The 144,179-nt window shown below is 36.6% G+C and overlaps 1 protein-coding gene across 3 annotated transcripts; it reads right to left on the bottom strand.

Moving 5' to 3' along the window:
- Positions 1–36,066: 36,066 nt before the first annotated feature.
- On the bottom strand, positions 36,067–112,048 carry NDFIP2 (Nedd4 family interacting protein 2). 3 transcript variants are annotated; one of them, XM_037010306.2, is made up of 8 exons: positions 111,548–112,041; positions 71,132–71,297; positions 66,405–66,538; positions 55,789–55,882; positions 49,263–49,387; positions 44,948–45,014; positions 42,292–42,397; positions 36,146–37,580 (listed from the first exon to the last, which is right to left on the bottom strand). In XM_037010306.2, exons 1-7 carry the CDS (start codon positions 111,863–111,865, stop codon positions 42,294–42,296), a joined length of 1,008 nt encoding a protein of 335 aa, XP_036866201.1. In that variant the 5' UTR covers positions 111,866–112,041; the 3' UTR covers positions 36,146–37,580; positions 42,292–42,293. The 3 variants fall into 3 exon arrangements, with proteins under 3 accessions (XP_073068561.1, XP_036866201.1, XP_073068560.1); XM_073212459.1 differs by lacking the exon at positions 36,146–37,580 and adding an exon at positions 41,285–42,026 and having other exon boundaries at positions 111,548–112,045; XM_073212460.1 differs by lacking the exons at positions 44,948–45,014; positions 49,263–49,387 and having other exon boundaries at positions 36,067–37,580; positions 111,548–112,048.
- Positions 112,049–144,179: the final 32,131 nt, after the last annotated feature.

Genomic DNA, 144,179 nt, shown 5'->3' on the forward strand with positions numbered 1-144,179 from the left:
TCCCAGTATGGAACAGAGATAAAAAGGAAGGAGTTTCTAGCAGATCAAGGTCAGCTGAGATCTATGAATAACATAAATGCTATTAATCTAGTACTGAATGAATCAAGGGAGTTCAGCAGGGTATGGCTATGTGGCAGAGTTCATGGCAGGAGTGTTTTATGTCACTTTGTGTTAGATAATGAGCATATTCATCAAGATTCCTAAATACTATCCAAACTGGCATGGAAGAAATTTTAAGGAGCTTGAGAGAACAAATCAAAGAACTAGATCTGAGGCTCAGAAAGGTAATAGGGATGTTCAAACAGTGCAGCAAGTATAGATACTTGTGGACATCCACACAATCTCACTGCAGGAAATAGCGTGAGAAAGGATTTCTTTGCTGGATGGCTAGCAGCTTATTATGTATGATGTCGCCTCCCTCATTATGTCCTAGTTTAATAGTTAGAAGAAATGCAGATAGTAATACCTTAGAAGACTTTGCTGGAAAGCATGTCATTCTTTTCCTCTTATGACTAATTTAAAATACAAAATAAGCTTCTCCTTTCTTTGGGGAAACAATGTAAAAATCACTAAGTATCATTCTCTTTTTTCAGATTCAAATCTACTTAAACATTGGGACCCCTCTGGTCTAAGTCTTACTGAAATATATAGATTTATTGAAATATATATATACATTTACATTCCAGACCCATGCCTTTTAAAAGCACAATTAGGAGGAGTTGAAAAAAAGGGGAGAGACATGAAAAGGAAAGAGAACTGAGAAGAAAACAGGACTATAACTGGTAATGGTAAACTCAACCACCAGGAAATAGGAAGGAAATGAAAGAAAGAAAAATAGGGAGAAAAGAGAAAGTAAAAGTAAGGAAACAGTATAAAGATGAAATTTTTAAAAGTAGATCACAAAGTAATACACTTCTTGCTAATAGATTGCATTTCCAAGAACATAGTGAGCCATAGAACCTCATAAAAAACAAGCACCCCAGAAGATTGGCCCATGAATGACATCTTAATTTGAATGTAGCTGGCCATAGGGACTGAGTTCCTACCACTGAGACCCTATTTCAACCTTCTTCATTCATTTATTCAACAAATATTAAATGCCTTGAATTAGGCATTGAGAATACTGCAATTAACAAGACATATGTAAACCCCTGCCTCATAAAGCATATTGTTCTACATGATTTTGATGGGTACAGTGGGTTGAAGAGTAATCTCCAAAAATTTGTGTCTACGCAGATCTTCAGAATGTGACCTTGTTTGGAATTAGGGTTTTGTAGATGTAACTAAGTATCTTGAGATTATATCAGCCTATATTTGGGGATGGCCTAAATCTAATGACTGGTGAATTTATAAAAGGACCAGACAGAGATAGAAGGCAGTGGTGGGAAGAGGAAGGCAGAGAGCTGGAGTGATGCATCCACATGCCAGGGAATACTAAGAATTTCTGACAGTCACCAGAAGCAAAGAGAGAGGCATGGGACTTTTCCCGCAGAGCCTCCAGAAGGAACCAACCCTGCCGACACCTTGACTTCAGACTCTCTGGCCCCTGGTACTGTGAGAGAACAAATGTCTCTGTTCTAAGCCACCCCGTTGGAGGTCACCTGTTTTGGCAGCCCTAGCAAATGAATCCAGCAGTAGAAGAGCTGACGCAGACATCAGTCCCCCGACAGCAGTGTCCCTGGCCACAGAGCACCACTGCACCCCTGGGTGGCCTAAGGAGCCAAAGGGGCCCAGCTGGCGCTGCCTTTAGCAAAATCCCCAATAAAGGGACCAAAGAATGTGGGGGCAGGGTTCTCTCACAGATGCATAGACTATTAGGGTCAGAAGGGACTTCGATATCCTCTAGTCACCCTACTCATTTTATAGCCAAAGAACTGATGTGATCTGCCTTTGGCTTCCTTTCTCCTGTGCCTCAAGTGAGAGGCAGATGATCTGTCATATCTCAGGCAGGAAATCTCTGGCTGACACCCTGAATGATTCAGCAGGATCCCCTTCCAGGGGCCAGGAAGGGGGATTTCTTGCCAGCAAGATGGTAACTGTAAAATCCATTTATTTGACAGTTATTCGGGAGCACCTACTCTGTAAGTCACAATGAGAGAAGCAAGGAATATGGACTTAGCTCTTTAAGAAACACATACACAGCCGCAAATGGGAGACTTGGTACATTTAAACTGTAAAGAAAGTCAAACAGGTATATTTTCAGTTCTTTGGGGTGAAGCTAAACACAATGGAAGCAAAAGGAGACTGAAGAACATTCCCATCAGTGGCATTTAAAACAAAGGCAGGACTTTGCTACCTATTTAAACAACTACTAAAAGAGCCAAAACTGAGGGGGTCAAGACGCTTGAAAGAAGGAATGTTAATGGAAAGAAGGAAAGAAAGTGGCTGCTGCAGTGCAGGGGAAATGAGCAAACGTTTTAGCGGCTTCATGGGTCAGGAGGGGCAAAAATGAGTTCAAGACTATCAAGAGACCCAAGTTGGGGGAAGCCAAGATCTTAGAGAGAAGGAAACCACAGGACAATCAGCCTGAAAGTCCAAGCCATTTTCCCTCTGGAGGCAGCATCCATTTGTCTGTGGCGCAGGCCAAGAGATAAAAAAGCTGATCCAAGCTGGGCTTGCAAAGAGGCTGAAACACGAAGCAGAGCTATTGGCACAGTGCTGGGCAGATAAATAAGTAAAGAGAGTTCGGGGCCGCCAAGGTGGAGGTGCCCTGGCAAATATTCTAGGTTTTATTTGAGACTTCTTACACCTTAGAAGTCAGGGCAAACCCCAAATAGTAAAAGCCCTAATGGTTGAGACTCCCTCTGGAGTCTGTCTGCTCTCTGATTGGATTAAATGATCAGCTTCCCTACCAACTGCCTTCCAGAAGCTAAATAACATTCTCTCTGAAGAAAGAGAAACACCTTCTAGGCTCTCTACAGTTTTCATACATGAGGTCTAGCCCTCTGTGGAAGATTTTCAGGCAGAGCCAGAGAGAGGACTAAGAGAATAAAAGGTAATAGAGTTGTGATATGGGTATTGAAATGATCAGACCCAAATTTGAAAACAAGGGCAGATTGCCCCCTTCCCCTCACCCCCGCCAGCCCCACAAATAGTTCTACAAGAATCACATGTAATGCATGAAACTAGGAACCTTGGTAACTCAGAAGTGGGCTTCCCTGGGAGGGAAGCCTTGAGTAATAAACAGGAGGGAGCTGGAAAGAAAAAACTAGAGAGAAAAGACCAAAGAAAGTAAACTGGATTAGGTAATGGGGAGGTTTGTATTAGTTTCATTAATTCTTTAATTTTTAGCTTAATGGGTGTGGGGGCAGGAAAAGATAGGAGGGGGAACTCAAGATTCTCAAACCCCCTCTCCCATGTGCTCCCCTAGCCTCTGATGTTTTGTTCTGTGTGGAGGGACCTTGAGTAATAAACAGGAGGGGACTGTGACTGCTGCCCCAGAGGCTCCTTCCTTTGAGTAAAGCCACGTGAGTAAAGCCACTACCTCTCCCAACTCCTGGAGTCCTGAATTACCGCACAGCATCTTGAATTTTCAAACAGTGAAGCTGAACTGTGTGTGAGGAGAGGAGATAGGCTAGGCTGGGCTAGTGGGCAGGTAAAGAACAGGGAGCTCAGTCACACACCTCAACAAACAAAAAGCAAATAATCCAATTAAAAAATGGGCAGAGGAGCTGAATAGCCAGTTCTCTAAAGAAGAAATTCAGATGGCAAACAGATACATGAAAAGATTCTCCACATCGCTTGTCATCAGAGAAATGCAAATTAAAACCACAATGAGATATCATCTCACACCAGTAAGGATGGCTACCATCCAAAAGACAAACAACAACAAATGTTGGCGAGGTTGTGGAGAAAGGGGAACCTTCCTACACTGCTGGTGGGAATGTAAATTAGTTCAACCATTGTGGAAAGCAGTATGGAAGTTCCTCAAAATGCTCAAAATAGAAATACCATTTGACCCATGAATTCCACTTCTAGGAATTTACCCCAAGAATGCAGCACTCCCGTTTGAAAAAGACAGATGCACAGCTATGTTTATCGCTGCACTATTTACAATAGCCAAGATATGGAAGCAACCTAAATGGCCATCAGTAGATGAATGGATAAAGAAGATGTGGTACATATACACAATGGAATATTACTCAGCCATAAGAAAAAAAACAAATCCTACCATTCGCAACAACATGGATGGAGCTAGATGGTATTATGCTCAGTGAAATAAGGCAGGCAGAGAAAGACAAGTACCAAATGATTTCACTCATCTGTGGAGTATAAGAACAAAAGAAAACTGAAGGAACAAAACAGCAGCAGAAGCACAGAACCCAAGAATGGACTAATAGTTACCAAAGGGAAAGGGACTGGGGAGGACGGGTGGGAAGGGAGGGATAAGGGCAGGAAAAAAAGAAAGGGGGCATTACGATTAGCATGTATAGTGTGGGGGGGCACAGGGAGGGCTGTGCAACACAGAGAAGACAAGTGATTTTACAGCATCTTACCATGTTGATGGACAGTGACTGTGAAACAGGGATGTAGGGGGGTCTTGGTGAAGGGGGGAGCCTAGTAAACATAATGTCCTTCATGTAACTGTAGATTAATGATACCAAAATAAAATTAAAAAATTAAAAAATAAGAACGGGGAGCTCAGAATATCACCAGGGTTTGCTATGAATTGCAGTGGGAGGTCAGACCCTGACAGAGACCGTGAGAAGAAAGAAAATGGACTTCCCACATAGATTTACTCAATATACCTTAATTTTTATTTATCAGAGGCTAGGGGAGCACATGGGAGAGGGGGTTTGAGAATCTTGAGTTCCCCCTCCTATCTTTTCCTGCCCCCACACCCATTAAGCTGCAAATTAAAGAATTAATGAAACTAATACAAACCTCCCCATTACCTAATCCAGTTTACTTTCTTTGGTCTTTTCTCTCTAGTTTTTTCTTTCCAGCTCCCTCCACAGGTACTGCATTTCAAGACGCCCTAAAAGCTCTGCACGGTCCCCTGCCTTCCTCTGAGTCCTGGCTCAGAACCATCCCTGAGGTAACCTCTTCTGGGCCCAAGATAAACAAGCAGAAAAGAAACTGAGGGGCCCCTGGCTTGCTCCGCTGGTGGGGTCAGGCGTGCTTGTGAGGAAGGAGAGCCCTGCCCGGGACAAGTGCACACACGGAGGGAACCGTTCACTCCCTTGCAGCAGCACGCATGACAGGCTGTGCGCTCTGGTCACCACATCTGTGTGTCTGCAGGCTAAACACAAAGGAGAGGGTTTTGCCTCTCTCTCCCTCCCGTGATCACTTTTAGTGGCGAAGCAGTTAACACCGTATTTCTCCTCTTGGCACGGAGTTTGCATTTTCTTTTTATTGGCACCGTTTTATCCCCTGAGACAATAGCAGATTGTTCCTGGTGTTCGCAGAAGGATCTTGTTCTGGCAGGCAGGCTTCCAGTCAACAGGCTTGACATCCTCTGCAAAGAACGTGCGAGTGTCTTGTTCGAACCTGACTTTCAAGTGGCTTTTATAGACAATCATCCTAAGCACAGACTGCAACTGCCTTAGGAGCTTAAACAAAACTGAAACCAAAAACACTCTTCAAGAGTCTGAGGGAGAAGCAGAGAGGACGCCCAGGAGAGTAGGGAAGGAGGCTGCTACTAAACTCTTTGGGTCAAAATGCTCCTGACCTGAGACTCTCTTCATGTTACCTGATTAGAAAAGCCGTTCTCTTCCTCATATTTCTGACCTGGTTAACAGTCTTAAAACAGCTATATTGGGGAATCTTAACTGCAGCAATCACCCCACATGGGGAGCTTTCCTGGTAGGAAGGAAAGGAATTTCAAGCAATGCAAAACTCCGTCCTTGGGCCTGAGGGTCTGTCCCAAGCCAACATCTACACCCTGAGGCCACAGGGTCTCCTCCACCAATGACCTTTCCACTGAAAACAGGGGGAAAACACCTCCTAGATTGCCACCAGGAAAGGCTTCTTGGGGGACAAGAAATCTGAATTAAGAGAAACAATTACTAAGACCTTAACATAGTCACAATTCATAAAGCACAAAACAGTTTGGCCTCCTGGGTCTCAAAATTGATGCGAAGACAGATTTTGAAGATAAGGGAACAAGATAAACTCATCAGGTAATGCAACTTGCTGGAATCACATGGCTAGCAAAGGACAGAGCTGGTTATTAAAATATTTCTGGGGGAGAAAAAGACAAATCCATCATGTAGCAAAATTCCAAATAATTTATGGGGATACTCTGCTCTCAAAGAGGTGGAACATAACTCCCCGCTCCTTAAGTGAAGTCTGTGCATAGTGACACCTTCCAAAGAGTACAGCATGGAAGGGTGGGGTGACTTCACAGTGAGGAACCTAACAACACAAACTGACAGGCCATCAAAGTCAGTATCAACAGTGATGAGTCATGTATCCTTGATCTGACCTGATGAGAATGGCGCTTTACCTCTGTGGTCTCCCTTCCAAAAACCCATAACCCCAGTTTGATCATGGGGAAAACATCCAAGTCAGAAGACAAATTGTCACAGCCTAGAGGAGCCCAAGGAGGCATGATGACTAAGTACCATTCTCGATGGAATCCTGGGACAGAAAAAGGGCATTTGTTGAAATGTAAGGAAATCCGTATAAATTGTGGAATTCAGTTAATGATACTGTATCAGTCAATAGTGGTGCATTATGATGAATGTACCATATTAATGTGAGATGTTAATAATAGGGAAAAGGGTGAGCTGGGTGTATGGGAATGCTCTGTAGAATCTTCCCATTTTTTTGTACTCTAAAACTGCTAAAAAATTGGATGTCCATTTAACTAAAATATCAGGTTCTCTGCTTTGATCCTCACATCTTACTAAAACAGCACACAATTCTGCCTCCTATTAAGGAAGCATTTTCTCAATCTATAATTCAATTAATGTCTAGCTCCCTTACCAGACACTGGATTCTGAAAAGGCAGGTACCATTCCTGGCCAACATGATCTACCAAGAAAGAAGGGTGGCCCTCATGAAAGCCTTTTATACCCTTATCAGTCTATGATTTTGTTATCTGACTCTGTAAAGACTCTGCACATAAATAAAACTATGGCTATAATGCTTTCTTCCATCACCAACCAGACCAAAAACTTCATGTGGGCAGAAAATATTTTGCTGGGCATTAGACCCCCTAGCACTTTGCACACTGCCTCACACATAGTAGGTGCTTAATAAATATTTGCCAGTGAATGAAACAAGGCCCAAGGATGTTTACAACTGCTCTTTCCAAACACATTAAATTCAAACACTCACTCCTAGGTCAGAGAGGATGCTAAAATATTTAAAGTATCAAAATAAGAAAATAGGAGCCTATTTCAATTGTTAAAGTATTAATTCCAACATGGGGTTGGAACATGGACATTTTAAACAAAACATAAAACTAGAGTAAGGTCACAAAAGTGAGTAGGAACCTACATTACAAAGAAGAGGAATAGCAGAGGCAATGACTTTCAAGACGCACACCAACAATGTGGGGTCACGTCAGACGTCAGCGCCATCAGTGTGTACTCACAGAAACGTCAGAAGTCAATGTCATCAGTGTTTACTCACAGAAATACAGGTCACCCCTTCACTCTCTTGGCTTCTTGGCTTTTTCAAAAGACTGTGCACAGTTTGAGATTCTCTATAGAAAGAAGACAAAATATTCAAATGATTACAAAACAGACAATACCCCTACGAGGATAAGTTAAAAAGTTTGGAAAGGTTTGCCAGAAAAGGGAAAAGCTTATAAGTGATTTGATAACAATTAGTTAACAGGTAACAAGATTTTGTAAGGAGAGAACTGAGCACTTCTGAGGCTTCATATAAAACCAGACAAGAGAAAAACATGAGCTTAAATGACCATGAAACTTTATCATCGGAAACTTCCTCTTATACATCCTGAATAGCTTTAAAATTAGAATAGCATACCCCTTGGTAGACATGGCCTGTCATGAAAACCTTTTATACCCTTATCATTCTATGATCATGTTATGTGATTCTGACTTGACTCTGCACATAGATAAAATGATGGCCACAATGCTTTCTTCCATCACTGACCAGACCACAGCCTTCATGTGGGCAGAAACCTTGTCTGCTGTTTTCACCTCTCTCTGCATCACCTAACTTCAGTGCCTGGCAGCTAGTGCTCAATAAAAACTTGTTGAACCAATTAATAAGTAAACCAATCTTGAACCATGAAAAAGATGGCAAATTTATTCTGGCTTTTTAAATTTATGAGAACATGATACAGAAGAAAAAGAACAAAAGAATGTTCTAATCTTTGGTTTTGATTCAATCATCTAAAAGAATTTAAATGGATATGCTAAAGAAAAACCTAGGGAAAAGGCATTAACACAGTGCCATGTATTAGAGTACATTTGGCTCCCATATCAACCAGAGCTGTCAGTTTTCGGTGATTTCTTGGGGACCAATGAGTGAGCTCAACATGGGCCTCCAATTGCCTCCAACAGCCTTCATTTGGAAGCAGTCCCATACCTGGGGCACGGGAGGCACCCAACCTAAACAGGACTGTATCCCTATCCGTTGGAGCAGGTGGGGCATCAGAGATGACAGGGGAAGATGGGGTAGGTCTTCATTGCCCTTCTCTGCCACAGTTCCTGCTGCTCCTCAAACATGCCCACTAAACCAGACAGTGTTTGGGGATCCCCATACTCACAAGGAAGTCCACAAGAATCTGACATACAGGCCATCCCTCCCGACACAGAGGTCAATGGCCAACCCAGAATTTTCCCCATGGATGCCACTTTTCCCAGACCCTGGTTGTTTGGCCTATTGTTGGATCAAAAATTCAAGAGCTTCCAGTGAAATCCGAAACTGGCCCTGCACATGGCAGACAAGAAGAGACCAAAGAAAGAAGCAAGCCACTCCAGAATGGTAGGTGACAGTTTGACAAGCAAGGGAACTTACACAGGAAACTTGTTTGGGCCTCAAAATGAGTACACCTGCACACCCACCAGCCAGTCTTAGAAGTTTGTAGAGATACCTTAACTGGACTCAGTCACATATACCATCCAGATGGTCCCAGCAACATGCTCTCTCAAGGATGCATCCTTGAAAAAGGCTTCCACTGTGGAGACGGTGGGCAGAATGTACATTCCAAGGACAGGGAGGGAGTGAGGAGCCTCCAATTCTGAGTCTTACTGTAAGGTCAGACAGTGGTCACGTCCTCTCTATGATCTCCTCCAGCGCTGTGTACCTCATACAAGTGGAATCATGATATTTGTCCTTTGGTGACTGGCTTTTTTCACTTACAATAATGTTTTCAAGGTTCATCCATGTTGTAGCATGTCTCAGAACTTCATTCCTTTCTAAGGCTGAATCATACTCCATCATATGTATATACCACATTTTGTTTATCCAGCCATCTGGACAGTGCATGCTTGATGGACATTTGAGTTGCTTCTACCTTTTGGCTATTGTAAATAATGCTGCTAAGATCATGGGTGTGAACATAGCTGTTCATGTCACTGCTCTCAGTTCACTTGGCTATATACCCAGAAGTGGAATTGCACAGGAGGGCTGATCACTTGGATCACTTTCTCAAAGGTTTCCTCAATTCCCCTGCATCAACCCTTCGCTCAACACCTCCCACCAAAACCACATCCTGTCATGCACGCTGTCTTCTCAGCCTTTCCTGCAGGGGGCTGCTGCTGGGGCAAAGCTCATGACCACACAGAAGGGTTGGGGTGCATATGTCATGTCTCCAGCCTCAGCTGGGCCCACAGCACTGCACACTGATTTCCACTCTCCCAGAACTCCACGGCCCAGGCCTTCCGTGGCTGTTCCCAATCTCCACCACAGATACCAGACACACTCCTCAAGCCCACAGCCTTCCTGGGCTCTCTCCTCTCAACACCTCACTTCACCTCTCCTATCAACTGCCCCAAACTCCATCGCTCACATAGCATCTTCAAGATCTTTGCCCTAATTGTTTACCCTGGCGCTATCACTTGATATTTTTCTTTAAATCATCTCATTTTTAATCTTTATTTATGAGCATAACATCCAGAAGGTCTCAATTGTGTTACACGAGACACTTTTTGAATAACACAACTATTGAAAGTGCTTAGCCACATATCAATTAAAATGATTACCATCATTTGGAAAACTGTCCCCTGTAAATGAGAAGATTAAAGGCACCTGCCCAATTTCTACAAGCTCTCCTACATCCAGACCAGGAGATTCCGCCACTCAGGATCTATCACCCATTGTCCTACATGGAAACTTGGTCCTCCAAGATCTCTTTTCTCCTCCCATACCTTGACCTCTCCTAGCAGTTCTGGCTCCCCTCTCTTGTACTAGGACCTCATCATCAGGCCGTGTTTAAGCGTCTGGGCTCTTCTCCCATTACACCCAACCTCTGACTTTTCGCCCAGAGATGCTAAACTGCTTGAGCTTTTAACATGTATTGCCTTCTCCCTGTTTACAACTGCTCAGGTTTATTTTATCTGTAATTACTTTTCTCTACCTCCTCTACCTATTTTTTAAAAATAAGAATCTCTGGAACTAACAGTGGATAAGACCCTGATTTGTTTCTTCTTATGATCTTTAATTTTCAATGGGCACAGTATGTGGAAAGCTTATTTAAGTTCAGTTTTACCACATTTCCTCATTATCAGTCACCAGTCTTTTACAAAACTATTATAAAATTTTTTGTATTTTCTCCATTCTTTACTCTTGCATCAAAATGTCCTGTAGATTTACAAAATTTACACTATCAAGTCCAACAGCTCAGTTATGAGAACAAGACAAAATAAATGTGTCAAAAATGTCTTCTGCTACAATATACAGTCACACTTAGTAGATATAACATATATTTATATGTAACATAAATTAAATCTTTAAACCATATCTTGTTATTAAAATAAAAATTATCCCTAATTTCATCAATAGATATGTTTAGAAAGTTTATTATACTTAATATAATGATCCTTTGATGATTAGTAATTGCAGAATTACTGCATTTAATATAATGTTTTTGATGTGTTCAAATTATTTGACCAAAGTAATCTTTCCTAGAAGACTTCAAATGGATGAATCCTATCATCTAGGTTTTTGTTCATGATAATATTTACCAAAATAAAAGCTAAATGCTAAACTCAAAGCTAATTTCAAAAAAATTTAACAGTGTTTATAGTTAAGGTATTTCCTTCTAGAAACCTAAGCCTCTCAAGTATATTAGGAAATTCTGTCCAAAGTTTTATTTTTCCAAGGTCACAAAGAGGAACAGAACATTTAGTCTATTACCTCAGTTTCCAAATCTAGTAGAATGCCAGCAAGTTTCTATTACAACATTTAAGTAGCAGAAACTATAGGGTCTTTCTTCTCACAGACTTCCCATAAATCCTAGATCTTCAACAGGTGGTTATTAAATGACGCGTATTTAAAAAACTGGGGCTTTTTTTTTTTACAGAACATGCCTATAAAAATATTAATCATTTTAGTATTGCTCAGTTATCCTTGAAAATTGGTAAGCTAGTAGTCTGTTAGGAAATATCCCATCGTTTATGCTCTAAAGTTCTCAACTGAATAACATCTTGTATTTGCTGTTATTTCTCATGTCTTACATCACTTCGTCTCCACTGTAATCCCGTGAGGTAGGCAAGGAGGTGGCAAGTGTCTGTTCTCCCTTGTTGAACTTCCTTCTGAGAGAATCTTACCTCAGTCTCCATTTGGGGAGGTGCCCTGTGTGTCAGGGGAAGATGGAGTGTCCCCACCATGTCAGCTGCAGCAGCAATAACTTCATTACCCTTACTAGTGATTGGCCTAGGAAAAGCACAGAGACATGAGAGGAAGTCTCTGAGGAGCATCCCAAGAGGTCCTGAAGCACACCTGGGGGAAAGCTCTTTTCCTGCCCCAGATGTTGTGTTTATGGAGGGTAAAAGGAGCCCAGGAGGGTTTGTTAGGCCCAAGGCCCTCATTAATGGGAGAGGATGGGAGAGAGCAAAGAGAAGAGACAAATACCTACAAACAGTGGACAGTATACATAAATAGAAAATAGATAGAAGGGTGTATGATGACGTGCTGACATAGATCTTTAATGCCTCAACCAAAACTAGAAAGCAGTAACACTCAACAAAAAAGAAACTGATGCCAAAAAAAAATCAAGAATGAATCATAACCACATGCGCCAACATGACGAGCATTGAGCAAAAGCCATTGCAGAAGACTCTACCTAGGATGGTTGCATTTATATAATATTCAAAACCATGCAAAACTAAGAAACCTATCTTGGTTATACAGAGGCAGAAAATTTATAAAGAAAAGCAAGAGAATGAAAATACAAAGTTCAGGAGAAGGTCCTTTGTGGTATAGGCAAATGAACAGGACCAAGGAGTGTCCATGGGGCCATCAAGGGCACTAGGATTGTTATTCTCACTGGGTAGTGGGAGATGGGTGCTCAAGTACTCATGTTAATGTTATGCATGGCTTATTTAAACTACACACAAATATTCCTGCACAGTATTCAATATGTAATTAACAAGTACTTACAGGGGGCAGAGCCAAGATGGTAGCATGAGTAGAGCAGCGGAAATCTCCTCCCAAAACCATATATATTTTTGAAAACACAACAAATACAACTATTCCTAAAAGAGAGACCAGAAGACACAGAACAACAGCCAGACTACATCTATACTTGCAAGAAACCAGCACCTAGTGAAAGGGGTAAGATACAAGCCCCAGCCTGGTGCCTGGTGGGACCTGAGTGCCCCTCACCCCGGCTCCCGGTGGGAGGAGACGAGTCAGAGCGGGGAGGGAGAGGGAGCCCAGGACTGCTAAACACCCAGCCCTAGCCATCTGCTCCAGAGCGCAGACACACAGTGCATGGGGTGCTGGATGCTAGGGAAACAGGACAGTAAGACCTGTAAGCAGGTCCCCGCAGCCAGCACCTGTGGGACAAAAGAAAAGTGAGTGCCCTTTGAAAACCTTAAAGGGACAGGGGCCTCACAGCTGGACAGAAGTGCCCCAGCACAATCAGCCCAGTAACTGGGAATCCCAGGGAACTCCAGGTGCCCCAATGCCCTGGGCAGCACCACACCTCAGAGGCCCCTCACGGTGATAAACAGCCTCCCGCCCGCTCCCCCTACAGTGCGACTCCACCATAGCGGCAGTGGCCACGCCCACAGCAACGAAGTCGAGCTCTTCCACAGTGACGCCCCATCTGCACGCAGCTGCCCATCACAAGCCACTAGGGGGCACTGTTCTCCCAGGAGAGGAAGGTCACAAACCAGCAAGAACTCCGACACACGCACCAGCTCCCCACACTACCTCTATCGCCATGAAAAGGCAGAAGAATTTGATCCAGACCAAAATCACACAGTCAATCCCTGAGAAGGAAATAGACCTAACCAATCTTCCTGAAAAAGAATTCAAAATAAAGTCATAACTGTACTGATGGATCTTCAGAGAAGTATGCAAGAGCTAAGGGATGAAGTCCAGAAGGAGAGTACAGAAATGAAACAATCTCTGGAAGGACTTAAGAGCAGACTGGATGAGGTGCAAGAGGCCATTAATGGAATAGAAATCAGAGAACAGGAACACAGAGAAGCTAATGCAGAGAGAGATAAAAGAATCTCCAGGAATGAAACAATATTAAGAGAACTGTGTGACCAATCCAAAAGGAACAATATTTGCATTATAGCAGTACCAGAAGAATAAGAGAGAGAAAAAGGGATAGAAAGTGTCTTTGAAGAAATAATTGCTGAAAACTTCCCCAAACTGGGGGAGGAAATAATCGATCAGACCACAGAAGTATACAGAACTCTCAACAGAAGGGACCCAGGGAGGACACCACCAAGACACATAATAATTAAAATGGCAAAGATCAAGGACAAGGACAGTTTTAAAGGCAGCTAGAGAGAGAAAAAGGGTCACCTACAAAGGAAAACCCATCAGAATTCTCAACAGAAACCTTACAGGCCAGAAGAGAATGGCATGATATATTTAATGCAATGAAACAGAAGGGCCTTGAACCAAGAATACTGTATCCAGCACGATTATCATTTAAATATGAAGGAGGGATTAAACAATTCCCAGACAAGCAAAGGTTGAGGGAATTTGCCTCCCACAAACCACCTCTACAGGGTATTTTAGAGGGACTGCTCTAGATGAGAGCACTCCTAAGACTAAACAGATATCACCAGAGAAAATGAAATCACAGCAAAGAAAGCAGACCAACCAAATACTAACTAAAGACAAAAAATAGAATCAACTACTCACAAAAGCAGTTAAAGGAAACACAAAAGAGAACAGAATAAAACAACCAACATATAAAGAATGGAGGAGGAGGAATAAGAAGGGTGAGAAATAAAGAATCACCAGACAGTGTTCATAATAGCTCAATAAGCAAGTTAAGTTAGACAGTAAGATACTAAAGAAGCTAACCTTGAACCTTTGGTAATCACATATCTAAAGCTTGTAATGGCAATAAGTACATATCTTTCAATAATCACCCTAAATGTAAATGGACTGAATGCATCAATCAAAAGACACAGAGTAATAGAATGGATAAAAAAGCAAGACCCATCAATACGCTGCTTACAAGAGACCCACCTTAAAACCAAAGACATGCACAGACTAAAAGTCAAGGGATGGAAGAAGATACTTCATGCAAACAATAGGGAGAAAAAAGCAGGTGTTGCAGTACAAGTATTAGGCAAAATAGACTTCAAAACAAAGAAAGGTACAACAAAATGCTCAAAACAGACTTACCATTTGACCCAGGAATTCCACTCCTAGGAATTTACCCTAAGAATGCAGCAATCAAGTTTGAGAAAGACAGATGCACCCCTATGTTTATTGCAGCACTATTTACAATAGCCAAGAATTGGAAGCAACCTAAATGTCCATCGATAGACAAATGGATAAAGAAGGTGTGGTACATATACACAATGGAATACTACTCAGCCATAAGAAAAGGGCAAATCCTACCATTTGCAGCAACATGGATGGAGCTGGAGGGTATTATGCTCAGCGAAATAAGCCAAGCAGAGAAAGAGAAACACTAAATGACTTCACTCATCTGTGGAGTATAAGAGCAAAGGAAAAACTGAAGGAACAAAACAGCAGCAGAATCACAGAACTCAAGAATGGACTAACAGGTACCAAAGGGAAAGGGACTGGGGAGGATGGGTGCGTAGGGAGGGATAAGGGGGGGTAAGAAGAAGGGGGGTATTAAGATTTGCATGCATGGGGGGTGGGAGAAAGGGGAGGGCTGTACAACACAGAGAAGACAAGTAGTGATTCTACAACATTTTGCTATGCTGATGGACAGTGACTGTAAACGGGTTTATAGGGGGGACCTGGTATAGGGGAGAGCCTAGTAAACATAATATTCATCATGTAAGTGTAGATTAATGATAACAAAAAAAAAAAAAGCAGTTCCTGTGTGGTGACCTCAAATGAGATCTACACAATGGTATAAACGGCATATAAAAGTGTAGGCAAATGGTCTGTTTGTGTTTATACAGAGGATCAAAGCCTAATTTGGCTACCCCAAAAATGAACTAAGGTATGATATGAAAAAGAACTTCCAACATCAGCACTCTCTGGAAGACTCATGCCAGAAGATGATCATCAAAAAACCCCAACAAAGATCCACGCGCTGCTACAGGTGTAGATGCACTCATCCACCGGTTTCTGGACTTGCCATGGGAATGAAGAAGGAGATATCTAAGCTGGCCTGTGCATATAGTAAAACAACAAATTTGACTGGATCTATACTGTTGGAACTCAACCAAGAATTAGGAGAAGTGCAAATTGTAGTGCTCCAAAATCTTACAACTACAGACTATTTACTGTTAAAAGAACATATGGGATGTGAACAGTCCACAGGAATGGGTTGTTTTAATTTGTCTGATTTCTCTCAGACTGTTCAAGTTCAGTTGGACAATATCCACCATATCATAGATAAGTTTTCACAAATGCCTAAGGTGCCTAACTGGTTTTCTTGGTTTCACTGGAGATGGCTGGTAATTACAGGTATGCTTTGGTTACATAACTGTACTCCTATTATGTTAATGTGTGTGTGCAATTTAATTAGTAGTTTAAAACCTATACATGCTGAAGTTACTCTACAAGAAGATATGTCAAAGAAATAATCAATCTTCCCATGTTTTCTTCCGCCTGCTACTTCTATAGCTTTTCTTCTTCCTTCCTAATTACAACCCATAAATAGAATTCGTGCCTCATATTGAATTTACCGTGTATCATAATTCTTCCAAGTGGTAAAGATACCTCAAGACAAATGCTGGGCATAGAAGCCACAGGGCATAAATATGTAAAGAAGTAAAAAACTAACCTTTTCAAACAATATTGATTCTCTCTCACTTACCAACTTTACAGTTCCCTGTATGGCCCCGGAAGATGACTGGTTAGCCAGAGATGGGTAAGATTCCTCAAGGGAGGAACAACCTAAGACAGGCACAGTCGCAGGGGGGCCATCAGGTAAGAAATTGGGGATCAACAGAGGTGAGGCTTAGAACCACTCCCCCCTATTCTGAGAGAAATCTTCTGCATCCGTGGATGTTTTATCGCTCTTGTCTAGCTTGGATTAACATATAGTCTACAGGCACACGACTGATCATCTACATTTGCTCTCTTACAACACTAAACTATGTTTTCTACCTTTATCTTGCATCTACCTACCACTTCAGCATTTTATTAAAAATAATAATAATAAAGGGAGAAATGTGGGATCAACATATAAATCAAGTATAAAAATCAAACGAATATTCATATTTGAACTGATTGTTTATAGTTCATAATGCATGATCAAAACCAAAAGTTTCTGTGATGACTGCTCTTGTACTGTTCACCATGTAACTTATTCACTATGTAAGAATTTGTTCTCCATGTAAGAACTTGTTCGTTATGCTTCAGAAGATTGGAGACTGATGAAAATTAGGCTTGGGGTGGATTAATGATTGTGCATTGAGCATTGACTCCCCTATACAGAATTTTATTGTTGTTAACAACCATTTGATCAATAAATAGGAGAGATGCCCTCACAAAAAAAAAGTACACACTTCCAATTGTAAAATAAAATAAATAAGTAACCGGGATGTAATGTATAGCATAAGGAATATAGTCAAAATATTGTAACAACTTGGTATGGTGATAGCTGGTACCTAGAATTATCATGTATATAAATGTTGAATAACTTGTTGTACACCTGAAACTAATGTAATACTGTGTGTCAACTACCCTTCAATAAAAAATAATTATTGGAAAAAAAAAAAACAAAGAAAGTAAAAAGAGATAAAGAAGGACATCACATAATAATAAAGGGCTCAGTCCAAAAGAGGATATAACCATTATAAATATATATGCACCCAACACAGGAGCACCAGCATATGTGAAACAAATACTTACAGAACTAAAGAAGGAAATAGAATTCAATGCACTCCTTTTAGGAGACTTCAGCACACCACTCACTCCAAAGGCTAGATCCACCAGACAGAAAATAAGTAAGGACACAGAGGCACTGAAAAACACAGTAGAACAGATGGACCTAATAGATATCTATAGAACTCTACATCCAAAAGCAACAGGATACACATTCTTCTCAAGTGCACATGGAACATTCTCCAAAATAGACCACATACTAGGCCACAAAAAGAGCCTCAGTAAATTCCAAAAGATTAAAATCCTACCAACCAACTTCTCAGACCACAGAGGTATAAAACTAAAACAAAATTGTACAAAGAAAGCAAAAAGGACCACAAACACATGGAGGCTTAACAACATGCTTCTAAATAATCAATGGATCAATGACCAAATTAAAATAGAGATCAAGCAATATATGAAAACAAATGACAACAACAACACAATGCCCCAACTTCTGTGGGATGCAGCAAAAGCAGTCTTAAGACGAAAGTATATAGCAATCCAGGCATACTTAAAGAAGGAAGAACAATCCCAAATGAATAGTCCAATGTCACAATTATCAAAATTGGAAAAAGAAGAACAAATGAGGCCTAAAATCAGAAGAAGGAGGGACATAATAAAGATCAGAGAAGAAATAAATAAAATTGAGAAGAATAAAACAATAGAAAAAATTAATGAAATCAAGATCTGGTTCTTCGAGAAAATAAACAAAATAGATAAGCCTCTAGCCAGACTTGTTAAGAGATAAATAGAATCAACACACATCAACAGAATCAGAAACAAGAAAGGAAAAATCACAATGGACCCCACAGAAATACAAAGAATTATTAGAGAATACTATGAAAACCTATATGCTAACAAGCTGGAAAACCTAGAAGAAATGGACAACTTCCTAGAAAAATACAACCTTCCAAGACTGACCAAGGAAGAAACACAGAATGTAAACAAACCAATTATGAGCAAAGAAATTGAAGTGGTAATCAAAAAACTACCCAAGAACAAAACCCCACAGGCCAGATGGATATACCACGGAATTTTATCAGACATACAGAGAAGACATAACACCCATTCTCCTTAAAGTTTTCCAAAAAATAGAAGAGCAGGGAATATTCCCAAACTCATTCTATGAGGCCAACATCACCCTAATACCAAAACGTGGCAAAGACCCTACCAAAAAGAAAATTACAGACCAATATCCCTGATGAACATAGAGGCAAAAATAGTCAACAAAATTTTAGCAAACCAAATTTAAAAATATATTAAAAGGATCATACACCATGACCAAGTGGGATTCATCCCAGGGATGCAAGGATGGTACAACATTCGAAAATCCATCAACATCATACACCACATAAACAAAAAAGAAAGACAAAAACCACATGATCATCTCCATAGATGCTGAAAAAGCATTCAATAAAATTCAACATCCATTCATGATAAAAACTCTCAGCAAAATGGGCATAGAGGGCAAGTACCTCAACATAATAAAGGCCATATATGATAAACCCACAGCCAACATCATACTGAACAGCGAGAAGCTGAAAGTTTTTCCTCTGAGATGGGGAATAAGACAGGGATGCCCACTCTCCCCACTGTTATTTAAAATAGTACTGGAGGTCCTAGCCATGGCAATCAGACAAAACAAAGAAATACAAGGAATCCAGATTGGTAAAGAAGAAGTCAAACTGCCACTATTTGCAGATGACATGATATTATACTTAAAAAACCCTAAAAACTCCACTCCAAAACTACTAGAACTGATATCAGAATACAGCAAAGTTGCAGGATACAAAATTAACACACAGAAATCTGTGGCTTTCCTATACACTAACAACGAACCAATAGAAAGAAAAATCAGGAAAACAATTCCATTCACAATTTCATCAAAAAGAATAAAATACCTAGGAATAAACCTAACCAAGGAAGTGAAAGACCTGTACCCTGAAAACTATAAGACACTCTTAAGAGAAATTAAAGAGGACACTAACAAATGGAAACTCATCCCATGCTCTTGGCTAGGAAGAATTAATATCGTCAAAATGGCCATCCTGCCCAAAGCACTATACAGATTTGATGCAATCCCTATCAAATTACCAACAGCATTCTTCAACGAACTGGAACAAATAGTTCAAAAATTCATATGGAAACACCAAAGACCCCAAACAGCCAAAGCAATCCTGACAAGGAAGAATAAAGTAGGGGGGATCTCTACTACAAAGCCACAGTAATCAAGACAGTTTGGTACTGGCACAAGAACAGAGCCACAGACCAGTGGAACAGAATAGAGACTCCAGACATTAACCCAAACATATATGGTCAATTAATATACGATAAAGGAGCCATGGACATACAATGGGGAAATGACAGTCTCTTTAACAGATGGTGCTGGCAAAACTGGACAGCTACATGTAAGAGAATGAAACTGGATCACTGTGTAACCCCATACACAAATGTAAATTTGAAATGGATCAAAAACCTGAATGTAAGTCATGAAACCATAAAACTCTTAGAGAAAAACATAGGCAAAAATCTCTTGGACATAAACATAAGTGACTTCCTCATGAACATATCTCCCCAGGCAAGAGAAACAAAAGCAAAATGAACAAGTGGGACTACATCAAGCTGAAAAGCTTCTGTACAGCAAAGGACACCATCAATAGAACAAAAAAGGTATCCTACAGTATAGGAGAATATATTCATAAATGACAGATCCGATAAAGGCTTGACATCCAAAACATATAAAGAGCTCATGCACCTTAGCAAACAAAAAGCAAATAATCCAATTGAAAAATGGGCAGAGGAGCTGAACAGTTCTCCAAAGAAGAAATTCAGATGGCCAACAGACACATGAAAAGATGCTCCACATTGCTAGTTATCAGAGAAATGCAAATTAAAACCAAAATGAGATATCACCTCACACCAGTAAGGATGGCTACCATCCAAAAGACAAAAACAAATGTTGGCAAGGTTGTGGAGAAAGGGGAACCCTCCTACACTACTGGTGGGAATGTAAACTAGTTCAACCACTAATGAAAGCAGTATGGAGGTTGCTCAAAAAGCTCAAAATAGAAATACCATTTGACCCAGGAATCCCACTTCTAGGAACTTACCCTAAAAATGAAGCAGCCCAGTTTCAAAAAGACAGATGCACCCCTATGTTTATTGCAGCACTATTTACAATAGCCAAGAAATGGAAGCAACCAAAGTGTCCTTCAGTAGATGAATGGATAAAGAAGATGTGATACATATACACAATGGAATATTATTCAGCCATAAGAAGAAAACAAATCCTACCATTTGCAACAACATGATAGAGCTAGAGGGTTTTATGCTCAGTGAAATAAGCCAGGCGGAGAAAAACAAATAGCAAATGATTTCACTCATATGTGGAGTATAAGAACAAAAAAAAACTGAAGGAACAAAACAGCAGCAGAATCACAGAACCCAAGAATGGACTAACAGTTACCAAAGGGAAAGGGAATGGACAGGATGGGTGGGAAGGGCGGGGGGGGGAAATAAAGGGGGTATTACGATTAGCATGTATAATGTAGGGGGGGCATGGAGGGCTGTGCAACACAGAGAAGACAAGCAGTGATTTTACAACATCTTATTACACTGATGGACAGTGACTGAATGGGGCTTGTAGGGGCGACTTGGTAAAGAGGGCACCCTAGTAAACACAATGTTCTTCATGTAATTGTAGATTAATGGTAACAAAATTTAAAAAATACTTACAAAGAAAAAGGAATAATGTAAAGTGAGACTTTATAGGACACTTGAGAATACTGAAATGTCTTTATTAGAAAACAGAGTTGCTTTAACTCTGAGAAGGGCAAGCCTGCTTTCCTCTGAGGTTGTGTGATCAGATCCTGGACAGAGGCATCTGACCATTTTTTGTTGGTACCTGGACTTGACAAAGTAAACTGGCCTTTAGCGTGCAGTTTGACGTTTGCACAGGAGTTAGGCTGCGTTTTCCGTTTGCTGGAGCGGCAGGTGTCAGACGCTGCATTTCCTCTACCTGCATGGTTTTTGCCTCCCCTGTTGACTTCGGGTTTCTCCTTAAATAGGGTCTAAAGTTTGCATACTTTCTGTTGTAACGTCCCGTTCTTCCATGGGAGCCTGATTTACGTGGCGGTAACGTGCGGTGAGAGGGGAGGCACTCTGCTAGCCGCATGATGAGATCTCAATCTTTTAGGGAGCCGGTGCCCCTGCGCTGTCATCCTGACAAGTGCTTGTCAACCTTTTTCCTACTCAGGTTTAACATGAAGAGCAGAGGGGGCTGCAGTGGGTGTTTTTCCTCCCCCACATGGAAGGCTAGAGGGAGGTGGCGTGGGGTATTCCCTGCCTCTAAGCCAGCTGGGCTCTGGGTACTCAGTCAGGGAAACAGAGGCCAGCATTTTAGGCAGGACCCTCTGATTTCACCCAGGGCATTGTAGCAGGAACTTGTTGCCTCAACTTATTTCTCGTAAATTTATTTATTTTCATTAAATAAAGATATCACTGTAAGGATGAATTAAGACACATCTGGTTTTAAGCACCAGAAGCCAATCTAACTAACAAGCAAAAATGATGGCAAGAGTTTAGAAAAGCTCATAAAATACAAGGATTCTGAAAACTAAGTTTTTCAAGGCTACATTCAGGGCTGCCCTGGGAACCACCCCACATGAGTTTACAGAGTCTCAGTTACCAAAAGACTCGGAGCCTCGGCCTTTTAACTTCTGATTTTCCAGAATAGAAAATCTGATTGGCCCTGCCTGGGTCTGCCGTGTAGCTTGGGCAAGTCAGAAACCTGACAGCTGGAAAAGCCCCTCTGTGGTCTAAGGGGCAAGTTCCCAAAGAACCAGGTAGAGGGTTAGTGTAACAGGGACCCAGTGTTTGGGGGACACATTTTCCCACAAAGGGAGAGAAAGCCCAGTTCTAACCTACTGGCTCCTCTCAACCAAGGTCCTCATTTAAACTTAGTTTTATTTTACAGTATTTTTGTTTCTCCACAAAGGAAACTACTGTAACAGCGTTGACATTTATGTCACGAGAACGAGGGGGAGCCCCTTCCAAATATATTAAATCTTGATGGAACCAATCTATAAAACGAAACCCTCCTTCCAAAGGTTGATATTTAAACTTTTTATTAGAGTTAGTATTTTAAACAGTAAAATACTTGCGTGTTTTAAGATATTTCATTTTCTTTGGGCGTATAAGGTTCTGATGTAAATTCTTGACTAGATCTTTGTGCTAATACCCATGTGGAGAGATTGAATCTTGTAGGCTGCAAATTAGGCGGGCAAAAATATATACATATTTTTCTAAAACTAAACTCGTTTTCTTTCTTGAGCCCTCATTCCTTTCATAGCATAAAATTAATGTTAGTCGAACAGAATTTCCTCGGCCAGTTCTGAGTGTTTTTTGCATCCCCTTTCTATTTCCTAGAGATTGCACCCAAGATGCAGAAGGATCTGTAATATCCAGGCATAGGGAGAGGGGCCAGAGGGCATCTGGACACTGTTGTCTTTGCTTCCGGCTGACATTCCCTGCTGGTCCTTGTTCTCAATGGTCCCTAGTATGGGACGTCGATATTCCCCTGGTTCCATGGCCAAAGTCCCACCTGGCCTACAGCCTAAACTCTTTGGCAGTTGCCCTGTGTCCCTCTTGTCCTAACCTTGCCCATATTAGGGGGAGGGGAAAGTTTCAGATTCCCTCCCGGCCACTGTGCCTAGACGCAGCGACCCACACCTTAATGTGGGAGGAATCTGGAACCTCGCCCCTCTTCTCGTTCCCACCCAGAAAGCCAGGCAGAGTTGTGATGCACTCCTGCATCCTCAGGCCTGTACATGGTGTCCCTCCCTCCCTCAGGCCATCCCATAATCATGGCCTTCCCCGTCGATTCCCTTCTCCCAGACTGTGGTCACTTCACTTAGTCTTGCTTGGTAGGTGAACTACCCGTGGATCTGTGTCATATCCTCCTATGCCTCTTGTTAGTGGCATAATTGTACTTCAGTTTTTCAAAGTTCTGATTTTCTTACAAGTCAAAAACCATTTTTTCTTTAACGTCTATCCTTGCCATGTCAAATGAGAACCTGAGACTGATCACTGACTTTTTCACTAGTCAAGTCCCTTACTTTTAGTCCTTGTATTACTGTTTTCATAACCATGCACTGGGAACTGTTAGGATAAGCACCCCTGCTGCCTGAGCAGGCAGCACATAATAGGGGTTGCAGGAAAGACCAGGGAGAGGTGAGGAGATTAACATTTTAAGCTATTATTGCCCTAAAGGAAAGTTTGCCATTGTTGATATTTCATTTCAAAATAAATACAGCATCAAAAATGTAAAACATTTTCCTTTCACTTACCATAAATAAATGAAATAGAAACATTTATTAATAATGTGTAAATGGACAACAAATTCATGAACACCCCAATCCATTTCCATTTTTAATTTTGACATATTGTGAGGGTCCTTTGCTAAAGATGGTGACATTAAATCACAACATTTCTTAACTATATTTCCAGTAGAGCAACTATGTCCAACGAAACCCAAAGTCCCAATCTGACTCAGCGCACCAGCCCTGCCCGCATGATGTGGGTCAGACCTGCAAGGATTCACACTGCATCAGCCACAACCTCGGCTCTTCCCACTGAAGAGCAGGTGCGGTTTGAGCTGGGAGTTGCACTTTCTGATCTCTACTGGGCCAGCCCCAGGCAGGCTGCCGCCAACCAGCATTTCAATCCAGTTTAAATCTAAGTCCACACCATCTCTTTGCCTATCAGTTTACTTTCTTCTATTCTGATTTCCAGAGACAAGGGACATAAGTCAGCTCAACACATTAGTCCCTCTTTATATAAAACCTGATGGGAAAGAATAATATCTATAACTTGTCAGTCACCTCTGCTTGGAGCACTGCCAGACTTTGGTGTGTCCCTCACTTTTGTTATATTCTCAATGCCAAAGAACAACTGGGCCCTCTGTGGGCCCCCCTTACTCGTCAGTGCTGTCCTCACATTCTGTCTAGCGAGATTATTTGGTGGAGAACTAACACAGAAGGCGGTACTGAAATATTATCCAACCTACAGGAACACTCCGCCTGACCACTGGAATCCTGGAGCTGACCGAAGAGCCCTGATCAGAGTCCTCAGTCTTTTGGCTACTGTTGATGGCACTCATGTCACATTGCATTTACTGTACAAGCCATGATTTCTCACTGCTGGGCAATGATTGCATTCATTATTTTATTATTATATGTAAGGCTGACATGAACATCTTTATGAAGTATTTTTTTCTTCTCTTGAATTTTTTCCATGTGATAAATTCCCATAAATGAGATGATTGAAGCTATCATAAATGATAATTAAGAGAACTATATACAAATAAAATTTACGGTAAAGCATTGTCAATGAAAAAAGGGAACATAATCTGCCTGAAAAATAGCAATAGCTATGGGATCAAGACCTGGCAGGAGTTGGCCAAAATAAAAATTGGATCAAGATATGAGATTATTAGTGATTTCTCTTTTTTTCCCCTCAAAACTTTATAAAATAATGTTAAACTTTGCTAGAATTTTTTTTTAAAACCACTGAAGTTTTTCTAATTACAAAGGTACATGAGTTTCTCATTGAAAAGTATTTATTCTTATTTCTTGAAGAGTACATGAAAAAGAGTGGCTTCTTTGGAACATCATAGCTTTTTAGTGACCTAATCAAACTATACTTGTAGTGTCTGCATTGTTTGCTGAGGTTACAATATCTGAAAATTATCACAAAAGGACAATAACAATAGCAGAGAGTCTCAAAATTCTCTTTTCATTGTACTGCTCTTTCTCATAACTGCACATTGGGGGATTGTAATAATGGCTGATCTACAAAAATAATTGGCTAATTTTATCATATTTTAGTTTTCATTCACTCAGATTTGAATTTAATCACATTTTGTTTGTAAATGCCAAGGAAAGACAAAATAAGCAATAAAAGGAAATAACATGTGGGTTTAGTGGCTTTGCTTTGTGTGGGCAAGTAAACAGAAGATGTAAAATTGTCTTTAAAAAATGACAATAGCATTAATGCATTCTAGTTGCTTACTTTAAATCAAAATATAACAGATCCCAATCCTTTCTTCCTTTTATTTCCAAGTATCATTATGTATCACTTCATCCTTACTTCAACAATTAGGTAAGCTCTAGCATACAAGATCTTGTTTTATGTCTAGAAAAATCCACATAGATAAAAAAATAAAATCAAAGTGCCTAATTTATTTCACCCTTTTTTTTTACCCTTTTCTTTCCCAGTTTTACGGAGCTGTAATTGATATATAGCATTGTATTACTTTTAGGTGTACAACATAATGTTTTGACATCATTTCACTCTCAGATCACAGTACAAAAATGCTATAGATTGCTATTGTGAGTGCTGTATTTTTTTGGGGTGGGGACCTGTTTACTCTATGTGGGGTGTGTGTGTGTGTGTGTGTGTGTGTGTGTGTGTTCCATCTTGGTAAGGTTCAGTGGGGTAAAATAGAAGGAAAGGGAAGTTACAATGAAAAAAAACATAGATGTTCCCGATCAACTTCTGTTTGCCAATCCAGAAGGGAGTTTTGCAAATAGGTCACTCATTAAAAGTTTATATGGTAAATTCAGGAAGGCTGATCCTGAGGAGAACAAGAGTGGAGTTTTTATAGAGCATTCTGGGTGGGCTTAAGCAGAACCCAAAGTTTACATAAACCATTACTCTTTTAGATACTCATCTAGCCACTTGATATGCATTCAGTTTTTACCTACCCTTAAGTAAATACATCTAATCATTTTTTCCCTTCTTTATAGGCATCAAAAGAAGACAAACTTGGTTATGCAATTAAAAAGGTTATTCATTCCTCATACCCTCTACTCAAAAATATGCAAATGTTAAAGAAAGCCAGACCTGGGGGATGGGTGTGATGTAAAAATTAATTATTTAAGGAATTAGCAGGATTTTTCTTAACAATGTCATCTTTTCCATTTTTTGGGTGAATTTGCAAAACTCACCCAAAAATCTGTGGAATGATGAGCAGCCCTTTGCACTTGAGTTGAACATTTTCAAGATTTTTTAAAGTAATTTTAATTTTTACAGACATGGGCAACTAAATAGGTGATCTATTTACTTTGGAAAACCTAAAACACTTCTCTGGGAAAAGCTAAAACATACTCTTACCTCCAAGAGTCTTGCTGGCTTTATTTTCCAGCTGTTTCTAGAAAAATTTCTCCCTTATACAGGTCCCATTGTTTATCTGGACCCTTTAGTCTTATAATCAGGACATGACTTCACTGTTCTCTGGATATTCTTTTCCTTTCATTTGATTCTCTTCCCAAGCTCTCATCACAAGGGCTCTATCACTTATATGTTTAGTACAGCATCAAGCTCAGCTGATAATAATTATGAGGCTTTAGCTGCTCCTCCCTATTAGCGCTCTCGAAATACATTGAAATGAATAACCAACAATGGTAATCACTTGCCTTTTTCTCCTAAGTTATTTGTACGATTGCTTACTTTAATAGCCACATGAGCATTTCTTGTGATTTTCTTCCTGGTATAGATTTCAGTAACTGCACAACTGAATTCTTGTTATGAGGAGTGCTTTTTGAGTGAAGCCTGGACATTTTGTATTATGTTATGATACTTCTGTTTTACTGGCTTCCCTGGGCAGGGGAAGGGAGTTGCCAGGTGGTGTAGAAGTCTGGGTTTCCCACTCAACCTACCTTGACACCCAAGGAGGGCCTCCTCCTGGTTACGGCTGAGGAGGGAGGGGGTCCCAGCTCCCCACACTGACACTGCAGTGGCCTTGTTACCACTGGCTGATGAAAGTTCTGAACCCCATGTGGCCTGCTTTCACACAAGCGCAAGCTCCCCACTTGGCCCTCTCAGCGGGTAGAGGATGGGCTGCCCCGCTACAGCCTGGAGAATACCAAGTCTAGGCTCCTTACTGTGCGTGGAGGCAGGCCTGACAGCACAGCTTTTTCTGTGAGGTGTGGCTACAGTAGAGTAGCCGTTGCCTAAGACTTTTCTGTCTTGCTGGGTTGCACCTTTCCTGGTCCTTGGGTAGATCAGTCTTGCTGGGGCTTTTTCTGTCTGTACCTTTTGGTGCCTCCACATTGCTGGCTGCTTCAGCTCCATGTCTGAGATATATGAGGCAAAAAAAAAAAAAAAAAAAAAAAAATCAAAAAGCTCCGGGAACTCACCATGGTGTTGTTTCCTGGGTCCCAAGGTCCCTCGGTGGTCTGTTTTCTCCCCACCTGTCTTCTTTTGTCTGTTTTATGTAATTGTCTTGCCAATGGGTTTCAGCCCTGGACAAGTTCACTATGGATTCAATGTGACCAAAGAAATGACAGTAGAATGTTCTTGGGATGAAAGGGTTATACCCAACTTTATTTCCACAGTGGCAGGTCAATCACTAAAATCCCGTTCACTCAGAGCAAGTCTGCATGCAACAAGCTGGTCTCTGCCTCTGGGCCTCTCTGCCCCCGCAGCCGTCTCAGTCTCTGTCCTCGGTGCTGCCACCACTCCAGCCTCCGCTCTTCTGCAGCCCTGCCACCGTATGGCCCAGAGCACTGGGTGGAGCTCTTTATATGGAGTCAATAACAACATATTGTCCACATGTGTGTAGTGAGCTAGCCGGCCAGGGCCAGGTGAGAATCCTGGCCATAGAAACCTTCAATTTATCCACAATAATGTTTAGGGTTTTTAGCTGCACTTAGTGGGAGGAGTAGAACAAGTATGACTACTCCATCTTCCTTTTTACCAGTCTTACTTTACATGGAACAAAATTTGAAGAAACTGTACCATTAGGAGAGGACCACATTTTCATCCAGACTCCATTTAACTTTAAGCCCAAATATTTTGCTTCCTAATCAGTTCTGACAAAATACATTGAAGTCCATCCTAAGTTGAGGGAATCCCCTGGTTTGGCCATATTTACAGGGGTGTACAGTGTATTAAAGATGCCAATAGTTGTCCTGTTTCTATACCAGAATCTGCCCCTCCCATGGCTCCAGATATAACAGAGCTGTCCCTGCCCTCTCTGCAGTGTCAGGCGGTGCTATGTGTGAGTATCATCCATCAACAGAATCCAGGGTACCTGGGAAAGAGACATGAATTCCACTCCTGGGACTGGAGACCGGGACTTGGGAATCGGGCAGATGGACCATCGCAAGGCAGTGCCGGCCTGCGGCTGGCTTCCCTGGGCAGGACCACAGCAGTGGCCCTGGGGAACAGAACATAGCTGCAACTCCTGGGAGCTGCCGGCTCCCCCAAGGAAGAAGAGAAGCTGAGCAGAGCACACCCAGGTATTTACATTCCAAATTTACCCACCACATAAATTACTCCCCTGAGGAAGAGCTAATAAAGAGGTGAAGGGAGGTCAGGAATTACTCTACAAGGAAGAAACATCCAAAGTAGTGGAGAACAATCCCTGCCCCATACCCCTTCCAAAAGCAAAGTAAATCTTCTTTAAAAAAATTCTAATCCACAACTTTAAGATATTAGCATTATTGGACACATTTTCTTCGAATTTGAGGACCTAGACATGTAAATAGATGGCTGGAGTTAATACACAGGATGTCTTGCCAATGGGTTTCAGCACCAGGCAAGTTCGCTATGGATTCGATGTGACCAAAGAAAATGACAGCAAAATGTTCTTTTGGGTGAAAGGGTTTATTACCCCGCTTGTTCTCCCGGCGGTAGGTCTAGCACTAGCACCTCTGCCTCCGCCCAGAGCACTGGGCCGAGCTCTCTATATAGCGCAATAATAGCTTATTGCCTAAAGGTGTGGAAGCGGTAGCCTAGCAACAGGCCAGTGACATCATCAGGTGGTCTAAGTTCAGTGAGGATCCTGGTCATAGGAACCCCAACTCCCCACAGACTCAGATTCCAACTAATTTATCTTCCTGAATATTTTATATTTGGCCTTTATTCTTGACTTCAGACAATGAGGAACTAGGTTTATGTCAGCAAAGAAATGGTGAAAGAGGGAGAAGGGGAAAAAGGTAGGAAGGGCAGGAGGGGAGGAAGGTAAGAACAAAGAAAAGAAGGAAGAGGAAAGGAAGGAAAGAGGCCATCACTGTAAACAAGCAGGTGTAAACAGTCTCAGACTTTTTACACATCTCCCTTCATTCTGCCTCCAAGAGTTCAGAGAGGAGACAATTTGAGAACTGAAACCCCTGGCAAGATTTATCCCTATAGGACTTTTTCACAGTTTCCTTCTTTAACTCTTCCGTGAGCAAAAATTAGTTTTGTCCAAGGAATAGAGTTTGGTGTGTGTAAATAGGTATTTCAAGCTAACATTGAGCAGAAGGGTGAAGCACAGCTGAGATCTGTAGTAATCATTGCAAATGCTTTATATGGAAGTGTCTGTGCAAAGCTCCTGGTGTGGACAAACAGTGAATCTGAGTCATTTACCCCACAACTTGACCAGAGGGCAAAACTCAGGGCAGGTGGGAGAGGAGACTGTGGGTGTTCTTTGGGCCTCTATACGCAACAGTCTTTATCTAGAACCCTTCTTGGCTCAAAAGAAGAATCAGACGTAGTTTCATTTCTGAAAACAAAACCCAAGATGGTGCATACTGGAGCTGGGTCACTGAAAAAGAGAGTGCCTCTTTCCCTTGGCTATTCTCATTTCTTGCTTTGCCAAACAGAGATTTGAAAATGGCACCTGCTTCTCTTGACAAAGTTTTGTTGATAAACAGTGTGGATAGACATTGAATGACCTTTGAGACAGCAATTGAATTATACCTGCTGACATTAGACTAAGCCCATTTCTACAAGCAATTGTTGGGGCGTTAGTCACTCTGTGGGACTCCCAAGTGGAAAATGAAGAGAATGAAGGGGGTGAGAGTGAAGCAGATAAAAACCCACTGCTTAGATACTGTTGCTCTAGTAAGTTGACTGACAAGCAATAAACTAAGTACAAGGAGCTTAGATGGCCAGTAACCCCATGGGAGGGTAAAACTTGTGATTCCTTTCTCATGTTGGCAGCTTCTGATGGTCTGAACAGCCATCCTGTCAATTTTGAGGAAACGGATGGTTATGCCTGTGCGTCAGTTTGGATTGCGCTTAAATATCAGTAACAATCTAACAGTAGCAAAGCAATCATTTTTCTCATAGAGCAAAAAGTTGGAAGGTAGGCAGGTCCAGGGCTGGTGCAGAGCTCTGCCGAGTCAGCGAAGTCCAGGGTCCTCCTTCCTGACCACTCTCCTCCATGTCAGCGGTTGCTCAGTGGCACAAGACAGCCGCTTCGGCTCCAGATACCACCCTAGAACTCAAGGCAGGAAGAATTTGAGAAGAGGAAAGAAAGGGTTCTAAATGTCAATTAGTTTACCCAAGGAACAGTGACTACCCCATCCTGGGAGCAATTTTTGGTCCTGAAACAAGAGAAATCATATTCATCTTCCTAAATCCACCCAGGCTGGATAGTCTTATTAATCCCCAGCCCTTTCCTCCTAATAACCTGATTCCAGACAACTTCTCACCAAAATGAAACACTAAGATCATAAGGCAGGGTATCAGACCCTGGAATAGCCCAGCCCCCAGAGGCCTTGAAGCCACAAGTTACCCTTCATATTGAGAAAAGACCAAGGAAATAAACTTTGCTTACTCAGGAGAAATAAACTACATTTGCCAGAAGAAATAGCACTCTCCTCTCAGAGTTGTCTGCAGAATGCACAGAAAAGACACATTGTCTCAGAGACTGTCCCTGGGATCATCTTACCTTTGTCTGAAGCCAGGAGCTGCCATCACAGAACACAGGGTCACCCTAATAAAAAATGTATATCTAGAGTACATAATAAATAGTTAACAGTTGTTACTTTTAGGGAGGGGGAAGGAGTTGGGAGACATGTGAAAAGGAGATATCACAATTTATTCTATATACTTCTTATACCAATGTATTTGGAAAAATAAATCGAGGATCATAAACCCATAAGAGAAAAGCTGGTAAAAGTAATTTATCCTGGAATCAGAAACAACCTGCTCACCAACTTATTTTCTGATCACTTCACAGTTGGGATTTGTGCACTGGCTCCCTGAGCAAGGGCAGTAAGTCACCAATTACAGCATTCCCCCACTGCCTGAAAGTAGAGCGTTCCTTCGAAATCTTTTGTAAGCCCAAATGGCATAAAGTGAAAAAGTAATTACTACTGATATATATGGAAACATTTTTTAGCATTCCCAGACCCCCAAAATAATCTCTTAGGCTTATCTAATACCTTAGTGCAGATCTTGCTAATGGATGCACAATATAAATTGACATTAAAGCACAGATACGCACACTGCGCACAGCTTTGGGGGCTTGATGCCGAGCTACTGAGTATGGTTCCCCGGGAAGAAGCTAGGTGGCGCTACTCCTGATGTTGTGGGTATGCACTGGCCCCCAAACACAGCTTGCTGCAAAACAAATGCTAAACGGTTATTTTCACTTTTTGACTCTTCTCATAAAAGCAAAAAACCTCGGATTTCTTTCAGTTAGCGAAAACAGGTGCTAATGAAATAGGTCTTTCGTAAAGGCAAATTGGCATAACTTGTACTTTTGAGAAGCTGGGGAATGCCTGTATGAAGTAACATCATCTCATCAATTTTCAGTGAAATTCTGGAGGGAGCAGCTTCGGGGACCTCCACGTTTGGCTTGGAGAGATCCATGTGAGCGTCCTCTCTCCCTGCCAGCTGGAATACTTTATTGCTTGGCAAACAGTGTAATTCCCTTACCCTCTTCGCTTGACTGTATCCCATAAAATGGTCATTTAAGCAACTTCTGCTTTAATTCTACTTGCTGCAGAGAAGATATAGGAGCCAACTCTAGTTCGACATTATCCTATTATTATCACCCTTTTCGAAGGGATGGCACATGCAATGCTCATATCAGGCAAGACATCTCAATTCTGGAGTCATCTACTAACACTAGCAGGCAGCCTGGGCAGGAAACACTGAGCAAAGATGTAATAACGCCTCCCTTTCCCCTCCATAAACCCCACCGAATCCTCAGGTACATACGCTTCCCAATAATCAGGTGAGGAAACTAAGGCTTTGGTTAAGCAAATTACCTGAATTTGCATGAGAGTTGATATTTGAATCTGGGGATAATCTGGCTCTAAAACCCAGTCTTTCTGTTACACAAAACTGCCTCTCAATAATCCAGACTTCTCAAGGAAAGAAGGGAAGATGCTAGTGGAAAGTTAGTCTATTTTGAGTCAAGAAACATCAACTGTGGTACTTAATCCAACTCTGCTCCCTTTACAGGATTCTGGGGCAAACGGCCACCCTCTCAGCACCATCCCGCTGCTCCCACGCTGCCCTGAGGATGCAGCCCTGCAGAGCCGTTTGTGTGTATAAAGGCATCCCAACCAGGACACTCCCAGGTCATAAAGCAACAACTCAAGAAATGGTCATTAACCTTTTAAGATCTGGTTTATGTGTCTTTTCCTTTCCCTGCAATTAGTCTGATACATTAATCCAAACACTTTTTAACTTTCTATCAATGTGTATACAAGGAGCTAGATAGACTCTACTACTAGACCAAAACCCCAGAACTTCCAACTATGAGAAGGAAATGTGCTGTCATGGGGCATATATATCAGATCCTCTGGAAAACTAAGGGTGGAATGTTAATTACCCCCAAACTCCCAGTTGATTATAATGCACCGTATTGAATAACAATCACAGCTCTAAAGCGAGGTCTTAAGAATTAATCAAGAATTCATCCTTGGGAGATCCCACAGGATTAGGGAAATGTAAGATTCAGGTGTCTTTTAAAAGTTCTTAACTCTCAATGAACTGATGCTACATGTTTTCTATACATGCTGATTTAAAAAGTCTCGAGTTACGAAGTGCTAATTCACTTATTCCATCACCACCTATTACATCAGGTTAAGTGGTCACAAGTGCTTGCTAGCAATAAAGAGTCGTTAGGCATTATTTCTGAGTAAAATGGGAATTAAAATTTTAGAGCCCAAATTGCGTAAATTACTATGCAGGAATCCATATGGCTGAGAAACTAAGTTTGATGGAAGAGGAATAATAAATCTTATTTCCACACTAGGGATTTACTTACAAAAACTTCTTATACCTCTGAATAGTTCATACTGTCCAACACGGTTATTTGTTACTTTCATGTTCTGAGAGCAGAGGCTGCCCTCCACGTGTCTTCTAAGCTTGGACAAACCTTTGCTTTCCTGGCTGATCTTGCTTCTGAGCAAGCTAAAAGAAGAAATTACACTTTAAAGGACAGCCTATACCCTTTCCTCATGTCACTGAATGTAAAATGTTAATTAAAACAAATAAATGCAATAGGAGTGGGAAAATTAATAAAGTGATTCTTTTTGCAACCCTGAGAAATAAGAAAACCACCTCTAGGATCTATGAACAGGAAATGTGAGACTTTGGCTTGCTGTAACCTCAACTGCTAAAGGGGCAATACCCCTTCTCTCTTTTCTATCTAACTACTGGATGTATTTAATGGCTTACATGAAAATCAAATAGGTTTTTAAAAGCTTGGGGCTCAATCTGTTAAAACAAAATTTAAAAAATGAAAGCTAAGCTGAAAACATCAAGAAAAGTTAAAACAAGCATAAATGCTGAGTTCAAAATAAACATTTTCACTGTAACTTTTATGAAGTATGGAATGAGCTTTTTGGTTTTTCTATAACTTGAGAGGTTTTGTACTTTAGATTGTATGTCTCAAATAAGAATACAGGCACATAAGCAGGTCTGACCTATGGTGACCACTGATCTTTTTCAAAGTAGAAAAGAACATAGGTTATTTTCATAAAGCTGGTATTTTTGCATTAAAATTAAACTGCAATCCATCTCCTAACATACAAAATACTGTGACAAGTCAAATGATGTTCTACATTCCAACTGAATTCCATGCCATTTGTATTCATCTTAAATAGGATTTACCATATAAACATGTGTGAGGCCAAGGTGGCAATATACTGTGAATCCTAAGCTGATTTTCAAAAGGATGCATCACAGGTTCACATTTCCACATCTACAGAACTTTATTAGCAGGTAAAACACGTCAGCATGTTTTATTTAAGGGCAAGGACATTCATATAGTAACAAATGGCACACTGTCATTCAACAGTTGAACTTTATCAACAATGATTTTTAAAATACACTACTTCAAATAATTATTTGAAAAATTAACTAATAAGCAATTAAAATAACATTTAACAGCAATTTTAAAAGCTCACTGTTTACTATTTACCATAAGCTGGAATAATTCCAATACAACTTCTATTTTTTAAAAAAAGGATACTATACATGTTCTACAGGCCAAACAAGTGGTCAGCTAGGAAAAGCCATTGACAGTGATCACTGGCTCCTGCCTCAATACTCCAGTTCCTTCTCTCAAAGAACAATGAGTTTAGGCAGTCATTTCCCAGTACAGCGTACAGTTATATAAAGAGAGCGACCATATAACTTATCCTCCAAATTAGGGCACTTTTGAGAGAGGAGGCACTATTTTAAGCTGAGAAAACAGGAATAACCAGAACTGTTCTGAGCAAGCTCAGGATATATGTCACTCTGGTTAAATACAGCATCAGATACACTACATTACTTTTGTGCTTTTGGAGCCAGTATAGGCCAGTTGAAAATAATGTTAGATGAAGGAATTTTTCTCCAATTGGACTTTTTGGACTCCCATTACTTCCTGTTAGGACAGATTTTGCTGGAAATACTAGTGACTACTGTCTTAACAGGTTAAAATTTATGAATAACCTTACCTGGGATATTATAGACTCAAAAAGCTAGAGATTACTATATTTTCTATTAAACAGAGATTTTCATTTTAACCAAGTGTAATAGGATTTGTCTTTTTAAATTTCTAAAATCCTGACCACACTATATAGAAAAATGTATTTTTGCCTTGTTTACTCCATAAGTAGACTATCCTGGCCATAAATAGCTTATTCAAATGTAATAGAAATGATTTAATAAAGTTTTGCATTAACCTCCAAGCCCTAGCTCACATTCATTCACAATATTTAGACACAATAACAAAGATTTTGATTTTCGATCTTTAAGGCAGAGTGCAGATGATTAACTGTCCTCCAGACACCACAGCAGCTGTTCTATCCAAACACATAGTAAATGAAGAGAGGTATGCAGGAACTGACAAATCTGTAAGGAAATTTTAAGTTTTTAAAAATAATATGATTCCCCTGATGAATGATGAGAATTAAGGCTACCATTGAACTGTACATGTACCTATTATGGAATACTTGATAACATGCACAAATCAAAACAAAAAAGTGAAATTTTTGATGGTGCTTGAAAGTGACATATTAATATAAATGCCACAAAAACTAAAGTGACATTTTAATAAACTGATGTGTGATAGCTGATCTAGTAATTTTAAATCACCATGTACATAGCTTAATTTCATTTAAAAATTATAAAGAACAAAGTATAGGCCTATTGGAAATTAATATGAGATAAAAAAAGAGATCTAGGATGAGTTTACATTTCTTAAAAGCACATGCTAACTTTATCTCCAGGGAACTAAATTAAATTTTGTTTTCTTTAACCCATCCTATTGTTTTACTTCAAGGATGTAACAGTTATTTTAATCAACAATAAAATTTCTAAGCAGGGAGGAGAATGAATGAGGGAAAACAAAAATGGGAGGCTCAATTAGCAAAACAAAACTTGCATGTTTTATTTATCGAAGACAATGAAATAAATCAGAAAATACACATAAATACAAAAGAAGTTATAAAGCATAATAAATTTTATTTTCAGAAGTGGAAAAATGTCCCTGCATAATTTTAGATGTGTATTTTAGTAGTAGTCAGTGTCTAATAATGAACAAGCCATCACTTTTATATGTTCTACATAGCCATATTAAATGATTCTTAAGTTTAAAAGATATAATTCCCACCATTTTTTAATGTTGGCATTCAAAAGCAAAGATATAACTGAAAAGAAACAGATGAGACATAAAATGATTTGCACAATGTAGCTTATGTAGATTCCAGTTGTATTTAATAAATGGTCAAATACACACACTCTCCCAACATACACACACACCCACACCCCTACTCTATGCCACAGACACATTCCCCTAACTTGAAAACAGGTATTTCACACATCTCAAGTCAGCATATGATTTTTACAAGTTAATCCTACAATCATAAAGGAGCTATATTAATAGTACAAGTTTTTACCTGCTAAGTTTAACTAACTAAACATCTAAAGAAAAAATTATTACAATGATATTGGAAGATACTTTTGTTTTTTTTAAAAGACAAATGCAAATATTCAGAAAATTAATTTTCAGAAATGTCTTAAATGAAATAAATATAATACCTAATACAATCTCTTTCTGCAAGAATCTTTATGATGGGCAATACTAAAAAACCAAACTTCTCCTTTGAGAATCTCTAAAACTCGCATTTCCTTAAAAAAAAAATTTTCTTATAAAGGATGTGTGGAATACCCACATTTTCTTAAAATTTGTCCTAAAACAAACTATCTTTAACACCCAAATTGTCTCTATATATTAAGTTCACTTAATTTTAAATTAATGAAAAGATATCCAGATACAATTTCTAAGAAAACAATGCAGAAAGTAATTTATGTGCAGTTATTTACAGAAGTTTTGCTAAATAATGATGTAAATATCAGGTTCAAAAATCTGACAAAGCCTTTCTAATAATCAGCACTGCAGGTTTCAAGAAAACATATATAACAAAAGAGTCATGTGGAGAGTTATTTGATGAATCTCAGAGCCAGAAACTAAAGCATCTGACATGGTTAATAATTTCATTTTTATTATACTAAATGTCAGGTCAGAAGTCAATGGCATTTACAAGCTGGAAGACTGTTTATCACTCAACTCTTTCAATGATATAAAACACTGATTAACCAAATGGACTTTACTGCTACTTTATGGTTTCCTTCAAGTATATGCAAATCTTTTAAATGGGCACTTATGTAAATATGCAAAACAAATGAGATATAAATATCTAGAGAATGAACAGAAATGGCTTTTAAGCATAAACCACTCCGTCATTCAATTCTGAAGCTCTATCTTCTCTTCACCAATTTGTCTTCTGCTTTTAGTAGTCTTCTGTTAAAGTTGTAAGTTTACAGAGGATCTGGAGATTTCACATTGGCATAAGAAAGGAATGTCTGGTCAATGCAGCCTAGGAACAAAGAAAGAAACAGTCTTAAAATGTACTAAGTTGCAATATTCTAAATGATAGCACAGTAAAAATCCACAGTATAGCAGTATTTCATCAGTATATATAGTGGTCTTTTGATAAAGATGCCATAAAGTATCATGTATTAGAATAAAAGTTTAAGCTTCTGAAGGAGATCAGCTAGAAAATATTAACATTAGATTTTAGACTCTTGAAAATACAAACAAGAATACTTACAGTAACCCTGAAACATTTTGTACTTGTAGTTACATACAAAAGTGTTTTAGTAGACATTTTGTTTATGTAGTTCAAATACTTTAAAAGTATATATGTATTTTTAAATACTGTTTTGGATTCCACTAAAGAGGAACATTTAGAGGGAAAAGATATTTGCAAATTATATATCTGATAAGGGGTTAATATCCAAAATACAAAGAACTCATACAACTTAATGAAAAAACAATTTAAAAAATGGGCAGAGGATCTAATTAGACATTTTCTTAAAGACATAGAGATGGCCAGAGGCACTGAAAAGATGCTCACCACCACTAATCATCAGGGAAATGCAAATCAAAACTACAATGAGATATCACCTATCTGTCAGAATGGCTATTATTAACAAGACAAGAAACATCATGTGGTTGGCAATGACATGGAGAAAAAGGAATCCTTGTGTACTGTTGGTGGGATTGTAAATTGGTACAACCATTGTAAAAAACATTATGGAGGTTCCTCAAAAAATGAAAAATAGAATTACCATTTGATCCAGCATTTCCATTTCTGGGTATTTATCCAAAGAAAAAAGAAAACACTGATTTGAAAAGATATACACACCCACATATTCATGGAAGCATTACTTGCAATAGCCAATATATGGAAACGATTAAGTATCTGTTGATAGATGAATGGATAAAGAAGATGTAGTACATTTATAAAGTGGAATACTACTTAGCCAAAAAATAATGAAATCTTGCCGTATGCAAATGGATAGACCTTGAAGGTATTATACTAAGCGAAGTAAATTAGACTAAGAAAAATACCATGTGATTTTACTCATAGGTTGAATCTAAAAACCAAAACAAACAAAATCCAGACTCAGAGTTACAGAGAACAGAGGGATGGTTACAAGACGGGAAAGGAATGGGTAGGGACAAAGAAGGTGAAGGGGATCAAGAGGTACAAATTTTCAGTTATAAAGTAAGTCATGGGGATGTAATGTACAGCATGCAGAATACAGTCAATAATACAGTTGACCCTTGAACAGCATGGGTTTGAACTGTAAGGATTTATATGTGGATTTTATTAAGGTATTATTGATACACACTCTTATAAAGGTTTCACATGAAAAACAATGTGATTACTACATTCAGCCATATTATCGAGTTCCCCCCCCCATATCCCATGTCACTGTCCATCAGTGTAAGATGCCACAGAGTCACTATTTGCCTTCTCTGTGTTCAGTTTTGCTTCATTGTTATACTCCACAAATGAGGGAAATCATTTGGTACTTGTCTTTCTCCACCTGGCTTATTTCACTGAACACAATATCCTCCAGCTCCATCCATGTTGTTGCAAATTGTAGATTTCTTTCTCATGGCTGAATAATATTCCATTATACATATATACCACATCTTTATCCATTCATCTACTGATGGACACTTAGGTTGCCTCCATATCTTGGCTATTGTAAATAATGCTGCAATAAACATAGGAGCACATACGTCTTTTTGAATCTGAGAAGTTGTATCCCTTGGGAATATTCCAAGGAGTGGGATTCCGGGGTCAAATGGTATTTCTATTTTGAGTTTTTTGAGGAACCTCCATATTGCTTTCCACAATGGTTAAACTAGCTTACATTCCCACCAGCAGTGTAGGAGGGTTCCCCTGTCTCCACATCCTTGCCAGCATTTGTTGTTCTTAGTCTTTTCGATGCTGGTCATCCTTACTGGTGTGAGGTGATAACTCACTGTGGTTTTAATTTACATTTCCCTGATAAATAGTGATGTGGAACATCTTTTCATGTGCCTGTTGGCCATCTGAATTTCTTTTTTAGAGAATTATCTGTTCATATCCTCCACCCATTTTTTAATTGGGTTATTTGCTCTTTGAGTGTTGAGGCATATGAGTTCTTTATATATTTTGGGTGTTAACCCCTTGTTGGATATATCATTTACAAATATATTCTCCCACACTGTAGGATGCCTTTTTGTTCTGCTGTTGGTGTCCTTTGCCATACAGAAGCTTTTAGTTTGCTGTAGTCCCATGTGTTTATTTTTGCTTTTGTTTCCCTTGCTTGAGGAGATGCGTTCAGGAAAAAGGTGCTCATGTTTATTTATATTCAGGAGATTTTTGCCTATGTTGTCTTCCAAGAATTTTATGGTTTCATGACTTACGTTCAGGTCTTTGATCCATTTTGAGTTTACTTTTGTGTATGGGGTTAGACAATAATCCAGTTTCATTCTCTTGCATGTGGCTGTCCACTTTTACCAACACCAGTTGTTGAAGAGGCTGTCATTTCCCCATTGTATGTCCATGGCTCCTTTATCATATATTAATTGACCATACATGCTTGGGTTTATATCTCTATGTGGATTTTTTTCAACAAAATTGGTGGAAAGTTTTTTGGATATTTGTGACAATTTGAACTTTCTTTTCTCCAGCTCACTTTATTGTATTAACTTTGTGTGGTAATAGACAGCAAGTATATTTATTATGGTAATCAGTTTGCCAAGTATACAAATGTCAAATCACTATGTTGTACACATGAAACTAATCAAATGCTGTAGGTCAATTATACTTTAATAAAAAGAGTATAAAGAGATATGAAGTCTCTTCATATGAAGATACTAATAGCTGCACAATTAATAAATGCTATTTTACATACACAGCCTCCAGAAACTGACTGGGTAACTAGTAAGAAAAACTCTACTCATTTCTTTTTTTTTTGAGAGGGCATCTCTCATATTTATTGATCAAATGGTTGTTAACAACAATACAACAATAAAATTCTGTATAGGGGACTTAATGCACAATCATTAATCAACCCCAAGCCTAATTCTCAACAGTCTCCAATCTTCTGAAGCATAACGAACAAGTTCTTACATAGTGAATAAGTTCTTACATGGTGAACAGCGCAAGGGCAGTCATATCACAGAAACTTTCGGTTTTGATCACGCATCATGAACTATGAACAATCAGGCCAAATATGATTATTCGTTTGATTTTTATACTTGATTTATATGTGAATCCCACATTTCTTCCTTATTATTATTAATAAAATGCTGAAGTGGTAGGTAGATGCAAGATAAAGGTAGAAAACATAGTTTAGTGCTATTAAGAGGGCAAATGTAGATGATCAGGTGTGTGCCTATAGACCAAGTATTAATCCAAGCTAGACAAGGGCAACAAAACATCCACGGATGCAGAAGATTTCTCTCAAAACAGGGGTGGTGAGGTTCTAAGCCTCACCTCTGTTGATTCCCAATTTCTCACCTGATGGTCCCCCTGCAACTGTGCCTGTCTTAGGTTGTTCCTCACTTGAGGAATCTTACCCGTCTCTGGCTAACCAGTCATCTTCCGGGGCCATACAGGGAAATGTAAAGTTGGTAAGTGAGAGAGAAGCAATATTGTTTGAAAAGGTTAGCTTTTTACTTCTTTGCAGATTTATGCCCTGTGGCTTCTATGCCCAGCATTTGTCTTGAGGTAGCTTTACCACTTGGAAGAATTATGATACTCAGTAATTTCGATATGAGGCACGAATTCTACTTAAGTGTTGTAATTAGGAAGGAAGAAGAAAAGCTATAGAAGTAGCAGACAGAAGAAAACATGGGAAGATTGATTATTTCTTTGACATATCTTCTTGTAGAGTAACTTCAGCATGTATAGGTTTTAAACTACTAATTAAATTGCGTACACACATTAACATAATAGGAATACAGCTACATAACCAAAGCAGACCTACAATTACCAGGCATATCCAGTGAAACCAAGAAAACCAGTTAGGCACTCTAGGCATTTGTGAAAACTTATCAATGATATGATGGATATTGTCTAACTGAATTTGAATAGTTTGAGAAAAATCAGACAAATTAAAACAACACATTCCTGGGAACTGTTCACATCCCTACTCATTTCTTTATAGTACCATTTATTCAACTTACAGCCTTCTCTGTGGATACAAACTAGCATACATTAAGAAAACAATTAGCAGAACTCCTGTCTGCTTCACACAACTTTTATTCCTTGATCCAGTTTGTTTATAAGTTCAGTGCACAGCAAATTGCTTTCTGAACACAAATTTGTTTTTTGGTGTTTTTTACCAGATGTCAACGTGGATTTTACATTGTTTTATGCAAAATGCCTATCCCTTCTAGGTAAGAGCTTTGTCATTAACTTGTTTTTCAAGCCTTCTGATTTTGTGCTGGTGGTACTTTATATCCTGTGGTCAATCTTTTAAAAAAAAGTTTTAAATATCTGATTTAAATTTTCAGTTTATTTTATATTAAAAAAATTAAAACTCACGAACAATTTTAAAAAATCTAAGTTATCTTAAAAATTCACAAATTTCAATTAGTTGACTGCTAACAGTATGAAAATATACTAGGTATGCTAAATTTGAGTGAACAACACAAGTACACATTAGGCATCTAATATGCACCTGGTCAACTTGAATATATAAAGGAGTAAACATCATTAGTATATTAATATTTCTTACCTCTATAATAAGAAGAAGTATCTTGTTCTACGAGCAGCTGCCATACTTTCAGACATATTTCTGACTTTTAAATAATTAACAAATCCTCTGAAGAAAAGAAGCAGGCCTGAGAAGGTTGAAATAATAAATATATTATGTTCTTATAACAGATAATTATAAACAAGACACTCAAGGATTAAGGAATTTAATCTGTAGTATTACATTCATTCTATACTCTATTTTACACTATAATGATAATTCCATCATGAGAAATTATAATAAAATTTTACTGACACTCAAAAATTATTTCAATGTTTTCAGCCTAGGTATATCTAATTAAGGTAAAAATAAAAGCAACTGCAGCCACAAAAATCCAGAACTACATAACAACATATATTTATGAAGCGATTTCTTTAAACAGCAAAGTTATCTAATGCATTTAAGCTGATTCAACTCATAAAAAAAACATTTTATATCAAACTTTTTAATTAATAAACTACCAAGGAAATTAAGACATACTGATATTCAAAAGAGAATATTTACATGTAATTGCTAACAACTGTGAGATAAAACCAATAAGCCTGTTTAGTAATACCAACTGCCCGTCACTTATGAAATCTCTATTGAAGACATGTGCATTAAGTAAATAATCTAAATTATTAGTTCCGATTTTCAAGTAATAATAAAAGACTAATTTATAATAAAAATTGAGATAAGAAGAATCAGGAAAGAAGACTTGGGAAGCAGCCACTCTAGTGATTTATTAAATGATCTGGGATATATCTTTCATCTATCTCTGTTCTCTGTAAAACAGTTTTTTTAAATAACAATCATTTACATTACAAATATATTTAATCATTAATAAAACAATGCCTGTGAAATGCTTCAAAGTTTCAGATGAAAAATATTAACTAAATATAAAAAGCAGTACCTTTACTAGTAAAGTCTTTGATACACTTAAGCATATAATTCTTAGGGAAACAGCTATTAAACTCCAGTACATTTTAACCAGGTACTAGTTGGGGGCAAAAAACAAAAACACCAGGTATGTATGCATGCAACTTCCCTCACCAGGAGGAAAACCCTGGCAATTTAAAATACAAAGTTCCAAAATAAATTTGTTCCCCTCCCCCAAGACAGTAATTGAAGCATCCGGAAAAAGCAGCATAGTTGTAATAAATAAGACAGGAAAGATAGAAGAGATACACAAATAATAACTTTAAAAACTGGTAGAAATTTCAGCGAAATCTGATCCCATCTGCTTCGCACATCCTCACTTCTTCCATTTGTGATTCCCATTCTGAATTCCACCCTCATGCCCTTCCAGATGCTGTTTAAAGAAATGGTATTGTGATCCAAATGTAGAAGTCGCTACTGAAAATGTAAACTAAAACTTGTAAAATACCTTCTTTTGTCTACCAAGCTGCTGTTTCTAAGACACATTTTGTTCTGCTCAGAAATTTACTAAAATTAGCCAGTTCATATCAACAAACCAATTACCAGCAGCTATTGTTTCTCAGTGCTCTATAATGTGCTCAACATTCTCTGAGTATATATGAGAGCAACCCTTCTATCACAGGTTAACTTTGCACATTCTCCCAAATGCTAGATTATGGCGCTGATGTGGTACTGGGGGTTGTCCTCTGCATTCCACTCTGCCCCACAGTTGTTTTCCTAAGATTTCTCAAACCCTTAATATTTAGAAACAAATAGACGTATTTAATATGCTTAAATGCTCATAAATTTTACACATTTTTTTCAGTTTTAAGTCAGAAACTCAGTAACAAGCACAGAATTTAGGCAGTCAAAACACAATGAACAATATAAAAAAACTACCTAAACCTTTGTGTGAGTCTGACCCCCTCACACAGTCATAACTATATAACTTCACTACAATTATTAGAGAAAGAATCCAAGATCTTTAGTGATCCTAACTGACCACAATGGATTTGCTTCCCAAAAGATCCTAAAGATCTAACAGAAACTTAAGGAGAACACTGCCACCTGCTGAAATGCTATTATTTTCTTGTACAATTATGGTACTAGAGAAATGTGAGCCTTTAAACCTAAGTAGAAACGAAATCTATTTTTCATGTCAGTAAATAAATTTGAAATGTGGATTATAGATAATGTGATTTTAAGATTAACTGAACTCTCATACATCTGAGCAAAAAAACACAAGAGAACAAAAATCAGAAATCCATAAAATTTATCAGTATTAATAAAAAGACATGCCTTATAAGAAAAAAACCCAACAGAAGTACTGTGATCATTAGGCATGAAGCCTTTCCTTATGTCTGGCTGATTAATGATTAATTCAGGGTATATATCATAAGTATAAAGAATGTTTCAATGATCCAAAAATAGGAAAATGGATAAGGCATACAATTATCTTCTCAAAATTATTTCAAGTTTTGTAATATTCAATTATTATTCAATCACTGACTTTTTAAGTTGACAAGCTCTGGATTTTAAATCAGATATCTAGAGTGCTTGTACAAAGAATTATCTGAATAGCTGAAATGATATAAATGTTGGATATGAGAATTTTACAGTAGAAAAATTATTCCCATGTAAGTTGCAACACAATGTATTTATATCTTACAATTTTAGGAAATATCAAAATTAAACTAAATGCAAATTAATTAAAACTGAAATGTACTAAGAATAAACTTACCAAGTACAAGAAATATCCACCAAAGCCAATATTGTCCATTGAAATATCCAGTAAAATAATCAGAAAACTATGGAGTGAACATAAATATATTAACCATATTCATGTACCTAAGTTTGAAAATCATAAACTAGCATCAGTTTCAGAGTGATTCACCTTAAATAATCTTTAGACTGAAAACAGCATAAAAAGAAAAATAAAAAAAATGACACATATATAATTGAGAAAATATTTTATACAATAGCAAACGAACTTATGTAGAATATTTTAAAAACAAAAGTCAGCTTCAAATTGCCTGTAACAAAGAAAAGTAACTGCTGTATATCTGAATCCCTCCGAGCCACAACTACCTTCCCAAACACATTATAGCAACTCACTCTTTACATATTAACACCAAAAGCCACATTAGTTTAATCTTATCAGATGGGGATGTTTGGCTGACTTCTAAAAAGAGTTTCTGACCTTCTGTACACCCCCTACTGTTAATCACTGCCAAAAATACTGGGCACATAAAGACCCCCAAGTCATTAGAGTTATTCTATTTTCAAACTAGATGCCCTAGTGTTTAGGACTCAACAGTGAACTGGGAACAACTAAGTCATTCTTGAAGTGGCATTTCAACAGCTCCTATTAGTGGCCATGATGGACAGTTTTATATTCTCTGCAAAATGGGAGTATGAACAGGCAGATGGAAGCAGGGTTTGATAACACTAGACACATGTATCTGGACATCATGATTTATTATTTTTTTAAGATTTTTAAGAAGCCAATCTAATTTTCTTCAGTTACTTCAGATAATTCTTCCCTATTACACTTTCGTACCTAAACAATGCTCTAAATGGTTTTTAAGTTTTTAATAAACCTACTCTAAAACTACTAAAAATTAACTTGTTTTATCTGTTTCCATTGATCTCCAAACTGAATCTGATTTGACTAAAAATTTTGTTAAGTGCAGATTTGTCCTCAAATCTGAAATTAATTTAAAGCTTTTATCTTCAAGTTTATAAGTAATTATTTCCAACTATTCACTGGCAATTTCCATAAAAGCTTAAATATCCCATAGCTTTCATAATAACAAAAATGCTTACAAATTGTAAATGATGTCACCACTGAGGAAGCATATCTACTAAAGATTATCTAAACCGTTTAAAGCCTTTTAAATATTTTCACAGGATTTACAATTAATAAATGAACAATGATCTAAATACACAGCTTAGAGTTTAAGAAATATCAAAGTACCATTACAGATGCAAAACCCATACTCCTAACACCTTCAAAATATGTACAATGAAGGAAGAACTAGAAAATTGGGAACATATAGCTTGTAAAATAGGACTGCACTACACTACTTTTTAATCAAGTAATTAATAATCAGAAGAAAAGACTTTCATACAGGTTTAGTGGCTATAACAAAAAAGAAATAAAGAACCAAAGCAATACACTGCTAACTTTCTAATTTTTAAATATATTTTATGATATAGTTAATACATATTACCTGGTAAGAGACCACCAGAAAATTAAGAACAAGTTATTAAGAACAACGTTGTTCTTCACCAAAAATATTCACCTAAAGATATTCTTTACTCCTGAATTGAAGTCAAAGAGAAAGACTCACTATGTAAAAAGGACAAACTAGTATGCTTTTGGGCCCACTACTGAGTTATCAAAAATGTTTTAAAAAACTAAAAATCATAGGGCTGAGCCAAGCTGTTGCTACTGTTTTAATAAGTAAATCAATCATGTGATTGGCCAATCAAAGGCCAGATTTTTGGAAAACAACAAGAATTTATCTGATTTTATTTTATTAAGATAACACCAGTATCATCCTATCTATTCTAAGACTTATTTTTTAATAAAACACATATGCATTTGTAAACAAGCAAAAAAGACATCAAAAGCCTTACATAAAAATAATATCAGAATCTTGGACTAAAGATATTTAACACTAAATTTGTGTTTCATAGTAACTCAGAAACAAAAAGAAAAGCAGCAATATATTTATAAATAACTTATCCTTAAATGAAAGGAATCACCAGGCTTTTAGGAGAAAAACCCTCCTCTCAGCACTGAATTCCAAGGGGAATTTACTGCTTGAAGCATTGTAATAAAAGTCAAAGTATGGTATCACGCAGGCAGTACAGAATTAGGAAAGCAGGCACTGAATTGAGACCAAGCTAGATTCTAATCTACATACAAACTGTGGGACACTGAGCAAGTTATTAGACTCTTCCTATCTATAGTTACATCATCAATAAAATGGCTGGATTGCAACCAGCATGAGTGACACAGAGTGAAAGAATCTAGCGTTTCTAATGAATTATTCCTCGAACATAGTAAGTACTTAATGAATGGCAGCTATTACCACTTCATACGGAAGATGTTTTAAAATCTTTTTTTATACCAATTCTCAATACACATTAAAGGTATAATGTTAACCTGAACTCAGTAAAGGTATTTTAAAGGAAGGTATACGGTCCTGGTAATCAAACTTGATATTAGAATACACTCAACAAAACTTTGAGAAACTCCGGTCCTTAAAATCCCCATCTTATCACATTAACTGGAGTTGAAAACTAGATTATCTAACCCTTTCTCAACCTGGAGTTCAATGAAGAATTAGCCCCTAATCCTCTAAAGGCATAGGTTGCATACAATGACTAAACTTCTTTTTCATGAATCTAAAATGATATTAGCAGTTTACCAACTTTAGGAACACTGAGAAAATAGTCTTCAAATCATTTTCTGTGTTCTATGACTTAGATGAGAAATCCCATTTTAATAATAGTAATTAATTCTATTACTAATATAACCAAGGTTGTACATATCTACCTCCAATTCTTTTGAGGTTTTCTCATAATAATTTCTGCAAAGGCAGGGATTGTCTCTATCTTTGCATGCTCCATGGCACCTAAATATTTATGCTAATGGTGGGAACCCACTTTAAATTTTTTGAAATGAAATTAGAGTAAGAATCTGCCAGGGGGCACTTCTTACAATGAATGGCTCAGATTTTGATTATCTTAGAAGCCAGTTCACAGTTCCAACCAAGAAACAACTGATTAATAATCAAAACCTATAAATTGATCTGAACTAACCTGTCTGATTAGATGACTAAAACCGTGAGAAGTAATAAAGTAAGTTTAAAAATCAATTTGATAATATAGGTTCATAATTAAAATGTCTGAAGCACTGATGACAAGCTAACATGTGTATATGATTGCACTGAATATTTTAGGAGGATTTTACTCATGCAATTAGAAAGCAATGTTTAAATATACAGAATTTGTAGAAATTACACATTTTATTAATTGTGTAATAGCATTTAAATATATGGGTAATTTTTAAGAAGACTTATTAAAATAATAAAGAAGCCACTCTTGATCATTCTCCTAGGCCCTACCATTAAAGAAACTAGGAAAATGGCTTTGTGAGAAGGGGCTAAGAGGGTCTTCTAGAGGCAAAGGTAAAGAAAGAGCTGGGGCAAGATCATGCTCACAAAACTGCTGTCTGTGAAGAGTTATAGAAAATTATTACTAGAAAAGTTGTTATGGGAGGAAGAAGAGGACTTAACTTTCCTTATGAATTATGAAATTATGAAATATATATTGTTTCATAAATGGTAAGAAGCAGGTTGAGGGTGATTTCTAGGAACAGGAAAATGAGAAGACCTAGAGGGAACATAAAGGAAAAAAGATGAGTTCTGACAGACACTTCAAAGGCCTGTACTTTACTTTTGAGCTCTTAATGTTGTAAAAAAGGTAAAAGAGTGAAAAGATAATTTAAGTTCATGATACTTTTACTCACCAATAGGAATTTTTATGTTTGCACTGATTTAAGGCTTGCCTGCAGTATATCACAAAGTGGTAACCATGATTTACTGAGCACACAGTTTTTGCAGCAACTGGGCAAGATACTTTATTATCTCCATACCTTACAGAAATCTTCAAAGGCAGCTATCATCAGCCCATTATGAAGAAATTAATGCTCAGAATAACCTAAAAACTTAAAAGTTAGAACACTGATATAAAAAAGCTGAGATTCTAACTTGAATTTTTCTGATTTTGAACCTCCATGTACTAACAAGCTCTCATATAAGGTTATAAAACATAAATATACAAAATACAAAATAAAATGTTCACACATTTTGCCTTGTGTGATCACTCAAAAGAGATCACTCAAACAATTAAGTATATTTAGTTAAGAATAAGTCTAGAAATAAACAAACTCATATACATAAATAAACTTCTATGAACTACACAGGAAATTTCATATTATTTTAATTTTAGAGATAACAGTGAGAGAGGCTATAGACACTCACCCTGACAATAAGGATCCATTTGATCAATGAAAGGCCAAATCCACAGATAGCACCATACCTTCCAGCTATGGTATTGGTGATACAGAAGGATAAACAAAATCCAAGCCAGTTGAAAATAAATGCCACTAAAAGCAAGAGAAACAGTTCTCTTAAAGACCACACTTTGTAAACAAATTAACACAGACACAATATGACATACTTCACTGTTAATGGAAACAGCAATTCCTTTTTTCTTTCAACTCTGTAGAAATTTTGTTTTTGTAGGGTTAACCTTTGCAAATATATTAGTTATTTACTATAAAAGGGGTATAAGCTTGATTTCCTGTCAGTTTGGCCAGCTTAAGCTTAGCACCCATATGTGAAACTGCACTTTTAAACCAGCTAAAAACCAGCTCAAATGTAGCTTTCATGTGACCCCCTATCCAGGAAGTCCAGCCTAAGCAGTCAGCCAACCAAATCGGCTTTTTAAAAAGTAGTATTAAAGATGAGCTGAATGAATCATAAAATATTCCTAGATACTGTTCAATGCCTCTTCTTCCTACCAAATAAAACCTGTTTTCCCCTCCTCAGGAAACCACCTACCTATACAGAGCCTTCATTTCAGGGAATGCTGGATCCTGTACTTAGCCCCAAAATGTGGGTCCTGAGTAGTATGGAAAAATTACAGGAGGCTGAAACTTTTTTTTTAATGGGACTTCTGAAAAACATCATTTGGTTTTAAAAACACAGCGAGGAGAGGGAAGATGGAATATAGGTTAAATAACAGTGGCCCTAAATTGACCACTGTTGAGTTACGTGATGGATAGAGGTTTATTATACTCTTGCCTAGTTTGAGAATTTCTATAATAAAGGTTTTTTAAAAAAGAAAAGAAATGGCCCTTCTTCTATCACTGGATGTTATGCTTAGACATAACACCTGGTACTTCTGCAGGGATCCTGCCAGAAGCCTGAGGATTAAACAGCACTCTAGGGAGAGAAGCAGAGCTACAGCACTGACAGTTTCTGCACCAGAGGGCTGCTTATCCAGGGTCTTCTTGTTTTGTGAGATAATCTCCTACTTAGAACAGTTGAGTAAGAGTTTTCCATTACTTGTAACAAAAATCATTCCAATACAGGTCCTTGAGAGCACCCTATCTGTGGTCAAGATACCAACACCACCAAAGTAATAACAGTAGTATAAAAACTAAGATCAAAGTACGCCTAGGTGTGGTCCTGTTTTCAGTGCCCATCCTCTTCAAGTATCTCCAACTACCTTTCAGAGACAGCAAAGCAAATCATCTAGAGAAATTCTGCTTTTTCTGAATTCTGAAGACAAAGAAGAAATATTTAGGATAAGTTTGAATAAAACACCTATTTCTTGTAAGCAACTCCCTGTTCCTCTAATTTCTTCCTTCTGAATGTTTTCTAGTCAAAGCTTTCTTGATCATTTATGGGAAGCTGTGTTTTGAGTCACAGTACACTCAACTCCCTTACATATGTGACCCTGGACTCACTGCTGACTGATCTGCAAGTACCTACCTCACAAAGTTGGTAAAAGGATTCAGTGAGATAATGAATGTAAAGAGCTTAGCACAGTATAGAACCTGGCACATGGTGATTGCTAAAGAAATGTCAGCCATCATTAGTACCCCAGCAAAATAATTCCTTCACCATACAGGGCGGTCCTATTTCTTCTGGGGAAAAAGAAAGAATCAGGAGACATTACTGGAGATAAAGCTTTCTTACTCTCCATTTTTTCTCTTTTTTAAACCTAGATACTCTACTTACTGATCAGTAGTATCCTTTACATCTACACTATGCAAAGCCACTGGCCACACTGCTTCTTCCTCCAGCTGCAGAACTCATCCTACTCTGCAATTTCAATATAAATGAATCAAAACTAAATGAAATTCAAACTTGAGTTCCTCAGTTGCAGTAGCCACATTTCAAGTGCTCAACAGTCACATGTGGGTTATAGCTACAATACTGGACAGAGAAGATATAAAGTATTTCCACATCATAGAATATTCTAATGGACATAATTGCTCTGTATCTAATTGGCTAATAATTGTGTTACCTGTGTGAAAAAACAGCTAAGAGCCAGGTCAGAATTAATTCCATTTCACAGAAGGGCAAATTGAGAGAACAATTAAGCTCCACATAGAGTCACAAGGCAAGTAAGAGTATGCTAGACTAAAGCATCCAAGTCTTGTGCCCCTATAACCAGTGACCTTTTTATTATGTATATATTTCCAACCTACCCAAACAGGTTAGTAGGACAACCTAGAAAGCAGAGCTATACACTACAGTTTATCCATTAACTAGAAAGTCTATACTTTAAAATTCTCAATAACCGCAAGATACTTTTAAGTTACAAAAGGGAAACCAGCAACTTTATAGTGAAGAGAATCTCGCAGACACCACCCGAACCTGATGAGAGTTGACATCACCAATAATAAGTATCCAGCTCACTGTCTCCTGATAAGATGCAATAAAAGGGCCCATCATTTCTGTGGTTATTCTTCCAAAAAGAAGGAAAGAAAATAGAGAAAAAATACATAACCTGAATCTGATCATGAGCAAACATTAGATAAACCTGAATTGGGAGACATTCTACAAAAATAACTGCCAATACTCTTCAAAAGAATCAAAGTCATAAAAAGCAGATAAAGACTAAGAAACTGTTCCAGACCAAGGCAGACTAAGGAAACACAGCCACTAAATACAAAGTGTAATCCTAGATTAGATCCTGGACCAGAAAAAGGGCAACAGTGGAACAAATGGCAAAGTATGAATTAGGTCTGTAAACTAGTCAGCAGCATTTCACAATGTTGATCATTGGACTGAAGTTACACAAAATGTTAATACTTGGAAATGCTGGATCAAAGTTATATGGCAATTGTACTATTTTTGCAACTTTTTCCTAAATTTAAAATTACTTCAAAAATTAACAGAAGTTCTAAACACTAAAAAGTTTGACCCTTGCTTTGAAAATAAGTATCATAAATGAATGAATACACCTATAATATTAACTAACACTGAGCACTTACTAATTTTTTTGATCACAGAAAAATACACCAGATTTCAAAGACAAGTGCCCAAAGAGTAATTAAATTCACTGTAGTTATTTCTGAACTATGTAGGGTTAAATTTCTGTCTTATCTTCAGGCAATTCTTTCTTTAAATTATGAGCCATTAAGACATGAAGCCAACAATTGATTAGTTTTAAGACATTTTCACTAAATTATAAGAAATAAGGTGACAAAAAATTCTTCTTCTTGTAAACAAAACAAATTCAAAAAAATGCAATACTTCATAAAAACCATATGAGTTTCTTAAGCTATAGTTACAACTCTTAGAGGTTCCCTTTCTGGATTCACTTATAATATGTAACCCCATTTAAAAGTTATATAACAACACAGCTTTACATGGACAAAACAAGTCAGTATGTATTGTTTCTCAGTATGCGTGGTGCCCAGACAACCCCTTTAAGATCTGTAACTTTTATGACCTGTCCCTGGTACTCAAAAGAATTTACTGACTAAAGATGCTCAACATCATTAATCACTGGGGAAATGAAAATTAAGCCATGAGATATCAATACCAAATGCTGATGAGTATCAAAGCAATAGGGACTCTAATTTACTGCTAGTGGGAATGCAAAATGGTACAGCCACTTTTACATTAAAGTTTGACAATTTTAAGTTAAAAATAATGTAATATTTCTTTATGTTTCTCTCAAGTCTAAAATAGGAATAGTGCAGGTGATTATTCCTATAGCACACTGATATGAAGATTCACACATGGTACAAAAGGCTAAACCTTAGAAGAAAAATTTTCTAAACAGCGCATTACATTTTTAAACACTAAGTCCAATTTCTATTTCCACAGAAATGTCAATTATCCAATGAACCAAATCTTAATTTCTAGCTTTTAACTGACAAATAACTGACTTCTACTTCACTCTCTTACACAGAAAATATGTTAAAAAAATCAGATCAGATACAAACAAGTTAGGGATATATGAGACATTTTGAGATGACATCAAGGTTTTATGAGAAGCAAAAATGTCAGGAGATACATATGTTTCTTTTACATTTTCTGAACACGAACACGTAATTACTTTGCCAAATTAAGGTGTAAGCTTGCTTTAGCAGTACATATGGTAAGAGATTGAAATGTAGATGTTGAAAACAGAGAAGGCAAGATTAAACCAACAAAGGCTTTTAAATGAAATATTCTTATCCATGTTCACCGTAGGTTTATCTGTACAACATACATAACCTGAAAAGCTTACATTATAACTTACATTAAAGAAAATCTATTTCTGGACTTTAGGAATGGACAATAAAATAGAATCTAGACAATAGCTACAAAATAGTTAAAGGTACATGGAAAATAGAGTAAGTTGCAATTTATAGAACAGCCACTAGATGGTAGTGATTACAAAAAAATCTGTGCTTATTAAAGCAAATAAGCTTAAGCACTGGCCTACAGCATACCAGAAAAAAAATTATCAAAAAATGAAGGTGAGAAATAATTTACCATTTTAATCTTATATAATATTGGTACAATAGCTGTAGAATAGGAAGCATAAAAATATAAGTTTTAGATAATTATTAAAAATGCAGTTAAGGCCAGATAATCTATGTAAAATATGAATGTTTATTTTAATAAACAATCATTAACCAAACAGGTAAACCAAGTGTCTAGGTTATTATGCATTTATAACACTGTTATATCAGCAAAATGTTTTCAAATCTAAAAAATAAATATCAAGAAGAGTATAGTAGGGTTAAGTGAAATACAGAAATGAGAAATGACTAAGCTGTGAGATAATTAGATGGTATCAAATAACATGTTTTAATCCTAAGAAACTGGTATTTACAAATAGTGCAATAAATTTAAATTATTTCTTTTCCAATTAAGATTTTTAAAAAAGATATAACCATGAAAAGAATTAATATTTATGCTTTTTTTAAAAATTGAAGTATCATTGATAAACAATCTTATGTTGGTTTCAAATGTACAACAAAGTGGTTCAACACCTACCCATGTTACTAAATCCTCACCCCCTCTAGGGTGTTTACTATCTATCAACTTGGAAAGATGTTACAGAATCATTGACTCTACTCTCCATGCTGTACTACCATTCCTGTGACCAATTTATACTGTGATTGAGTATTGTGCCCCTTTTTCCCCCCTCCCCTCCCCACCACCTGCGTAAACAAACCCTCGCCCCTGGAAACCATTAGTCACTTCTCAGGGTCTATGAGTCTATTTTATACTATTCTTTCTGTAAACAAAGTATGTGGAAAGCCTGCTATCAATATACAGGATTACCAGCTGAACTAAGAAAAAAATAAAAAAAGTTCATCAGACTAATGGTATAACACAGTACTTATTTATAGCCAAATTGTTGATTTCTGTTTCACCGTATCTAACTACAAACTTAAAACCGTAAGATTTAAATATTGCATATATATTAGCTGGTTGCCAACCTGAATATAACTTAGTATTTGAAGAGAAAAATTTAAGTGTCTGCCCACCTACCCACCCATTTCTGAGTGGTTATCTACTTCTGTTCTTCAGCAGATGAAATGAAAGAAAAGAAGAAACCGTTTCAAAATGTAGGAGAAGGTAATAAGCGAATATAGAAGTAACTCACAGAGTATGTATTTCCTATATACTCTGTTTTTAAAGGTGAATGTGGTACTTTAAATAAGTAAACTACTTCTCAGGTTTATTATCAAAATAAACCTTACAGTTAAAATGAATTAAATCAACATTCTATCAAACAAGCTTGATCATTTAATCAGGATGCAAGCAAAAACTCATAGTATCATAGTCTAATTAATTTACTTACATGAATATTGGGTTTCTAAAAAAGATTTTAGCAATTTAAATAGTTTGTATTGAAAAATATTATTTACATGAGTCTATTATATGTCAATCACTGTGTTAGGAAGCCACATAATGAAGACATAACACAGTCTTCCCTCAAGTAGCATAAGTCTACTTTATTAGTCAAATATTAAATTACGAATTTTGCAAGATATTAAAAATATTACTTAGGTTTCTGGTCTTCTAATTACTTGCCATTCCCCTGAAAATACTTTAGTATCTCAAAGCACATTGTTCCAGTTGCCCAGAATATCTTTCTCCAACCCTTCCTCTAATGATTAAAGACACTCAAATGGAAGTCCTTTGCCCGAAAAGCAGAATTTAGTTTCATTCTCCATGTTCTGTAAGCAGTGAGTAAACATAGAGCATTTCTCATACAAAAAGACATTTAGCTTAAATATGCTTATATATCTCTATACTGTCAGCATTTAGCATAAGGACTACAATACATAATTATTTGATAAGTATTTAATCAAATTCTAGGATTTGTATTTGTTAACATATAATTACACTTAATTCAGTATCAGGAACAAGTCACAATTTAAACAAGTATACAATATTTGCCTTTCCTAACTGTCTCTATTAAATAGACACACAGCCAATAAATGCAAAAAAAATAGTTCAGAAATGAAAGATCACTTACTGAAAAATGCCAGCATGAAAATGCCATCATTACCCACTCTGAGCTGGTCTGCATCACTGAAGTCATCTCTTGGTGGACACTCTTCTTCCTGAATCTGTAAAGCATATAACAGAACAGCTCACTAAACCAATACAGCTTTATTAGCTTACGTGTAAAGATAAGAATTTAAGTAAAATCTAATATCCTCAATTTCTACAGATAAAATGAGATAGTCTGACAGATAGAAAGTACTCAAAAACTATTATCAAGTGTTAATTTTTCATGGGCCTCCTTGAAAAGACTAGCTTTAAAAGTAAATACAAAAAGATAAAATTGAGCAACATCAAATTAATGAAAATGCAATCAAGAAAGAAAGATATGACTGACACTGATGCATTAGTGTCAAATGGGAGAGAGTAATTTTCATAATCAGGGGTGGAATCTAAATTGGTACAACCTCTAATGGTTGGCAATTTAGTAATATATATCAAAATAAATATGTATGTACCCTTTGACATAGCAATTCCATCTCTTTAAATATACTATACAGTATATACATATCTTCCCACTTATAAGAAATGATGTATTTAAAGATAATTCACTGCAGCAATGTTAAAAAAAGCAAGATAGTAGAGACCATCTAAATGTCCATCAACAGATAATTCTCTGTGAGTCTTTCATGTTTCTTACATGTCTTAAGGTGAGGACACTGGCTACCTTTTCTCTGTACTGTTTTTAAGGATATTTATACAGCAGATAGCTTTGGAAGAGAGGGACAGTATCTGTCTCCAGAGCACAGATGTGAGCATACTTACTGACCATTAGGAAATACTGGGTTCCCTAAACTCAGGGTTCCACACTGCATGTGGAGGCATCACTAGGACCTCTATGAGTATGCCCAGTGGAAACTAAGGCTCAAGAAACTAGCATGAGAAAATGCTAATGTTTTAGCTACTACCGCTGCTGTAAAAATCAAGTTTTTGTCTCTGACCCAGCAGTCTCATGTCTTCTGACAACATCCATAAAATTGTGAGAAGCTAACCAGTTAGCTTTCAAGTAGGGTATAAGCTCAAACCAGACTGTTCACGTTCTTGACAGATCAATGAAATAAATTATTGCAAGTCTATATAATTAATTCAAAAAGCAATGTAAAAATTTAAAAATACATAAAAAAGAAAAATTTTTTAATACTCTGACAATTTCCAAAATAGATTAAGTGAAAAATTCTGTAATACGATTCTGTGTACAAACAAAATACTAACATATTAACATGTTTGCTTGTTACTGTAGAGAACTTCTCTGAAAACTTATCACTGATTGCCTCCAAATTCAACAACTATCAACAGAATACCATCTCTATATAAGAATTTTCTTCCTACTTGAGATATATGAATTACATACAACAAAGTTGCTTCCCTTTCTTTCCCTATATTTCACTGACAAGAATAAATAACAAATAAAAACATGTTATTTATGCAATTATTAAAATGTGTAAATGCACTGCAAAAAAAAGTTAGGAAAGAGTGTTTAATAAGGGTTACAGTTTTAAATATGATGGCCAAACAGGCTTCACTGAAATGACACCTAAAGGAGAGAGGACAGAGAAGTGTTGCAGGCAGAAGGATAAGCCGGCTCCAAGGTCCTAAAATAGACTCACACCTGGTATTTGGAGCAGGAGGAAGGAGGCTAGCATGGTTTGGTTGAAGTCATTGACAGAGAAAGTAAGAAGAAATGGGTCTGAGTCCACTGAAAGACCTTGGATTTTACTAAGTGAATTGAATTTCAAGCTAATTCAAGAAATAAACATTAAAGCACAGTATAAGATCCCCAAAACATTCTCAATATAGTGGCAAGAATATAAATATTTCATAATTTTTTGAAACACTAGTCCAGAGATTTTTTTGTCATGGGACGTAATTTTTAAAAAGATAGAAGACATATGCACAAAGAATTCCTTTACATTAACACTGGAAAACACACACACACATACACACACACACAAACACACATTTGAAAATAATCTAACTGTTCACTAGAAAGGAATGATCACTAAATTATAGTATATTGATTTCATGGAATTTCGCTCAACCATTAAAGTTAACAGAAAAATATTATATATAATGCTTAAAAAATACAAATATGCAATAATTCAACTACATTAAATACTGACTTATAAATCAATAAGTAGGAAAAAATGGTAAACACTTTATAAATCAATTGGTAAATAAAATTGGTAAAAGACAAATTTTAATATGAATTATTTTAGAATATAAGAGAACAGATGGATTAAAGATGGTGGCATGAGAGGTGAGAAAGGCTTCCTCCTAAAACCACATATAATACTAAAATATAATTAAAACAACTAATCCTGAGAGAGCAACAGGAAAAAAGATTGCGCCAGACTGCATACACCTGGAGAAAAGAGCAGACCTCACGGAACAGGATAACGTACTAAAGCTGTGGCCCAGCGGGACCCAAGCCCCCCCCACCCCAGCTCACCGGTGGGAGGAAGAGAAACAGCTGGGAGGGAGTGGAAGGCCTGGGACTGCTGAATACCTAGCTCCAGAGATCTACTCTGGGAGCACAAACCTACATTTCATGGTGCTTTCATGATTACAGGGTTGGAAAGCTGGGACAGGCAGAATTCCTGGAGAGACTGAGATGCAAGTTGCTTGTGGAAAGCAGGGATCCATATCTGGCTGCTCTGGAACAAAAGCTTATACCTGTGTGCTCAGCCCACTGGTTTAGGCAGTGGAGACAGGCATAGCAACGGGGAAGCAGGAAACAGCTCTTTCCACCCCCCAGGCACCAATCCCACTCCCCTGCGACCCCCAAGATTGCTTCAGGGGCTGAACAGCTCCAGAGAGTAGAGCTTCTGGATACACAAATATGAAATGCCACAGGAACGTGGTCCAAAGTAAAATTAATATAACTCCAGAGAAAGATTTAAATGACATGGACCTCGTGACTCTTCCTGAAAGGAAGTTCAAAACAAAAATCATCAACATGCTAATGGAGGTAGGGAAAGATATCCAAGAACTCAGGAATGAATTCAGGTCGGAGATCCAATCGTTGAAGAGCACAATGGAGGGTATTAAAAGCAGATTGGATACAGCAGAGTAGACGATAAATGAAATAGAAACTAGAAAAGAGGAATACAAAGAAGCTGATGCACAGAGAGAAAAGAGGGTCTCTAAGAATGAAAGAATATTGAGAGAACTGTGTGACCAATGCAAATGGAACAATATTCGCATTATAGGGATACCAGAAGAAGAGAGAGAGAAAGGGATAGAAAGTGTCTTTGAGGAGGTAATTGCTGAAAATTTTCCCAGTCTGGGGAAGGAGACAATCTCTCAGGCCATGGAGATCCACATATCTCCCAACACAAGGGACCCAAGGAAGACAAAACCAAGACATATAGTAATTAAATTAGCAAAGATCAAGGATAAGGACAGACTATTAATTAAAAGCAGCCAGAGAGAGAAATATGATCACATACAAAGGAAAGCCCATCAGGCTAACATCAGACTTCTCAGCAGAAACCTTACAGGCCAGAAGGGAGTGGCATGATGTATTTAATGCAATGAAGCAGAAGGGCCTGGAACTAAGATTACTTTATGGAGAAAGATTATCATTTAAATTTGAAGGAGGGATTAAACAATTTCCAGATAAGCAAAAGCTGAGAGAATTTACCTCCCACAAACCATCTCTACAATCTATTTTGGAGGGACTGCTATAGATGGAAGTGTTCCTAAGGTTGAATAGCTGTCACCAGAGGTAATAAAACCACAGTAAAGAAAGTAGAACAGCTAATTACTAAACAAATGCAAAATTAAATTAATTTTTAATTTTGTTAGCCTGATGAGCTATCCCCAAAGTCAATCAAGGGATAGACAAAGAATACAGAATATGGTACCTAATATATAAAGAATGGAGGAGGAAGAAAAAGGAGGAGAAAAAGATTTAGATTGTGTTTGTAACAGCATATTAAGTGAGTTAAGTTAGACTCTTAGATAGTAAGGAAGTTAACCTTGAACCTTTGGTAACCAAGAGTCTAAAGTCTGCAATGGCAATAAGTACATACCTATTGGTAATCACCCTAAATGTAAATGAACTGAATGCACTAATCAAAAGACATAGTCACTGAATGGATAAAAAAACAAGACCCACCTATATGCTGCCTACAAGAGATTCACTTTAAACCCAAAGATATACAGACTAAAAGTGAAGGGATGGAAAAAGATATTGCATGCAACTAAAAGAGACAAAAAAGCAGGAGTTGCAGTACTTGTATCAGACAAAATACACTTCAAAATAAAGAAAGTCACAAGAGACATAGAAGGACATTACATAATGATAAAGGGGTCAATCCAAGAAGAAGCTATAACCATTATAAATATGTTCCCAACACAGGAGCACCCACATATGTGAAACAAATACTAATAGAATTAAAAGGGGAAATAGAATGCAATGCATTCATTCTAGGAGACTTCAACACTCCACTCACTCTGAAGGACAGATCAACCAGACAGAAGATAAGTAAGGAGACAGAGGCACTGAACAACACAATAGAACAGATGGACCTAACAGACATCTACAGAACTCTACTCCTAAAAGCAACAGAATACACATTCTTCTCAAGTGTACATGGAACATTTTCAAGAATAGATCATATACTAGGCCACAAAAAGAGCCTCAGTAAATTCAAAAAGATTGAAATTGTACCAACCAGTTTCTCAGACCACAAAGGTATAAAACTAGAAATAAATTACGCAAAGATAATGAAAAATCCCACAAACACATGGAGGTTTCGCAACATGCTCCTACATAACCAATGGATCAATGACCAAATAAAAACAGAGATCAAGCAATATATGGAAACAAATGACAACAATAATTCAACACTGCAAAATCTGTGGGACGCAGCCAAGGCTGTGCTAAGAGGAAAGTATATTGCAATACAAGCCTACCTCAAGAAAGAAGAACAATCCCATATAAGCAGTCTAAACTCACAATTAATGAAACTAGAAAAAGAACAACAAATAAGGCCCAAAGTCAGTAGAAGGAGGGACATAATAAAGATTAGAGCAGAAATAAACAAAACTGAGAATAAAACAATAGAAAGAATCAATGAAAGCAAGACCTGGTTCATCAAGAAAATAAACCAAATACATAAACCCTAGCCAGACTTAACAAGAAAAAAAGAGAGTCTACACACATAAACAGAATCAGAAATGAGAAAGGAAAAAACACTATGGATACCACAGAAATACAAAGAATTATTAGAGAATACTATGAAAAAGTATATGCTAACAAACTGGATAACCTAGAAGAAATGGACAACTTTCTAGAAAAATACAACCTTCCAAGGCTGACCAAGGAAAAAACAGAAAATCTGAACAGACCAATTACCAGCAAAGAAATTGAACTGTTAATCAAAAACCTACCTAAGAACAAAACCCCTGGACCAGATGGCTTCACCACTGAATTTTATCAAACATTTAGTAAAGATCTAACACCCATTCTCCTTAAAGTTTTCCAAAAAACAGAAGAGGAGGGAAAACTTCCAAACTCATTCTATGATGCCAGCATCACTCTAATACCAAAACCAGGTAAAGAAGCCACACAAAAAAAGAAAATTACAGAACAATATCCCTGAAAAATATAGATGCAAAAATACTCAACAAAATATTAGCAAACCGAATTAAAAAATACATCAAAAGGACCATACACCATGACCAAGTGGGATTCATCCCAGGGATGCAAGGATGGTACAACATTCGAAAATCCATCAACATCATCCACCACATCAACAAAAAGAAGGACAAAAACCACATGATCATCTCCATAGATGCTGAAAAAGCATTTGACAAAAAAACATCCATTCATTATAAAAACACTCAACAAAATGGGTATAGACGGGAAGTACCTCAACATAATAAAGGCCATATATGACAAACCCACAGCCAACATTTTACTTAACAGCTTTAAGATCAGGAACAAGACAAGGATGCCCACTTTCACCACTTCTATTCAACATAGTACTGGAGGTCCTAGCCACGACAATCAGACAATACAAAAAAATAAAAGGCATCCAGGTTGGCAGGAAGAAGTTAAACTGTCCCTGTTTGCAGATGACATGATATTGTACATAAAAACCCTAAAGAATCGACTCCAAAACTACTAGATCTAATATCTGAATTCAGCAAAGTTGCAAGATACAAAATTAACACACAGAAATCTGTTGCATTCCTATGCACTAACAATGAACTAGCAGAGAGAGAAATCAGGAACTCAATTCCATTCACAATTGCATCAAAAAGAATAAAATACCTAGGAATAAACCTAACACAAGGAAGTGAAAGACCTATACTCTGAAAACTACAAAACATTCATGAGAGAAATTAAAGAAGATACCAATAAATGGAAACACATCCCATGCTCATGGATAGGAAGAATTAATATTGTCAAAAAGGCCATCCTGCCTAAAGCAATCTAAAGATTCAATGCAATTCCTATCAAAATACCAACAGCATTCTTCAATCAACTAGAGAAAAATCATCCTAAAATTCATATGGAACCACAAAAGACCTCGACTAGCCAAAGCAATTCTTAGAAGGAAGAATAAAGCTGGGGGCATTATGCTCCCCGACTTCAAGCTCTACTACAAAGCCACAGTAATCAAGACAATTTAGTACTGGCACAAGAACAGACCCATTGACCAATGGAACAGACTAGAGAGCCCTGATGTAAACCCAACCATATATGGTCAATTAATATCTGATAAAGGAGCCATGGACATACAATGGGGAAATGACAGCCTCTTCAATAGCTGGTGTTGGCAAAACTGGACAGCTACATGTAAGAGAATGAAACTGGATTATTGTTTAACCCCATAAACAAAAGTAAATTTGAAATGGATTAAAGGCTTAAATGTAAGTCATGAAACCATAAAACTCTTAGAAGACAACATAGGCAAACATCTCCTGAATATAAGCATGAACAACTTCTTCCTGAACGCATCTCCTTGAGAAAGGGAAACAAAAGTAAAAATGAACTCATGGGACTACATCAAACTAAAAAGTTTTTGTATGGCAAAGGACACCATCAACAGAACAAAAAGGCATCCTACAGTATGGGAGAATATATTTGTAAATGACATATCTGACAAGGGGTTAACATCCAAAATATATAAAGAACTTACACACCTCAACACCCAAAAAGCAAATGACCCTATTAAAAAATGGGCAGAGGATATGAAGAGACACTTCTCCAAAGAAGAAATTCAGATGGTCAACAGACACATGAAAAGATGCTCCACATCACTAATCATCACAGAAATGCAAATTAAAACCACAATGAGATATCACCTCACACCAGTAAGGATGGCCAGCATCGAAAAGACAAAGAACAAATGCTGGCGAGGATGTGGAGAAAGGTGAACCCTCCTACACTGCTGGTGGGAATGTAAGCTAGTTCAATCATTGTGGAAAGCAATAGGGAGGTTCCTCAAAAAACTAAAAATAGAAATACCATTTGACCTAGGAATCCCACTCCTGGGAATTTAACCAAAAAATATAATTTCTCAGATTCAAAAAGACAGATGCACCCCTATGTTTACTGCAGCACTATTTACAATAGCAAAGATACAGAAGCAACCTAAGTGTCAATCAGTAGATGAATGGATAAAGAAGATGTGGTACATATACACAATGGAATACTATTCAGCCATAAGAAAGAAACAAATCCTACCATTTGCAACAACATGGATGGAGCTGGAGGACATTATGCTCAGTGAAATAAGCCAGGCGGAGAAAGACAAATGCCAAATGATTTCCCTCATTTGTGGAGTATAACAATGAAGCAAAACTGGAGGAACAAAATGACAGCAGACTCAGAGACTCCACAAATGAACTAGTGGTTATGAAAGGGGACGTGTGTGGGAGTGTGGGTGGGGAGAGAGGGAGAAGGGGATTAAGGGGTATTATGTTTAGTACACATGGTGTGAGGGGCCACGGGGAGAACAGTGTACCACAGAGAAGGCACACAGTGGATCTGTGGCATCTTACTACACTGATGGACAGTGACTACATTGGGGTACAGGTGGGAACTTGATAATATGGGTAAATGTAGTAACCACACTGTTTTTTCATGTGAAACCTTCATAAGAGTGTATATCAATAATACCTTAATAAAAGTATATACTATATATATAAGAGAATAACTGGTATTTTCTTCTTCTTAATTTCCCTCATTGGCTCATTTAAAGAAAGCACATAATTAACTGTCATTTATTAAACACCAAATACATACCGTATAATAGTGAGATGCTGCAAGTGTAAACACAAGGTCCTTGTCCTGGAGTTGCTCACAATTTATCAAGTGCCAGTTTTTATGTCAAAAGACAAGTTGGTGACACACAATTTAAAACAAGGTGCAAAAAATGAACCCTGCTCATTACAAGGTTATAAGAGAACGTAATGAACAAGCCAGGCTCTAAAAGGTTATAAAGCAAATTATTTGGAATTCAAGTATTTTTCATAGAAATATTAAAAATGAGTAGTTCATTTCTATAAATCTATTTAATTATCCCATAATTATACATGACTACTTTTAACAAGTTTTGCCTGGCTTGTTCATTACGTTCTCTTACAACCTTGTAATGAGCAGGGTTCCTATTAGAAATAGGAACTAGTAGAAAACAGTATTGTTTCCAAGTCTCCCAGCTAACTCCACTGCTCTGATGTAACCAGATTTAAGTAAAAAGCTTTAGGCTCCCCCAGCTGAGATTCAAGTACAAATGAATATACTAAAAAGCTAATCCTAACAGTTTTTAATCTGAATCAGGTATAGAAATTCAAACTCATTCATATTTTGCAGAAAGAGGATGCTGCAGCACTGGGTTAGGAACTAATGAATTTAAAACTTTTTTTTACAAGGACCTAAATTAGTCTGTGTCCATGAAATTTTCCACAATCCTCACAAGCTAGAGTCACAATGATACCAGAAGCAACAGCAAATAGAAAACTTTTCTTTATGGTCATATTCCAATTCAGGCTGGGGATTACATTGCTTTCTAAAACAAGACACTAGAAGTGATGACAGTAAAGGGATGGAATTACTAATACTTCAGAGTTTTCTCTCCAAAAGGTAGAATCACCTTTTCTCAAAGCACAAAGATCAAGAAATCCTTTCTACTGTCTCTTTAGAGTTCTACACTATTGTGTGGAAGTTAGGGCAGTAGAGGACCCAAGGACTATAGCATGCTTTAAGGACTTTTGCCATTTCCACTGAGTGTCCTCAAGTTGATTTTGATAAAACTCTAATTTACAGATCTGCCCTCCTCTATGATTCTCCCCTCCCAGCATCAAAAATCCTTACTGACTGAGCTATATTCATGTCACTGTCTTAACAGACTTACTTTCCCCCTGAGAGGGAAAATGCATAAATAATAAATTTGAGGTTTACTGTCTCTATGTGCCCAAAGTTTTTTATGTTGATGTTTAACTCTGTGTGTGTGGGAGGATAGGAGTGGGAACAGGTATGAAAGGGTTGTAGCTGACGAAAAACACTCAGCTATTAGATAATCAACAACACTGGGCTCTGGCCTGATGGTAAGAAGAGAATGCTATACATAGAAACATCTTTCTCTCCCTCTGTCCCTCACCTAATGCTAGCTCTCCTGCGTAATGTGATTTTTGTGTGTGTGTTTTTCCTGAAGAAAATGAGATGAACCCAGCCATGTGTAATGACATCTCTACAGTCTGAAAGAAAAAAAAAAAAAGCAACAAATTCTAGTCCTGCTTGCAGCCACTCTAAAATACAAATAATTCCCACCTTTAACCTGGCTGCAGAATAGCACATATGCAGCTAAATGATTCCCCATTATTGAGATAGCCAATCCTTCTACCAGAACAAGAAACAACATACATGTAAATCATTGACTCTATGACTCTATTACTTGAAGACAGGAAGATGAGGAAGGAAGGGCCAATGGAATCCAAATTTCTAGGGCAGAATGAGTTAAAAGGACAAAAAAAAGTTAGTTGACAAACATAATTTGAAGGCCTTGTAACTTATTTCTCTGTACATTTTAGCCTGCCTTGATTGAGTTCACTCATTGAGTCACTAGACTGGTTATGCTAATATATAAAATATGAATAGAAAAAAAGATGATTTATGATTATAGTTATGGATTATAGAATCTAAACTATTTAAGGAGAGAAATAAGGACATCAACAATGAAGAGTTTGAATGGGATGGGGGTAACCAGAGTGAGAGGTCAGAAGGGTGGAGGGTGAAGGTCAGCACATGAGAAGAGAGAAATCAAGATTTAGGAAGTGATGAATGTACTGGGAAAGATAAGACCTAGGACAACCACAAGCTAAGATGAGGTGCAGGGGAAGATCAATAGAAATAGAAATAGAAACAGAAATAGAATGAGGAGGTCAAGGAATGGAGAAGGTGAATGCAACTAGGGAGAGTGCCAATTTCACCAAATGTGACATATATTAGTAGCAAAGTACATACTAAAAATAAAAAAACCTACACATACAGAGAACTTTTTTGATATTACTAAATGTACACATTAATTTATAAAACAATACTCTCAAAAGGAAATGATACAAAGTTCTCACTCTCTGAGCTGTTTCTGCGGCGGCGGCTGCCATTGCAGCAGCTTTGGCCTTCTCAGCCTCATCATACGTAGGAAGAGAGGTAGCAACGCTGTACGGAGGTGGCACAGGATAAAACTCACTGTAAACTTCTGTATCTGAAGGAAAAGGATTAAAAAAGGATAACCATTAAAAAAAATTATTTAATATAATTTTATAGCCAGAAACTAATTTAATAATTTACAACAGGCCACAAAGGGCTATTACTATTTGCAGTCCTGTTATAAGCTACCTAACATATAAATCAGTATAACTGTATATATTATTTAGTGTTATGTTTATTGTAGAGAAAGGACTGATAAATATCCTCTAAAGGCTGATATACAAGAACATCAGGAATGAAGTTCTGAAAATCTGTGCAAGACAAGAGAAACTCACCATATGTGAACATCCTCTATATGCCTGATTGCTATGCTCAAAACATTTAATTTACTGTTCCACAATCTTACAGCCAAAAAAGTAGAAATATCATGAATAATAACAGACATACATAGCACTAACCATTAACAAACTACTTCCATATACATTAACCTTGGCAACTCTGATGATTTGCCCAGTATTGCATAACTGTAATTGGCAGAACCCAGGGATTTCTTGACTCTAAACACTTTGCTCTGAAAATATATGAGGTTAATTTTTCCACTAATCAGTTTAAGCAACTTACTGAATCTCCTAAGCAAACTCAGTGTTTCTCCTTATGAAACAACTGATGGTTTTTAACTCTTCTTTACTCTGACCCTTTCTCCTCCCATTTTTCCCTATTTAGGTCTTAAGATTTTTTTTTTATGAAAAATTCATCCCTCTCCAATTTTTAAACTATTTCTGAAATATGATCCTCAGCAATATACTACAACAGTAAGTACAGACTGCTTATTAGAAAAACAAAAACAAAAAAGCACTGCATCACTTATTGCCAACTTAAGGAGAGTAAGTAAAATGACACACACAGATTAATCAACTGTTTAGACTTATACTGGAATCCATGGCATGAAAACAGGTAGATTCTAAAAGCATCATATACCACAATGTTTGACTTCACTTCTGTGATTGCTCTGTTATAATTACAGAATTGTTAACATTTTCTACAATGGCTTATAATTTTCTCTATCTTCATCAGAATTTATCTAATTTCCAACACAGAAAAACATTTCATTCTAGCAATATTTTTCTTACTGTGTTTTATGTATATAGGTTTTAAAATAAGTTTTTAAATGCTCTCAATAAGAACTAAGGATCTAAAGTTAGGCTATTTTTAATTTAATAACAGGAAGTGGTAGAAAAGGTTAAATACTGAATGTTATCTGCCAAAAAGCACAAGAGTCATAAATTCTTAGAAAAGACTCATTATTAGGATGACTACAGACAGTCAAGTGTATAGATTTCTTTGTTTCTGGAGACTAGAATAGAGGTAAAATGTAAGTGAAAACAATGGTTATGAACTTAAGCAGTAACATTAAAATTATAAATCTTGAAAGTAGGATCAATGATATATGTTACCCAAGGAGATCAGATCTTTTACATTAATATCTTTTACATAATACTACCTTACATTTTCAGAAAGTTTTATTATACCCAAGATAGAAAAAATATCCCTACCAGTAACAGAGGAAAGTTGGGAAGGAGCACTAAATTGCTACAGCTTTAATTTTCACTTATCACTTTACTTCATTTTCTTCTACCCTTTAAGGCTGTGGTTCTTAACCAGAGAATTTTAAGTCTGGGGACTTCCAGTCCCAGATGCTCCTCTGAGAAGTTGTGTGACCTCAAGAAAATCACTTACGCACTATGAAGTTCACTTTCTCATCCATAAAACTGACACAGCAAAGCTATATTATATGGTATTACAGGATGAAATACAAAAGTATTCAAGAGCACTCTGTAAATAGTGCAGTATTATACAAATGTCACCTATTATTATTGATGTTGCTCAGATCTATAAAACCAATAATGAAGTCACCTACTAAAAAACATAATCTCCACAGAAAATGGCAATGCCAATGGCTTAAAGTATAACAACAGTAAGAAGCTGCAGAAAACTCTTATCAATAGTTTTCATTAAATAGGGACCTAAAATATTCTACAAGAATTACTTGGTTCTTGTGGCCATGAATGGCCTTTTTAGCACAAACGTAGAAAATTTAAAAAGAGCAGTAATCATAGAGACTATAAGAATAACTGAACATCTAGGTACCAGTTTCAGCTTGTCTTACAGTTGAAATTGAGATTTACCTAACCTTTAAAAATGGCATGCTGCATTATCAGAAATGTTCCATATCATAGAAAAATGAGAGGATTCCCAATTCATATTATGCTGCTCCCATAATATTAATACCAAAACCCCAAAAACAGTATGTAAAATAAGTTATATATCCCACTTATAAAGCTGCGAAGACTTTACATAAAACAGGAATAAATCTAAATCAGAAGAAAATGGAATATGGTAACAATTTATTCCAGGAATACAGGAATGGATTGACTAAAGAAGTCAATAACATATTTTATTACATGAAAAATTAAAGAAGAAAACCAAGTAATTTCACAGATGATGCCAAGATTTATGGACTACTGGAGCCACTGAAATAGGAAGACTATCAAAGGCAAAGGTTTGGTGGTGGGGAAAGAGGCAATATGCAGTTGTGGTAGTTTGAAAAGTTAGTCTGTTCTTTGAAACTCATTCAATCAAGACATGGAGACTAATTCATCAGTCATCTTGAATGAAGACTAACCTTAGTGACTACTTTTAACAAACCAAATGTGGCAGATCTGACACTTGAAACAATGTCATAACAGGAGACAGCTTCCATCTGGCCTCCCCTCAGATTTGTTTCAAGGTTGTTCTTGAAACCCAGCCTGCACTCAGTGAGGAAGCCCAGGACACGGGCCACATGTAGCTGCTCTAGCCAGCAGCCACAGCTGAGGCCCTAGCTAAAGCCTACATCAACCACCAAGATGTAAATAAGGAAGTCATGAAGATGACTCCAGCCCCAGTCAAACCACAATCACATGAGACCTGGGATGAAATCACACAACTGAGCCCAATCCACCCCAGAACCATGAGAATCAATAATAATAAATGATTGCTATTTTACTCTATTAAGTTTTATGTAGTTTGTTACACAGCAATAGCAATGGTGGTCACAACAAAAGACCTGCAATTTCAGTCTTAGCATTTCCATCATTTCAGATATAGACATCATCAGGAAAATAACTCATTTTCTTTCTCCAAGATTACTATCAAATATACATACATTTTAAAATCTAGGTAGCAAATTATTGCACTATATTCTAGAAACTTGCAAAATAATGAAAATTTAGCCCATAATAAATTTAAGTATCAATCTTGCTTTGGCTTATTTAGCCAAAGACAAATAAAAGTGATATAACTCAATATTAAAAACATGTGCATCCAGAGAAGACAAATACAAGACTCTGTGGCACCTTACTATGCTGATGGACAGGGACTGCAATGGGGTGTTGGGGGGACTTGATAATATGGGTGAATGTAGGAACCACAATGTTTTTCATGTGAAAACTTCATAAGTGTCTATCAATGATACCTTGATAAAAAATAAATAAAAAATAAAAGTAAAAACTTGTGCATCAAACCTGGCACTGAACAAACTCATTGTTTTGTTCATTGATCAATGGCTCATTGATCAAATGAGCATTATATACAAATAAAAGAAGTTACTAATTTAACTAGCAAGAAGACTTTCATGAAGATGAAGATGATTTTCAGTAACTGTCTAAAAGAGTAAATGGTTTGGTGTTAGAAATACTGGATCTTTTTACACATCCCATATGGTCTCAATAAATTTTGTACAAGGAAAAATGGTTAACTAGAGAAAGTTGGCATGAGTTTGAGAGAATTAGATGACATTAACTGCAGAACAAGGGTTAAGGATGAAATACTCTAGTGAAGGGTTTTTTGTTAAAATGTTTTTCAATAATCAACTTAAAATGATTCATAATGAATTTATTAAATATTTGAGGCTATTTATAATAGCATACAAAATTATACTAAAAATTCAAATATATATATATATATATATATATATATATATATATATAAAATGATTAACTTGCCATTACTAGGAAAATACAAATTGTAGCCAGAGATGGAAGTAGTTCTTCAGAATGACCTGACAGAGAAGATGAACAGTATGAATAGAAGGAAGCAGGAATCACTGTCTTTAGTCCTAAATTATTACCATGTGTATAGGCTAACATTATGTACCCCCTTCACCTGTTTACACATACTCAGCACATTCCCATGAACACTCATTATCAGTAACACCTTGCTTTGTGACTACATAAGAGAAACATTAACACAAATACATGTATGTATGTGTATACACATGAGTATATTGCATGTGTGTATGTATGTATATGTGTGTATGACTATGTATGTCTATTTATTTATTTATTCCAGAAGTTATATACTAGTCCATTGGGAATATATTCTAGTAAGCATGGGAATGTTTAAATAGCTACAGTTGACACTAATTTTTTAAAAACAACCATATGAGACAAGTAATATGTCAAGTAAATATTCTGCAAACTATCTTTGGGAAAACCTTTTTTAGAAAGTCAAACAGACTTGGTAATTACACAAAAGCATCCTGCTTTAAAAAACAAAAACCCCTGAGCTACTCACAGTATCAGTAGTTGTTTCACACTAAAAATGATACCTGAAGTTGTAGGTACTTCCACAGTAATACTACTGTAAGGTGGAGGACAAGAGTCAGATTCGAGTCCTGCTGCTGAAGGAGTCGTCTGCACCATCTGCGGGGTTGGGCTTGAAGCCAATGGTTGCTCTATAGCAGATGATTCTGAATGATCCTCTTCATTGTGAAGCTACAAGAGCCAAGGAAAAAGGAAACGTGATTCTGATTACTTTTAAAAATTTTAAACTTATTTTTAAAGATTGTTTCAGCAAAGGATCACTTCTTTAGCTCAACAAGAAATAAAATAACATTTTTTAAAAATGAACAAAATTTTTAGGAGATCTAATCAGTCACTAAGTTTAGAATTTTGGTAGTTTCTTTACATAAAGATGAAGTTCCAGATGCTAAGAATTTATAAAGAAAAGAATCGGGATTATAAATAGATTTAAATTCATTTAATCCTACAGTAAACATTGCCTACCTTGTATCAAATCACTGTGTACTACAAAGAACTCCTACTAATATAACCACAATACCCATTTCTATTACACTAATAACCTAGGATAATTAGAAACGTAGTCTGATTTAATGAAATGGAATACTGATATACAAACATTCCAAAAATAAAGAATACTCTGGTTTTCTCAAGTACTAGAAGACTTACTAATAAAGCAAAATGACTTAACATGTATATAAAATTCTGAATCTGTTCATCACACAAATTCAGTAAAAGCTCATTAAGTAGTAGATTCTTTAATCATTTAACTCTTTTAATCCTCACAACAAACCTGTGAAATAGAGACTGTTATCCCATTATCAGATGAAAAGGAAAAAAAAACCCACAAAGCAGGAAGTATAGAGACTTAAAGTAACTCTAAGACATCACAACAGTTCGAAGGGCAAAGCCAGGCATCACAGCTAAGCAGTGTGGCTGCAAACTTCTCACTTCATTTACGGTTATCTTTTAAATGGTCTTTCATTAGGAGTTGAAAATACTACATAGAAGCAAACTTATCTGAGGCGAACCAAAAATATCAATATTCTAAAAAGCAACTGATAAAAAAGGTAGTACAATTAATCCTTAAATATACTTGGAAAGGATGTCTTATTAAAATATTTTAAAGACACCTGGGGGGCAGAGTCAGGATGGCGGCGTGAGGAGAGCAGTGGAAATCTCCTCCTAAAAACACATAGAGCTATGAAAATATAACAGAGAAAACTCTTCCTAAAATAGAGACCAAAGGACACAGGACAACATCCAGACCACATGCACACCTGCAAGAACTCAATGCCTTGCGAAGGGGGAAAGGCAGGCCACAAACCAACAAAAGGGAAGCTCTTCCAGCGGTCACTCGTACCAGCTCTGCAAACTATCTCTATCACCATGAAAAGGCAAAACTACAGGCAGACAAAGATGACAGTGACAACACACCTGAGAAGGAGACAGACCTAACCAGTCCTGTGAAAAAGAATTCAAAATAAAAATCATGAACATACTGACAGAGATGCAGAGAAAAATGCAAGAGCAATGGGATGAAGTCCGGAGGGAGATCACAGACGTCAGGAAGGAGATCACAGAAGTGAAACAATTCCTGGAAGGATTTATAAGCAGAATGGATAAGATGCAAGAGGCCATTGAAGGAATAAAAGCCAGAGAACAGGAACGTATAGAAGCTGACATAGAGAGAGATAAAAGGATCTCCAGGAATGAAACAACATTAAGAGGACTATGTAATCAATCCAAAAGGAATAATATTCGTATTATACGGGTACCAGAAGAAGAAGAAAGAGGAAAAGGGATAGAAAGTCTCTTTGAAGAAATAATTGCTGAAAACTTCCCCAAACTGGGGGAGGAAACAATCGAACAGACCATGGAATTACACAAAACCCCCAACAGAAAGGATCCAAGGAGGACAACACCAAGACACATAATAATTAAAATGGCAAGGATCAAGGACAAAGAAAGATTTTTAAAGGCAGCTAGAGAGAAAAAGGTCACCTATAAAGGAAAACCCATCAGGCTAACATCAGACTTCTCGACAGAAACCCTACAGGCCAGAAGAGAATGGCATGATATACTTAATGCAATGAAACAGAAGGGCCTTGAACCAAGGATACTGTATCCAGCACGACTATCATTTAAATATGATGGCGGGATTAAACAATTCCCAGACAAGCAAAAGCTGAGGGAATTTGCTTCCCACAAACCACCTCTACAGGACATCCTACAGGGACTGCTCTAGATGGGAGCACCCCTAAAAAGAGCACAGAACAAAGCACACAACATATGAAGAATGGAGGAGGAGGAATAAGAAGGCAGAGAAGAAAAGAATCTCCAGACAGTGTATATAACAGCTCAATAAGCGAGCTAAGTTAGGCAGAAACATACTAAAGAGGCTAACCTTGAACCTTCGGTAACCACGAATCTAAAGCCTGCAATGGCAATAAGTACAAATCTCTCAATAGTCACCCTAAATGCAAATGGCCTTAATGCACCAATCAAAAGACATAGAGTAATAGAATGGATAAAAAAGCAAGACCCATCTATATGCTGCTTACAAGAAACTCAACTTAAACCCAAAGACAAGCATAGAGTAAAAGTCAAGGGATTGAAAAACATATTATAGGCAAACAACAGTGAGAAGAAAGCAGGGGTTGCAGTACTAATATCAGACAAAATAGACTTCAAAACAAAGAAAGTAACAAGAGATAAGGAAGGATACTACATAATGATAAAGGGCTCAGTCCAACAAGAGGACATAACCATTCTAAATATATATGCACCCAATACAGGAGCACCAGCATATGTGAAGCAAATACTAACAGAACTAAAGAGGGAAATAGACTGCAATGCATTCATTTTTGGAGACTTCAACACACCACTCACCCGAAAGGATAGATCCACCGGGCAGAAAATAAGTAAGGACACACAGGCACTGAACAACACACTAGAACAGATGGACCTAATAGACATCTACAGAACTCTACATCCAAAAGCAACAGGACATACATTCTTCTCAAGTGCACATGGAACATTCTCCAGAATAGACCACATACTAGCTCACAAAAAGAGCCTCAGTAAATTCCAAAATATTGAAATTCTACCAACCAATTTTTCAGACCACAAAGGTATAAAACTAGAAATAAATTCTACAAAGAAAACAAAAAGGCTCACAAACACATGGAGGCTTAACAACATGCTACTAAATAATCAATGGATGAATGAACAAATCAAAATAGAGATCAAGGAATATATAGAAACAAATGACAACAACAACACTAAGACCCAACTTCTGTGGGACACAGTGAAAGCAGTCTTAAGAGGAAAGTATATAGCAATCCAGGCACACTTGAAGAAGGAAGAACAATCCCAAATGAATAGTCTAACATCACAATTATCGAAACTGGAAACAGAAGAACAAATGAGGCCTAAAGTCAGAATGAGGGACATAATAAAGATCAAAGAAGAAATAAACAAAATTGAGAAGAATAAAACAACAGCAAAAATCAACGAAACCAAGAGCTGGTTCTTTGAGAATATAAACAAAATAGATAAGCCTCTAGCCAAACTTATTAAGAGAAAAAGAGAGTCAACACAAATCAACATAATCAGAAATGAGAATGGAAAAATCACGACAGACTCCAGAGAAATACAAAGAATTATTAAAGACTACTATGAAAACCTATATGCCAACAAACTGGAAAACCTAGAAGAAATGGACAACTTCCTAGAAAAATACAACCTCCCAAGACTGACCAAGGAAGAAACACAAAAGTTAAACAAACCAATTACGAGCAAAGAAATTGAAACGGTAATCAAAAAACAACCCAAGAACAAAACTCCGGGGCCGGACGGATTTACCTCGGAATTTTATCAGACACACAGAGAAGGCATAATACCCATTCTCCTTAAAGTGTTCCAAAAAATAGAAGAGGGAATACTCCCAAACTCATTCTATGAAGCCAACATCACTCTTATACCAAAACCAGGCAAAGACCCCACCAAAAAAAGAAAATTACAGACCAATATCCCTGATGAATGTACATGCAAAAATACTCAATAAAATATTAGCAAACAGAATTCAACAGTATATCAAAAGGATCATACACCATGACCAAGTGGGATTCATCCCAGGGATGCAAGGATGGTACAACATTCGAAAATCCATCAACATCATCCACCACATCAACAAAAAGAAAGACAAAAACCACATGATCATCTCCATAGATGCTGAAAAAGCATTTGACAAAATTCAACATCCATTCATGATAAAAACTCTCAGCAAAATGGGAATAGACGGCAAGTACCTCAACATAATAAAGGCCATATATCATAAACCCACAGCCAGCATTATACTGAACAGCGAGAAGCTGAAAGCATTTCCTCTGAGATCGGGAACCAGACAGGGATGCCCACTCCCCCCACTGTTATTTAACATAGTAGTGGAGGTCCTAGCCACGGCAATCAGACAAAACAAAGAAATACAAGGAGTCCAGATTGGTAAAGAAGGAGTTAAACTGTCATTATTTGCAGATGATATGATACTAAACATAAAAAACCCTAAAGACTCCACCCCAAAACTACTAGAACTGATATCGGAATACAGCAAAGTTGCAGGATACAAAATCAACACACAGAAATCTGTGGCTTTCCTATACACTAACAATGAATCAATAGAAAGAGAAATCAGGAAAACAATTCCATTCACCATTGCATCAAAAAGAATAAAATACCTAGGAATAAACCTAACCAAACAAGTGAAAGACTTATACTCTGAAAACTACAAGTCACTCTTAAGAGAAATTAAAGGGGACACTAATAAATGGAAACTCATCCCATGCTCATGGCTAGGAAGAATTAATATCGTCAAAATGGCCATCCTGCCCAAAGCAATATACAGATTTGATGCAATCCCTCTCAAATTACCAGCAACATTGTTCAATGAATTGGAACAAATAATTCAAAAATTCATATGGAAACACCAAAGACCCCGAATAGCCAAAGCAATCCTGAAAAAGAAGAATAAAGTAGGGGGGATCTCACTCCCCAACTTCAAGCTCTACTACAAAGCCACAGTAATCAAGACAATTTGGTACTGGCACAAGAACAGACCCACAGACCAGTGGAACAGATTAGAGACTCCAGAAATTAACCCAAACAAATATGGTCAATTAATATTTGATAAAGGAGCCATGGACATACAATGGCGAAACGACAGTCTCTTCAACAGATGGTGCTGGCAAAACTGGACAGCTACATGTAGTACAATGAAACTGGACCATTGCCTAACCCCATATACAAAAGTAAACTCAAAATGGACCAAAGACCTGAATGTAAGTCATGAAACCATTAAACTCTTGGGAAAAAACACAGGCAAAAACCTCTTAGACATAAACATGAGTCACCTTTTCTTGAACATATCTCCCCGGGCAAGGAAAACAACAGCAAAAATGAACAAGTGGGACTATATTAAGCCGAAAAGCTTCTGTACAGCGAAAGACACCATCAATAGAACAAAAAGGAACCCTACAGTATGGGAGAATATATTTGAAAATGACAGATCCGATAAAGGCTTGATGCCCAGAATATATAAAGAGCTCACATGCCTCAACAAAAAAACAAGTAACCCAATTAAAAAATGGGCAGAGGAACTGAACAGACAGTTCTCTAAAAAAGAAATACAGATGGCCAAGAGACACATGAAAAGATGCTCCACATCGCTAATTATCAGAGCAATGCAAATTAAAACTACAATGAGGTATCACCTCACACCAGTAAGGATGGCTGCCATACAAAAGACAAACAACAACAAATGTTGGCGAGGCTGTGGAGAAAGGGGAACCCTCCTACACAGCTGGTGGGAATGTAAATTAGTTCAACCATTGTGGAAAGCAGTATGGAGGTACATCAAAATGCTCAAAACAGACTTACCATTTGACCCAGTAATTCCACTCCTAGGAATTTACCCTAAGAATGCAGCAATCACGTTTGAGAAAGACAGATGCACCCTTAGGTTTATCGCTGCACTATTTACAATAGCCAAGAATTGGAAGCAACCTAAATGTCCATCGATAGATGAATGGATAAAGAAGATGTGGTACATATACACAATGGAATACTACTCAGCCATAAGAAAAGGGCAAATCCTACCATTTGCAGCAACATGGATAGAGCTGGAGGGTATTATGCTCAGCGAAATAAGCCAAGCAGAGAAAGAGAAATACCAAATGATTTCACTCATCTGTGGAGTATAAGAACAAAGGAAAAACTGAAGGAACAAAACAGCAGCAGAATCACAGAACTCAATAATGGACTAACAAGTCCCAAAGGGAAAGGGACTGGAGAGGATGGGTGGGTAGGGAGGGATATGGGGGGGAGAAGAAAAAGGGGGTATTAAGATTAGCATGCATGGGGTGTGGGAGAAAGGGGAGGGCTGTACAACACAGAGAAGACAAGTAGTGACTCTACAACACTTTGCTATGCTGATGGACAGTGACTGTAAACGGGTTTATAGGGGGGACCTGGTATAGGGGAGAGCCTAGTAAACATAATATTCATCATGTAAGTGTAGATTAATGATAACAAAAAAAAAAAAGCAGTTCCTGTGTGGTGACCTCCAGTGAGATCTACACAATGGTATAAAGGGCATATAAAAGTGTAGGCAAAGGGTTTGTTTGTGCTTATACAGAGGATCAAAGCCTAATTTGGTTACCCCGAAAATGAACTAAGATACGATATGAAAAAGAACTTCCAACATCAGCACTCTCAGGAAGACTCATTCCAGAAGATGATCATCAAAAAACCCCAACAAAGATCCACGTGCTGCTACAGGTGTAGATGCACTCATCCACCAGTTCCTGGACTTGCCATGGGAATGAAGAAGGAGATATCTAAGCTGGCCTGTGTATACAGTAAAACAACACATTTGACTGGATCTACACGGTTGGAACTCAACCAAGAATTAGGAGAAGTGCAAATTGTAGCGCTCCAAAATCTTACAACTACAGACTATTTACTGTTAAAAGAACATATGGGATGTGAACAGTCCACAGGAATGGGTTGTTTTAATTTGTCTGATTTCTCTCAGACTGTTCAAGTTCAGTTGGACAATATCCACCATATCATAGATAAGTTTTCACAAATGCCTAAGGTGCCTAACTGGTTTTCTTGGTTTCACTGGAGATGGCTGGTAATTACAGGTCTGCTTTGGTTATGCAAATGTATTCCTATTATGTTAATGTGTGTGCGCGCAATTTAATTAGTAGTTTAAAACCTATACATGCTGAAGTTACTCTACAAGAAGATATGTCAAAGAAATAATCAATCTTCCCAGGTTTTCTTCCGCCTGCTACTTCTATAGCTTTTCTTCTTCCTTCCTAATTACAACCCATAAATAGAATTCATGCCTCATATCGAATTTACCGTGTATCACAATTCTTCCAAGTGGTAAAGATACCTCAAGACAAATGCGGGGCACAGAAGCCACAGGGCATAAATATGCAAAGAAGCAAAAAACTAACCTTTTCAAAAAATAAGGCTTCTCTCTCACTTACCAACTTTACATTTCCCTGTATGGCCCCGGAAGATGACTGGTTAGCCAGAGATGGGTAAGATTCCTCAAGGGAGGAACAACCTAATACAGGCACAGTCGCAGGGGGGCCATCAGGTGAGGAATTGGGGATCAACAGAGGTGAAGCTTAGAACCTCCCCCACCCCTGTTCTGAGAGAAATCTGCTGCATCCATGGATGTTTTATTGCCCTTGTCTAGCTTGGATTAACACAGTCTACAGGCACACACCTGATCATCTACATTAGCTCTCTTACAACACTAAACTATGTTTTCTACCTTTATCTTGCATCTACCTACCACTTTAGCATTTTATTAAAAATTATAATAATAAAGAGAGAAATGTGGTATCCACATATAAATCAAGTATAAAAATGAAACGAATATTCATATTTGAACTGACTGTTTATAGTTCATAATGCATGATCAAAACTGAAAAGTTTCTGTGATGACTACCCTTGTACTATTCACCATGTAACTTATTCACTATGTAAGAATTTGTTCTCCATGTAAGAATTTGTTCATTATGCTTCAGAAGATTGGAGACTGACAAAAATTAGGCTTGGGGTGGATTAATGATTATACATTGAGCATTCAGTCCCCTATACAGAATTTTATTGTTATTAACAACCATTTGATCAAAAAAAATAGGAGGGATGCCCTCACAAAAAAATAAATAAATGAATAAATAAATAAATAAATAAAGTACACATTTCCAATTGTAAAATAAGTAAGTAACCGGGATGTAATGTATAGCATAAGGAATATAGTCAAAATTTTGTGACAACTTGGTATGGTGATAGCTGGTACCTAGAATTATCATGTATATAAATCTTCAATCACTGTTTTGTACACCTGAAACTAATGTAATACTGTATGTCAACTACCCTTCAATAAAAAACAATTATCTAAAAAAAAAAAATGACTAAGAATCTCCGTTTGGAGAGAAATTACAGATTTTTAACATTATTCAATTTTCATATTTTAATTTACTCCTGTTACTTTAAGAAATTCAGTATTAAAAATAATCCCATAAAGGAATATTGTCACAGAGCAAATCTGTACACATACAAATTGGAGTGTTGCAAAATAAGAGAAAGGAACATGCATTTTGGAGTTTAGAAAGAAGAGCACACAAATTCTTTCTCCATCTTTTAGAAGCTCTGATAAACATATCTTCTCTGTGCCTCCGTGTAAATTCTGAATGCAAATTCCTCACAGAATTGTAAAATAGTATTTGGAAAGCATCTAGCATAACATTTAACACACAGAGGCATTTAATAAATACAAGTTTCCCCTTCTTCCCTCTTCCCTTTTCTTAGACAGACTTTATTTCATGGATTCAAAAACAGAAATTATGTGGTGCCATCAATCCAGTAAGTAGTCACTCATTTGCTTTTAAATATATATATACATACACATATATCTCCAAAGTAAAATAGGCCAATTTACTTATTGCTGTTTGCATGTACCCTGGTAAGTGAAAACACTAGCAAAAGACTTTGGTGAGTACATAAAGTTATTATAGCTCTTAACCAACTGTCACAAACATACCTAAAATCATTTCTCAAGTTAATAAGAAAACTTTTTTTATAACACCAAAGTTTATATATTAAAATCCATTCACAGAAACTGAATTATAAGGTCAAATAATTATAAAGTGAACTTTGTGTGAGCTTTACTTGCAGCCTTTTCCAAGTAGGCACTAAATGACCATCCTCCAGACTAGTGACACTGTCCTTATATCCAAAGCATCTTCCATGTTTTCCACTACAAGATACTCAAAAGAATTCCTAACTTAGTCCTTTTTGATCATACCTTTAAGAGCAAAAATGCTAGATGAGAAAATAAAACCAAAAAAAGGAAAGTACAGATTCATACTTAGCAATAGCAACTAAATAAGTAATAAAATAGTAAAGGTTTCGAGAGGAAACCACTTGTCCATATCCACCATTAATGCTGCAAATGTCAATGAGCTGTACTAAAGAGCAAAATGCTGTATAACAAAACAGCTCCCCTTCAGTTCTTCACAACAGTTCTTACCATATCAAACCTATAAATGTGCTTGCCAAAATGGCCAACTCATTTTTAAAACCTGCCGAAATTTATTCAAGTCACTACAATAAAAAGAGTACCTAGAAAGTAGTTACTTTTACACACTGATCTCAGAAGTAAAGCTTTAGAACTTGTAAAACACATCCTAATTTATTTCAATTGCCTTAACAACCCTAATTTTTACCAAATTACAATATACAGTGAACATCTGGCATGTGTCAACAGTAAAATGCAGTAACTCAGTCTACAGTCTCTACCCACTATAGCACAGAACTCCCAACTTACTTTAGATATAAATTGTAATTTTGATATCTTGGTGCTTCTATATATTAATCTACCTTGATGGCTTTTTAACTAAATCTATACAAGAGTTGAAATCAAATTACATGTTTATCAAATTAGACAATACCATTTGTGGAAATTTTCCCTTAATCATGCTGTCCAATGGTTCTGTTTTATACTGTTTAAGGATTAACTAAAAAGAAAAAAGGGGGTGGGGGGCCTACATATATACAGTAATAAACCAGGTGGTGTCCTCAGCAGCTATCTTCCCATGTGTACTATTTATGGGACACCTGAGAAGTGTGGGCAATAAGCACATGAAAATTAAAATACGTCTTTAATACAGTAACAAGGTTGATGGCAAGTTTCATACTGAACCATGATTTTTTAGCCTGAAGGTTAAAAGGATAACAAGAGGGCTATCTTTAATGTTATCTGCTAGTCTTCACAGATGTATATTGAGTGTTTTTAGGAAGAAAACTGTTAAGGATGTGATAAACTCTAGCTGGAAGTCCAACCTTCCCCTATATAAACTATTGTTTCTTTTACTTTAATTGGCATGTTTCCTATACTACAGTCCTTCATTCTATCTTAAGGTGGTAAGATATTAATGCAATAACAGTAAGCTTTGCTTTTGTGAAGTTACAAATGTCACTGAATGTTTTCTAGATGTACCAAAATGAGAATGTATGGATGTGCTATAAAGTGCTAACTCAGCAAGCAGTGCCCTGCACCAGAACCTGGTAAGTTAGTCTGTCGTATGGCCTTTTTTTCATTTTCTTCCCATTTCTTTTCTCTTCTTTTGTAACTTGAGCATAGGTCAGAGAAACAGGAAGAAAACTAAGATAAAAAAAAAAACTTTTAAGTTGTTAAAAAAAAAAGTATCTGAAGAGCTAGTATATTTTGTATACTACTATATTCTGATTATATTTGGTACCTGAAGGCAAAACTGGGAAAAAGAGTTAGTAGTTGCAAGGAGATAAATTTAAGCTCCATACAACAACTTTCAAGTTTTTAAATTAAAACTTTTTAACTATTAGAGCACTAGCTTTTCTGTGGAGGAACAGATATTTTCAGGTCAACTTTGGATGACTTCTGGCAAGGTTGTTGTGTAACTGGGGTGACCATATAGCTGTTTTCTTCTAGGCAGTCCCACATTACACCTGTTGTTCTAGGGTTCCACTCAATGTAGCATTTTCTCCGACCCTTTCATTCTCAAAGAAATTGCATGGTCAACCTACATATAACTGCATTCTTGTCTTCTGTACAATATTAATAAATGACAACGGTTTCTTCTAACTCTGAGACAACATAACCTAGTAAAACCTAGGCAGTCTCTTATTCTAAATTGCCTTACTTAACACCTGACTTTGAGAGGAAAATGCAGATGATGGTTGCAATAAAATTAATTGGTAGAGTCAAACTACTCATTTTAATCACCCATGCAGATAGTAAGCTTCCTATTTGATAGGGTAATAGCAGGTGCTAAGAAATCTCTACAGATAGCCCAAGTGACCAAAATCACTAGCTCAGAAAACAGGTTCCCACAAAACACTGCTGCTTGGTAAATGGAGCTAGATTTCTACCAATAAAATTGAATTACAGCAGTCTTTCTCATTCACATACTAATACTGATGCTGGGGTTCTTGTCTGCAGAGTCAAAGAAAGAACTTAGCAAACACTCAAGGTAGGAGAGCCAGGGAGAGGCTCTTATTTAAAGATAAAGTGAGAAGACAGCTCCTGGCTCACACAAGGAGGGGACAAGAGAACCCGTAGTTGTGCGTTGTCTAGGGGTTTTAGAGGCAGTTGAGGATTTTAGGGAACGTGATAAAGGGCTTAGGGTTGTGGGCTTGTTAGGTGGTCTCTGAATATTTAAAATTAACTTAACACAAAAAATTTACTGCTCTGATTTCTCTCTGAGATACCAGCATCTTGGTCTGGGAGCATATCAAACAAGACTGCCTGCCCAGCCCCCAAGGTGAGCTGAGCTACGGGTCTGTTTGCTAAAGAGTAAGTTAAGAATATTACTTCTTAACTTTCTGAGTATTAAAATGCAATCTTATTTTTAAGACTGAATCCTTCCCGCCTTTTACTATGTTGTTTATGGCTGGGCTTACTTGGCGTTAAATGCAAATCACCTTATCAGGTCTAGAGGAGGAAAAACAGCAGAGGCCTGGGCCTTTAAGCATGCTAAAGTGAATCTTACACATGATTACAAATGATTAGCATAATAAAAACATGGGCTACTTCCTTTATCTAGGGAATATTAACTTGATCTTACTGAAGGATGACTCTAGAGCTTTAATGTTTAACACAGAGTTTTGGTAGTGGCTTTCCTTGCATGTTGCTACACTGCTCTGACTAATGAATTATCTTGCCTTGCTTTTTCCAGAGGGCCTCACCCTCCTCTGACTACACCCACGGTCCCTGTCTCAATACTATTCAGCAAACTAACACAATTTATCTTAATTTTAGGTTTTTTCCCTTTAAGCCTTTGCTATCTCTGTACACTTTTCCACTAATGAGAGCGAGCATGCAGCGAAGTAAAATCACAATTAGGAAACAATGTAAAAGTAAAAAATCAATGCTTATTAAAAAACTGAGTTAGTGAATCATGCCTAATTTTCAGCTTCTTTTGAATATACAGAGGTTTGGTTGCGGTTTTGTATTTCATGATATAATACAGGCATATTTTCACTAGTAAAAACCTTTTCTGTTCATGTGAAAAGAATACCATTACTAGGTCCGATGTTCTATCACCTGAACAAATTTGAAAAAAACTATTTAAAACCACTTGTCATCAGATATTTTATCAAGGCACAACTGAACTGTCTTTTAAACAAATAAGTTTTTGTTTCATTTTAAAACTACTGTCTATTCATATGTCAGAAGGGGTAGAAGAGTATATATAGTGTAAATGGATTTTTAAAACAATGAGAGAGGTTATTTGTTTAATAGATATGTGCAATCAAAAATCTCAAAGGATATTTAAGAACCAGCAAAGAGCTGCAGGTGGGGGAAGATATTTCATCATTTTCTATTTGAATTTTTCACCTTTAACAGAAATTAACTTGACATTTTTAATTTTTAATAAATAAAACCAGAATGCAATAAAGACAAGCATCTGATTTCTGGTTTGTCATGTCTCAGAAGCAGCAATAGTAAAGCAACACTATATTATATGATAAAAAGTTTTTACCCACATAAAATGTTATGCAACGTTATGCTAGTTCTCCAAGGTTTGTGTGTATGCAATTTTCTATTGAAAATGGTAAAACCTGGAATTGTAACCAAATAAAAAATACATTTGAAGAATACAAATCAAAATATGTGTCTGTATCTGTCTTTTTAAAAGGACTAATAAGGAGAGGAATAATTAATGGGGTAATAGAGTGATTAAAGAATAGAAGACCAAATTTACATTTCCACACCAAACCTTTTCTGAGCTTTAGACTCACATTTCCATTCATTAACTCATTTCTTAAAACAACACTGAACATAATCACGTACACAAAAAAGGGATCTGGGCTGAATATGTTCAATTATTTTCCTTCCATGCCACACATTCCATGCATACAGAACTTCCACACATTGTTCAGATCTTATCTTAAAATACAGTAAAAATGCCAAAATAGGTATCATCAAATTTTGAATGGACCCCATTCAGTCAGCAGAATCTGAACACTCAAGGGGGTTTTAAAAGCAAAACTATTTAGGCACAAGAATAAAAAACAAGAGCTAGTAAATTCTAATTGCAACCATTTCCTTCCAGGCAACAATTACTTGCAAGTTTGTGCTACTCCATGAGGCCCTCAGGGTTTAGGGACCCTGGCCACCTCTAATTAGATTTTGGACTGCTTCTACCTTCCCAATCAGATCATAAGCTTCTGAAAATTAGGAAGTATCCTTTATTCATTTTGTTATCCCCTAAAAGAGGCAGCAGAGTACATTTTTAGGGCACAGAGTAGGCTTTGCATAAATACAGTCTTCTAAGCCTCCTGGAGTTTTTCTTTCACCAAAATGAGAAAGGAAACTTAGTCAAGTAATGGATGCACTCAACATTTCAAGATCAAGAATCACACCTCATATATTCCTATGTTGCGATGATGCTTTACACCTAGTAGAAACATAACATATTTAATTATTCAACTTTTGCGGCAGTCATAACTTAATAAGCAAATATTTGTCCCCCAAAGCTTACTAAATTAAACTGTTTTCCAAAAACCGTAGATCACTGAATTACACATCCTAAACAAGAATATAAATTCTAACCCCATATCACTCATCTTCAGAATAACTACTCTAGAGACAGCCATTCTTAAAACAGCTAGACAAGATATCCAATGATAAAGAAAGTTAAAAAACAAAGAACTATCCTCTCTCACCACAAAATCAGAGTTGGCAAAGTTAAGGTTACTGGATTAGAGATAAAGAGATAAACTACTTGAGACTCCTGAGAAACTACACACTAGTGGAAGAAGCATCAGTGATTAGAGCACAAAACTGTAACAAATGTTCATATGCAAGACTTTCACTTATCAAAAAATAGTTTACTATTAAAGAATATAGGTACAAAAAACAAAAATTAGATCACAAAGGGGTATCTTTTGATACAAGTTCGTAAGAATGAAAACTCTAGGAAAACAAAATTTATGGAACAAAAGAAAACAGCACACAGAAGGAATATAAATTATTAGTGAAAAAAAGAAAATATTCCTAATAATTAAAAGAGAAAAAATTGTGTGTTAGGAAGGACAGAGGAGTTAAACTATTACTAAGATAAGAGCATACATTCACTCCACCACCTTGAAAAGGCAGGGCAGTTTGGCAATTCCTAGTAAGGCTGAAGGTTGTGAGACCCAATAATTCTGCTTCCAGATTTTAACGCTAGAAAACTCTCACACTTGGATATAAAGAGACATGTCAAAGAATGCCATTTCAGTGCTATTTATAATAGTGACACTGAAAACAACTGTCTGCCAGCAGAAAATGAATAAATATTATTCAATGATTCATGTAACAAAATTCAACATTTTAAACTGATGAATTAGATCTTTATCAATCATCATAAATCTATAAAACATACTAAGTGAATAAAGCAAGCCGAAAAAACATAAAACAGCAAAGTACTGTAACATACATTTTCATATAATCTAAAACTAAAGTATCTATTGTATACAGTAAAAACATGCACAGAAATGATATACAACTTCAGATAGTTTAAGGGGAAGAAGGGAGAGGGAAGGCATGAATGTAAGGCTTTGGCTTATCTTAAGAAATAAAAGGAAAAGGAAGAAAAAAATGTTCAAAACCTGAAACAAATAAAACAAAATATAAACATCTTTCATCTCCATAGTGGGCATAGAACTCTCTTTTACTTTTATCTTTATGTTTTTATCTTCTGTACTTTTCTTTATGTTTGAAATTTTTAATAGTTTGTTTACATTTTTACAAGTTGAGTTAGCCAAACTGTCTTCCATGTATAAAGTATACGTAGCCCCTATATATAGTGTTTGAAAAAATACTACTTCATGATGAAAATTAGACAGTTAGAAAATGAACCAAATAAAAAGCAAAGAAAGAGAAAACCAATGGCAAATGACAGGTTAGCACTGAATACTTCAAATACAGAACTAATGCTAAACATAGAGCTAAAGACTAAACAGCTGCTGGCAAACAGAAACATATACCCTGAAAAGGCAAAAATGTAAACAACATAAAAATCAGCAACTGGGGAATGAAGAGATGAAAGACTCTTTGTACCACTCACCTCATCTTTCACAGTGGGGATTTAATCGCTTATATCTAAAATTAAAACGCACAACTTTAAAAATCAATTTCTTACTGGTTTTTATATTCTTTCTTAATTTTAGTGAAATCCTACATAACCTAATAGCTCTAGGTTAAGGAAACCTTTAGCTGGAATTTAGGTTTCTTTCCTTGCTGTTAAATTGAAACAAAATCATACTGTATTTTCAATTTAAAAAATAACAAGGAACACTTTTCCATTCTTGTATCATTATTACTGTCCATAAGCACAAATGATGTTCAAACATTAATGTAAGTTATTTCTTGTTGTCAAGATTTGGGTGTCCTCATTGCTTCTTTCTTTTGTACTTGTGTTGCCTGTATTTTTAAAAATAAGTATATATTGTCCTTTTAAAAAACTTAAAAGGTCATTATAAAGACACTCACACTTTAGCCTAGCAATTCTCATTTTAAGACTATACCCAAAGAGACCCAGTAATTCCACTTCTAGGAATTTACCCAAAGAAAACTAAAATCTCTAATTCGAAAGATACATGCACCCCTGCATTATCTACAATAATCAAGGTATGGAAGCAACCAAAACGTCCATTAGTAGATGAATGGATAAAGATGATGTGGTACATATACACAATGGAATATTAATCAGCCATAAAAAAAAAAAGAAAGCCTTCCATTTGCAACAATATGGATATGTCTAGAGGGTATAATGCTAAGTAAAATTAGCCAGGTGGAGAAAAACAAATACCATATAATTTCACTGATATGTGGAATCTAAAAATAACGAACAAAACAGCTGTAGACTCACAGATACTGAGAAGTGGCTGGTGGCTACTATGGAGGAAGGGTTGGAGTGGGTGGGTGAAATAGGTGAAGGGGATAAAGAGGCAGAAAATCTCAATCACAATATAAATTAGTCACGGGGATGAAAGCACAGCATAAAGAATATAGTCAATAGTTTTGTAACATCTTTCTCTGTTGACAGTAACTACACTAGTTGGGATAAGATCTGCTATGTATTAACTGTTGAATCAATGTATTGTTTACTTGAAACTAATATAATACTGTGCATCAACTATAAATCAATTAAAAGAAAATAATCAAACTTGAAACAGGATTTCTTTATAAACTATTCATCATAGTGTTTTAAAAATGGAAACCTGTACACAATCTAGTCATCCAGAATACACTGTATCAGTAAAATGGAATGCTATACAGCCATTTAAGATAGTGTTTCTAAAGGATATTTAATGACAAGGAAATGCCAATCATGGTATACAGTGAACAAACTGTGTGCGTGAAAAATAATATATTATTTCATTTTTAAATAAGACAAAAATGTTAAGAGTTTCAAAATGAATGTTAACAGACCAAATGGGTATGACTGCTTGCAAGTTGTATTTTCTTTTTTTGTTTTTTGGGTCTTTTTTTTTTTTTCTTTTTTTTTCTTTTCTGTATTTTTACCATATTCTCTAGAACAGACGTAAAAGTAAAAACATTTTTTATGTTCTTAACATACATCAGAATGTAACATGTTAAACAGATTTCCATCTTTGTTTAAAGGAATAAATTTCCATAACTTAGAAAACTGTCAATGCTATTAAAAAACTGACCACAGACTACATCTATTCAATAACCTTTTATATAACTGTTATCATCTCTACACAAAAAGAAAGTCGGGACAGAAACCCAGATATGCACATGTTTCTCATTCTCCACCAATCAGTCAACAGTACTAACACATAAAGTAATGCCAGTATGTATCCATTTCAGTGTGATTTTCTAGTGAAACCCATTTTAGAGGTCAAAATGACTCATAAGGGCTTCTTTGTCTCTTTCCCACCTAAAACAACAGTTTCCATCATGGTGCCCTTTTCCCGTAACTAGTTGTTAATCACACTATAAATTTGTCTATTTGATCTACAAAGGCACTGTTTTCACAGTAACACTATCAATTCCTTAGAACTCCAATTGTAAGGATGGCACACTAACATTGTGAGCAACATACCACCAATGTTCCAACTGCTTTATTCAACAGCTCAGCTAATAAAGAACTCTGCAAACTTTCCACCAAACGCTCCATGAGAAGATGCTCATATAGCTCGGCAATACTAAACTAATGTGGCAATAACTGCTGTGTTGGTCAGTTCCTTCCACTGCAGCCCCTATGTAGAAGCATAAATAGTGTCTCCTCAACCCAAACTAAACTCTGATCAGACACTTTCACATGAGCTAAATGCTACATAGTGGCAAAGTGAAAAAATGATAAAGACATATTGAAGGACAAAGAAGGAGGTGGAAGAGGCTCCCTCCCACTGGTCTAATTTGGGATTGTCTCTGAACCTCAAAATAAATGATGATAGCATCAGATAATTACCAACACAGAATAAAATAAAAATGATGAATTCATACTGATATAAATGAATAAATAAATAGGAGGCAAGGGAAGTTCTTCCTTACAGAATTCTAAATAGTAAATGTAGAAGAAATGATAGGAAATCACCATTTGACAACCACGGTATTTACAACTATTTCAGGCAATAATAACCTATGAATTCTACAACCAATGGGTGAAAGTACAATTAGGAAAAAAAGGACATTTGGGGGGTGTACTACAAAATAACTGACGTGACCCTCTCCAAAGGACTGTCATGAAAGACAAATTGCAGAGAACTGTTCCAGATTAAAGACGGACAGTGAATATCAATCCTACCTTAATTAAAAATTTAAAAACTACATAAAAATAAAATAAAAAAGACAAAGAAACACAACTAAGCACCATATGTAATCAAGAACTAGATCCTGATCGAAAAAGAATCCTTTTTCTTTTGCTATAAAAGATATTAGTAGGGATACTGGTGAACTATGTTTATAGAGTATAATATCAATGTTATTTTGATAGTTTGCATTGTTGTTTATAAAAGAATATCTTTGTTTTTAGAAAATACATACCAAGATATCGAGGTGAAAAGGGACAGCATATCTGAGATTTACTTTCAAGTATGTCAGAAAAAAATATAGTGTGCATATGTATACATACATATAAAGAGACTCATAAAGCAGATATGATCAAATGTATTTGAGGAAACTGGGTGAATGGTATTTTTTGTACTACTTTTTCCACACTTTTCTGTTTAAGCCTAAAATTATTTTAAAATAAAGAAAAAACAACATGTAAGAAAATAAAATATACTGTATAAAAACAAACAGATCAATTTAAACTCTACAATCCAGCTTCTCACATTCTCACAATTTCCACTCTATTGTTGGAAATCTTATATGATCGTTAAAAATCTCTACACCTTCAGTCACTTTACAAAATAATTTCTCCACATTAATCAAAATCCAACTTGCCCTGGATGGCACTACATCCAACAAAGACTTCTCAAACAAGAAAGTTAATCTTCCCACCACCACTCCCCCTTAACTGGGAACAAGAGAGGGAAAATTTTCTTGGATACTGCCAGTTCTAGATCAAGAGCCTGTTTTGAAGTTCACACTGTCTATACAGCCTGTCAGAGCCTCTCTCACCCTGTTATTATTATTAGTATTTGCAAGGGTCCAAATCATTACCCAGGAAGTAAGACAACACTCCCTACTCCCAAAGTCATTCCCTCTACCTAAAATCCTACCATAATACAGGATGGTAAACCAAATCAACACCTCAGCTATAAAACAGGAAGTAATGATATTCAGAGTTGAGTGGTCCAGCTCTCTGAGGAGAACTACCTTACTTCTCTGCTTCTCTGACCTGATACTGCTTCTAGAACTAGAACTGCTTCTATTAAAAAAGATTAGTTCTCTACATCTTAGTTCTTGGACACAAGCTCCTGGCCTTTACTTTGCTCATTCCCTTACTCCCACCAAGTCTATTCTTTGGGACCAACACATGCCATCACCTGGTTTTACTTTCTAACATATGTAGCCTGGACTATAAAGTAAGAAACTTTCATGATACCCTCAATTTCCTAGTTGCCATATCCTCTGCCACATCTACTCTATGGAGACCCAATTTGGGATGTGTCTGTCTATCTCCTAGTAAAGGAAGGAAAACAAATCACATGACTGGGTAGATTGGTACTACAAATTTTGCTTCTAATCCCAGCAGGGCCATCAGAACTCATCATCACCATGGCAGGGGTTTCAGCTCGGCCACTCTTGTATTCCCCACTTCAACCATGGAGCTCTCATTCCAAATCTTTGCTTCCTACTTCACAGAGGAAAACAAGTTTTCAAGCAAAAATTCCTTCGACTTCTCTCCTTTGCATCTCTAAACTTAGCATTCTGGCATCTACCCTAATATATTCTTTGCTCCTAAATGCCAGACAACTGTACAGAGAAGATCCTGCCTCCTGAAGGATTATTTTTTTCTTTAAATTACATCTCTCCTTCCTCTTCTCCACTAACTTCTTTCTCTCTACCCACATGTATAGTCTATTCATGCCATATTTAAAAAAGAAACAACCTGCCCCTGCTAAAAATAATGATTTTTTCCTCATGCTTTTAAAACTATTTCCATCTCTTCCTTCTTTCCTTCAGTGACAAACATCTTAAAAGAAAAAAAAAAAAGAGGTATCTATCTATTCTCATTCTGCGCACTTCTAATTCTCATTTCCTCCCCAATCCATTACCATCTGGCTCTCACTCAAAGAGCTCTTGCTTTGAGAAGACTGACCTCATAATTGTTAAATCTAAAAGCTTTTCCAGTCCTCATGATACAAAAAAATCTGTAATACATTCAATACAACTGAATATACTTCTAGACTTGTTTTTCTTTAGCCTCTAGAGAACTATTTCCTTCTGGTTTTCCCCCTACCTTTGACTATTCATTCTGTTTTTTCCAAAGGGGTCCTTATTTTCCTCTGCCAACCTTAAAGAGTCTTAGCTAAAACCAAATCCAGAGCCGTGAACACTGCCTCTGACACAGACTAGACTGAAGCTGGATGGTGTATAATTGGTTTGATTTAGTTTCATTTGCAAGGTATAAGGCAACTACCCCTATGTAATATTGTTATAGTTACTGCACAAGCATCATTCATTTATCATTTTTTTAATTGAGTTGCATTTATTTGGGGATTTAGAGATGTCAGTCCAAAAAGACACAGATTGAGGTAGCACCCCAAATTGTACTCCCAGCTGCCAACAAAGTTGAGATCATTTATCATTTAAGAAATTAGCATGGTATACTGCCTTGTTTGATTTTACATTTCATTTCACTGTGTTGTTTGGTTTTAGATGACTGGGTAGTTACTAAACAAATAAACTAGAAAAGAAGGTAATTTAATGCCAGAAGATTTAAGATATAGGTCTATTACCTCCCAGCTGCATAACCTTGACTAGGTCTTTGAGCCTTATCTTCTTTGTGAATCACTCATTTTCATTCAGTCAGTTACCAAACAGTCACTCAACCAACATTTATTAAATACCTATTATATTCTAGGTCCTATATTGGGTGCAGGAAATAGGAAAAAATCCCAACCTATCGATTTCTAGAACTTCTGGCTTCTAACAACTAGTAGCTCTAAAGCAAGACCATAACACAGTAGAACTAGAGCTGCGACTGGGGGGAATAAAGGGAAAAAAAGTATATATGGTATCATACATAAACTAGAGAGACAAGAACAGCAAGGACCAGGCCTAAACACCAACTTTCTTCAGGGAAAGTTTGTTCTTCCCTCAGTGCACACAGAGAAGCTAAGAAGAGAATCCTTAAGCAAAACTAAATACAGTAATATTAATTACTAAGACATGCTATTGATTCATCCAGGAAGCACAGCAAATGCCAAGATGCCATACCAGGCAACAAAGGGACTTACCCATTAAACTGTTATATTCCAGAGCAAACCCCCAAAAGTTGGCTAACAAATCTAAATACATAATCCGAATAACTATGATACATACACATATGCACTCATACACACATTCTGTTTCTCTCAAAAAATTAGCAATTATGTACCTCTGTACTATCTCACCCTATATATTTCTTTATTCCTATATAAACAGTTATACTCATGTTACAATAATCACACTATAATACCACGTTTGTAAAGGTACTAGTCAATACAAAACACTGTTACACTGAGGTTTTCCACAAAATTTGACACGACTGGCATTTCCTAATAAAAATTTACACATGAAATCCATTACTGCATTGATTTGCACAAGGAACAAAGAAGCACAAGACAAAATGATGTTGTAAATTGTGTCTTTAAAGAAACCAGAGAGAAGCTGAGTAGGTGGTTATCTAAGGTGCTCAAACTCTAATAGTCAGCAAATCTATCTTGGCAAACATAATAAAACAAACTTACTGAACAGTTCTGGAGGAGAAAAAAAACCTCCGGCAAACTACATTTTTAACTTGACTTTTTGAAAGACTGAATTTTGATTTAAAGAGAACCCTTTAGTTAGCTCAACTAAAACACTGATAAAGGCTTGAAAGCATGTCATTACACAGTAACTGTTGTTTTAACTAGTAGGAACATATTATGTACAGATAAACAAAATACTGGCACAAATATTCTGGGCCTATCCTCAATCACCTACACTGGGTTAAGAGTAAGAAGCATACTGATTAAGTACAGACACTGGAAACAACTTTTCAAGATTCAAATCTAGGCTCCAGCACTTACTAATAACTGTGACCCGCCTAGGCCTCATTTTTTTTATCATCTATAAAATAAGGACTATTTTTCTCACCAGGTTTTTGTAATGCCTGACATAATAAACACCCAATTAGTGTTAGTTTAAAACAACAAAACAAAGGCACTATACATAGGTCATCTACTTTAGTCCCTCTACAACAACCCCTGGAGGTGAGGATGATGGACAAAACTTTAAATCACTGAATCAACACACCTACTTAGAAGCATAGGTTAAAATTAAGGTTTTACTGTCTCTAAACTTAGGCTCTTTTCTATTTCAAGATGCCTCCAATAAAAATTCATAGGTAGTAATCTATTCTGTCACAAATTTACCTTTATGAGTACTTTTAATGCTACTTTGAGTAGCATTACACACATACAATACACATGTTTGAATCCACCCAATTCCTCCTCCTCTTCAGTGGCACTACTCTAACCCAAGCTGCCACTATCCCTTACCTTAACTACTGCCACAGCTCCCTAACTAAAATGCAGACACTGACATTTGGGAGGCTGCCAATGAAAAGGCTGGCTCACCAAGAAACGACACAAACCTGAAGCCCAACAATCAACAAGTCAAGAACACACAGACACAGCATATAGACTATAAGAAGTCAGAGAAGGAACACCCAAATGTAAAACCTTCAACATGAAAAACCAAACAAAAATATTAGGAGTCATTAATGAAGAGAAAAACAAAAATCTCAAATCTACAGTTGGCTTGTTCTAGACAGGACCCCAAACAGGCCAACCCTTCCACTGACAGCAACTATAAAAGTCTACTTTTGAATGTTAAAGAAAATAGGGATGCAGAGAGAAGTTAAAACTTGGAGACACAACCTGCACAAGGGAGTTTCCCCTTTTTTTCGCTTTTTGCAGCTTTGCTCTGAGAGGCATTGTGGCTGGGCTGCTAAAACCCCAAGAGAAACCCTGCTATTTCTAGCCAAAGGAAGCATGGAATGGAGGCCAGAAAGTGAGGAGAAATCAGTAACCCTGGAACCATGCGTGGGCAGGACTGACCCAAAACAGGTAAGTATAGGCCTAAAGAATTAAGCTTAGATTTGAACTGCTGCACACAGATTGTGAGACTATTTACAATCTAAAAATGAAACGATTGACTCTAAAACAAAGCGTCTACATTCTCCAGAGAACCACAGCAAAACACTCAGAACATACAGGAAAAAATCCAAAATTATTAGAAGTAAAAAATACTAGAAAATATAAATCATTCTCCAGGGAAACAGTGATTAAGAGATGCCTCCAAAATGACTCAGATTATAGTTACCATAACACGGATTTTAAAGCAACTATAATAACTATTTTCCAGGAAGTAAAGCAAAGTTATGTGAAATCAATGAAATGACAGGGAAGCTCAGCCAATAAATAGAAAAAAAAAAAAACAGGAAATTTTAGAATGGAAAATTAAAAAAAACGTGAAATGAAAAAATTCACTGGATAGGATTCACAGCACAATTAAGATACACAGGAAAGAAAGAGACAGTGAATTTAAATGTACTGATAGAATTTATCTATTCTAAAGAACAGCAAAAAAAAAGGATTAAAAGAATAAATAAGCAAATAAACAGAGGCACAGGGACTTTAGTTTAAAATGTCTTAAGAAACATGTAATATGAGGCTCAAAGGAAACAAAAAAAAGACTGGAACAGGATAAAAATTTGAAGAAATAATGTCCGTAATCCTTTAAGGTAGTGAAGAAAGTAAATGTATAAATTCAATCCCAGTGAGGCTAAAGCAGAACAAATGCAAAGAAAACCACACCTAAACACATAATAATAAAACTTCTAAATATCAAAGATAAGATTATTAGAAGCAGCCTAAGAAAAAACAATATATTATATGTGGAGGAATAATGAACAAAATTTCTCATTAGAAACCATGATCATCAGAAGAAAATGGAACATCTTGAAGGGCTGAAAGAAAAAACTCAGCCAAGAATTTTATACCAGAAATATGTATTTATTTCATGAATTAAGGCAAAATAAGACATTTCAGATAAAAGGAATATAAGAGAATTGATTAGCAGCGAATCCGCCCTTTAAGAATGCAAAGTTCTTTAGGTTGAAAAAAAAAAGTTGAGAAATTTGTTTCTTCAGGAATCAAGAGAATGGAAAATGGCAAATGTCTAGCTACATATAAAATATTTCCTCTTTAAGTTTTTTATAATATATGTTACTATTTACAGCAAAAAATGTAACATTGCTGGAGTTTTCAATGAATGTACAGGTAATACATTCCATATCAAGGTCAGTAGAACTCAGAGACTATTAAGGGAAAATTATTTATTAAAATTATTATAATTTTAATAAACACAACGTAAAGAGGAACAGGCAATACTGAAAGGGACACAAAATGTTTTTTAAATCAAATGCCTCAAAAGGCAGCAAAAAGAGGTGAAAGAGGGCAGAAAAATGAGGAAAAACAAGATAAATAATACAATGATAGAGGTAAACCAACCACATCAATAATTATATTATATGAAAATAATAAAATTAAAAGGCAGAGGCTGTTAGAGTGAATAAAAATATAAAAACCCAACAATATGATACCAACAAGACACACATTTTAAGGATCAGACAGGTTGAAATGTATGCCACACAAAAAGTAATAAGGCTAGAATGGCTATATTAATATTAAATAAAATAGACTTGAAGAGAAAAAGCATGATAAGAGACAAAAAGGGGCATTTCATAATAACAGAACCTCAAAACACAGGAAGCAAGAAATTGAGGTAATCAAAGGGAAAGACAACTCTATAATCATAGCAGACTTCAACACCCCTTGCTCAGCAATACACACACACACACAAAACCAGCAGACACACAAGATCAGAACAATACTGTAAACAAAACTAGCAACAAAACTTGATATGACATTTATAGAACACTGTATTCAACAACTTTAGAATATACATTCTTTTCAAGTGCATATAATACATACCAGGATAAATACAGAGTCAAAAAACAAGTCTCAATAAATTTAAAAGGAATGAGAACATGAGTGTGTTCTTTCACCACAAAAGATTTAAGATATCTAAGAAAACCTGAAATAATGGAAATTAAACACACTTCTAAATAACATATGGTTCAAAGAAGAAATCAGAAATAACAAAACATTTGAACTGAATGACCACAAAAATACAATATATGAAAACTTGCAGATGGCAAAAACACTGTTAAAAGGATGCTTATATTAGATAAAAAAGTCTAAAATCAATGAACAAAGGTTCCACCATTATGAGCTAGAAAATAAAAGCAAAATAAGCCACAAAAGAAACAAGGAAACAGTAAATAAATAAGGTAAATGCAGAAATCAGTAAAATAAAACAGAGACATTTTAGAAACCCAAAAAGGTGGTTCTTTGAAAGATCAACAGAACTGACAAAAAATCAGAGCTAGACTATTAAGGGAAAAAAGAAAAAGCAAATCCCCAGTATTAGGAATGAAAAAAGGAATTATTAACACCAGCCCTATAGACATTAAAATGACAACAAAGGTTATGAACCTGAAGCCAAAAAATACAATGCCTTAATTTTTTTCTTTTTAACCTCCAGGCTTCTTTTAATAGCTAACTACTAGAAAATATGTTCCACTATAATCAGGGAGTAAACCAAGAACAGAGAAAGACTTAGAATTCAAGAAATAGAGAATCCAACAGAGCAAAGTATAAAGGAAAAAAATCTCAGAATGACAACTGTGTACGAGGTCTGGAGAACGAACGAACAGTGCAGATAGAAACAAGGATGGAGGGCTCTGGAAAGAATGTCTTCTAAGAACAAATATAGGAACTAATAATTATCTGATACATTTGACCATGTAAAAAATATAGCTGAAAAGCAGATTTTGAAAAGTCACCCAAGGATATACAAAGAATGAAGAGATACATAGTAAAATAAATTTTTTTAAATAAGGCAACACCATGAAAATTTTTTAAAAATTTAGTTATACAAGATACAAATCAGTACTGAAGAATATTTTCATAGCCATAAAGCATAAATACTAATTACTAACCAAAAATTAGGTGTTTTTCATACACTTAATCCTCACAAAATTCTATGAGGTTGACATCTATCCTTACTTTATAAGTGAGGAAATTATGGCACAGAGAAGTTAATTAACTGGCCCAAGGTTACAATGCTTGTAGAGTGAGGAGCCAAGATTTGAACCCAAGAAGTGGGACTACAGAGATCATGATCTGGGAAGAGAAAGAACACGAATGAGAACAAAAGTTAAGTTTAATAAATCAACAAGAAGCTGAATATACATATATGTTAAAAATAAAGAGTTAAATAAAGGAAGGAGTTAAAAGAGCTAAAAATTTTCTTTTGAAGAGAAAGGACTGTAGGACAAAGGGTGGAAAAAGCGATTGCTGTTTTTATGATTTGTCTTTTGGTACTCTAACTTTTGAAACTGTAAACCTGTATTATTATTATTATTTTTTTTTTTTTTGCCAGTTAGACAAGAATTTATTTAGAGCTTTGAGTTCTTTTCCATACTGAAGTTTTAATTTTTAAATTGTTACATGAGTTGTACACCTGTCAACTTTATCCTTTTCTGGTTTTTGGATTTTCAGTCTTGCTTGGAAAGAGCTTTCCTAATATCAAGATTTAAAAAAAAAAAGTTTTCGTATTCATTTCAGTACTTTCATACGAAAACCTGTATTATTTTGGTTAAAAAAAAAATGTTGGTCAAAGAAAACTTACCTATAAGCCAAATCCAGCCCACTGATTAACTGAGTTGTGGATTCTGGACAATCAGATGGGTTCAATTATTAGCTAGGTGACTACAATGCTCTATCTATCATCCATGCTCTCCATGTCTGACTGACATCATCATGAAAAAAAACAGAAAATTAACTGTAATGCAAGTTCTATTTCCCAGGATCTGTGATAAAAAGTATCACTCAGCTGGTATGTTTACAAGTAATAAAATAAATGTGTCCTCCAAGTGTCACTGCATATTCCTGAGCCAGTACTCCCTTGGACAATCTTCTATAAAATTAGAAGGCTGACAAAAATGAACATTAACTACATCCACAACATCTAGAAACAGTTTTTCCCCCCTTCTTTCCATAGGAAGACCAAATAACTTAACCATAGTTAACTATCTTGCAAATACAAGCCAGCAGTCAGATGAAGATTTATGTAAAAATACCAGAATTCATCTAAAGAGATGCCTTAGTACTATTCTAAAAGCTAAGTATATACCCTCACTATGGAAATCAAGAGTACCAACACTGTATAGACTAGGCAATACATTGTTACTTTTACATAACAGAATTCTAGAAAACTGTTCACTTTATAAAATAAAGATAATAAACGAGTACCTCACGCATACATGAAATCTCTCAGAAAAAGACATTTATTTATTCCTGCAATTAAGTATTTACTATGCACCTATAATGGGCCCAAAACTATACTATATACTATTATAAGCAAGATAGTTCTAAGCCCTGCTTCCCACTGAGTTTACAAAATACATACCATGAAGTAAAGACTATGACAGAGTAAGTACATAGTGTTAAAAAGAACACACTTACTTTGGCAGTAAAGTGTGGGAAATGGAGGTGGGGAAGCAGAGGGCAAGGGAAGGTTTTTCTAAAGAAAAGAACATCTAAACAGATGTGAATAAAGAATAGAAATTAGTTGTGGAAGAAAGAGAGAGAAACAAGAAAAGAGTAAGATGTTCAAAAGCCAGAAGGAAAGAGAGAGCATGGTGTGGAGTGGTGGCTGAAGAGGGGTCAGCGCAAGAGAACAAAAGCATTACAGGTTAAAATACGGCTCATGTGTAATGCAGTAACAAATTAAGCAGGAGTGACATAAGCAGAAGCTCATGCTGTTTAAAGATCACAAATAAAAACTTACAGGGTCTCAAGTGTTATTTCAACACCCTTCCCCTTATACGGAAATCACAAAAAGTCATGCTGATATAAATGAAAGCTCTACACCAGTGTTCTACATAAAAATGTTCTTTAAAAACGTACTATTGGATTTCCTGGGTCCAACATCCAACAGGCAATAAGTCCTAAGAGTCTCAAAATTTAAAGAAGTAAAACCATCTAGTTGATTTCCTTCTCAAAGCCTCTGCCAAACAGCATAATTTATTTAGATAATGTAATGGGTAATTCTGGAGAAACATCATAGACAAACTGATCCACAGCACATTCCTAAACTTTCAAAATATTAAATTGTTCATGTTCAAACAAATCTTAAAAGTAAGCAAGTCAAAACCCTGAAACAATTTCTGACAGTAAATCTTAGACTACTGCAGCATCTCCCAACTTGAATTTGGCATGTCTTTAACAAGAATTCTAGCCACACCTTAATTCCAGCTAAGTGATCAAACTTGGAAGAAACCATAAAACAAAGCATGAAAATACAGACACAGGATGATGGTAGGTAGATTAGTTTTAATTACAATGATTGTCAGTAAATTTACATTTAATAAATGCCAGCAGAATGTATTCCAGTTATTTAAACTAAAGTCAGACCTACATACATACACACATTCTAAAATAATACATTATTAATACACATACAAACTGTTTTAGAATATAAGTCTGATATTAAGGAAAAAATTAAATGAAAATATTTGCTAAGTAATCAAACAGGTAAGGGAAATCAAAGCAGTACCTAAACTCCACATCTAAAGAAGGTACTAAGCAGGGATACTGCATACAGATTCACAAGTTACAGAACAAGTTCACAAGGTGCCGATCATATATAGAGAGACTGACTAAGCAATATATGTTAAACTTGAAGATAATGCAAAACACACACACACACAACAACCATCTTAGAGAGTCCAAGTCTCAGCAGCAATGAAAAAAATATATGAAAATAAAAATTAGAATAACATAGGCAAGGTTTTGAGTCTACAGAATTGGGTCTTGAGCTAGCACCATTCATTCATTTACTATCACCAAATACTCCCTAAATGCCTACCATATATCAAGCACTGAAAGACAGAGCAATGAACAAAACAAATATCTCTGTCTTCATGAAGTTTATAATCAGGAGGAAGGGAGGAAATAGGAAATAATGGGCAAAATATTTGGAATATCAGCTGGTGATAAGTACTATGGAAAAAACTGAAAAAGGGAATGGAGCAAGAGGGTACTATGAAGAGGGTACAGTGATTTTAAATGAGGTGGTCCAGAATGGTCTCCATGAGGTGACCAATCCAACAGAAGGAAGATTCTACCAGATATGAGAAACTTGTCTTTGTCATTCTCACAGAATATGTTATACTCTATTCCACTACCCATTCAATTCTAGTGACAGACTAGGTGTCTGCCCGATGACCGAGTATAATTAGTGTAAGTAAGTGATACATAAGAACTTCACAACATTTGAGAGGGTTGATTTGAGACAGTTTATTTCAAGACTGATAAAATAAAAAATTTAATTTGTCAGAAGCACCCTGCAGCAGGCCCAAGCTTCAGGCCTGTATGATGAGACACATCCTATATCATCTACATCAGGGTGGACAAATTACCACCAGCAGGCCAAGTCCAGCCCACCACCTGTTTTTGTAAATAAAGTTTTATTAGAAAACAGGCACATTAATTTGTTAACATATGAGTATGAATACTTTTGCACTATAACAGCAGATCTTAGTAGTTGTGACAGAGACCACATGGTGTGGAAAGCCTAATATATTTACTATCTGGCCCTTCACAGCAAGTTTGCTGACCCCTCACCTAGACAATCATCACCACCACCAGTACCCACACGGTGAGACTACTTTCAGGACCGGCTTCAAAGGACATAACCAGTGTAGCTATGGCCCGCCTCAGGAGGGCCCCATGCTTACAGTTTAGTATTCTGTGGTCACCACCTTAACTCCAATGGGACAATACAACATGTGCCAGGGGTTTGGGATGTCAGCTCATAAGCAGTTTGACTCCACAAGAAAGATTCTCAGTCAGCTGAACTCCCTGGTTCTGCTCTATGTCCCCATGTTCACACCATGGCCAGGGGTATGGAAAACAGTGGCCATCCCCATCTCAGGCTGTTTCCTATCATCATGACATTCACAGATCTCACGTATCACTGAGTCAGATACGGAACAAGTTCTGGCATGGAGGCTGCAATCCTCTGAGGGTCATCTATCTGCTGCAGGTTGAGACAGCAGGCCTGAAGGAAGGGGAAATTGACTTCTCTGCCCCAGGCCAGGACTCCACATTTTCATTTGGCATTGGGCCTTGCAAATTATGTAGCCAGACTTGCTGTTTTCATAAAACAAAAGTTATAAACTGAAGCTATAAATATGAGTTACATCTTTCTATCAAATTCAGCATAAAGTTTATTTCTATGTTTTGCCCCATTCCACTCTGAAGTATTCCCCTTCATCTTGCTCTAGCCATGCAATTTAAAAAAATTGTTTAAACCAATAAACTCATTTCCACCACAGGCCATTATCTCACCTGAAATGGACTCATAATCAGAATATTTCAATGAAGTCTCAGCCGGTCACACCTTAAGCCTATATGGAGCTCCCTGATTCCAATCAATTGAGGGGTCAAACTGGTTAGTATGGTACATCATCTCCAAAACTGGCCACCATCAACTTCTTGAGAGATGAACTTTATGACTTCTTCTGAATCTGAGCTGGACTTCTGATGCTTTAACCAATACAACATAGCAGAAGTGATATTCTGGACTTCTAAGCCCATGTCTTAGAAAAGGAAAGGCAGCTTCCTATTCTATGATGTGAGAAGCTAACGTCACATTGGGAGGACACATGAAGAGGGCACACAGAGGAGACCTGAAATAATGCAGTCACCAGTCCCATCTCAGCAACTGGTTTAACAGCATCAACTGCTAGCCCAGTGCGTGAGCCATCCTGAGTGTTCCGACTCAACCAAGTCCCAGAATGGCTACAGCCCTAGCTAACTTTACATGGAGGAGAATCGTCTGCTGATCAGAGCCAACCCACAGAATCCTGAAACACAGTAAAATGCTTGTGCTTGGAGTATTCTGTTACAAAGCAATATAAAACTAAAACACCAAGATTTTATTACAGCTGGGCCTATTACTTAACCTCTTTATGTCTCATTTTTCTCATCTGCAAAGTGAGGATCAAGACATTATGTATTTCAAAGATTTGTTCTATGGATTAAATGTGCTCATATGTGTAAAGCACTTTGCAGAGTTCTCAGCGTATTTCTGACATAATAGAACAAGAATGACTTCGCATGATTTCTATTTTAGTATTGATAAAATGTACTTTTATTCCACAAACCTGCTTCATTTTCTTCGAACAACCTTTTACTAACTGAAATTATGCCTATTTATTCATCTGCCTCCCCTCCACCAAAACATGAGCCATGAGGCAGGAACTTGGCTATCTTGTTCACCAGCACCTAAAACAGAATTTGGCAGAGATACCTCAAAAATAATTATGTGTTAAAAAAATACATGAATGAGTTATAAGATTTTTATAATCAACAATGGTGTCTAAAATTGGTCCCATACCTTACACATAAATCTGACAAGAGGCATTCAAAAACATAAAACAACCATATAAGCTATCTATAATGTGGTATTTTCATAATTCCAATGCATTTACTTGTTATTGCCCAAGTATTACACCATTACCAGATCATGTACTACTCAAATATGCCTAAATGATGGCTAGCGTTTGAATCATTATTGTTCAGGTGTGCTAGTTTACTCATATACATAATTTGACAACAAAAAGCAAGCTACACTCAAATTAAATAAATGACACACTTACAGCTAATATCACTGCATGTGCAGAAAGAACCAGAGAAACTTTAATCTGGGAATCTGTTAAAAAACAAATTACCTTGCTATACAAATTAACATACTAGTCTTCAAGCTGTATAAACTTGGTATAAAACACATCTGAGTGTGAATTTCCTCAACTACAGTTTTTTAAAAGTTTAAAATCTATTGTAGAGAAAATAAAAATCAGAGATTCATAGTACCTGGAAGCACCTCTGAGAAAAAGCATCAGCCTAAAAGAATGATATCCAAAAACATAATTCAGTACAAGTTCTCTAATACTATGATTCTCAAGTTTTTTTCTGCCTTGATGTAGATTACATATGCAAGGAACTCACCCTACCTCCCTCTTCCAATTATAGTTTCCTAGGAGCTTTTACATTTAAGAGCACAATTTTATGAGGCAAACAAACCAGAGGAGTGTGGCACAGAACTTCAGATGTGAACTAAACATATGTAAAGTCAGGGAAATAACAAGTAATACATTACGGTTGAAAAACTAACAAGAAGTAAGTCCTGTAGCAGTTAGGGCATAAATATTAAGAGGGGGTTGATAGATACGGGTTTCAGCCCTGGCAAGTTCACTATGGATTCAATGTGACCAAAGAAATGACAGTACAATGTTCTTGGGGTGAAAAGGTTATACCCAACTTTATTCCCATGGTGGCAGGTCAATCACTCGAATCCCAACCACTCAGAGCAAGTCTGCATGCAGCAAGCCGGTCTCTGCCTCTGGGCCTCTCTGCCCCTGCAGCCGTCTCAGTCTCTGTCCTTGGCGCTGCCACCACTCCAGCCTCTGCTCTCCTGCAGCCATACCACTGTATGGCCCAGAGTACTGGGCGGAGCTCTTTACATAGAGTCAATAACAATGTATTGCTCACACATATGTACTGAGCTAGCCAACCAGGGCCAGGTGAGAATCCTGGCCATAGGAACCTTCACTTTATCCACACCATGTTTGGGAAGGTCCATTCAAGGAACTTGTATGTTAAAAAGAGAAACTCAAAAATCCAGTAAGTCCACCAAATGTGCTAAAAAGTCTAGCAACACCAAAATTTTGGAAAGATAGTGAAGTGAACATATGTCCACAAAAGGATTTGTATAAGAATATCCCTATAAATGAAGAAGGAGATATCTAAGCTGGCCTGTGCATATAGTAAAACAACAAATTTGACTGGATCTATACTGTTGGAACTTAACCAAGAATTAGAAGTGCAAATTGTAGTGCTCCAAAATCTTACAACTACAGACTATTTACTGTTAAAAGAACATATGGGATGTGAACAGTCCCCAGGAATGGGTTGTTTTAACTTGTCTTATTTCTCTCAGACTGTTCAAGTTCAGTTGGACAATATCCACCATATCATAGATAAGTTTTCACAAATGCCTAAGGTGCCTAACTGGTTTTCTTGGTTCCACTGGAGATGGCTGGTAATTACAGGTCTGCTTTGGTTATGTAACTGTACTCCTATTATGTTAATGTGTGTGCGCAATTTAATTAGTAGTTTAAAACCTATACATGCTGAAGTTACTCTACAAGAAGATATGTCAAAGAAATAATCAATCTTCCCATGTTTTCTTCCGCCTGCTACTTCTATAGCTTTTCTTCTTCCTTCCTAATTACAACCCTTAAATAGAATTCGTGCCACATATCGAATTTACCGAGTATCATAATTCTTCCAACTGGTAAAGACACCTCAAGACAAATGCTGGGCATAGAAGCCACAGGGCATAAATATGCAAAGAAGTAAAAAGCTAACCTTTTCAAACAATAAGGCTTATCTCTCACTTACCAACTTTACATTTCCCTGTATGGCCCCGGAAGATGACTGGTTAGCCAGAGATGGGTAAGATTCCTCAAGGGAGGAACAACCTAAGACAGGCACAGTCGCAGGGGGGCCATCAGGTGAGAAATCGGGGATCAACAGAGGTGAGGCTTAGAACCACTCCCCCCTATTCTGAGAGAAATCTTCTGCATCCGTGGATGTTTTAATGCCCTTGTCTAGCTTGGATTAACACATAGTCTACAGGCACACACCTGATCATCTACATTTGCTCTCTTACAACACTAAACTGTTTTCTACCTTTATCTTGCATCTACCTACCACTTCAGCATTTTATTAAAAATAATAATAAAGAGAGAAATGTGGTATCCACATATAAATCAAGTATAAAAATCAAATGAATATTCATATTTGAACTGACTGTTTATAGTTCATAATGCATGAGCAAAACCGAAAGCTTCTGTGATGACTGCCCTTGTAATGTTCACCATGTAACTTATTCACTATGTAAGAATTTGTTCTCCATGTAAGAACTTGTTCATTATGCTTCAGAAGATTGGAGACTGATGAAAATTAGGCTTGGGGTGGATTAAGGATTGTGCATTGAGCATTGACCCCCCCTATACAGAATTTTATTGTTCATCAATAAATATGAGAGATGCCCTCACAAAATATATATATATACACACACTTTCAATTGTAAAATAAATAAGTAACCAGGATATAATGTACAGCATAAGGAATATAGTCAAAATATTGTAATAACTTGGTATGGTGATAGCTGGTACCTAGAATTATCATGTATATAAATGTTCAATCACTGTGTTGTACACCTGAAACTAATGTAATACTGTGTGTCAACTACCCTTCAATAAAAAATAATTATCTAAAAAAAAATTTAAAAAAAAAGAATATCCCTATAGCTTCATCCATAATAGCCACAAACTGGAAACAACCCAAATGTCCATCAACAGAGCAATAGATAAACAAACTGTAGTATATTCATATAACTTATCCAATGAAATACTATTCAGCAATAAAAGTAATGAGCTACTAATATACACAGTAACACAGATTAATCTCCAAAGCTTCATGCAGAGTGAAAGAAGCTTTGCAGACTATATACTACATGATTCTAGAATAGGCAAAGCTAATATGAAATGAAAAAAATCAGAATAATAATCACCTGAGGGGTAGGAATTGACAAGGGAAGGTCACAAGAACTTTGTAAGGTGATAGTAATGTTGTGTATGACAGGTCAGTAAACTTTTTCTGTAAAGAGCAGAATAATAAATATTTCTGGCTTTGTGGGCTCTGACTTAAAGAAGCTGACCCTTGCGCAATGAAGAGGTTAGGAGTGTCAACTTGCTGCACAGTCGAAAATCATGTATAACTTCTGACTCCCCAAAAACCTAACTACTAACAGTTTCCTGTTGGCCAGAAGCCTTACCGCTAGCATAGTCAATTAACACATATTTTGTATGTTAACTTTACTGTATATTGTACTGTCACAATAAAGTAAGCTACAGAAAATATTTTTTCAAATTGTCACATACCTCTAAAAAATTTCCCAATATATTTATTGAAACAAATCCACATATAAGTGGATCTGTATAGTTCAAACTCATGTTGTTCAAGGGTCAAATGTCCTCAATTCTGCCATTGTAATGAATGGGCATGACTGTGTTATAATAAAACTTTACACATGAACAGGAGTTGAAATGTAGTTTGCTGATGTCTGTTCTGTATTTTGAAAGTGGTTTGGGTTACACAGTTGTATGCATTTGTCAAAACTTATCCAATAGGCCATGTAAAATTTGTACATTTCACTGTCAGTCAATTTTATCCCAAAGAAAAATAACCACAAATATTGAACTCTAGGCTAATGATAAACATGCAGTTTGCAATGAGGTACTGATATCTGCAACCTACTTTGAAATCATCAAAAATAAGAGATTGATATACAATAACAAATATAACAAACTGTTGGTAACTATAGACCTGCAATTGCTATATGGGGATTAACTACACAATTCTTTCAACTTTTCTACATACTTGAAAGTTTTCATATAAATGCGGTGGGAGGGGGAATTCAATAAGAAGCCACTGAAGATTTCTGACCCAAAAAAAGGAAAATTAAATTTATTATTCTATAAATATGACTCATGCAGTGCAAAAGATATATGATGGATGGTAAGATAAAGAAAATAGCAAGGAGGCTATTACAATAGTCCATGACATAGTAAGCATCAACATTTAAGGAATAAGTACAAAATGAGCTCAAGAAGGTAAGAAAAGTAGAAAGAGTAGAAAGCTTCATTTCAGGAATAAGGAAGGAGTTTCAAGAAGAAAGTTCAGTGTCAGTGTGACAGAAATGGAGCAAGAGGAGAACTGAAAAGTATCTATTAGATTAAGCAATGGGCAATCTTGATGTAAAAGCAGTGTGGCAAGACTATAAACCAGATAAAGATAAAGAATATTGATAAATTCAAAGGAAACAAGTGAAGATCAAAGGAATTGACCTGAGTCAAGAGAAGGCAGTAAATAGAGAGCAATAAAAAAGACTGCAAAACTTCTTTAAAATAGAAAACAAAAGTAAATGACTGCACCTAAAAATCAACATATATTATCCATCCAGTACATAAACTGTTGAGTAAGGCAGTCTTCCACAGGCCTGAGTGTCCCTGCACATTCTTGCTTAGTGTGAGAGTCTACATTTAATCCATTCCCTGTTACTAAGTGTATTCTTGTAATAAGTCACATAAGCAACAAAGCAGGTCAAGGTTACCAGAACGTGTTAACTGTCCTCTCAGGGAGAAGTGAACTCCCATGTTTGCCACAGTGCTTACTGCTTGCTAAAAACTGCTGGACCCTTGGTCCTGAGTTCCTCAGCTGTGATCCACTAAGTGCATCAATCTAGAACCATCACCCTCATGGGACCTGGATGCAAGGAAAACCTACAGAAATATGATGATGTTCATGCAGCTTGCTGTGCTGTGAATTATAATGTCATTTGTTTCCTATGTGGGAGTCTCCTGTTTTCTGCCAGCAATCATGAAACATTACCAGATGAAATTATTATCTTGCAAATATGTAAATTCAAATCCTAAAACTTTTCACAGTTCTTAACAAGGACAACAAAGAACTAGTTGATATTCATATTCTTCAATAAAAGAAGGGACACAAGGTGGTCACCAGCAAAAACAAATATACATAATATTTTATAGTATATGTACCTTGTTATTCATAAAAGTATTTATCATGTTCCAGTCTCTATACCACACCTTTAACATATATTACATCATATATTCTCACAATAATCCTAATAAGATAGGTAACTAATATGAGGAAACTGAGGCTTCAATATGATAACTAACCCAAGGGTTCATAATTATAGACAGCACAACCTAAGTATAAACCCAGATGACTTTAAAACATGGTTTTTTTAAACATTAATAGTCAATCTCCTTCCCGCTGATTTATCAAGGGCAGCTCTAGTTCTCCAGATGCAAGAGTAAAGTATCTAGATGTTTACAGTATGAATACTTCATTATGTTCATAGACAATTAACGCTTTGGAAATTTAATATAATCTTGTATTTTTCTTTAAAATAATCCATCATGAAGGTTTGGGAAGATCTAGGTTAAACAAATATAAACCACTGCCTTTATTGTAAATTCTCTCATGGCTTTAATAAGCAAATGTATATTTTAATATATTAATATGTTATAAATCTTCTAAGATCATCTATGATCATCATTTTGGCATAGTTTGGGAAACTATCACCTAAAGCAACATAGCCAACAAAACATGGATGCCAAATACCTCTGAAATCTTAGTAGTCAGTCCGGTACAGGTACATAATCCTTTAAAATAGAGAACATCAAATTTAGAATGTGGTCTAACATCTCCAAGATAAGTCAACTACTTCATAGTTTGGCAACATTGCTGTTTCCTACCAAACAAAACTGAATTTCCCATAAAACAGTGAAACCGCATTCCATATCTGGCTTTTTCTGAAATAAGAAAGGTTAACAGTACAGAGTTTGTAGCTCTCCACTGTAATCCACAGCTTAACAAAATCAGACCATTTAAAAATGGAAGGTAAGAAGAGACCACAGAAAAAGCTGCTAAAGTGTGTGTATTGGTTAATGACAGTAAGTCATTCTGATGTCCCTGGGCATCACTGCTAACTCTCCAGTATGGAAAGCTAAATTTTAACTCTATTACTAAGTGATAAATCAGTATCAAATACCATTTCACCTCAAGTGTACTCGCCTGTCTCCTACTCAGTCATCCCTTAACATTCAACAACTGAAACTGTTCATTACCCAAGTTTATTAATCATTTCAGAGTTTAAAATAAAAATTTGAACTAAAAGAATCCATACAACAGTTGTGTTCATCTTATAAGCCAGAGCTACAGACTGGTCTCCAGCTGAATAATCTTCTAGACACCAAATCCACTGATTCTCTGGCATATACCTACATACAGTTACTGGGCAGGCCATTCTGAACAAAGTAAAGAGTTACACTAGGCAGATGAAATTACCATATAATTATAGAGTAACAGGGATAAAATACAAATTTAAACTGTGCCAAGATATCTTTTCAACACTTGGCCTTACCAGGAAAACAAACTGATGTCCTACCTACCTAAAGTGAGTAATATCTTAGGACTAATTTTTGCCCTCTGCTCTGAAGGAATGCCTCCACCCTTTCAAAGTCTACAGGGGACACACCTCCAGTTTGGGAAAAAAAGGGCAATAAAATATGATATTGTCCACTTATTCTGAAAGGACTTTAATATAGAGAAAAAGAAAATATCTTAAAACTGAGAGAGCAAATTTCAGTATTTTGATGTTAAAAATTTTTTTAAATAATAGTAAGCCAATCGGTAACAATAGTAAGTTAACTAGTCACAATTAAAAATTTTTTTAATAATAGTAAGCCAATAGGTAGCAATAGTAAGTTAACTAGTCATAATTACTAAATGACTATATATTTTAAGGCATTGCTACATCAATTAAAAATGTTTTGAGTAGTGACTTGTATACAAGAACATGATTGATTCTGATAAGCAAAACTCCCAGAGAAAGAATTCAAATCAGCTAATGCCATTAAGGGAGACAAATAGGAATAGGGAAAAAAGAAAAGAAATTAGGAAAAAAAGTCTCACTGGTATTAGCATTCAATACTTACCTCTGCATTTATTTTTGCCAAATATTGCAAAATAAGAATGCCTCTTTTAAAAAAATCAACCCACCAAAAGTATATACATTGGCAACTTGAAAAATGCCTTCCATGCTGGCAGCAGTAATACTTTCCAAACTCTTCTAAAAATACAGATATGTTTTTAGTTTTCAGAATATGGATCATTTGGAGGTTTTACAGGATTTACCAGATGAAATGGAAGCTGAATGAGCTTTTAGAAAGATGCTGTATTACACACATGGGGGCTTCATCATTTAGTAACATTCGTATTTGCCAAAATGCACTTATTAACATAAATTTTTAGTCGCTACTGTCTCAAATGTGCAAATAGATCTGAAAGGTGAAATTTGCACTAACATATCTACATTTGTAAATTTTACAGGCAGTACTATTAATCGCACCATCAGCACTAGTTTTTCTCCTCCCTGTCAGTAAACAGGTTTAACGAAATTTACCATCACAACGTTTATAGAAGAGCATGCTACCTAGCTGCAACAGACTAGTCAAGTATTTAAGTCCTTTTTAAACAGGGTTTACAATAGCAGTCTCCAATACGACCACCAGAACTAATGACAGAGGAAAAAAATGTATTAGAAAAATTGCTACTGATGACAATACTGAGACACTTTTCACTCATTTCAACATACATAAGTTTGTATGGTTAAAGTGGAAAACCATGCATGTAATGAGAAATAAAGTTTCAAACAAAATCAGCTTTTTTTTTTTCTAGTAAAACTTTGTTTCCTCTCCCGCCAAAGAAAAAAAAGAAAAATGTGGTGAGAGAAAAAGGAACACACTTTAAATGCGAACACAACGGAAAGGGACAAAAACGACAAGATTAACTAGAGCGGAGGGACAAAATCAACACCACGATTATTCTCTAGAGTTGCACAATTTTTAAAACCTCCCTTTTTTTTTAACCAAATGCACATCTCACCCTACATAGTGCTTACATCTCCTTCTCTCACACCCACTCCATTCATTTATGACGGTGATCTCACCACCATTTCTAGTATACAATCCACTGGAATGTCTCAGAAGTGACTGAGTCAGGGAATGAGGAAGTGATAGAGAACGTGAGGAATAAGACAAATATAAGTTTTAAGGAGAAAACGGGGGTCTTACAGCGGGGTATAGGGTGCGAGGGGTGGGAGCTCGGAGGAGACGGGTCGGGAGGGAAGGAGTCAGAGGTAGGCGTCCAGAAGACGTGTAATGGAAGCAGGTGGGCCAGAAAACACAAAAACAAAAATTAGCCAGCGCGTCCCCCTCCGAAAAAACCCGAGAGGGATGCTCGAGGCCACAGCGGGAGGCCGACCGGGGCTTCGGCAGCGCAGAAGGCCGGGGCGGGGGCCAGACACTCACCACCTGGTAGCGGCCAGTCCCCGGCTGGTGATGATCCATCCTGCCCGGCTCGGGATCCGGTTTCCGAGCGGGCGAGTCCCCTAGGCGCTCAGCCCCCTCGACCGCCCCCGTCGACGACGTCGTCGCCGAAGGGCTTCTTCCCCTTCGGTCCGGGCCGCTGCCGTCCCTTGACCGAGGCGATTCACTTCCTGTTGGTGCAGCAGCAGCCGCGGAAACCTCCGCGTCGGCCGCAGCGCGGTGGAGCTCGGGGACACCCTGAGCACTACTGAGCATGCTCGGAACGGCCGCGCATGCTCGCTGGGTCCTCCGGCGTCCCATTAGCGTAGCGAGTCGGGGTCGGGAGGTTGGCTGGGTGGGAGGAAATGGAAAAGTAAAGCAAGTCCGGGGAACTGCCTAGGTTGTCAGCAAGTTCAGCAGTGGGCGGTGGCAAAGGAGCGAGGAAAAAACAAAATCACTGTCCTTGATTGGTCTTTTCTGGAAGGCGGATTTCTAGCAGGCAAAGGCCGGGTACACCGTCACACTCCGCGGAGACAGATGTCTAGGAGGAAGGGGACGCGTTCCAAGAACACCTGAGGGCAGGTCATCCGTTTGCCCAACACTTATTACTCACCCAGCGTAGGACAGCGCAGGAAGACGCATGTCTAGGACGTTGCTAAATTGCTCATGCAAGATCATTAGTGAGATAAAGGATATCTTTTGCTTGTTTTTTCGTCTACCTCTCTGTAGTGAGATTTAAGAATACCACAGGGACTCTGCAGCCATACTCTTATTTCCCCAGAAAAAGAGGCTTATAGAGCTCTAGGTTACTGGAAGGATACAAAAAAATAATGAAATAAAATAGTACTATTTTGTGGTCATACATCAATAATTCCTCAGGGCTTAACAGTAAGGAATCACTCTGTGTGCTAGCTACCTTGTGAGACTCTCAATGCCTGGTTAACGACACATGAACTGTTAGTACCTCCCACAGGGCACAAAGCATGTTTCTCTAGTAGAAGAGTATGATGGAGCAGTGTTAAGTGCATTTTAATTAAAAAGACCTGCTTTCTATGCCCTGAAAACTACGATATCATCTGGCCCAGCTATGTTTTACTTCCCTTCTGAATCGCCAAAGGAGATCCCTGTGCTGAAGAAAGCCACTGGATGAGCATTATCAGCTAGTTAAAATAGCAAAAACACAACATTGAGAGATCATCAACTAAAAAATTTAAGCCTTCCTAAAAATTTTAGTTAAAGCATTGATCAGTTCTTCCCACTTTTGCCACCTTGCCACATCTAGTGGTAGAGAGTATTAATAGGATAACAGAATAAAAGGCAATGTCATACTTAATTTCTTTAAAGTTGCTTTTCTTTTTATCTAATTTCATGTATCTTAGACTCTGACACGATTAACATATGACATTTTACTGTATTACTGTGTAAAAGCTCACCCTCACAACATCACCGAAATGGTATCACCCTTTAATGATCAAAACAGCAGCCGGGGTTAGCAAAGTGAAAGTAGATTCCCTCATTACTTTTGATATATACAGTTAATTTAGAACTTCATTTTATATGTGCTTGCATTTTCATTAATCGTTTATATGTCCAGTTGTTTTTCAGGTAGACAGCTGCTCAGAGCAGAGGCCATTTTACACCTAGCTCACCCAGAACAGTACTGAGAACATAATGGCGAGAACCAAAGACCTGACCAAAACCAGACATCCTGAATCCTGTAAGGTAGCAGACTGTTTCATTTTCACCCTTCTCCCAAGTTTTGTGAACATTTTGCTGATCTAGAGAGCAACTGACAAAATTCAACACAAAAGCATTTTTTTCGATAAGGAGGAGGAAGAGAATGAATGAATGAAAGTAGAACAACAGCTAACAGGGACTGAGCCCTGCCCAAGCCAGGGACTGCACATGCTGCATAATTTCACCCTCACAGCAACTATGGAGGGATGCTGTGAAGTCCCAGGGACCCATTTGCCTGAGACATACTTCCCACTGGAATCCCCATTGGCAATTCCCAGGGACAAAGGCATTCCCTCCAGAGGGAACTGATTTCTTAATCATCTTCCATATTCTCTTACTTGTAACTAGGTACACTAAACTGCTTCGATATGCATCAGGATTCTTTGCTGAGATTCCCACCGATTTAAATGGCATTTAACATGCTACTGCCTGCAGATGGCTATCTACATAGGCCTAAGGCATGGGTAGGAAAATGCTCTAAATTTTCCTTCCTTCTTCAGTGATTCTTCAGCTTTTGCCACTTCCTCTCACTATGGATGCACAAACAACAGAACTACTCAAGTAGCTAATGATGGCTAGTGTGAACATAGATCCTAACAGCTAATCACATTTGAAACATGTATGATTTTGTATATTTATCTAGAGAATGATTAAAAAGAGGCAATATTCCCTATCTGAAGATTTCTATCTCTACTTAATAAAAAGTCACTAGGTATTATCTTCTGTACATTTAATTATAAGCAGATTTTAGAGAATAAACTACCATTTGTTTTAGTCAATGAAAATAAGCATTATTATTACTCCAAACTTTCATCTCAGTTACCATGTATGTAGTTCTTCTAAACAGCTTGTAGTCTTGGACCTCAATTTAGCTTCACATACTGTTCCTTATTTAACTAGTTCTGAGATTCCTGTCATCTGTTCAGCTCTAACATTTAAGGGGAAATTTTCTAAAGTGAGCAATTTGACACTCAGATATCTACTTCCTTTTCCTCTCTTTATTCTCATCCAGTATATTGGAAGAATCTTAAAAACAGCTTTTTTTTCAATCAGTCAGAGTTTAACCAACAAAAGATAACTAAGAGAAGATATGTATTTAGAGATTTATTAAAAAGAATTGACTTACGCTGTAGTAAGAACTGGCTTAGGCAAGTCCCAAATCCATAGCACAGGCCACTGGAACTCTCAAAAAGTTCTAGAAGTTTTATTTATTCTAGGATACAACAAGTACCAGGTATGAAGGGAACTCCCTTTTTTTCATTATCTTGGTTTATTTTGTCTCTGTTAGACCATTAATTTTTTTCCTGTTTGAATTATAAAGGCCAGGAGATAGGTGTGAATTTCTTCTTAGTTCTGGAAAGAACTGTCTTCTTCCTCAGGAATGCTTCAATTGGGCACTCAAAGCCTATCAACAGATTGAGTCAGGCCCACCCAGATCAGAGAGGACAACGTCCTTTACTTAAAGGCAACTCATTTTATCTATAAGATGCATTCACAGCAACACTTAGATTAGTGTTTGCTTGAATAATTGAAACTATAGCCTAACCAAGCTGACGTGGAAAACTATTACATGTTTATTAAATTCTTCAAATTCAAACTGTCTCTGTAGAATAAAGTATCAAGAGAGAGAGGAACAGAAAAGAAAAAGGAAGAACCAGAGAGCTTAGAGATTAAAATACATTTCCATATTAAGTACTTCCTATTGGATTTGTTTTATATAGGTACTGTTTTATATGGAGGTACCACCAGGCAACAATTAGAAAATATTTGAGTTCTGATAAGCTGCATCTCAGTCCTAACTACATTTTTATTTAGCACTTTCAGTTTTCCTTGGTTTAGTCATGAGCAACAAATGTGAGCAAATCAACAGCCATTTTGCTTAGGGATTATATATTTTAAATTGGACTAAATCATAAGTTATTAAAATGGTCTTTGCTTTACCTTAACTAAGGAAGGCTGCTCTTTGACCATACTAAACATGCTTTACCTTGACTAAGGAAGGCTGTTCTTTGGCCATTCGTGTGTTGTAAATAGTCTCTTTTTTTATCAGAAAGCCTGATAATCACTTTGATCATAGAAGAGCAGGGCTGGCACTGAGTATATTGCCTATTATGATGGGTTTCTCTTGACTAATGCATGATCATTGTGTAAAAGGACAAACACTACATGTGCATGTAGGTGTGGGTGTGTATATAAAATACTAGGAGAGAAAAATGTTTCCTACATGTCAAAGGTTTTCTTAAAGTGTTAAAGATCATTTGCTCTCTTTCTTCCATAACAGGAACCAGGACTCATTGGTTAAATAGTTTGATCTCAGTATGCTATTTCACCATTATCAACAGTACAACATTGACAATAAAGTCACCATATAATAAAGTTGCCTGATTTTAGTGCTGAGGATAAAGGGCATTTATTATCTGAAGGGACAGAAGATGACAGTAATCAGAGGGAGTGTCTTTCCAGAACGAAGAAGAAATTCACACCTATTTCCTGGACTTTACAATTGAAAAAAAAGGGAGTTCCCTTCATATATGGTACTTGTATCCTAGAATAAAATATTTATACTGTATCCCACTTCACCAGTCAATAATGTGTACAGTTCCCATGAAATGTCTATCAAATCTCCTTAAAAAGAATGATCATTGAGAAATCTAGCATGATTTCCCCAATAAAGGCAAACATAACAAGCACAAATCTTCTTTATCCAGTGTCTGAGGCTGTTTGGAGTGCTATAACAAAACACTGTAGTTTGGGTTGCTTATAAACAGCACAAATTTATTTCTCATAGGTCTAGAGTCTGGAAGTCCAAAATCAGGGTGCCAGCAAGGTTGGGTTCTAGTGAGAGCTCCCTTCCTGGTTTCAGACTGCCAACCTCTCATTGTATATTCACATGGCAGAAGGGCCCAGGAGGGATCTCTCTAGATACTTCTTTATAAGGGCACTAATCCCACTCATGAGGGCTCTACTCTAGCTTAATCACCTCCTAAAAACCCCACCTCCTATACCATCAACTTGGATATTAGATTTCTAACATATGGATTTTGTGGGGGGGGGACACAAACATTCAGACCACAGCATCCAGATACTGACTTCTACAAACAAAAGCATAAATATTACAAAAATACACACATATACACAAATATAGTATATAAAAAAATCAAAAAAAAATTTTTATTTCAATGGGACAGATGATTTTGCTAACTATAGGCCCTGAAATTTCCTTAGAACTCAATTGTCTGGAAAAAAGAGAGATGTTTATTGTCATGGAGCCAAAAAACTTTAGCATTTGAGGGGACCTTTCCAGACTACCCAGCCCAACACCTACATTTTTAACATATGGAAACTGAGACTCAGAGAGGTAAGTGCAGCCTTAGAGTGATACCCGTGAAACTACCACTCCAGTTCCAGCTTGGTTCAAACATGATAATGCATAAAACAATCCAAAATACTTGTGGGTAAAATTGTAATATTTCCAGAATATCTCTCCTGGCTTTAGTCTATCCTCAGGGGTGGAGAGAAATGTGGCTTTAGTTCATCTGCATATCAATAGGTGACCATATCAATAGAGGATCCTCAGGGGTGGAGAAAAGTTCATGTCTATATAAATTATCTGGGCAACTGAGGGCTTATCTGAACCTGAGAGGTTAAGGGGAGGGCTGGTTTGCTTTGCCAGAGCAGGAAAGAGAGATGGCTCCAGACCGCAGTTTGTAAGCAATAAACGGGTTTTAAACTTTATTTCTACCTTTGACTAATTTCAGTTTTAGAGATATTTTGCCCCAGGATTTCCTCTCCCCAGACTTACAATACTCCATTGACTGCTTCCACCACATCCAACAAGAAATAGCCCTCCAAAACAGTACTAATAAATATAAAAAATGCACAACTCCAACACATCATGAACTGGACATGTCTAAATTTTTTTGAAAGAAATATTATAGTCAAATGTACTGCCACCAAACAGGATAAATTCTAAGTTGCTAATCCTCTCATGAAGTGCTGCTTAGAACAAGTAAAGCACATACATTTTAAAATACAATAAATGAGCCCTCCAAATATTTAGTCTTTGAAAATATAGTAGGTTCCTAACATTGTATGCATTCAAACTTAAAGGCAAAACAATCCCAACCTGTACATACATGACCATTCACACAAGTTTTGGATACAAAATGACTAAAACACATAAGGTGAGTGAGACGCTAACTCTCTTATGCCCAGCCTCCACCCTTTGGCCATGGAACTTTCCCATGATCCCTGAAACAATTCAGCTGACATACAATACAGCAGCTCCCTGCTACCTGTGAACATTTAAAGTTAAATTAATAATGTAAAACTTTGGATCCTCAGTGACACTAGCCACAAGTGTTTAGTGCTACTGTGTGTTGGACAGTGCAAAGAATATTTACAACACAGAAAGTTCCATTGGACATCATTGCTCAAAAAAAATTATCTTACTATTCACCTTAAATTACCCTCCTCTTTACTTCCTGAGTTATTCACATAAGTTTCAAATGGCTTTATCTTATTATATCCCAACTCTGCCATATCTTAGCAATGTGGTTCCTGACAAGTCACTCAGCCTGCTGAACTGGTTTGCCCATCTTTAATATCAGAATACTAATCCTTCCCTATCTGTCTCACAGTTTGTTGTGAAGCTCAAATGCAAATATAACCATACAAATGTAAAGTAGTATTATTTGCTGGAGACTGTTTTCCTTTATTTCATTTTCTAGTGACTTCCAGGAAAAAAATGTTTACTTTTACACTTAAAATGTGGAATAAATAGTATAATTTAGAGACAGTAGAAACTATCTAAAAGGACACAGAAGCTGGTTAAGCCTCCCAGCTTGGTCACATCATATATTTTCTAGGCTGAGTGACTGGACTTATTTCATAATGACTTACAATGAGTCATCATAAAATAAGTAATAGATTCCAATGTGTGTAACCATAGAAAATACATCAGTTGTTGTTTCTCCAGGAGTAAAACCTTACCATAATCTATTTGTCAATCATTGTAATTGTAGTAATAATAGCTAACATTTATTGAATGTAGCCAGCCATTTTGCTAAGTGCTTCATATACATTATCTCACTGTACTTCAGAACAAACATGGTGTAAGTACTGTTATTACCACCATTTTAGGTATCAGGAAACTAAGACTTAGAGTCTTAAGAAATTTACTGAAGGTCGCAAAGTAAGTGAAGGCAAGGAAATTTGCTGGAATTACTGTTGTTGCTATTGCTTTTACTTTAACAACCTGAAATATATGTACATACAGGAAAGTATGCAATTCATAAGTGTATAGCTTAAATAATTTTCATAAATTGAACAAACCCGTGTGATCAGCACCCATATTAAGAAATAGAATATTTCCAGAACCACAGAAAACCCATTGGCCCACTTCCCCTCTCTACTCCTAATGACAGGGTTCTTGTTTGCAGAGTCAAAGAATGAACTTAGCAAACACTCAAGGTAGGAGAGCCAGGGAGAGGCTTTTATTGAGAGATACAGTGAGAGGACAGAGCTCCTGGCTCATGCCAGGAGGGGACAAGAGAGCCTGTACTGGTGCATTGTCTAGGGGTTTTATAGGCAATTGAGGATTTGGGGGAATGTGAAAAAAAGCTTAGGGGTGTGGACTTTTTAAGTGGTCCCTGAATATTTAGAATTAACTTAACAAAAGCAACTTTCTGCTCTGATGATTTCTCTCTGAGATACCAGCATCTTGGTCTGGGAGCATATCAGACAAGTCTGCCTGCCCAGCCTTCAAGGTGGGCTGAGGTATTCTTTGCTAAAGAGTAAGTTAAGAATCTTACTTCTTAACTTCCTGGGTATTAAAATGCAATCTTATCTTTAAGGTGGAATCCTTCCTGCCTTTTACTATGCTGTTTATGGATGAGCCTGTATGCTAAATTAGTTGCCCAGCTTGCAAATCACCTCATCAGGTCTGAAGAAGGAAAAACTGCACACAGGCCTGGGCCTCTTAGCATGCTGAAGTGAATCTTACACATGATTGTAAGTGATTAGCACAATAAAAACATGTGCTACTCTTCTTTATCTAGGGAATATTAACTGATCTCACTGAGGAATGACTCTAGAGCTTATGTTTAACACGGTTTTGGTAGGGGGATTTCCTTGCATGTAGTTACATTGCTGTGACTGCAAATATCCTGTCTTGCTTTTTCTGGAGGCCCTCACCCTTCTCTGACTATACCCCACAGTCCCTGTCTCACTCCCTTATAAAAAGTAACCATAATCCTGACTTGTAGAACTATAAATTAATTTTGTCTAATTTACAGTTGTAACTTTACATGAATCCTACTATCTGTACTCTTTTGAGTCAGATTCTTTTTCTTAAGTTTATGTTTGATAAGAGTTGTTCATATTGTTTAGTGTAGTTGTTCCTTTTTGTTGCTGCTGCATAGTATTCCATTGCATTAATATACCATACTTTGTTTTACTGAATAAATACAGCTGATGGACATTTGGATTGTTTCTAGTTTGGGGCTTATATTAGTTTCCTAGGGCTACTGTAACAAAGGACCACAAATTGAGTGGCTTAAGCAACAGGAATTAATTTTCTTACAGTTCTGGAGGCTGGAAGTCTGAGACCAAATGTCAGCTGGTTTGGTTCCTTTGGAGGGATGTGAGGAAGAATCTGTTCCATGCCTCTACCCTAGTTTCTGGTGTGTTGCTGGTAATCTTTGGTGTTCCTTGACTTGTAGAAGCATTACCCTGATCTCTGCTGTCATCTTCACTTGGCATTCTCCCTGTGTGCATGGCTGTGTCCAAATTTCCCGTTTCTAAAAGGTCACCAGTCATATCAGATTAGGGCCCACCCTATTTCAGTATGGCCTTATCTTAACTAATAACATCTGCAATGACTCTATTTCCAAATAAGGTCACAGTTGACTGGGAATTAGGGCTTCAACATAGGATTTGGTGTGGTGTTAGGGGAACCCAATTTAACCCATAACATGGCTACCATGAGCAATACTGCTAAGAATATTCTTGTACATGTTTTGGTGAATATATGTACTCATTTCTGATAAATATATTCTTACAAATGGTATGCTGGATTATAGAATATGTATATGTTCAAACAATTTTCCAAAATGGCTATACCAATTTTCTCTCCTCACATCAATGTATGAGAATTCCAGTTGAGCTGCAGTCTCACAAACATTTGGTATCATCTGTCTTTTTTATTTCAGCCATTATGATGGATATATAGTTGTATCTCATTGTGATTTCAATTTGTATTTCCCTTAAGATTAATAAAGTTGAACTCTTTTTCATATCTTCATTGACCATCTGGAGATTATTTTGCTAAGCTGTTCATTTATCTGTTTTTCTACTGAATTGCTCACATTTGTCTTGGATTTACAATAACTCATTATTTTTCCAGAAATAATGGGTCCTTTGTGATATATGCATATACATTCCTCTTCACTTTTCTTGGAGTTAAGAATGAGGCTTCAGGCAAGTGGACAGAGGTAGGTGATTTGTTTCACTTTCTGCCTCTTTCTCTTATGCATGTGTTTAAAATGCCAAAGGTAGAAGGGGAAAAATCATATTCTAGAATAGGGACAAGAGAAATAAATTTTGCAGAACTATCCATCAGCATCGGGTCTATTTGAAATGTTTGTTTTTCAAATCTGATCTTTAGTTTCAGGGGATGAGAGTGTGCATGTTTGTCAACATGAATGTCTATTCCCTTCAACTTTCCCTTCAAAAGGCTTAGCCATTTGGCCTGCTCACCTCTCTTTTTTTACAGTTTTTTGTCTGGGCTTACTTACCCTGCCTTCAGGCACTGGCGTCAGAGGATAGAACATGTTTGCTTTCAGTACCTATGTGGGATCTTCCATAAAGTAGACCCTTATTACTGAATATAATGATTGAAGCCTCCATTTCATTGCTATGCAATATAGCAATTCATCCAGATACAGCAATATATCCACTCATAGGATGCTGTCTAATTTTTAAAGAATTTTTAATATAAACAAGGAGATATTCCAAAAGTTAACAAAAATATCATAGTTTGTAAATGAGGCTTAGGAAATTTCTAATAGTTCTCCATGAAATTTTACCTGCTTTACTCTAAATGTCAACAGAAGTAGCTCTAACTACTTAAATGACATCTCACTAATTATGTCCTTCCCACTTTCACATATGATTTCAGATAGAGTCTCTTATGATCCTTAACCTTGTATTAATTCTATAATGGGCTAGATAGAACTCTACTCTAAAGAGTTTTCATGAGTTACTTTTTATTTTGGTAAAATATACAAAACATAAAATTTACTTTAACTATTTTCAAGTGTACATTTCATGGGCATCAATACTTTCACATTATTGTGCAACCATCACCACTGTTCATCTTCAGAACTTTTTAATTATCCCAACTGAAAACCTCTACCCATTTAATGCTAACTCCTCTTTCCCCCTCCCCACCTAATCCCTAGCAGCTACCATTCTACTGTCTGTTTCTGTCTCTGATCTTCACAATTACTACCCACAAAAAAGCTGGCTCTCTGTCAGTTACATAGCAACTGACCCTAGCCAAGTTGAATTTTCTCTTTGCATATTAATTTCCTGATTTGTAAAATGGAAATGAAACATCCACCTCACTAGACTGGAGTGAAGATTTAATAAGATAACAAAATACCTAGTGTAGTGTCTATTTATTAAATAGTTGGTATTCAATAAATGTCAGCTAGTAGCAATGATTCACATTGATAGTAAACAGTTTAAGAGTCTGTTCCATACATCTCAGGAAAAGTCCACACTAATGTATGCAATATATCCCCTGCTTTATGAAAAAGTCTCCTTAGGTCATATTCATATGGAATACCCAAAAGGAATTTTTGGCTTCTAAAGTACTCAAATCAATGAAGGAAGACAGGAATCATTTGTGAAACATGTACATTTTATTCCACCCACAACCTATTTGCCAACCTCTGAGAGGTTAAAATGTAAGTTTGAAGAGTTCAGTTTTAAGGAGTACCCATGATTTGTCTTAAGAGAAAAAAAAACTGTATTTTTACCTGACAAATAAGTACAATCATGTCTTTAAGGAATGTGGACTTAACTTATTAAAAATAAAAGTATCTTCAGACTGAACTAAGATTAATTCTGAGAATGAGCATCTGGAAAATAAATAGCAAAGTTTTCAGGATAACTTTTTATGAACTTGTATAACAATTTAGATATAGATTCCCTCTAATACCAAATATTATTTTAAGCCTGAAGAGCTTTTAAACATGATTTGTCATTTAGCTAGTTTTATAAGAAATATTTTTCTGATTATAGAAATCTCAAACACAAAAAAGACTGACAAAAGATTTACTTCTGTTCTTTTTTCTTACACATAATTCTTTAGTGGGACAAGAGGGGATAAACACAGTTGTTTCTCTATATTCAATTTCATATCCTTTTTCACTAAACTTTTTAGTAATACCCTCCATAGGATTTTTCCAAACTGATAAGAAACTGTTTATAAACACATTTTAATAACTAATTAATGTTAATCTTTCCTAACCTTTTCTAGGAAAATTATTTTAAGAAAAGAAATATAGAAAAGCAGTTAAGAATGTGGACTTAAGCCAAATTTCTGGATTCAAATCCCAGCCCTCCAGTTGCTAACTTAAATTTGAGTTAAGTTATTTCCTCTCTATCTCAGTTTCTTCACTGATAAATGGGGATATCAACAGTTACTGACCAGATAGTGTTGGCATAAGAATTAGCTTTGTTAGCCTGTAACACATTAAATATATATGAAATTATTAAGTGCATATAAAATGCCTTAATAGTGTCTTACATATGCCAAGCATTTTATAAATGTTACCTATTATTATTAGCTGTTAAAAATTCTTGATATGGTACACTACTGAAATCTCAAAACAAGTTAGATATAATAATTGACTATTTTTACAATCTATATTATTTATAGCTAACTTATTTATAATACTTTCTCAGCATTATAAATTTATTAATTTATTAATTTTGTAACTATAAAATAATAAATTTTAACATCTATAAAATATTTCAGGTCAAGTGGTATGATGACTTCTAATCCCCAATTTTTAATTTATGGACTTTGTATTTTATTTTTCACTTGTCAAAAGGATATACATCTTCCCTGAAATACATAATTTGTCAAATCTTCCAATGAACAGTGCTTAAAAATACAAAAGAAAATCAATAAAATTTAAGTTTCCATTCTCAGGCCCACAAGCCATTTGGACCTATCAGCCAACTCAGTAGCCACATGTGACTGGTGCTTACCATGTTGCACAGAACTTGCAGAGAACATTTCCAGCACTGCAGAAAGTTCTATTAGACAGAGTTGTACTATGACTTTAGGCAAAAAAATGGCCTGTTGGATTGTGCATCAATTCATGAGTAATGTGTTTTTGTCCCCACATTATTCAACTAACTATTCATTTTTTAGTAGTTACAATTTTTTTCTAATATGATACAAACTTAATATCATCTGAGAACTGGATTAGTCATCTATGGTAAGAATCAAATGCAAGAAAAGCAATACTGTATGTGAGCATAATAGAAACATTTTATTTCACACTTCTTTTGTACCTTATGTGAAAAGTTACTCTCATACTTAACAAATGTTATTTTTTAAGCACTTAATTTAATAGATTAACACAGTTTTAAAAAAACTTTCTATAATGAAAAATTACAATTTTTCTCAAAAGTAGAGAGACAAATACAGTAAACCTCCCTGGATCCATCACCCAGTTTCAACAATTATCAATTCATGATCAACCTTTTTTTATCTATGACCTACCTGCTCTCACCCCTCACCATCCACTGGATTATTCTGAAGCAAATCTCAGATATTATTTCGTTTTGTCTGTAAACACTCTAGAATGTATGTCTAAAAGATAAGATTTCTTTTTTTATTTTTTGTCTGTTTTGTTTTGTTTTTTATTGAGATATAACTGACATCCAGTACAAGGTGTACAGCATACTGACTGACTTGGCTTAGATATATTGCGAAATGATTACCAAAATAAGAACTCTCTTTTAAACATAATCGTAATAACAACATCATAGCTAAAAACAAATGAAATCTAATACTAATTATTAATTTTATAAAATATTCAGTCATTAAACAACAACAACAAAAAAGGCCAGTTACTTTTTCTGACCTTAAAATCAAATTTCAAATTTGGAAAGTACATGATATTGTCATCAATGGAAATTCAAGGTCAATGACCCCTTGGTTTCAGAAACATTATAGATCAATATTCAGGAAATAAGAGCAGTATATTTTATCTATTTTTGTTAACAACAACAAAAATAACTCATAAACTCAAAAATAATCAATAAAAACAAAAATATGTTACACTATCCAATTATTCAAAACAGGCTAAATAATTCTAATAATAAAAACAAATTATTACTTCACACCCATTAGAATGGCTACTATAAAAAAATAGAAAATAAGTATTGACAAGGATGTAGAAAAAATTAGAACACTTCATACTTTTGGTGGGAATGTAAAGTCATGCAGCCACTGTGGAAACCAGTATGACAGTTCTTCAAAAAATTAAAAATAGAATAACTATATGATCCAGCAATTGCACATGAATGATCCCTGTATATCTTGATGAAGAACAATATTATTCATATAGGATCTCATTTTTGTTTGGAGATTTTATAATTTCTAGTTAATGTGGAAAAATTGCTTAATAATAAAAATACAAAGAAAACTCAAAAAGTTGATAATAAATGTCTGCATTGCTGGAAGGAAATAAGTTGTTTCACTCAGCTAAAACATTCTACTAACTGCCAGGAGTAAGAGAGATGGATTATGAAATATACAATTTATTCAGCACAGAGATTCAGACACAGAAATGAACAGAAAAGACATACTGTCATTCAAATTGAGGTTATTCATTAGATCAACTAGATACATTAGGAAATTGGGGAGCCACTGTAGGATTTTATGGTAAAAAGAAAGATATCCAAGGGGAAAACCATAAAATCAAGGGTACATGAAAAAACAAACAGTGAACACAGATGAATAGAGATCCAGTTGGTTCTGATGAGGTACATGTATAAATTTTAGTTACATTTGATTTTTTTTTAATTGGCAGTAATTATAAAATGTACTATATGAACTCTAAGATCCTGTCTACTTCTAAGTTTAATATTCTAAAGTTTTAGTTGCCTTTTGAAATTTAACTTGTATTCTAACGCTTCTTCCTGGGTCAATAACTTGTTGGCTTTTTAATGTTTTAATCCAATCATTAAGTAATTCACGCAGGCGTTCTTTCTTTTACAGAGTATCTACAACAATATCTATGACATGGTCACAAAAGTGAATCAGATACATGGTCTGCCTTCAAGGAGCTCACTATTGATAAAACAAGGATAGACAGGAATACAGGTAATTATTTCGTCTTAAGGATAAGGAGAGTGAATTTAAGAAGTGGGCTCAAAGTGTTCCAGGTAGGAGGAGGCTTGAAGGTGCACAAGTAAAACCTGGGAAATGAGAATGCACAGCACCAGAAGAATTGGCAGGTAGCTAAGTATTCGTGGGGAGAAGGGTGGTGAGTGATTGGTTTGCACAGTTAGGAGTGGCCACATAATTAAGAACTTTATGTGTTTGGCATGTTAAGGAACTTGAATTTTATCCTGAAGGCAAGGGGAAGTCAGTGAAGAATTCCGATTAGGAATGTGACAAGGATTTTATCCTGAAGGCAAGGGTAAATCAGTTAAGGATTCTGATCAGGAATGCGACAAGATAAAATATGAATTTACAATAAATCTGAGGATGAGGTGGAAGTTCATTCAGGAGATTAGTGGCATATATGGCAACTGAGAGAGAGCTACAGTAATTCTGGCAGGAGTCATACTCACCTGGATGAAAGCAGAGACAAGGGGCTCTCAAAGGCAGGGACAAAACCCAAAGATATTGAGGAGGTAGAGCTGGCTAGGCTGGTGAGGGCCCCACCCCAGGATTTAGTAAGTCTGGAGAGGGATCTTGAGGCCAATAGTTGGTACAATTTCTCAGGTAATGCCGCTGATTAATTAGGCGTGGAACCCACCAATACAGACTGCTTCTCATAAAGCTTGAGTGTCAAAGAAAAGAGGAGACAGGATGGCAATTAGAGGATCCAAAGGAGTCTGTGGTTAAAGATCAAAGAGCCTTGACTGTTCACATGTCAAGAAAAGAGAACCAGCAGTAAGGGAGGAGCTGGAGGAGCTGAGATCATGGAATCCATCATGCAGAAGAAAGACTGTCAACGGGAGAAAGATGTCAGTTCTGAGGCAGAAACTAAAGAAGAAAGGATGGGAGCACAGACAGTTGGGGAAGGAGGAATAGGGACAGGGTTGAGGGAGTTCTGCCTTATACCTCCTGCCCCCCAGCTTTTGCTCAGTGAAGCAGGTGGTGAATACCAGGACCTTTTCTGAAAAGGCTAAGATGGAAGAGATGAATGGTAAGGAACGCAGAGAGTATGAGGGAGGCTGATGAGAGAAAGGTAAAGTACTGGTGTCTCTCAGAGTCCAATCGAGGAAACAAACTGTGTATTGGTATTGGTAGCAATGGGTACCCTGTGTGATTTTCTCCCTGTAGGACTGTCAGGTTTAGCAAATGAAAACACGAGGCCACCACTCAAATTTGAATTTCAGGTAAACAATGGATGATTTTTTAGTATAAGGATGTCTCATGCAATATTTGAGGGCCTACTTTAACTAAAATAACATTCATTAGTTATTTGAAATTAAAATTTAACTGAGCATCCTGTATATTATCTGGCAACCCTATATGAGAATTTGAAAACTCAAATTGGTGAGGGTTATGACCTAATACTTAAAGTTAGGATTAAAGTTTACCATGAAAATCCTCTTCATTTATTCATATTTATTTATTTACAAGAATGACTCACTGCCAGCAGCAGACAGGGCTATGAACACATGTTCTTAACATGGTGACAGTTACAAGGCTGATTAGCACATGACTGCTGAACCGCTGCTTTCTTACCTGCTCCTGTCCCTTTTCTAGAAACATCCACCTTCACCTTTGATTGCTAGAATCAGTGTTTCCTAGAAACATCTGTTAGGTTTTTGTTACCCACATCTGAAAAAAATTTAATTGTTTCTCTTATACTACTTTAAACCAGCTACTCCAATATTTAACTAAAAGCAGGGTAACTGAATGTCCCCATTTTCCCAGAACTGAAGATTTTCCAGGACTTGAAATTCCCAGTTTTAACACTGGGAATGTCCCAGACAAATCAGAATGGTTAGTCATCTGCTTTGACCATGACAGTTGATTTAAGCCAGTGATGTCTTTATGTTGATTATTAAGCTTTAATTCTCACAAAAGAATTATAATTTTCCTCTCAAAAAAATCTCATCTTCATTACATAAATTCTTTTATAGAAAAGTTAAGAATTTATAAAGGAAAGGTACATTTTTCCTATTTTATGCCATATCACATTTTAGTTCTTAGCATATTCTCATGGGAAAAGTATATCAATTACAAGGTCATCTTTTTCTAGGCTAATTATTAATGGTGCCATTTTTAAATGATTGGGTCAAGGAAAGAGTTCATCCATATATATAGGCTGCCCTCATCCCTTATATACCAATTTGGAGATATTCTATGATTGATGAATAATACAGAATGACAAAATAATATGTATTTATCTGTATATATTTGTATGCTAATGCAAAATATAAATTACTGGCAACCTGTCTCTCTTTCAGAACACAAAAATGTACCTTGAAGTGAATCACAAACTCCAATAAAATTCACAATCTACTGGCTTAAGCATATCTATACACCACCAAAAGACAACATAATTTTGGAGTAGTGCTTAGATCAATTAAAACCTTGCTTATGATAGAAATGTTAGGGTCCTGATTTAAGTTATGAAAGAACTAGCTGCCAAAACAATATTGATTTTCTTCTTACTTAATAACAAAACTTTGATTTTATTCCAGGTAGCAATATGACCAGCTAAAGGACACCTTTTTATAGCCCCCATTGCAACTAGACATGGAATTCAGAAAGCCTCCTTAAGAGATGGATAGCCAGCTTGCAGGATCTTCTTTTAGCTTCTCTCCTTTGTCTTGCTTCTTACCTGGAGCTCAAACATAGTGGCTGGAGCTTCAGCAGCCATGTTGGATCCCGAGAAAAGCCTGAAGATAGAAGCCATGGTTACAAAAGGCACAGTAGGAATATAGAAACAGGCTGGGTCTCTGATGATGTTGGCACCACCCTATGAAATCAAGACCACCCATACCCAAAGTTCTTTTACCTGAGAGAAAAGCAGTTAAAGATCCTGTGTTTTGGCTTTTGTTTGTTAGTAGCTTCCCAATGTAAATCCCAACTGATACAATTATTAATTGTGAATATAAATAAAGGTGAAGTATTGCATGGGTTAGTATTAACAGTAAAACTTATTGAGTGCTTACTGTGTGCCAATTTCTGAAATATTTCCTAAACATCTCATTTAATCCTCATTAAAAACTCTATAAAGTAGGTATTGTATATACTCCATTTTTCACATGAGAAACTGAGCTCAGGAATGTTAAGTAACTTGCTCAAGGTCACAACCTAGAAAATGGTGGTATTGGGACTCAAACCCAGACAGGTTGCCATGACAGCCCTCACTCTGCACTTTCCAAGGATGAAAGAAATACAATCCTAGTGATAGAAAGTGAAAAAGATTTTATAACTTTTAATAGATCAGTCATTCATTTTTGAAATTATCATTGAGTATTATGAGCTTTGCTCTTCAATAGAAGCTGATTATATAGAAATGAAGTAGACTCATATCCCGTCTTTATACCTCCTGGCTTGTGGGAAAAGACTCTGAAATACTGCTACAAATCTGCTTAATATTCCTAAGGAATTTATAAAACAGGAAAGTTTTCCTGGGAGCCCTCACAATCCTCAAGAGTCCTCTCCTCACCTCTGGGTGTAAGCAGTGCTGTTGCCTGGTTATTCAATGCAGGATTCTAGAGGGCTCTGTTCACATCCACAGTCATTGTTGGTTTGTGTGTTTATTACTATGATTTTCTGGCAGGTGGCACTAAAATGTCTTGAGAAAGAGTGTTTTTTCCTAACTTGTACAGGGATACTAGTTGGGCTGGTGGTTGGCAGGTTGGTTATATGCTTCTGCTCCATACTCTTGACATCCTCACTTGTCATCTCCCACCCAAGGCACCCCACATCCCCAGTAGCACCCCACAGCCCAGGTCCCAGTCATATCTTAACCTTAACCCAGCAAGCTATGTCCCAGAGAATTAATCTTGATCTCTGTTGAAGGTCTTGCTGTTATTTAGCTGTCAAGGCAATGAAGTCCATAAGCTCAGTTATGATAAGAATGGAAACTGGACTTTGTTCCTGGTTTTTTCTCACATCAAGGCACGCTTGGACGTTCAAAGTCTTAATTCATACAAGTGTGTATATGTGTGTGTGTATGAGTGTGAAAGAGAGAGGAGGAAGGGAGAGGGAGAAAGAAAGGGAGAAAAAAGAGAAATGTGAGTAATGTAATTGCCATTTAAAATTATAGTATTTGTAGTATAATCCCTTGCCCACCACCCTCTCATTCCCCAGATGAAACTCTTTTTAATGCTTATGCTTTTTCCTGCTATTTACTTCCATATTTCTGAATAATCTGCCTATACTGGTATTTCTTATTTATCAATTTCAAATTTATTTATTAATATCCTGTTACAGTAAATGAGGATTTATACTTCTTACACCACCAATCCAACTTTCCTTTCATCTACCACTCTTCCAAGATAGCTATACCACAATTTTTTATTAAATCAATATTCAGTGTTTACATCTTCATGGCTGTGTAAATGTTGACACTTCAGTCATGTTCTTTCCTATACAACATTGCTTTACCTAGTATTACTAATTGCTCCATTTTCTCATCTCTTAATAGTAATAACTGCTCCATTTCTCAATTTCTTAAGAGAAATTTTTATACCTGCTCCACCATATCTCTCTAATATCAATATTTTTCAAGTGCTCAAACATATCAGATAATCTATCAATTCTATTGTTTTCCTAAAGGATCCCCCCACCCCTCTACTCCAAACTTGACTGATTTGGGTTTGTTGCACAACTGTCATTTAAGGTGTACTTTTCACTATTACACTGAGACTTTCCATTGCCTCCTGCTTGTGGCAAATCCCTTCATTCCTGTAGTCTCTGAAGTTGGCAATCATGGATACTCCCTCATCTATTGGAGTATATTCTCTAGTAGTTTCCTATAAAAGCTGTATGCTCGAATTCTCATGGTCTGCAAATATCTTTATTTTGACCATTAATCTGTTGAGGTGAAAATCATAGTATCAAAATTTGAAAAATGGCTTCATTGTCTTTAAGGATACTAAGTTGTGGCTAACAAGGTTGATGCCATGCAGTTCCAGTTCCCTTGCACAGAAACTGATTTTAAGACAGTTTCAAGAGTCTTTAATCTCTGATGTTCTGAAATTTCACATTTGTATTTGTGGATCTTTTTTTCTTTTATTCAGCTGATGTTCAACAGGACCCTTTCAATTTGAAGACTGTGGCCTTGGTTCCAGGAAATTTCCTTAGTCTCTTTTCTCTGGAAATCGTTTTACTTCAGGCCTCCTAGATTGATGCTTAGGATCTATTACATTTTCTTTACTAAGGTCTTTTTCTTTGTCCTTTGCCCTGTTTTCCTGGGAGATTTTCTTAACTTCATCTTTCATCTCTTTTATCATAGATTTAATCTACCAATTATTAATTTCTAAGACCTCTTCTTTGTTATTTTTCATTTCATGCTGTTTTTGTTTTGCAGAGATGCATTATCTTGGGCAAAGCTAAGTATGCACCAAGATACTAGTATTTGGGGATTAGGTCAGGAAAAGATGGTTGGCAGCTTTCTTCATAGAAATGTGTGGAACCAATACACTAACGCACTTTCTAAGATCACCATGAATGTTGTAGAATCAGATTTCTTACTTGTGAAAGTAGCTTCAAGACTGCACTTGTTTTGAGTCTACGGAACAAGTTTTGAATTCAGATATACCTCAAATCTGTGGATTAGATTATAGTAGGCATTAGATAATCTAATGGACAGGGAATTATTTCAGAGATTAAACTATTTTCTTAGTCTTGAGCATTCACCAATATCAAAAGATCAATTTAGATTTCATTTTGTCTTCTAATAACCCAGCTATAGGATTCCTTAGACTCAGAAAAAACTCAGATTGCTTCATGGAGATGATAGGTATTGCTCAGTTTTCTCTTTTGATATTATGCAGAATAATAATAGAGGTCCACAAACTTCATCATGGAATGATTTTGCTGAGTTTCTTTCTTGTCTAAGACCCTTTCTCTTAACTGGGCTAAGCTTACACTTTGTAATTCTCTGGGTTTTTTTCGTTTTTAGGTAAATCAAATAGCCAAAAATCTTTGCACCATATCTAGCTGTCAAATTAGCTTCAGATTTGTCTCTTTGTCACCCCTCTCTCTCTTTTTCCTCCAAATGATCTAACTGAATTAACTTCCCTTTGTGAAGTTCAAGAACAGTTTGGGCAGGCACAAATATCATAGCCTTGCCCTTCCCTTCAACTATTCAGCCAGTGTTTTTATATCAGTGGAACTGCACTTAATGCGGGATCAGGGACAACTGGAGTGTTGTTCAAGAAGAATAAGGGAGAGGCAGTCCAACCCCTTGTTTTTTTAAAGACATTCGAGGCGGGCACATACTGATTTTATAGACACAGATCTCAGGCTTGTCTCTAGCTGTGGCTGAGCCACTTCCTCTCTCTTGGAAGACAGTCACTGCCCTGAGTCACTGCCCTGCTGTTGCTAGGTGCTTGTTTGCTAAGTAGTAACACTCCACCCCCACCTCCCCACACACAGAGTTCTGGGGAATTGCCCCAATTTTCAGTTCTGCTGAAGTGGTTTGTGACTCATGCTGTTTTCTCTTTAGTGACATTTAAAGAAACAGGGATAACCTCTCTTTTTATTTCATTTATTTATTTTGGGGGTCATTTTTCTGGAAGCCTCTTACTTACTTGAACACAAGCTATAATGAAGTTGAAAATCAATAATTTGTATACTATTTATATAAAGCTGTTTTTCTAATCTGCTTCCCAGTTAAAATATTTTCGTCCTATTGGAGAAAAAAATAGTGCAGGAGGATATTATTTCCTATGGGACTACATTTACCACAAAATGCTACCAGTAATTGTCCCAAACAAGGTACTAGCATTCTTAGGCATTCTATTTGGAATCTGTTTATTCATAGCTTTACATACAATACCTCCCATGGAAGGACAAGGACTGCCAGTGCAAGCAGAGTTGCAGCATCCCATCTTTGCACTATTCTGCAATGTCAAGGGAGTTTTTTAAACTCTTGATTCCAGTATGCTTGTTTCTTCACTTTGTTTTATTAGTACAGTTCAAAACTGTTATATAATTAAATGTTCTGCACCTCTGGGAACTGAAAACCCCTTTACCAATATATTATGTTAGAGTTCTTAGCATGCTTATTAGCAATTTAACCTTCCACAGCAATGAGAATCCAGTGTGGATGGGCTATGAAAGATACTTAGCTCCTATCACTGGCCCTGGAGCCAACTGGATTAGAGAATTTTAAGTGGCCCAATTTTGTTGGAACATAAGGTGTGAAGGTGGGAATGGCAGGAGATGATGTAGGAAAGACAGTGTTAAAGAGCTTAGATTTTGCTATTTTAGAGTCTGTCTTAGGTCTGGAAAGAAATACTGGGCATAATATAATTTTAGTAAATGTAAAATCTAAATTAGTTCAATTCTCCAAAATTTAAGAAACTGCATTTCAAAAATCTCAGAGGGAAAAAGTGTAATTCTTCTGTCTAGCTTGAGGGTTTAAAACTCCAGAAATATATTTCTTCATTATATAATAAGAGTTAATAAGATGATTACTAATCATACTTACACTGAGTAGATGTTCTACACTATATAATGCTACTGGTTTAGTAAATGTGTGAGTGACTGAATTGGAAGATAGCAAAAGAAACAATGAGATTCAAGTGACATTTTTGGTAATCTCACATTGAAATTTATATATATATAAAATATAGTTTTGAATGTGGTATTAGCTACACACATATACATGAATGTATGTATATGTAGTGGAAATAAAATGCACATAACCAGGGACAGAGTCAAAGGGCAGCAATATGCCTAAAGAATGAAGAACTGACATTATTTTTTAAATTTCATACACAGCAAGCTATTTTTTTCCTTCCTGTTTGCTTCTCCCCCTCCTACCTTCTTTCCTTCTTTTTTCTTTTTCTATTTCCTGAAAGAGAGACAGGGAAGGAGGGAGGAAGGGAGCAAGGGAGGAAAAACGATAAAGACCAAAGTCCAGTCCCTGAAGCTGGCACCTGAATGTGGTCGGACTCAGCCAGCCTGCCATGCTTCACACATACTGCAGACTGGTCATTGTTACTTAGTGCCACTGAGACATGGATAAGCTCCAGTCGTTTTTATGTAACTTGTGTACCAGGTAGCAAGATGGTATCCATGACACAGTAAAACTTGGTACCTAGAACCTGGATAAGATGCATGTAATGTAGTTTGCTTTAGAAACCAATTCTCCTGGAATTTCAGGTGAACATAGTTTAAGTAAGACAAGTAGCAGCAGATCCAGGTTTTGTAGGGTCTGAAATGTATTCAGTTTGGGAGAGAGTTCTATTTAAGAAGAAATAAAAATTGACAAATTAAAAATTTCTATGGTCTCTCCTCAGGCCTTGAGATAGGCTTATGTAGGCAAGGGACAGCACAGCTTAAGCTTAATTCTGCCCTTGCTCCCATGAAGGACTTTCTGTGAAAAATCACAAAATCATCGCCACTACACAAACACGTGGTCTCTGAGGACTCAAGAAGTCACATTCTCTGCCCATTTGAACCAAAGAACGTGGAAAAATGATTTGAGTGATAGCTTTCTCCATTCTCCCAAGATAGTTGTTACATAATTATACTACTCTAAATACATAGTACAGATGTTAATTCACTGCATATAATGAATGTATATTGTACAATATGCCTAATTTTCTCATGGAACAAGTTGAGAAAGACTGGCCTAGCTTCATAGGTTTGATAATTCTTTGCCGAAAATGTATCACTGGCAGTTACACAATAAAATATGTAAGATAAAGTTATACGCGTCAGAGTGCTCACTTTTGCTACTCTTTAAAGCCAATTTTTGCAAGACTGTCCTCACTCTAGACTATGCTCCCAGAAATAGAGCTTACTCAGAGTAGACATATATAGGCAGATATGATCCTCTGGTTAATATCAGAAAAGTAATAGCAATCATTAGGGGCAAGAGGCAAAGATAAGTGCATAAACAGGATTTGGGAAAAGCATCAAGAACCAGGGTGGTTAGGAACGAGATACCAAGTCTAAACATAGAAGAAATGTTGTAACCCTGTTCTTAACTAGTGCAAACTACATGATACAAACATGAACTTGATAGGATGGGTCAAAAATGAGAGCCCATGGTATGCTGATGACACAAAGAAAGCATACTCTTCATATCTGAGTAGCTATGACAGGTGGATGAAAAGCAAGAGTAAAATAAAAATTACACAATATTTGGAAGAGATAAGCTCATTCTACAAATTTCTGAAATGGTTCATCCCACAGAGGATTGTAAACTAGATTATTAAATAATGTTTCATGTCCTTCTAGTTCCCAGCATGGATTAACTTGAAAAGATCAACACATCTTAAACTCATTTCTCCAAACCCACACCTCATTCATTACTGGCAGTAGAGGAATGTGTCTGTGTGCCTAAAGGAGGGGGAGGGAAGGGAAAGAGAAGAGGGCCGTTGGCTAAGGGGCTGCAGTGAAAACTACTGTGACATAACACTGGGGATTAAAGCAGGCAATAGGACGGCTTTGACAATGTGAAATGTTAAGGCCAAATGATGTAGGTAAGAAAAAGAAAAAAGTGTCAACTTTCAAGAATGTTAGAAAAGAATTACAGGAATTGAAGGCAGAAAATGGTACCAAAAATATGGACACCAGGATAATAGCAAGTGCAAACAGTTTGGGATTAAATAGGAGGAAAGGGAGAGAAATGCAAGAAGATAGGTCTGGTTGCCCAGAAACATTGGTTCTTAAAACGTGGAGCCCAGATGAGCATTACATAAGAATTTGTTAGAAATGCAGATTCTCGGCTCTGCCTGCATCTAGTGAATCAGAAATTCTTGGGTAGAATCCAGCAATCTGTGTTTTAACAGCCCACCAGGTGATTCTGGCACATGCTAAAGTACCACTTCCCTAGAACATTAGCTAGAGTTTGCAGCTTGTTTAATGGGAGTAGGGAGCTCAGTCTAACTCCAAGGCCAGTTTCTCTTGTTTTACATTAAAGGTTTTTATTTAAAATGGCCATCCAAAATGTTTTCATTGTGTTTAGAGTTCAGGGACCAGTTACAAACCTTTAATTAAAAAGATCTGCTACAGAAAGAATGTCATTTCTTTTCTAACCACTGGAAGCAATGAGCTTTTTATAGTTCTAAAAATAAAAGACCTAAGAAGAGACATTTTAGTGAACATGCTGCTGAACCATTTGTACCAACAAGTAAAATTTATGAACCATCATCAATTTTCACTCTAGCTATATTATTTTAAGCAATTATTTACAACAAGGCTTCCAAAACCTTAACACTTACTTAAGTACAAAGGTTCCTATTGTATATTTCATAATAGATAAAATCAGTTTGCATAGCACACCCTCTTCTTTTTGAGAACAGAAGCTTAGAGAACAGAAAGTATACTATAAAACAAAATGCAATCTGATTTAGGACATCTATTCCTAATCTAGTAAATCCAATCAGCAAAAGGCAGTTTACTTGATTAAAAAAATAGGTGAGTTCCTTCTCAAAAGGTTTAGGAGTCAGGGTCTAGTCAGGAGACAGAAGCCATACCAGTTACTTGAACAGGAAAATTTCAATATCAAGAATTGTTAGATAGTAGAAGGTGGCCATCTACCAAAAAGAGTAAAAGGAGTCCAGAAATGTCAGGTGTAAAAAAAGCAGCTACTGTCTGTAAGCTGTGAAAACAGACGATAAAGGAACTGCATATCAGGAGACGGCTGCCCCTCAAACCACGCTGAGTTTCTGACCTCGTAATAGATAAAATCAGTTTGCATAGCACACCCTCTTCTTTTAAGAGAGGAGGAGGTTACTATAGTGACACATAGCCTTGCGGGTAGCTGAAGAAGTTGCCATCGTATAGGCTGGTCCTGGTCTGAGAAGAGGCCTGCCATTGCTGGAGGTTGTTGAGTGGGCTAAAGCTGGTCTCTAGAAGTGATAACACCATTGCCAGAAAGTGTAGGTGGGCCAGTGGTGCTCAGGCATCTGGGAGGGAGATCATGGTGGTCTCAGGGTACAGCTGGCTGCTTATCTCCTGCTCTGAATAATATCTAAGGACTGGACTCTGGAAAGGAAGTGTCTTCCCACTGCTATTGCCTGGAGCATCACACTAGTGTCCCTTTCTGGCAAAGTCTAACATTCCTCTAATGGGTGAACAAAAAATGTTTAGGGTCCAACTGAGTATCAAAAAGCAGGACAAAGAATGTAGGATTTTGAATTTAGACACAATAAATTGACAACTGTACTGCTTGTCCTTTGGCTATTCAGTTTCCATATACAGTTTCCTACATACATTTAGGCTTAAACTTAACAAAAGAACTCAAATTTCCTACCCAAAAAGATGTAGCGATCCTTTATACACATGAAAAAGCATTCACCCTCTTCCCCAAACGGAGAGAAACACAGTTCCAAAGATTATCGTAATTACTGTATGGTAATTCAATTATGGCCCCATTCAATATTCTATTATCTAAAGGTTAAATGCAAATTTAACCTTCAAAAATGTGTATATGAAATAATAAATGAAAGAAGAAAATTTGCTGATACATACAAATAAGTGCATACACACAGCAAGGAAATGGAAGATTCGCAAAGCTGCCATAGTCCTTGCTTTTATAATTGGCCATGTAGCTGCAGTAGATATCTATGATTTCTTTCTTCTACTATCCCTCCCGTATTTGCTTTTATTTCGGAAAAATGTCAACTAGTTAGGGCTCTTAACCTGGTAGAATAACCCAAAACTTAATTTCTGAAGAGTCTATATTATTGATAATCTTGTCTTTTATCTATGTACTTACTTTGGGTTGTTGAGTTTTCATTAACCTTAGAACATGAAATTAGTTAAGAGGTAGCCCAGAGAATTCCCTGGGTTCCAGACATAGCACTCCTTGCCTCTACGTGTGGTAGCGAACAGTTACCCCTTGATTATTGGGATCAGTTATACCTGAGCCAAGATGGGAACTTTTTTTTCTTCCTTTTGATTTGGTGGCATATGTGTTTAAAATGACAAGGTGATAATCTTATCTTCCAATTCAATAGAACCATTATTTGTCTTCTGGTGGAAGCATACCCTCTTGAGAAGTAAGACCTCTAAACCAACAGAGCTCTAAATTGCTGGACAGCAAGCAAAAATTCTGTAAGTGATTTATCAGGTATAGCAGTAAAAGATGCCACTTCTACTTCTACCCTTGATTCCTACTACCATATAGAGTAGTGAGAGAGTACCATACAGCAGTCTCTGATCAGAGTAAATACCATATTCTGTGATACAGAACCATATGTCTTCAGGGTAGCTTTCTCCCCTGCAACTGGAATCATAACTGAGTGCTTAGTAAATAATTCATTAATCAATTAAGCCAACTGCTTACAGGGAAGGGATATAGAATAAATTGAATGAATTGAATGAAGGGATATAGAATAAATTGAATGAACAAGATACTAAAACATTTAGAGACCTTAAATATGGGATTTAAATTAACGAGACTAAATTTAACAAGGAATCAATACAAATAGTAACAAAGCCTCATGGAATTAGACAAGTTGATAATAAAATTCACATAGAAGAACAAACAGGGAAGAATAGCCAGGAAAACTGAAAAAGGAAAAACTACCAAGGGAAACTAGCCCTGCCAGACATAAAAAATGGTACATAAAAGCCTCTGAAATTAAAACAGTGTGACCTCAGCACATGAATAGACAAGTAGAACAAAGTTATACCCAAATCCTTATGAGAAGTTAGTGTATGATAAAGGTGACTATTCAAATCACTGGGTTAAAGAAGGACTTTTAATCCCTGGTTCTGGGACAACTAGGTAGCCATTTGGAAAAAGATAAAATTAGATCCATATCTTATACCACACCCAACAACAAACTCCAAATGGATCAGGAATCTAAATGTAAATTTAAAAATCATACAAGTATTAAAAGAAAATACTAAAATTCCTCTTTAACCTTGGTATAATGACTTTCTAGTCATGACTCCAAACCCAGAGGCAATAAAAAATAAATTTGATCACATAAAAATTTAAAATCTTTGTATAACTAAAAAGCAATAAACAAAGCTTGTCATAAACTGACAAGTTGGGAGAAATATTGATGGCATATAAAACAGATAAACAGTAATAATCTTAATATACAAGAAATCTTAAATTGAGAAACAGTAGCGAAAGCAGTGCTTACTAGGATATTTATAGCATTAAATATTTATATTAGAAAGGAAGAAAAGTCTCAAATCAATAATGTAATTTTCTAATTTAGGAACAAGCAAAAAAGAGAAAAACAAACTCAAAGCAAGAAAAATGAAGGAAATAAAAAAATTAGAGCAGAAATCAATCAAGTTGAAAACAGACAAACTATAGAGAAAATGAATGAAACAAACAAACAAAAAAACTGGTCCTCTGAAAAAAATGTATAAATCTCTAGCAAGACTAAGTGAGCAGCACAAAAATAGTAGTATCAGGAATGCAAGAGAACATATCACTACAAATCCCACAAACAATAAAAAGAGAATAAGGGAATACTATTAACAGTTCTATGCATGTACATTTAATAACTCCTGCACATAAGATGAACAGCACCAATTCTTTGAAAACCACAAACTACCAAAACTTATCTAAGCTGGAATACATAACCCAAATAGTCCTATCACTACTCAAAAAATTGAACTCATAATTTAAAATATTCTGGAAAAGAAATATCTAGCTAAAATTGTTTCACTAGATAATTCTACTGAACATTCATTTTTGTTTTATTAAAGCATCATTGATATGCAATCTTACAAAGGTTTCACATGAACAACTTTGTGGCTTCAACATTCACCCATATTATCAAGTCCAAACCCCCCACTGCAGTCACTGTCTACCAGCGTAGTAAGATGCTATAGAGTCATTACTTGTCTTCTCCATTCTGTATTGCCTTCCCTGTGACCTATGTACATTGTGATTGCAAATTATAGTGCCCCTTAATCCTCTTCTCCCTCCTATCCATCCTCCCCAACCCCTCCCTTTTGGTAACCACTAGTCCCTTCTCGGAGTCTGTGAGTCTGCTCCTATTTTGTTCCTTCAGTTTTGCTTGTTTTTATACACCACAAATGAGTGAAGTAATTTGATACTTGTCTTCTCTGCCTGACTTATTTCATTGAGCTTAACACCCTGTAGCTCCATCCATGTTGTTGCAAATGGTAGAATTTGTTTCTTTTTATTGCTGAATAATATTCTATTGTGAATATGTACCACATCTTCTTTATCCGTTCATCTATTGATGGACACTTAGTTTCTTCCATATCTTGATTACTATAAATAATGCACAGCAATAAACATAGGGGTGCCTATATATTTTTGAATCAGGGATTTTCTTTTCTTTGTTTAAATTCCTAGGAGTAGAATTACTGGGTCACATGGTATTCCTATTTTCAGTTTTTTGAGAAACCTCCATATTGCTTTCCACACAGTTGAACCAATTTACATTCCCAACAGTGTAGGAGGGTTCCCTTTTCTCCACATCTTCACCAACACTTGCTACTTCTTGTCTCTTGGATGGTGGCCCTTCTGACTGGTGTGAGGTGATATCTCATAGTTGTTTTGATTTGTGATGATTAGCAATGCGGAGCATCTTTTCATGTGCCTGTTGGCCGTTGCTATTTCTTCTTTGGAAAAATCCCTGTTCAGGTCCTCCACCATTTTTTAATAAGGTTATTTGTATTTTTGGGTGTTGAGGCCTATGAGTTCTTTATATATTTTGGATGTTAACCCCTTATTGGATAAGTCATTTATGAATATATTTACCCATACCGTAGGTTGCCTTTTTGTTCTGTTGATGGTGTCCTTTGCTGAACAGAAGCTTTTTAGTTTGATGTAGTCCCACTTGTTCATTTTTTATTTTGTTTCCCTTGCCCAAGGACATGTGTTCAGGAAAAAGTTGCTCATGTTTATATTCAAGAGATTTTTGCCTATGTTTTCTTCTAAGAGTTTTATGGCTTCATGACATACATTCAGGTTTTTGATCCATTTCGAGTTTACTTTGGTGTATGGGGATAAACAATAATCCAGTTTCATTCTCTCACATGTAGCTGTCCAGTTTTGCCAATACCAGTTGTTGAAGGGCCTGAACACTTAAAGAATAAATTAAAGTAATTCCATATATTCTCTCCCAGAAAATAGAAAACACTTCCCAATTCATTTTATATGATCTGCATTACTCTTACACCAAATTCAGACAAAAACATAAGAAAAGAAAACCATGGACTCACACCTTCAAGAACATTGACTTTAAAAATCTCAACAGAATATTAGCAAGGCCCAACAATATATATAAAAAGAATAGTACATCACAACCTAGTGGGGTTTATCCCAGGAATGCATGGCTAGTTTCAGTCATTATAAATCACCAAATTAAGAGTATAAAGAAAAAATATCCCACATGATCATTACCAATTAATGAAGAAAAGCATGTGACAAAATCAACATTTATTCATGATAAAAATTCTTAAAAAACTAGAGTAAGAACTTCCTCACCCTGATAATTGGCATCTACAAAAAGCCAATAGCTGACCTCTAAGTGAAACACCCTCAACCCAAATGTATATATATTTGATACATATATTTGCCATAGGCAAGATATCCATATTTTATAAAGTTAGTATAAAGGCTTTCTATAATAGGTAACATGGATTACATATTTGCAAACATAATACATAGAGAAGGCAATCTTTTCCTTCTTTCCATTTTTTCAGATTATGATAACATTATCTACTGATGATCCTAATCTTATTCAGTTGTAAAGAAATAGCCAGAATTCCAAAGTGTAGTTTATCTAACTTTTTATCTTTTACAAAGCAGAAGTTTCATATATAAATGTGACTTTCATTATAATTACTACAAAGAAAAGTAGTCCTGATGTAAAACACTCCTCTTTTTCCTCACTAACGTTTTTGCTCACTTATGTTACACTTAAAGTACTTTTATAATTTAGTTTGTATGATGGAAAAGTATTATCCTATTCATTTATGAAACACACACATGAAGTACTGCAATTACAAATTCCTGCTTCAAACATCATTAAATGTTTGGGTCAATGAGAAGACCCAGATTAATTTCAACCAGAGAATTCTATATTCAGTTTTTACGGAGAGTTTGGAGAATGGAAACTCAATATATCTCATCAGCTTCATTAATGTTTGCTTCTGCCCAGATGGAAAATTAACATATCTCATAACAACTACTAAATTGTGATTAGTATACATAATTTTCTAAACAAATGGCTGGAAAAAGGGTGATTCTATAATCTGTATCTCTTATTTAAAAATAATTTAACTACTTACTTCTGCTTTCTTTTACTATATAAGCTTGATAAAAGTTAAGATTAATAAAACCAATATAAAGGGGTGTTATAGGGTGAATTGTGTCCTCCCCCAAATTCATATGTTGAAGTCCTAACCTCTAATATTTCAGAATGTGACTTTATTTGGAGATGAGGTATTTAAGGTAATTCAGATACAATGCGGTCATATGGGTGGGCCTTAATCCAATATTACTGGTGTCTTTATAAAAAGAGGACATTAAGACATAGACATGCACACAGAAGAAAAACCATATGAGAACACAGCAAGAAGATGGCCACATGTAAGCCAAGGAGAGAGGTTTCAGAATAAATCAAACCTTGATCAGAACCATGAGAAATACATTTCTGTTGTTTAGATTACCCAGTCTGCATTACTTTGTTATGACAGCCCTAACAAATGGATACAGGGAGTTTTCAATATTTTTTTCAACATATGTTGAAAAATGCCTGCAGTCTGGGGCATTGTGGGCAATACAAACATTTTAAGATGCAACTGTTTCACTCAAAAAATTTATCGTATTCAGACTTACTGGGTTGAAGACCACTGTGGTAGATACTATATTCTCTAATAAGCAGAATGATATATGTATATATTCTCCTATATTCTTCAATAACAGAAGAGAAAATTGAGTTTTCTCTTTGTGATGGCTAAAATTAATCTTACAGTGTTTTTTGAACTATAATACAGAAAACCCCACAATAACATGTAAATTTAGTTTAATCATGAAAAAATTATTAATGGAAAATATTTTTTTCAGCTCAACTACACTATCACATGAGGTACAAAAGCAGGAGTAATAAAATTCATATTACATTTAATGGAGAATGTGCTAATGATGTCTAAACAGCTAAATACCCACTGAAAGATGACTTGAGGCCAGGTAACTGATAAATAGAACTGAGGAGAGAACAGGGTCCATGCACCAGTCCAGGACTTCACTATTCTTACAAAATAGGATCAGATCTCGTATTTGTGACTATTCTGAGGAGTAATTACAGAAAATTTCTTTCCAGAAAGAAGTTTTAAAGCTTACACACTACTTTTACCACTTAAAAAAAACTGTGTTATTAGAAGATATGTTGATAAATATGTGTTAAAGATATGTTGATAAATGAGAGTTTTGTTTGTTCTCTGTGGTTTGGTACAAGCTGTATAATTCATTCCTATCTACTTATCTACATTCCTCATCTCTATCACTGAATAATTGAAAGTTAGCCTCACATTTGGGAACTTACTGCATTGTCTTCTCATGCATTCTTAATACTGTATTGCTAATAAGTTGATAATGTATCCCCTTATATTAGAAATAAATAATGTATCAAAGGTGCTGTCCTCCAGGATTATGAGCCATCAGCTTTCCTTTCCTCCCTAAATATTGAGTTCATTACTTTGGTCACTTGGGCTGGTGGTTAGGGTTAGCCCATCCTCTGCTGAACATTAAATAAGCATTTGGGGGAAGCTCCTTGGGGAAATGAATTTTAACAGAAAGGGACAGAAGCAAGTTTATAAATATATTTATAGTAGTTGCTAGGAAATATTCCCAATACATAGTTATTGTTGAAAACTATGCAAAATGTTCTTAGGCTTTGTCTATAACTTTTATGATGAACATTAAACAGATTAACTGCATTCATTCATTCATTCATTCACTTAGTCCACAAAGATTTGCTGAATGCCTACTGTAAGATGCTATCTCATGTCAAGTGCTCTAGAAACAGAGCCATAAATGGATTCCTCTTGAAATGATCAATTGAGGGAGTAATCTCAGGAGAAGGGGGGTGAGAGAGGCAACACAGTACGGAGACGACAAGTTTAGCAAGTATGGAGCCTCACTGGGACAATAGCTTCAATTTTGTCCCACGGGAAGTTTTGGCATCTTCTTGAGGAAAAGGGGTTAACTTTTGTGTCCTAGGTCAGCCAATTATTGGCTTGGGCCTGTAGTCCTGAGGGTGTGGATGCTTCAGTCTCCTGTAGTGCTGAAGGGAAGACAGCAGTTCTCCTGAGATGGGGACATCTATGAACTGCTTACAGAAACTCAGCACAGTTAAGGGGATGGACAAACCAGGCAGATCAAGGGGAAGTGGGCATCAACAAAGTCCGTAAATGTCTGTTAGAGACTTGACTTATAGTCACGACTTACTAAATTTTTAGAGGTAGAAAGTACCT

Source organism: Manis javanica, chromosome 9 (assembly GCF_040802235.1).
Source record: "Manis javanica isolate MJ-LG chromosome 9, MJ_LKY, whole genome shotgun sequence".
NCBI classification, from domain to species: domain Eukaryota; kingdom Metazoa; phylum Chordata; class Mammalia; order Pholidota; family Manidae; genus Manis; species Manis javanica.

Coding starts and splice junctions, on each gene's coding strand:
- NDFIP2 (XM_037010306.2), bottom strand. CDS start 111,865: ATGGGACGCCGGAGGACCCAGCGAGCATGCGCGGCCGTTCCGAGCATG. Junction 71,298..111,547: donor GGACTGGCCGCTACCAGGTG/GTGAGTGTCTGG, acceptor TGGCTCTTGTAG/CTTCACAATGAAGAGGATCA. Junction 55,883..66,404: donor CCGCAGAAACAGCTCAGAGA/GTGAGAACTTTG, acceptor TATGCTTTACAG/ATTCAGGAAGAAGAGTGTCC.